This window comes from Hyperoodon ampullatus (assembly GCF_949752795.1).
Source record: "Hyperoodon ampullatus genome assembly, chromosome: 1".
NCBI lineage: Eukaryota > Metazoa > Chordata > Mammalia > Artiodactyla > Ziphiidae > Hyperoodon > Hyperoodon ampullatus.
In genome coordinates, this window is record NC_136914.1 from 229,300,733 (window position 1) to 229,442,454 (window position 141,722).

A 141,722-nucleotide genomic window follows, 5' to 3' on the forward strand; every position below is an offset into this window, starting at 1 on the left:
GCAATGCAGCAGGAGGAAGGCCGAGCCCGCGGGGCCAGGTGGCAGTAGGGTCAGAGGGCCGAGGGTTGTGGCGGGTCAGGCACTGCCCGAAGCAGTCCGCAGGGCAAGGTGGTCTGGCCCCGGGGTGCCCGTGACGCCCGTCCTCTGAGCAAGTCCCCCCCTGACTGGCTCCTAAGTGCAGCACGAGCCTGCTGGGCCGCAGCCTCGGGCTTATCTGCGAGCCGGCCTCGCCCGCTCGAGGCCCTGGCTTTCATGAGCCTCCACTGCGGACTGCACCCTGTGGGAGCTGCACCGCGAGGCCATCCCTGTGCCCGCGTGGGAGCTGTCGTGAGTGCGAGGACTTTGGGGAGGGTCCCCGCAGCAGCACGGCCTCCTCAGGGCCACCCTGCGCTGGGAGAGGCCCGTGTCGGGGAGGACCCCTCCAGCCAGCGGCCGAGCTCCTTGCCGGGAGCGCACCGCCATGCACGTGCCCGCGAGCTGCCTCACCCCAGGCTGCAGGCGGAGCCCGGCGGGGCGACGGACACACGGTGGTGGGCAGCAAGGGCAGGAGGACTGCGCGGGGGTGGAGGGGGGCTGGAGGTCAGGGCAGGGGCCGCACAGCAGGCGGACGGCCCCCATTGGGATCCGACCCCTTCCGGCCCTGCCTGGAACAAGCTCCCATCAGGACCAGGCCGGCTCTCCTCCAGCTGATCTGAGCTCTGCGTCTGGGCAAAATCATTTGTTTTTATCTTAGTTTCTCATTAAACCGGTTCCAGAGCCAGCAGATCAGGTGGTGATTCTGTAGCTTTGTAATACTGGCACTGCAGCTGGGCAGATGGAATCAGCCAGGATGCCTGAGTGGTCAGGATGCTTGGATGCTTGGAGCCTTGAGAGCTCTGATGCTTGGCCGTTGGCCCCAGGACAGCAGAGGCTGCAGATAAATCTTCTTTCCACCTTCTACTCAAACGCTAAGATTTAGGCCCTAAGGATGATGTCTATGCTCAGTTTTCAGGGAAATCCAGAATAATCTCTGTGAGCGGTGGAGCCGAGGAAAGGGCTCGGGGGGCAACAGGCAGCCCAGGGTGGGAGCCTTGTGGACGGCGGCCTGGGCCAGGATTCCGGCTCCTCAGTGGATGGCTGCACCTGTGGCCACAACTGGCTCTCTGTCCACACTTGTCCCCATCACCTGTCACCGCCCTGTCGTTCCTCAGGGGTCAGATGTGATGGGCTACATCACAACCAAAGGGTGCTGTCCGTGTCAGTGATGTCCACGCGGACAGTGCCATGACATGGTCCCCAGAGGCGGTGGCAGAGGCCAGACACTGTCCTTCTCCTCGGCTTTCCCTGCCTCCACGCCCCATCTCCCTCTGCCTGCCTAAGGCTCTGTCCTCACAGTCCCGGACCCTGTATCCAGTGTTCCCAGCCTCCACCCGGAGCCTCTCCTGAGAGCCTGGGCCCGTCCAGGCACAGCTGCCCCTCCTGCAGAGGCCAGAGTCTCCCCCGTGGGGACGGGCTCCGCAGGCCCAGCAGACCCCCGATCTCAGGGCACCGGGGCAGAGGAGGCCTCTACCTTATTATCCTGATGCCATCTCTCACCTCGTGTCACAAAGAATTAAAACCTATAATAAGAACATTTAAGAGCTGCCATCAGCTCCTTCCCAGCCATTAGCCAGCCGCGCGGGGGTATTAATCTCCTCATCTCCCTTTGGTCTCAATGAATTGTGATGAAATGTCAAACAATTAGATTATATTGGCCGAGAGAGCCGTGTGACTGATTGGCAAGGCAGGGCGCATCCCTTGAATCACCCTGACCAAGGGGGCGGGCTGCACGCTGCCGTACATCCCCCGGGACGCCCTCCGAGTCTGCGTGGGCACCCGGTCCATCCGAGGTCAGCGTTTGGTCCAGTGAGCAGGGCTGTCCCTAGGGAAACCTGCTGCTGGGCGTGGGGGCCTTGGGGACCAGAGCGATGCTGGGGGGAGGGGAGGAGCAGGCAGCACCCGCACAGGACAGACCCCTGGAGGCGGGGGTCACAGGCCCCTCCCAGAGTCTGCCCCACGGAAACGCTCTACACAGAAGGGCTGGCCCGTGGAGAAGCCCCGGGGTCTGCAGTCAGGCCCGAGCCGGGAGGGAGTTTGCAGGCGCCACTTCCCAGGAACCACGCTGCCTTCTTCTTTATAAGGGTGGAGACGTATTGAAAATTGATTTCTCTGCTGGAAATGGGATAATTAAACTGGTTGTTTCTATCTCCATCATCGTCATAATAAAATGAGAGGACAGTGGGTTATGCACGGCATGAAGTAATACTGTATGTCTTAATGCAAGGGAACATTAATTGAATACAAATGGCCTTTCTTGAAGTTGCTGGGTTATATTTCAGAGATATGGGATAATGATGCCAGTTAATCATTTTTACAAGATATAAAATTACTGGCTCCTCCAGGACGATCATTAAGGAAAACAATTGTTCACAGTAATTGAAAATAGAGTTTTAATTATTTAATATAGAAATTAAACTATTAGAGACCAGCGTTGAATGAGGGAACTTAATAGAAATTTATATACAAGCGCCTGTGAACATTTTAGCTTTATTAACCTACCAATTTCTTAATCCAGATCAACCTGGAAGGGCTGCTTTAGCTGTGATTGTGAATTAACCACTTGCAGAGGAGGGTGGGCCCAGGCTCCCCAGGCCCCAGGTGGATTGGGGAGCTGGCCGGAACCACAGGAACCACAGGTTCCTGGGAAGCGTGGCGAGGGGCAGCCGTGCCCTCAGGTGGGCACCGGAACACCCCACTGGGAATCCCAGGGTCCAGGAGCTCAGAGAGCCCGTGCCTGGAGGTGGGAGCCCGGGGCCATGGCAGACCAAGGCCAGGGTCTCCCACGCAGCGGAAGCGGTGGCCACGTCATGGAAGATGGACCTTGGCCTGTGCCCGGTGATGCTGTTCCTCGGGGGTCGATGAGGAAGGAGGTGCTGACCCGGCCGGGAGCTGGGTCCACCCACGAGGCAGGTCCTATGAGCGTGAGCCCCCCACGCCCCGGCTGGCCCAGCTCCAGAGCCCACCGTCCCCGGGCCCCCAGCCCAGTCTGCTGCTGCCCCCACTCACCCTCCGGTCCCCCCGCTTCCCCAGTGATGAGGGGGACCCCACGCTGCCTTGCGCCATCCGGAGAGGCCCCCTCCAAGCCCGAAGGACCCTCGTCCCGGTGCATCAGATCTGCCGTGTTTGCAGGCAGCCTGTTTGAGGGTAGGAATGCTTTAAACAAGGTTTCTGATTAAAATCTTGAAATGGGAAGTCCTTTACCATGTTGTGTGAAACCACCCAGGAGCTCACTGTGCAAAAACACAGAGAAAGTCCAGAAACCATCAAAACATGGGTTTCTGCCTTTGTGTGGCTCTGAGTGCTTTTCTCCCTTTAATCCCCCCCCCCCAAAATTTCCTACAATAAAACAGATTGTTAAAAGAATCTCCATATTTTAAAAATATGAAAATCACTATTTCCAAGACATAAATTCGGAAAACAAACTGAACTTTTAAGCAGGTGACTGACGAGCAGGAACCGACTGGTCCGATTCGCCGGCTGCCGTGGGTGAGGGACCGACACTGCCGCCCGGGACCTGGGGGGGCCTGGACGCAGGCAGAGTGGCTGCGAGGACGACGCTGGGCCCCTCTCCTCCCCATCCGGCCCGCCCTGGGTGCTGCACTTTCCGGGGGAGGGGGTGGGGCTCCTGGGCGACCAGCTCAAGGGCGTGGAGCCCATCCGGAGTCTGGGGAAGTCAGAGGCTGGGTGAGGGCAGTGGCGGGGTCTCCCGGGGTCTCCTGGGGCCCCCGGCCCCCCGTGCCCCGTGCCAGGGCTCCCCATCATCCACCTGCGTCCTTTCTGGAACGTTTAGAACTTGTAGATCTGGTCATCCTTTCTCAAAGGGCTGAAGGGCTGTCCACCATTCAAATTACATTCTGTCTGCTATTATTACCAATAAATTCCAAGTGATCTTTCTTCTCCTTATAGTTTTTAGGGTTACATAAATTTCACCTACGCAGTTCTGTCATGCTTGAATATATTACAGAATGCCACTTCTGTTATAGGAGCTAATTGATACTGTGATTTGTTATGTTGCTGGGACATAATTCAGAAAGTTACTGTAGAGGCTTTGATACGCGGAACGGCAGTCACTGTTGAACATTTCTCACAGGAGCAGATGCAGCATCAGGTAAAAAATGTGATGCTGCACAGATGAAATATTTCCAGAAGCTTTTATTCTTGTTGTTTGGGTGGGTGCCAACATCTTTCTAGAAGAAAGCTCATATTTCCAACGCTGCTTGATTTGAATTTATTCCCTCGTCATTAGTTAGTGCTTTAAAAAAAAAAAACTGGAACAAGTATGTGTATATATCTGAAAAAAGGAAAAAAATCAAACACAAAAGAGGGGAATCAGCACCTCTCAATCTAATCAAAGATGAGCTTTTAGAAAAATGTTTATGGTGAATTAATTATGGATTCACAGGAAGTTGCAGAAGGCAGCGAAGTGCATCCTACACAACACACACTCCCCCAGGGGGTTGCCCCAGATAGTGGCAAACCAGGAGCCCAGTTTGGTGCTGCAATCCGGGCTGTGGACCCGGTTCTGTTTCCACCACTTCAACAGGAATTCGTGTGTGTGTGTGTGTGTGTGTGTTCTGTGGGTCTGTCTCTGTGTGTCTGTGTGTGGGAGGGGCACTGCGGATGGTGGGGACGGGCTGTGGGGAGGCGCGGCCCCATCACACGATGGCCTGGTGCGGCAGCCCGTAGAGGACCAGGTTGAGGGTGACGGGGAGCCGCTCCGAGCCCTGTGGCTGTGGCCGGAAGAGCACCAGCCTGTCCTCCCAGGTCTGCAGGGCCTCATCTGTGGGGAGAGCAGACGGGGCTTGTGAAACACGGGGCTCACGGGGACAGGATGCCTGGGGCCCAACCAAGGCTCGCGGCGCGTGCGGGGAGCACAGCAGAGATGAGGGTGCTGCCGGCTCCGCCTCTGGTCGCAGCCCGGACGGGGACGCCGCCACTCGTCCCTCCGGACGGGGACGCCAGGCGCGGAGGCAGCAGCCACAGCCCTCGCCCACCCGCTCCACAAGCGTTTATTGTTTGGCAACTGCCTCCCGGGCACCGTGGACCATGTGAGCTTTGAATTTGAAGCCCCCTTCGCCTTGTATATTTGAAGATTTCATCATTTAAATCACCCTGGAATAAACCTTAGTTACGGTAGATTCTCCCATCAACGTATTGCTAAAGCTTAGACTACCTCGCACTGCATTTAAGGTTTTTACACCAGAATCCATGTGTAAGGCGGCTGCTACATGTGGACTTCAGGGTTCCATTTGCCTTGAAGGAGTGGGTGGGCTCCCCGCCTCCCAGAGAACACATCAGGGCTTTTGGAGTTTGTGGGACTCGAGCTGTTCTGAAGATGAAGATGTTCCAATGACCCATGTGTGTTTCCGTAAAGACATTCGATGCCAGATCTCACTGTAGGCAGCGGTCTGTAGGAGGCTGAAGGTCTTTGTCAGCGCAGGCTGACCCTCGGAGGCTGTGCAGAAATGGGAGAAGTGGGGGCCCCTGACCCTGTAGCCTGAGGGATGGACAAGGAGGCAGGGCCGTTCCTAGTTACCGTGGTTGACAGTTTCACCGGTTCCCCTCTTCTGAAGGAGGCGGGTCGTTCTCCCGATCGGCTTGCCAGCTGTCAACAGATCTAGAGAAGAAACACCCCTTCAGAGGGGCCGTTAACACCCCACAGGCTTCCGGGAGCCCCGCGGGGCTGCAGGACGGGCCGGCTGCCGGCACGACTCACTTTCCCACAGGATGCTGGCCCGCATCGCGTTGTCCCGCAGGACCGTCGGCCACTGGTTCGCCACGATGCTCCCGACCCCCACCAGGCTCAGGAGGACGGCCGTCTCGATGGGCCCCTCCAAGGACAGTTGGGGTGCACTGTGGGGGACCGAGCTCCTGTGGGCCGGCACCAAAGGGCCCGGTCCGAGCCCGCCTCCACCCACAGCCCGAAGAGCACCAAGTGTTGGGCCGTGTATTTGGACTGACAGCTCCTAGGGTTCTCGAAAGAACCAAGAATTCCTCCCCCGCCCCCGCCCCCGCCCCCCACACAATTAAATGCCATTTAACAAGAAAAGTCATTTCAGAGTCCTGCCAAATCCCTCTGGACGCTCCCAGCCATGGGGTGTGGAGCCAGGAGGGGAACCCCCGCCGGAGGGTGGGCCTCTGCTCTGCCTGCCTGCAGCCCACAGAGGCCCTGGGGTGTGTGTGACAGGCGACGCGGGGAGCCCTGGAGCCAAGGTGTCCTCCCGGTTGCCAGCCGTCTGTTTCCTGGCCCAAGCCCAGCTGCCTGAAGTTCCAGCCAGGCCTGTGGTCTGTGCTGGCACTGTCCATCCCCCAACCCCAGGACTTTGCCAGGCAGGGTCTGGGGGCCGGATCACGGCATCCCAGCTGCCCAGGGGGTGCAAGGACAATGCCCCAGGCGGACAGCCGTGGCTCATACGCGCCCCCCCAGGTTCCTCGTCAGCTGCCGGTGGCCAGGCTGCAGGCTTGAGCCCGAGCGCAGGGGACCCCGGGCACCTCTTGTTCTCCGAGGACTCCACGCGGCGCTGCATGCTCTCGTAGGACCGCGCCAGGTCCAGCAGGACCACCATCTGGCACTCTGTGGTCACAGGAGGGGTGGCTCAGAGGCGCGGCACCCAGGGTGAGGGCGCCGTGCAGGCAGGGGTGTCGCCCAGGGCGCGGAGGGTAGTGGGAACTCGGCCCGACCTGACCGAGGCTCCGACTCCTCTCGTCCCCTTCCTGGGTCGCGTGGGCTGCACGGGCAAGCGGGCCGTCATCTGCCTCGGCCGACCCACCCCCTTCACGCCCTCCTTGGGTGACTGGGCCGGGCGAGGGAGGGAAGCCCACCCCGGGGCCTGCCACAGCTCTCCCTGCCTCGCAGAGGGGTCTTGGCTCCCAGAGGCCACCCGTGAGGCACTCCGGCTTGCCAGGGGCTGGGCGTCGGTGGCCCTGGCCCCGTGTGCCCACTGAAACGGGGTCAGTGTCCAAAATGCAGCTCTTGGATGTGGGTGTGCGGAAAGCCCCACAGATGCAGAGGCCAAGCGTCAGGGGCCGTCCCCAGAGGGGGGCAGAGCCTCCAGCTGTGTGAGGACAGGCTTGGCTGGGAACGGCGGGGGCACCCAGCGATGCTGTCACCCCTACAGGCGCCTGGGAGCCTATGATTTCTTCAGTGTCCCTCACCGCTCGTCTGAGAAGGTCTGGAATTCAAGTTTCAGAGAAGCCTGTTTCTACCTTCTCCTGGGGTAAGAACGTGCGGACCCCACCCATATCGGCAGGGCCTGGGCAGGAGATGGGGTGACGGGCTGGGTTCAGGTATTCCGACCACGGACAGTGTCCACCTGTGCCACACAGCCCAAGGGTAGGGGCTTCTCTGAGGGGTCCCTGAAAAGGCCCCCGCTCAACCGTGCACAGTGACCAGCTACCCAGCAATCCCCTCAGGAGAAGGTCACCTGAGGGCAGGCCAGACGACACTCACGGGCACCCTGGGGGGGGGGGCTGGGTGACGCAGGGGCCAGTGGACAGTGGGAGGGAAAATGGGGCCAGAGTGCCTGCATCTCAAGTAGAAGAACTGGTGGGAAGGGGATGTGACCAGCACTTTCCAGAAACACCCGCCCAGCCTTCCTGCACTCTGCAGGCCCAGCCCTAGAGGGGTGACCCCTCCAACGCCTGACCCTGGCCAGGCCTCTCAGAGAAATGGAGGAGGGGGACTGAGGGCAGGAGGGGCCCTCAGTCCACACCGGCCCCCCACCCCAGGCCCTGCTGTGCCTTCCTAAAGCGCCCCACCAGCCCTCCATCAGAGGACAGGGGAGACACCTGATAAGACACAGGGGCGCCCTGCCCTGTCCCCGTGCGGATTCGACTTCTGCCGCGGGTCTGGCGGAGAGGCGGGCTTTTGGGGGGGGCGGTCTCACCTTCCAAGTTCATGGCGGCCAACCTTTCTACCAATATGTGGGACAGGAAGCTCTCCATCCCGTAGAAGAAAAAGCCTCCGCATCTGCCCAGGAGCTGCTCCCACTCGGCCTGGCTGCCAAGGGAAGGAGAGAGACCCGGGGTGGGGAGACGGCGGGGACAGCCCCGCGTCTGCTGGAGCCGCGGGCTAAGGACGCGATTCTGAGCAGACTGTCCCCGCTTCCGCTCCACACCCTCCCCACAGGGCGGACTCTGAAAAGCCGCAGAGGGTCTTCCACCCGGCCAAGGAGCCCAGGTCCCAGCCCCAGATGGCCCCGCCCCTCCTGGGCCCCGCCCCGACAAAGCCCCTCCCCTCCATCGCGCCCCGCCCCCTCCGCGAGGCCCCGCCTGGAGGTTGGGCCCGCACACCCGCGACGGAAGGGCCGGCCCTTGTGCTGGGGTGCACACACCGCGGGGGCCCAGGTCCGCATCCAGGATCTGGGGATCTAGGCGCCTCCGTGCACCAGAAGGAAGGGTGTGACAGGACAGAAGTGGGGGTCAGGGCAGGAGGGAGCCTCGGCGGGACGGGGCGGGGGGAAGGGGCCGCATGCCGAGCGCCCCTCGGGCTGGTGCACCGCAGCCACCGCAGGACGGCGTTCTGGGAACCCAGATGCCAACCTGGGAAACTGCTTCTTCCCCAGATGCCCCGCCCATCTCGCAGTGAACGTGTCTCGGAATCTTTCCAAAATTTCCCGGGTCACGGAGACAGGAGTCAGCATTTCTGCAGCCAGAATCGGATGGTGACAAAACTTAGGAGCACTGCTTGTGTGGGCACGGGTGGTCCCTGTGCCCTTGGTGGCCCTTGGCGTGGCAGGGAGGCCTGGGCTTTGGGCCCTCACAGACGGGGGCCCCGGGGGAGTGGAAATCTTAGCGCTCCTTCCCTCCTTTGTGGAGAGATGAAAACACCAGTTCAGCAAAAGAGGAGCTGAGGAACCCGTCCCGAAGCCGCAGAGGCAGCCCTCAGCCACACCCGCAGGCCCGGAGCGGGGCACCGGTGCCGCCTCGGGTCCATGTCACAAAGCTGTCGCCCTGACTGGCTGCAGACAGTGAGGGCGGGGTCTCGGAGCACACCAGTGTCCCCCTCCCGCCCACCGTCAGTGTAGCAGGAGGTGACGGAGGGCCGGGTGGCAGCAGAGGCCGAGGCACCCGGTCCACGATGCTCCGAGTGCTGTGGGCGGTGTATGGCTTGTGCGTGGGCGGGAGGGCTCACCTGGGCCTCGGGCCTCCTCGTAGGGGTCCACAACGACTGGGCCTTGGTTAAGGAGAAACAGGACCACACGCTCGCTGTCTGGGGCAGAAGCAGCAGCAAAGGATACACCTGAAGTTGTCCGCGTCGACCGCGATGCAGTGCGGGGGGATGATCCGGGACACGATACCCTGCAAAGACAGGCAGGGGTCCTTGGGGATGCGTCCCGGGGGCAGGGCCGGACCGCGGGCCCCCTCCGGCTCTCCGCCTCAGCGGGGCCTCGACCACCTACCTTTGCTCCCTTCTTTGCTGTGCTTCTCTGTCTGCGATCTTTACCTCTGCTCTCCTTTTTCACGTTCCCTTCTGCTGAGACAATAACGAGAAGTGGTGACGGCCTGGAACTGGACAGAGGCCGTGGTACACGACGTTCGAATGCATTAAATGCCGCTGAATTGTTCACTTGAAAATGGTTAATTTTATATTACGTGAATCTCACCTCAATGAAAAAAACAAGAAGTGGTGTGAACAGTTGATTTTCATTTTTGTAAAGTTGAAATGGCAGTAATCTCTCAAAGGTAGAGGCTCGCAGGGTTGGGAAAGGCCCGGGCCAGGAGACCTCAAGAACGGAACGGCTGCCAGAGGTTCCCGGGCCCATGCGGCTGCCCAATCACACACCACGCTGGGCACCTACCGGTGCCCCTGCTGAGCTGGCCCAGTCGCAGAGGGCTGGGCCCTGCTGGCCCCTCTCCTTCTTGCAGGAGGACTTACACCCTGCCCCCGCTGCACTCCCGTGCTGGTGAAGGTAACCGAAAATAATGCCAGTTTCCTTCATTCCCGTCCGGCCTCCTCGGAGATGTAAGTGCTGATGTGGGCCTCTCTGCCATCTCCCAGCTTTACGGGGGCACCACTGGGAAGCAGCTTGCCCTAGATTTGGATGGCTTTCTCCACCAGGATGAGGAGAACTCCTGGTGTGCTAAGAATTTCTATTATGGATGCATGCATTTTATCAAATGCTTTTCTTCCTGCATCATCTTGGATGCTTATAAGTTCATTTTCCCTTTAATCTGTTCCTCTGTGATATCTGTAAGTTTTTAAGGTCAAACTGGGTGATGAAATGTCACACGTTTCTTTCTTTCTTTGCTACTCTTGAGTAGTTTGGGTGTCAGGGTCCGGACTGGCCAGCAGAAGGATGTCTTTTTTTCCTTCTACTTGGGGAGACGTGTATAGACTGACATGAACGGTTTCTTGAAATTTTGGTAGAATTCAACAGAAAGATGGTAAAACCGATATTTTTTGCGGGGAAATGTAAATCTATTGACCTTCCTTTCTTCGCTATGAGGCCGTTGGGTTTTCTTTCCTTCTTGAGTCTCCAAGTTTCCTAGGACTTTGTCCACTTCGCTTAAATTTTTGAATATATTGTCAGAAAGTTGTTTGTAACATTCTCTTATCCTCTTAAATCTCTGATGCTCTTTAGAGTTGGTGTCTCTTTTATTTCTCATATTATTTGTGCCTTGTCTATTTTTTTCTGGATCATTCTCACCCAAATGTGTCTATTTTATGAGGTTATTTTTTCCCAAATAACTAATTTTTGTCTTTGCTTCCTATTTTGTTGGGGTCTGTTCATGATCCGTTAAGCATTTAAAGCTAAAGGATCCTTCTAGATTCTGCTGTAGTAACATCCAGCCAGTCTTTGACATTTCTATGATCGCTTCTTCTGAGTCCCATGAGTTTTTAGAAGTCAGTGTTTTAAAATTTCCAAATGTACGGGAATTTAAAAAATCCGTCTTTTGGGAATTGGTTTCTAACCTAATCACCCGTGGCCTCAGCCAGTTTCTGTGATTGTTTCACGTGTACCTGAAAAGAACGTGAGTCTCTAATTTTTAGACACAGGGCCCGTGTGTCCATTAAGCCAAGTCTGTTAAGCCCGTTGCCCCAGTTCTCTCTGTTTGTGCTCTATCTGCTTGTCTGAGCTTTCAGTCGTGGAGAAGTGCTGGAACCTCCCATCGCGGGGGCGTGCCCACCAGCCTCGCCCCAAGTGCTTGTTACTTGCTGCTTCCATATTTGAGGCTCTTTGATCCTCCTGACAAACTTCACCGTTATCACTGTGTGATGACCCTGCCCTACTGATGCCCATGGCTGTAAAGTCGGCTCCGGTGGACGGTGAGATGGAGGCCCTTTTGGTGGCTCGCCCGCGTGGCACCTCTCTTTCCATTCTTTTGCTTTCTGGCTTTTGTGCCTCCTTTCTGTTCAGGAGTCTCACGTGGCCAGCATCCTACTGACATGCTCTTGTTTACTGTGTCTTTAGTGGGCAGGTGTGGTGCACTCACTTGTTCGGTTCCTGATCTAATGGATGGGCCACAGCACCTTGCCTGTGGGTTCTCCTTCCTCCCTGCTCCGTGTGTGCGTCTCCATCACTGGCTCTTTGTAACCCAACTGAGGGGTTGGTTCACTTGTTTTTCTTATTCATTTTCCCTCTTTACTGGTTTGGAATTTATACACCAGTTATGCTCTTTCATGATTATCCTTAAAGGTTTGCCGTGAATATTTAACACTCGAAGGGCATTCATTCCTCCAGCCTGAAGGGTTCAAGGCTCTGAGAACACTTCACTCTGGGACCTGCAGAATCCTCCTTTTTATCCCCACTCCGTAATGCATTGAAAAGACTTCACTCACATTTATGCAGTATTTTTGTTACTTTAGGGTGGGAGTTTGTATTAGGGTCTAGTTGCTGCTGTAACAAATTACCACAAATGTTGGGGCTTAAAACAACACCAATTTATTACCTTACAGTTCTGGAGGCAGGAGTCGAAAGGGGTCCCACTGGATTAAAATCCAGGTGTGAGCGAGGCTGTTTCCTTTGGGAGGCTCCAGAGGAGAATCGGCTCCCTTGCCTTTTCCAGCCTCCAGAGGCACCACGAGCTCCTTCCGCTACCTCCGCACCCTCCTGCCTCCCTCTTTTCAGGACCCTGGCGATGACACTGGGCCACCCAGACAATCAGGACAGTCTCCCCATCTCGGGACCCTTCACTGAATCACATCTGCAAAGGCCCTTTTGTCACATCAGGGCACCTCCTCTTGGGCCTAGGGTCAGGGCTTGGGCGCCTTTGGGGCCGCTATTCTGCTAACCCCACCAGGCGGTGGTCTGCTCTTCCAGACCACGCTGGCAGCGCAGAGCGGTGGGGACAGGAAGGCCCTTTCAGTAAATGGGGCGCGCACAGCAGGGGGCTCGTGGGAAATAGAGACCTGCCCCTTATCTTGCACTGTGCACAAAACCGATTTTGGATGAAAGGTACGTAAAGACATGAAGGACAAAAAAAGAGAGACATATTTAGAAGACATCATAGAATATCTTCATGATCTTCAGGTAAGAAAATATTCTTTTTAAAAAGACCCCAAAAGCACCAGCTATTAAGAGAAGATGGGTACATTGGACTATGTTCAAATATTTTGTTCACCAAGAGGTACCACGTAAAGGGGTGAAAAGACCAGCTGCAGACTGGGAGGAGATCTGTAGTTCATGAAATGATCAGAAAATTTATACAAACCTAAAGAACAAAAGCCAGATAACCCAAGAGAAAAACTGGCCAAAGACTAGAACAGATTTTCACAAGTGAGGACATCAAATGGCCCATAAAATGTGGAAGGGGCTGGGCTGCCCAGCAGCAGAGGGGGCAGATGGGTGGGGCCTGAGCCCGAGGCCCCGCCGGCAGCTCCTGGTGAGCCCAGCACCGTGGCCTCTTGGGGGCGCAAGGCCTGTTCTCTCTCCCATCCTTTATATCTGGCCCGTTAGCGTCCTTTTATTTAAGCTGACTTCCTTAAAGAAGCATGTTTTGGACCTTGCGTTTCCACCCCCAAAGGTGATCTTTACCTTTCAACTGGGGTGTTTTGACCTTGTACGGAGACTGTGATTACTGACGTGGTTCGGTGGAAACACACCACCTTGCTGCTTGTTTTCTATTTGTCCTGTCTGTTCTTTGTTCCACGTCCCTTCTTTTTCCTGCCTTTTTCTGATTAATCGTATTTTTTTTTATGATTCCGTTTCGACTTCCTCATTGTGTACTAGCTGTACCTCTGTTTCTGTTTTCAGTGGCTGTGCTGGTCCAGTACCCCGAGCCTCCATTCTCCACCCCCCACCAGCCTTTGCTGCCCCACAAGTTACGTTTATATAACACTGTAGAACCCCACGACACGTTGCTATTATTTTTCACTCCAAGCTGTCAAAATCTTTTATTTATTTATTTTTTTTTTTGCGGTACGCGGGCCTCTCACTGTTGCGGCCTCTCCCGTTGCGGAGCACAGGCTCCGGACGCACAGGCTCAGCGGCCATGGCTCACGGGCCCAGCCGCTCCGTGGCATGTGGGATCTTCCTGGACCGGGGCACGAACCCGTGTCCCCTGTATTGGCAGGTGGACTCTCAACCACTGTGCCACCAGGGAAGCCCCCTTTTTTTTAAAAATTTATTTATTTATTTTTGGCTGTGTTGGGTCTTCGTTTCTGTGCGAGGGCTTTCTCCAGTTGCAGCGAGCGGGGGCCACTCTTCATCGCGGTGCGCGGGCCTCTCACTGTCGTGGCCTCTCGTTGCGGAGCACAGGCTCCAGACGCACAGACTCAGTCGTTGTGGCTCACGGGCCCAGCTGCTCTGCGGCATGTGGGATCCTCCCAGACCAGGGCTCGAACCCGTGTCCCCTGATCGGCAGGCAGACTCTCAGCCACTGTGCCACCAGGGAAGCCCCTGTCAAAATCTTTTAAAGAGATTTTAAATTAAGAAAAAAGCTTTAAATATTGACCCACCTAATTCCAGTTTCTGGTGTTTATTTCTTTGTGCAGCTGCAGGTTCCCATCCTTTTCTTTCCTTCCTGGAGAACACTCTGCAGCATTGCTTGTGGGGTAAGCAGGCCTGCTGGGGAAGAATTCTTTCAGCTCACCTATTTCTGAAAAAGTATTTCACCATTGTTTTTGAGAGTTATTTTCAAAAATATCTGCATTGATAGATATTTTCTTTAATAATTTAAAGACGTTCTTCACTGCTTGCATTGTGTCAGCCGAGAAGCATGCTAACTCTCTTGTATTTGTTTCTGGATACATAATGTGTCCTTTTTCTTTGGCTGCTTGTAAAATACTCTGACACTGGTTTTAATCACCCTGACTACAATGGTCCCTGGTATGGTTTTAGTTCTTGTTTGGGATTCATTGAACTTCTTGGGTCTGAAGGATTACCGTTTTCATCAAAATTGGGAACAATTGGCCATTAGTAACTCAAATGTTCCCCCTGCAAAGACTCCAGTTACAGGCAGGTTCGGCCGCTTCACTTTGCCCAGCAGCTCACTGGTGCTCTGTGTTTTTGTTGTTTTTGTCTTTTTTTTCAGTTTTTTCCTGCTGTTACTTCTTCAAGCTCACTAGTTTCTTCTCCTGTCATGTCGAGTTGCATTCATGCTGCCCAGGGCATGTCCCTCCTCAGCAGAAGTTCAGTTCTGGTCCGTTTTACATCTTCCGTGTCTTTGCTTACCACCTCCTGGAACACGTGGATTATAGGTACAGGAACTATCACCTGTGTCACCTCTGGGTCTGCTTTTGATTGGCTTTTCTCTTAACCATGGGTCTTTGCATGCCAGGTGATTTTTGACTGAACGTCAGACATTTTGAATTTTTCCTTGTTGGGTCCTGGATTTTTAAAAAAAACTCTATACATCTTGAGCTTTATTTTGAGATGCAGTTAAGTTACCTGGAAATAGTTTGATCCCTTGAGGCCTATTTTTAAGTTCTGTAGGTGGGACTAAAGCCAGTCTCCCTAGTGCAGACAGGCAATGCCCTCTGGTCCTATACCTGATACCTGTGAGTGATAAGATGTTCCATTCTGGCTGTAGTCTCCACACACACCTGCACTGACCGGCTCTCAGCAGAAGACCGAGGGGGACTCTCTGCAGGTCTCTCCTCCCAGGACCGCCTTGGGCCCCCAGTCCCTCATCTCCTCACCTCAGGGAGGCCGCCAGGCTCTGCCTGGTCCCCCCCCCGCCACTCACCATGTGCTACAGCCTGTAGACTCTCTCCAGACAGAAAGCTGGGGCTCACCTGCTTATTTCTCTCTCTTGGGGATTGCTGTCCCCCACTGCCTGTTCTCCAATATCTGGAAACCGCTGTTTCATATATTTTTCAAATTATTTATTTATTTTTTTGATGTGGACCATTTTTAAAGTCTTTATTGAATTTGTTACAATTCAATATTAGCTCCCTGACCAGGGATCAAACCCGTACTCCCTGCATTGGAAGGTGAAGCCTTAACCATTAGACCGCCAAGGAAGTCCCTGTTTCATGTATCTTTGTCTGAGTTTTTGTTGTTCCAGCTGGAAGGGCAAATTTGGTCCCTGTCATCTCATCTTGGGTGAAAACAAAAGTCCAATCTATCTACTTTTAATGTAATTTGATATTTATCGTAGTGCAACATACATGCAGAAAACTGTACACAGCACCAGTGTACATCCTGGAGAATTTTCACACCCCAGGCACATCCATGTCACAGAACATGATCATGCCTGAGTCCCCAGCCACCCCCAGGCCAAGCCAGGTCCCCCTTGTCCTCACCCTCATTGTCTCTCACCATCTGATTGATGGTTAACTGTGTAGTTGGTTGGTTACCACCAGTCCCCTCCTTTGAAACAGAAGTATGTGAGGCCAAGAACAAAGTTAAATTTCCTGTTCAGGGAACGTCTGGCACCTAACAGAGCACCGGCACATAGTAGGTGTTCTCTGAATGAACCAGGGCCTCGAAAAGTATGGCAACATCTGATAACTATTTTTTGACAAGAGTTACATTCTCTTATTGTGAAAGTCACTTAAATATTTGCATTTTAAGGTCAACTATCAGTGTAGCTCTTACCTGTCTCCTTTCTCTGCAGGCGGTTCCACAGCACCTGGAGAGAAAACTCTCGTGACACGGAGGAGATCATCCCTTCATTGAACACAGAGAGACCTTCTAATGGCAGCTCCAGAAGGGGCCTGTCAGCGATCAGGATGATGTTGTCTGCGACCTCGGGCTGCACTGTGGGCGGGAACGCCAGCGGCTACCAAGGCAGCGGCAGACACCGGAGTGCCAAGCTCTGCCCTTCACCACTGAGGCCATCTGGCTGCTGTGCAGCCCCCGCCCGGCGGCAGATGCGGAAAGGAGTCTGAACTGGGCACAGCTCGCAGACATGCCAGTGCCATCTTGGGGGTACATGCTGGTTTTGATGGTGGGCCGGGTCACAGCCAGGACCCGGACAGAGCCCAGGCCATGGGGACGTCGGGTCCTCTGTGGTTCTGAGGGCCGCCCAGGCTCCGCGGCCACTCCGGAAGCAGGTGCTGGAGCCACAGCTCCTCCTCAGCAGGGAGCCCCTTCAAGGGACGAACATCTGCACTAACCCCCCTCCCCAAGGACTGTCCGGACAGGGGCCACGGCCTCTGGGGACAGCTCCGTTAGAGGAAGGGGGTGGTGCTCCCTCGACACCATGGCTTCTCCAGCCGTCGGGAAACCGGTGCAAAGGCTGAGGCCACCAGACATGTCAGTGGAATTGATGTGTTTGCAAAGTCAAGTCAAGTTACTTAAAATCCAGCAGGTTTCCATCTGGGAGCTTTTAGGGCAGAAGCTCAGGTCACACAAGTGGTCACTGGGATCCTGACAGCTGCATACACTCAGCGCGGCGCTGAGACCTCGGGCACTGGGGTGACTCAGCCACGGGGCGGGTGGCGGGGAGCAAAACAAGAGCATTTCATCTCCCACGTAGGAAATCAGCAGACTGCTGACCCGGGAAGCCCATCTGCCCTCCTGCCATCTGACGTGCTCAGGAGGGTGACGGCGACGTCACCGTGGTTTTTGCCCGGGCATCTGGCAGGGCAGGGGCATCTGCGGTCGCATGGGCAGCGGCGGGGTGGTGCGAACCTTCCGGGAAGGCTGCCCCTGCTGGCCCCGCTGCAGCCACAGAGAGCGCAGCTCTGCCGGCCTCCATCCCACAGACGCGGACCTGGGGCCCCACTCACCCTGTGGCGGGGACACTTTCCTCTCCTTGTCTTTGCCCTTGTATTTTCCCAGATCTGAAACAACTGTGGGAATTGGTGCTCTGAAAGGCAAAGGCAGAGATTCAGGTTTTAAAAACTCCATGAAAATCACTGAGAACAGGGACAGCATCTCCTCAGGCTGTTCCCACAAGAGCAGTGAGGGCCACAAGACTCTCCGGCCCGCTGTTGGGGACTGGTCTCCTGAGATGGGGGCAGGGACAACACGCAGGACGTGAACACACAGGATTCAGGATGCTCTGACCTGCTGGCCAATCAGGGAAGGTCACGTGCCCGAGCCTTCTACCTTCTCTCCCACCAAACGCAGGCCCGAGGGGCCAGGCACTTCGCCGGGCTCTCCCCTCCCTCTCACACCCAGGCCAGCGGCTCAGAGGGCGGCAGGGGCCTGCACGGCGGGGACGCCCCCAGGAAAGGTTTCAAGCAGGGCCAGACTTCCTCCCGATGGCAGGCGGGCAGAGCCCGGGCTTCTCTTCTCAAAGAGCCTGTGCACGTCTCCCATTTAATCGAATGGTCTGATCCAGCACAGAGAGAGGCCCACTAAGCCCATGGCGCTGTGGCCTCAGAGGTGCGAGTTTCCACAAAGGAAACAGCTCTGACTTTCATACGCCCACAGCCAGTCGCTCAGCTGGCCCTGGGACTCAGGGAGTGCTTGCAGGCCGCGCCCCCCAGCCTGCCCACCCCAGCCCTGGGTGTCACAATGCCCCTGGCTCCCCGTACCTGTGCACACCTGTGGGGACAGAGAGACAACACGACCCTGCACCCCGAGGGCTCGGGCAATCCAGACGGCGCCCACTCTCCACGCCCTCAGTCCCTGAGCTCCTCAGGAATCAGCCCTCGATGGGTACCTGGCTTCCGGGGGGCAGCTGAGCAGCGGGAACAGCGGCCTCAGATACTCCTCCATGGGCTTCACGACCTCCGCGAGCCTCTGCAGAGAGTGTTCTTCCCTGCTCAGGGGCACGCCTTCTGACTCCTTCTCAACCCAAAAGACAGCCACAGTCAGAGGTGTCAAAGGGGAAGAGGGGCGAGACCCTGCAGGCGACCCCCCAGGACAGGCCCAGCTCAGCAGCCAGGGCGCCCCCCACCCCGACTCCTCTGCCAGCATCATGGAGGCGTCTGCAACAGACTCGGCCCAAGGATTGGCCCCGTGCCTGGTCGGGGAGCCTGACCCGGGGTCCAGCAGCACCCGGGGGTGGTCCTCGCCCAGGCCTCCCCACCCTGCCCTGCGGGGTGGGAGCAGCCCTGGCACCGGGCTCGGGGCCTCACCAAGCCTGGGCTCAGGGCCGTGTCCTCACTGTGCGCCTCGGCCTGGACGTGCTCCCGGGACTGCTGGGCACTGGCCAACAGGGAGGAGAAGGCGGCCGGGCTCACGGCCACCCGAGCCACCTTGCAGGAGCCTGCAGGGACAGACGCTGCCGCTGTCCCCACACGCGGCTTCGCAGAACGCCCCCCAGGGCTGAGGGGACCGCGGGTGGGAACGCATGCGCACGCTCGGCCCTGGTGCCCGGTGGGCGCACCCCTGCACGCACCCCGAGGGTGGTGCTCTGGCAGGACTCACCTCCGACCTGGAGCACTTTGCCTTTGGCTGCAGGGATGCACTTGGGTTTCTCGTAGGCAGCGCCGTACAGATGGGTCCTGTTGGCAGGACGTAGGGTGGGGTCAAAGCCCAGCTCCGGGGGTTCCAGAGGAGCCCCGACGAGGCCGACTCTGTGCCACATACCCACACTGCTGGGAACAGGAGCCTCCTCCCTGCGGTGCCCCAGCCAAGTCAGACACAGGGTTAAAACAGGCCCCTGGGGGGGTCTGTGTGCCGTGCTGCCAGAGGCTGGGACACCAGCTTCTCCCCAGACCAGTGGGTTCTGCGCCACTCGAGCAGTGAACTTCAGACCAGGGCCACGTGCTGGCGGGAGGTGGCACCGTGCCCTCTCCCCTCCCCGGGTCCTACGGACCAGCCTGGCCATCGTGGCAGAGGGACGGTCGCCCCCCCCCCCGCCCCCCTCAGCGGGCAGCCCCCGCCGGCCTGTCTGTCCCTCGGCTTCGCAGCCCCCACGCTGTGTCCACAGGGTCCTTAGCGGGCAGAAGCCTGGGTAGCAAGCCCGAGAACAGGAGCGAGAAGGCCTCACCTGTCCCGTGAGTGGTGCAGAAAGAGGATCCGAAAAGTGGGAGGGATTTCACTCAAGAAGTTAAAGTGCTGTTCGGTGACCCAGAGATTCTGCCAAGCCTGCGGGCGGCAGTCAGGAGTCAGCGCCGGGCGGCGGCTGCGGGGCCGGGCGCCGCCACAAGGAGGCAGCAGACGCACGCGGACTTCACCGCTGCCCTGGACACTGGCTCCGCTGGTACCGCCAGAGCCAGACCCGCCGCCGCACCCCGGCAAAGGCACCGAGCCCAAAGGCGCACGGAGAAGCCCCGGCACGTCCTGCAGCATAGCTGCCGCCCTCTCCCCTCCCCGCGGTCCCGGCGCCCCCCGCGCAGACACGGGCAGGGCACGCGCAGGACCCGCGCTTCCCGGCCCGCAGGCCGCGGGGGGCGGGGGTGGCCGGCGGTTCAGCCTGCCCTGACCCGGGTCCCCCTTCTCTGCGGGGAGGGGTCCGCAGCGCGGGCCACACAGCACCCCGCGGGCCGCCTCCCCAAAGAGGAACGGTTGCTCAGAAGCCCATTCCCCACTTTCGGATGAAATGAGCTTCAGCTTTGCCAAAGCCGACCAGCGTCCGCACTCAAGCCCACGGCGGTGCGGTTCTGGGACGCTTGCCCCGGCGGCGAGCAGACACAGGGAAGCCGTGGGAACGCGCTCGGGAGGCTGTGGGCTGCTCACAGGGGCCACGGCCTCGCTCCAGGGGAGGAGCCGGCAGGCTTCCGCAGCTCGGGCGGTCCGCTGTGTGAGGCCCGGGGCCCCTCCGGGCTGGCGCACGTGGCGGCTGACCCTGCTGCCCTTTGCTGCCTGCAGAGTGCCCCATCGGTGAGGGCACCACTTCTCATCCCTTCTGTGGCCACTGGGCACCTGGGTGGGCTCCCTTTTGGGGCCGCAAATGCTGCTGTGACGTCTGTTCTTTGGGGACCACTGGCCGCAGGGGAGTTGCTGGGGGACGTCGCTTCCACCCCCGCCAGGGCCCCGCCTCCTCGCCCGCCCTTGGGGCTTTGCGCCTGTTGCCTTTCAGCCCTTCTGGTGGATGTCTAGCAGTACCTGAATGGGGGTTTAATTTTTCCATCTTCCTGATGACCAGTGAACTTGCACGTCATTTAAAAAGTTTACTGGCCACTTGGGTATCTTTTGTGAAATTCCAGTCTTGTGATTGTTTTCTGTGGGACAGTCTTTCTCCGGCCGAGAGGGGACACCTCCTGTCTACACACAGGACAACAGCCCCTGGCCCCTCGCGTGTATCTCCTCTGGGGCTTTGCCTTTTGACTTCTGGGCTATGGTTTCGATGAGCACAAGTTCTCACTGTCAGTGCAGTACAACTGATCACTCCCCCTTTGATGGTTGGCACCTCTGTCTCCTGCGTGGTAAGTCTTCCCTACTCCGAAGGCATGCAGAGGTCCCCTTAAAGCTGCTGAAAGCTCTGCTGTGTTACCTTCGCAGGCAGAGCTGCCCTCCGTGCAGGGCTGCACCATCCGCTCTTCTGCCCTAAGTGTCGCGCTTGACATCTGTCAGGTGTGGGTGGTGGGTCTGTTTCTGGGCGTTTTCTTGTCCCATCGGTCATTTTCTCCATTTGTGTGCCAATGCCACGCTGTCTTACCTTCTGTCGTTTTAAATAGGTCTTGGTATCTTGTATAGTAAGCTGGCATTTCCTTACAAACATCTTACTATGGAGCCTTCCCCCACAAATACAGCTGCCTCTGTGCTTACTTAGTTCTTCTTGAATTTTCCTTTGGAAGGTTTGCAGTTTTCAGGGTAGAAGTCATGTGTATCTTTTGTTAGATTTTCCTTAGGTATTTGATTGTTTTTGATGTTACTGAAAACGGTATTATTCAGACATTGTCATTGCTTGTTTGTAGCTGGCATGTAGAGATACGACTCATGTTTACAGCCTTCAGCAGTGACCTGCCAAATCTGCGTGTTAAATCTGTTATCGAGAGACTATGGTTTTCAAGGCCCACAATCATGCTGATTGGGAATAATCAGGTTTACTTCTTCCTTTTCAGTGCTTCTGCCCTTTAGTCGTTTTTCGAGTCTAATTGTTCCATTGAATAGAAGCAGTGATAGCTTTCTTGTGTCATTTTGACTCAAGGAGAAAATTTTAGTATATAGTATGATTTATTTTTATTTATTTATTTTTTTTGCGGTACGCGGGCCTCTCACTCCTGTGGCCTCTCCCGTTGCGAAGCACAGGCTCCGGACGCACAGGATCAGCGGCCATGGCTCACGGGCCCAGCCGCTCCGCGGCATGTGGGATCCTCCCGGACCGGGGCACGAACCCATGTCCCCTGCATCGGCAGGCGGACTCTCAACCACTGCGCCACCAGGGAAGCCTTATAGTATGATGCTTGATATGGAGTTTTAAAGACATTCTTTATCAAATTAAGAAAATTATCTTCTATCTTGATTTTTTGAAATCACAGACTGGTGCTGAATTTTGACAAATTTTTTTTGCATCTATCAAGATGATCTTACGATTTTCTCCTTTTCCTCCTGTTAATACGGTGAATTATATTGAATGATTTAAAAGTATTAAACCACATGGAACACAGCCATTTGATCCTCATGTATTATCCCTTTTATAATCGCTGGATTTTACTTGCTAATACTTTGTGTCCACGTTGATGAGAGAGATTTTCCTTCCATGTAACGTCCTTGCTAGGTTTCTAGTAACGAGGCTCACTGGGCCTCTTTAAAGACAGTTAGGAAGTATTCCTTTTATTCCTATCCTCTGGAAGTGTTTTGAAGGATTATTTCTTCCTTCGATGTCTGGAAGAATTTATTGGCGAAGCCAGTTGGGTCTGGGATTTTCTTTGTGGGAATGTTTTTAATAAAAGCTTCCATTTCTTGAAGCGATATTATTCAGATTTTCCATTCTGTCCGCTTTGGTAGGTAATATATTTGGAGGAATTTGTCCATTTCATCGAAATTGTCAAATTTATTAGAGTAAGTTTATAAAAAAATAGTCTCTTATTAGCTTCTTGATGTCTGAAGGATCTCATGATGTCTTTTTATTACCGATACTGAAATTTTTGTTTTCTTTCTCTTTTTTCTTTATCGGGCCTTCCTAAGTGTTTATCAATTTTATTAGTCTTCTCTTTGGAACCAGCACTTGTCATGACTGATTTCCTCTGCCGTAAGTGTATTTTAATTTCATGGCTTCTGCTGTTCTCGTTCTTATTTGTTTTCCATTTTTCTTAGGTGTTTTTACTCTAGCTTCTTGAAATCACAGCTTAAATCACTGTTTTTAAGACTCTCTTTTGTATTCAAGGCTGTATTTTTCCTCCACGCCCTGTTTTAGACAAGTCTCCTAGGTTTTGATATACAGTATTTTTATTCTCTAAGTCAATTTAAAATATTTTCTAAATTCCATCGTGATTTCCTCTTTGACAAATGGATGATGATAGACATACTGGTTAATTTCAAGGCAGTTGTGTGTTTTACAGGTATCTCTTAGTTACTGATTTCTGTTTTAATTTCCTTGTGGTTAGAAAACAAACTGAATGACTTCAGTGCTTTGGAACTTGTTGAGGCCTCTTGTGGCCCAGGGCTGGTCATGCTGGTGCAGCGTTCCAGGCCGGGTCTGTCCAGACCTCCTGCACTCACAGACGCCCCACACGCTTCTGCAGGCCACTGCCTCTTCATCTGCTCATTGTGCCAGCAGCCAAGAGGGCGGCTGCAGCCCCCCCCCGCAGAGCCGGGGGTCTGTCTGCGGCTGCTCTGTCTCTGGCAGTTCTCTTTTGGGCCTTTGAAGCTGCATCACTTGTGCTCACGGATTCAGGACGGTGGTCCATGCTGACTGGCTCCTGGGCCATTTCCCTCCAGTAAGGCATCTTAGCAGAACGCTCACTGGTTCTCACCTGTTAGTGTTTTCACGGTTCACGTACTGCTTCTCACCTCCTCCAGGCTGGCCTGGCCCAGAGCAGCCTGCACCCCGTCTTGCCTCTACCCCACAGCGGGGAGAATTCCCGTCCCTGGGTCACAGCACTGGCTCTCGGCCTGGTGACTTTTTTGGTTGTCACACCTGGGGAGGTGCTGGAGGCCAGGCCGCCGCTAAACACCCATGGCGCACGGGACGGCCCCACCACAGAGAGTCATCCCGTCCTCAGAGGTCAAAAGGAGGAAAGCAGCCTAGATCAAGGGATATGAGGTCGGCCCATGCAAGTAACCGTGGAAGCCCCACAAAGGAGGAGGGTGGGCTTGACCGGAGCATCCGGGCCTGTTTTCTCTGTTGAGTTTCATCAAGTTTAATTTCTTTAAATCTCCAATTCATATTTGCTAGTCCAAATAAAAGCAGAGGTGCTATTAGCTACCATGCTCTGCAAATTTCTTTCAAAATTAAACTCTAAGACTTGACTGAGTATAAAACTTTTCTTCAAACACAGCGAGGGCTGAAAGCAGAGCCCGGGGGTACCGTCCCCTCTGCGGCCTGCTGCAGCCGCTGGGCATTTATACTCGTGAGCTCGCTGACTCTCGCTGTCACCGAGGAGGTGGGCTGCTGTCCCCCCACCGGGCCCATGAGGAAGCTGCAGCTGAGAGAGGTTGAGTGACCCTCCCAGAACCACACAGCAAGCCAGGATTTGGACTCGGTCCGAGTGTGTCTGCAGAGCCGCGGGGCCAGGGGCAGGGTCAAGGGCGTCCCTAGCTTGGTCACCTTGGATATGGCGGCCAGTCTCTGCTCCACGCTGGCAAACAGGTTGGTGGACGTCCTCTCATGGCACCTCAGCCTGTGCTGGAGCTGCAGCAGCGCGGCCAGCTGTGAGCTGCTGGTGTTGGCCGTGGCTGTGAGCAGGACATCTCGCATCCCCTCCGAGGCCGAGCAGCTCTGAAACAGACCACGGAGGCTGCCGAGGGGCCCGGGCGCCGTCCAGGGCGGGTGGGCCCCCAGGTGCTCCTCCTGGCGGCCGGCACAACCGCGGGGCAAGGCCAGGCCGGACCTTCACCGCTGTGCCCGCAGGCCTGCAGCTCAGGATGCAGGGAGGAGGGCTCGGCGCTCTTGCCCTACGTCTCAGGAACACGAGCTTGCAGGGCTTCCGCTGCTCGTGCATCCATGAGCCTCCGGGCAACCTCGGGGGGCCGGACCCCTTCTCCTGGTGCCCACGGTGCTTCCTCCAATGAGCGGCATGCTTAAGGCAGAGCCCAACTGCAGCCTGGCTGGCAGGGCCACCAACGGAGGGAGCACCGGGGTCTCGGGGACCCTCCTTCTCCCCAGTGGCTAAGAGGGACCTTGCGGAAGGCGCCCAGAGCAGAGCGCACCTGAGACAGCGCCAGGAACTGGCAGGTGGCCGCGGGGTCCAGGGTGCCGACGCACTCCACCATCTCCAGGCTGGCGGCTGCGGCGATGTCCAGGAGGTTGCTGCCCAGGGCTACCTGCAGGCACTGCAGCAGCACCTCGGACGCCTGGGCCAGGTACCGCTGGGCTAGTGCCATCCTCCTCTGCGGGGCGAGGCTCAGGCTCAGGTCGGCTCCGCAGGCAGGGCACGCCCGGGCCGGGGCTGGGGGCTGGGTCAGGGGTACCTTCAGATCCCAGCCTTTCCTGCTGTGCCCCTCGGGGGTGGCCCTGAAGGCCAGCAGGCCGCCGTAGGGCCCCTTGCGGTCCTCGTCCTCCTGGATGATCTCCAGACACTTGAGGCTGCTCAGCTCAGCGCCCCCCTATGGAACACACACCTCCAGTCGGCCTGCACGTCAGCATGGACGGCAGTGCCCGCCACGGCCAGGCGTCTCTGTAGGATCCCTGGGTGAGGGCGCTGTGGGCGCTGGGCCAGCATCTCGCTGATTTAGGTGACCAGCAGGACCCTGGCCCAAGAGCCTGGCGTTTGGCAGGTGCAGCCAGGGTGGGGCCTCGGCATGCTCAGGTCAATGGCCTGTGCTCACTCCCCTTGAGTCCTTCAAAATCACCTCCCCGGCATCAGGCCGGCCAGGACCCGGGGAGCCAGCTGCCAGTCCGCCCCAGGGGCCCGGGGGACAAAGGCACAAACAAGGCCCTCCTGTCTGCAAGACAAGCCACCCTGACGGGGTCCTCAGGATGCCAAGGGAAACTGCCTAGGGGGCAGCAGGCCCAGGAGGACTCGGGTTGACGGGGAGCCCTGGGTTTGAGGGGACATGACACGACGCGAGGGCTGGGGGCACGTTTCCCCAGCAGCCCCTCCAAGTTGGGGTGTGGTGAGGGCCGCTTCATAGACGGGACGCCCGCTCAGGAAGGAGCTGTGTATCTGGTCCACGTCTGCCTGACTCAGAGCCACCTGCTCTGGTGCTCAGTAAATACTGGTTGGACAAGGGGCCAAACGCCATCAATTCACTCAAATGTGAGTCACGTCCTGTGGCCTGGAGACCCAGGACGGACAGTCACGGGCTGACCCCAGGGCCTGCACACCCAGCTGGGTCAGGGAAGTGGAGGCACCAGCCCCAAATCACACAGGGGTGCGGCACCTGGCTGCTCGGGGCTGGGGGGTCTCCTAAAAGAGCAGGGTCTACGGGGATAAGCCTGGCTGCACCGCCAAGCAGGTGCCTTCCAATTGGAGGAGGTGGCATCTGCAGAGGTGGTTAGGACGGTGACCTGGAGCTTCCACGGCCAGTGGCTGTCACCAGAGCTCCTTCCAAGGGGCGCCAGGCCTTCTGAGCAGCCTTGTGGGGGGTGGGGAGTGCTGGAAAGAAGGGTGTGGGCTTCCGTGCACTGATGCAGCTGCTGGGGTCAGGGCTTCACCACACCGTATGGGTGGGGGAGGGGAGGGAGGGGAGGGGGAGGGGAGTGGGGAGTGGGTGGAGGGGAGTGAGGGGGAGGGGGGAGGGGAGGGGGAGGGGAGGGGAGTGAGGGGGAGGGGAGTGGGGGGAGGGGAGGGGAGTGGGGGGAGGGGAGGGAGCGAGGTGGGCGGGGGCCCCCCACTGTGCTATAGGATGCAGGCCCAGTGCTCAGGTGCAGGCCAGACGCCCAGGTGCAGAGCTGCCAGGGTGAGGGAGAGACACCAGGGACACCCACATTCGGGGTGGGGTGGGATGCCCCCCGTAGGATGGGTCCGTCCTGCCCTCGGACCAGGGCCAGCCGTGTGCCTGCCCTTCCTCTCCCACCCGTTCTGTGCAAAGAGCGGCCGCCCCTCCCCGGGCCCGTCCCCAGAGTCCCTGTCTCTGTCCCTCCCTGCGGGCCCCGGGCAGGGCTGCTTCCGTAGCCCACATCCCCTTCTTGACCGGGATCATTCGAGACCTGTTTGCTACCTCAGTTCTTACTGAGGTCAGGTGAGCTCTAAATACCTTGTTTCTGTTTTTTAAGCACAGGTGGTAGGTTTGTGAATCACCCAGAAGCAGCAGCACGTACCAAGAGGCCCTCCTCCCAGTAGAAGGCGGGGCGCAGGGGGTCTGCGTGCACGGCCAACAGGTGCAGGGCCTTCCCGGCCAGGCCCAGGAGCTGGGCGCGGAGCTCCACGCAGCCGGCGCACAGTGGCCGCAGGCTCCCCAGCTGGGCCAGCACGGTGTGCGCCAGGGTCCGCTTCAGGGTGAACCACCTCTTCAGGGACACAGAGTGCCTCAGTTACCCCGCCCCCGCCCCGGAAACGCAACAGGCCCCCCGCTGCAGCCCCTCCCCACCGGGACCCACCCTCTAACACCCCATGCATTGTGGCGAGGGTCTCCAAGGCTCAGGTGTTGGGAGGGTCTGCAGTCTGCTGATGGAACCTTAATTTGGGGCTGACTGACAAGGACGTGAAGTTGGTATGCAGTTCCATTTCAGGACTAATTTGATCCATTTTAGGACTAATTTGATCCATTTTAGGACTAATTTGATCCATTTAGAGTTACATCAAATTAATTTGATTCATACTTCATGAAGTCTAAGACAACGTCTAAAATGCCAGGACATGTTTCCCTAAAACAAATATTATGCAAATGTAACTTATTTTCTTAACAGACTGCAGTTGACCTTTATGGACTCCTTACTGTGACGACATAACCGTCAGAGCAAACTCGCGCCTTGGGAAGGGAAGCCGTCTGTGCACAGGGGGCCTCCCCCCAAGTACGACCCCACTTTCATTAGCCAGTTAGACGGGGCCTTTCTGAGGCCCACCGAGCTGCTGGGGGCTGCTGGGACCTGCCGGGAGCTGCCGGGGCAGGGAACCCACCCTGGTCAGAGACCTCAGGTGGGGAGGCCTGTGAAACCTGGCTTCCTGGACTCCCGCTGGCTGGTCTGCACTTCAGGCACATGGAGGTGGAGGCCCCACCGCAGCACGACAGCCCCCATGGGTGGGGGCCCCGGGGGACCGGTGAGTGTCCATGGATGGTTACCAGGCCGACACAAGTGTAGTCACTGGGGCTCTGCAGGTAGTCGGCCAGCAGCTTGTCCACGGAGCCCTGCTCCAGCTGCCGCTCCAGGGTCTCCTCCCACGTGAGCTGGAGCGTGTCCAGACACACCTCCACGAGGCTGAGCTTGAGGTGCGCCAGCCTCCTCATCAGAGGGGTGCTGACGTTCTGTAACTGAGACGTGCGCGCAGGCAGTCACGGCACGGGCGCTCCCGCCAAGGCTCAGCCTCCACCCAGTCAGCCCCGACAGTGCGCGTCCTGACGTGTGGATACCCACGAAGATGACGGCTGCACCCTCGCCCCCAAACCCCCCTGCGCCCTCCTCCTCAACCTCCTCCTTCTTAGGCAAACATGTGGCTACTTTCTGGGTCTACAAGTTAGCTTGCACTTTCTCGGATTTTACATAAATGGAATCGTATAGCATGTACTGTCTGCCTGGCATGCTTCACTCAGCGTGGTTACGTCAGGGTCCATCCACGTTGTTGCTTGTATGTTAATCCCTTCGTACAGCTGAGCAGTGTTCTGTCGTGTCGATGCGCCAGTGTGTTTACCCACTCACAGTCTGGTGCTGTTACAAATACCACTGCTGTGAGCATTCATGCACATGTGTGTGTGTGAACACGTGCTTTCACGTCTCGTGGGTAAACAGCTAGGAGCGGATGGCTGGGGCGTACGGTGGGACTGTGCTTAACTCTTCAGGAAACGGCCAAACCATTTTCCAAGGTGGCTGCACACGTTGTGTCCCCACAGGCAGCGCAGGAGAGTTCCAGTTCCTCAGGTTGTTGCTAATATTCAGTGTGGTTGGTCCTTCAAGTTGTAACCATGTTAACAGGCGTGTGGTGCTTTTTCACTGTGGTTATGATCGGCGCTTCCCTGACTAATAACGTTGGCCATCTTTTCACCTGATTATCTACCATCCACATATTTTCTTTGGAGAAATGTCTGTCCAAATGTTTGGTCTGTTTTTATTGGGTTGTTTATGTCTTACTAAGTTTTGAAAGTTCTTTCTGTACTCTGGAGACAAGACCTTTGTCAGATAAATGACTTGCAAACATTTTCTCCCAGTCATCGACTTGTCTTTTCATTCTCTTAATAGTGTCTTTTGAAGAGCAGAGTCCAATTTATAAATTTATTGTTTGATGGATCATGCTTTTGGTGTCATACATAAGAAATCTTTGCTAAACCTAAGGCCGCAAAGGTGTTTTCCTGTTTTCTTCTAGAAGTTTGATAGTTTTAGCTCTTACATTTAGGCCTATGATCCATTTTGAGTTAATTTTTACATATGGTGTGAGGTAAGAATTGAAGTTTATTTTTTGGATGCGGACGTCCAGTTGCTCCAGCACCACTGTTCTAACGATGGGACTTTGTTCACTGAACTCTCTGCACGTTTGCTGAAAGTCAGTTTTCTGTCTATGTGCATGTATCTATTTCTGGATTCTCTATTACGTTCCACTGATGTTTGTGTATTTTTAACACTAAAACCACACTGTCTCAATTCCTGTAGCTTTATAATAAGTCTTAAAATCAGGTAGTGTTAGTCCTCCGACTTTGTTCTTCATTTTCAAAGTTGTGTTGGCTATGTTAGGTCTTTTGAAATTCCATATAAATTTAAAAATCACTTTGTCAATTTCTAAAACAAAACAAAACAAAACAAACCCTGCAGCATCCTGATCAGGACTGCAGATAATTTAGGGGGGAACTGACATCTCAATAACGTCAAGTTTTCTAAGCCATGCACTTGATATATCTTTCCATTTATCTAGGTATTGTTTAATTTTTCTCAGCAATGTTTTGTAGTTCTCGGGGTAAGAGTTTTCACTTTTTTGTCAAATTTCATATTTATGCTGTCATAAATGGTGTTGTTTTAAAAATTTTAATATCTAATTGATCATTCCTAGTATATGGAAATATACAATTAATATTTGTATATTGTTCTTGTATCCTGCAACCTTACTAAGCTCATTCCTTAGCACTAATAGCTTTATTCTTTTGTAGATTACACATTTCTATACAGATGACCATGTTAGCTGTGAACAAAGACAGTTTTACTTCTTCCTTTCCACTCTGGATGCGTTTAATTTCTTTTTCTTGCTTTGTTGAATTGGCTACAACTCTAATAAAATTCTGCATCAAAGTGGTGGAGGACGCACTGCTGTCTTATTTCTCACCTAAGGGGAAAGCATTCAATCTTTCAACATGTGAGCTCTAGTTCTTTTCATAGATGCCCTTTATCAGATTGAGGAAGATCCCTTCTATTGGATCTTGGATGTTGGATCTTGCTAAATGCTTTTCCTGCATCTATTAAGATGATAATTTATTTTTAATTTTAAAAAATATATGGTGAGGGCTTCCCTGGTGGCGCAGTGGTTGACAGTCTGCCTGCCAATGCAGGGGACACGGGTTCAGGCCCTGGTCTGGGAAGATCCCACATGCCGCTGAGCAACTAGGCCCGTGAGCCACAATTACTGAGCCTGCGCATCTGGAGCCTGTGCTCCGCAACAAGAGAGGCCGCGACAGTGAGAGGCCTGCGCACTGCGATGAAGAGTGGCCCCCACTCGCTGCAACTAGAGAAAGCCCTCGCACAGAAACGAAGACCCAACACAGCAAAAATAAATAAATTAATTAAAAACAAAAAGAAAATTCTAACAAAAATATATGGTGAACCAAATTGATTGATTTTGAATGTTAAACAAGTCCTGGGATAACCTCAACTTGGTATATAATCCTTTTTATACATTGTTGGACTTAATTTTCTAAATTCTGTTTAAATTTTTTCCATCTATATTCATGAAGAATAATGGCCTGTAGGTTTGTTTGGTTTTTTTAATATCTTTACCTTGTTTTGGTATCAGGCTCATAGAAGAGTTGGGATGTATTCCCTCCTCTTCAATTTTCTCAAAGAGTTTGTGCAGAATTGGTATTAATTTTCCTTAAATGTTTGGTGGGATTCACCAGTACAGCCATATGAGTCTGACATTTTCTTGGTGGAAAATCTTTTAACTACAAATTCAATTTATTTAATAGATAGAGGGCTATTCAGTTATCTGTTTCTTTTTGAGTGAGCTTTGGTAGTTTGTGTCTTCCAAGAAATTTTTCCATCCATTTCATCTAAGTTGTCAAATATATTGGCATAGAGCTGTTCATGATATTCCCTTATTATCTTTTTAATATGTGTAGAGTCTATGGTGATGTCACAGCTCTTATTTCTGATAGTGTTTATTTATGTCCTCTCTCTCTCTCTCTCTTTTTTTTGATCAGTCTGGCTACAGGTTTATCACTTTACAGATCTTCTTAAAGAAACAGCTTTTGGCTTTATTGATTTTCTTTTTAATTTTTGTGTTTTCTATTTCATTGATTTGTACTCTGATCTTCAATTTCCTTTCTTCTACTTGTTTTGAGTTTGATTTGCTCTTTTTCTCCTTTCACATTGCAGAGGGTGGTGAGATCATTGATTTGGGATCTTTTTCTCTTCTCATACAGGTGTGTAGTGCCACAAAATTTCCCCGAAGTATTGCATTAGAGATATCTTAAACATTTTGATATGCGCCCCCTGCAGCACTACAGTTCAAACTAATTTCCCTTTTGATTTCTTCTCTGGCCCATAGTTATTCTGATGTATGCTACTTACTTTCCAAACATTCGGGCATTTCCTCCATAGCTCTCTAGGTTTTTTTAAATTGAGGTAAAAATCACAGAACACACTTACACCCTGAAGGGACAGTGAGCCCTGAATACGGTGGAACAGCTCTTCCTCTTCCGCAGCAGCTCTCTGGACCAGGTCGTATGCTTCCAAGTAACATGCAGTTTTCCGTTCTTCATCTTTCTCATTTTGGGCAGATAACCTTTATTGGACAGAAGAGTGGAATTTAGAACAAAAATGTCAAAGCATTACGTCATCAGTACTAACAAAATGTGTAGCATGTAATTTTCTTGTAATTATGATGTATATTTTATTAGTACTTTAAATTTTATAATTAGATGTTTTACCTGGAAAGATATTCTCAATATATCTCAGAAAAAAAAAAAAAAAAAAAGGAGATCTGGAGTAATGCAGTAAGCACAGTATGACACTATGTTTATAAATAATTAAACTGGTGCTTGATACATCAGGTGTATACCTAATACTAATACCACAATATTAGTTGTGCTGGTTTAAACAGCTAATTTTCCTGTCTGTGTTTTTTTGCATTTTTTAAAGTTCTACATATACTGCTTCTATGATAATACTGTGTTAGGTTAGGTTTCACAGGTGTCAGTTTGCTTTTCCCGCATAAAGGCTGTTTGTAATACCCTGCCCTTGGTTTGCTTGCTGTGTCTTGGACGCTTGCGTGGCCCTGACCGCAGGGGGGCCCTGGGCAGGGGACGGGGACGGGGAGGGTCACGTGGGAGGGTTGTCGGTCCGCTGGGGCGGGGGCAGCCCGGGCCTCCCGAGGCGACGGGCGTGTGGCCGCGTGTGCACACGCGTGTCTGCGCCCGTATGGGACGTGGGAAGATGCGTGCGCCCGGGGCCAGGGCTGGGCCGGGACGACGTGGGCGGACGCCCCCCAGAGGCTGCGGACCCCAGTACGTGTCTCTGGGGGAGGATCGTGGAACCCCGCGGCCAAGCCAAGCCGTGGGGAGGCCCTGCTGGCGGCCGGGCGGCGGCTGGCCCGGGAGGAAAGCTGGGTGCGTGGGGGAAGCAGGGGAGTGCAGCGGAAGGCCGGGATGGGGGCGTGGGCCCACCCACCTCTTCATCTTGGCGCGCTCCAGCTTGATGTCCACACACTTCTCCTTGTGGCCAATGTTGGTAAACTTTTCCTCAATTTCCAACAAGCGATCATCCATTTCCATCGGCAGAAACGAGTTCTGGAGGGGCTCACGGTCCACCGGCTCCTGGACGGCTTTGATCTGGAGGCTCACACACCTGCGGGGGTTGGGGGCGGGGCAGGGAGGCGCTTCCCTGAGACTCGTGGTCAAGGCCACCGCCCACCTCTAGCTTCCATCTGGGCGCAGGGAGAAACACCTTCCCCAGCGTTTCTTGACACCAGAAATCCTACAAGCCACGTTCTTTGGTCACAATGCCATAAAATTAGAAATAACAATTCCCCACCCCACTCCTCTCTTAAAACACTCAGGGGCAGAAAAGAAAACCCACTGGAAATGGAATCCGTTCACAGGTCACACCTGCAGGCTGCTGCAGGGGGCGTCAGAGGTGCCTCTGCTAGGGGGAGAGACAGCACAGGGGCCAAGGAACCCATCCCACAGGGGTTGACAGAGCAGCCATGACAGAACAAGCCCTCTCCCAGCACAGGAAGAACTCAGCAAAGACCAAGAGAGAACACAGAAAACCAGAATCAGGCAAAATCCACAATTCTTTGGTCAGTAAAGCAGAAGCTGCTCTGAGAAGGCGGATTCAGTTGGAATCTGCAAATCCAACTCAGGAGACAGACCTCGAGACTTTGCACAGTTACGAGAAAGGCACCCATGAACGTCTGTGCTGAAACCACGAGGAAACCACTTTCTAGGCGAAGATAAACGACCAGGAGGATGGCTCGAAGATAAGCTGCTGATCTGAAAGCTAACGATCTTACTTGGGGTCTCTCTCCCGTGGCCTCCCGCCTCCCAGGCAGCTGCAGAGACCCTGGTGCTGTCTCTGTGGACCTGACACGCGGCCCGGAAGACTGGAGAGCAGAGGAGGAGACAGACCAACAGACCCCAGGAGGACGTCTGACCGCCTGGCAACGCGGGGAGAGGAGAGGCCCGGCCTGCCCCAGCCTTAGAGGCTTCCCGGAGGTGGAGCCACTTCCGGGGGAGCTAAGAACCCACGGGACAAACAAGGCCACCCACCCCATCCCGAGAGAAATGCTTGCTGCCAGGAAGGGATGCGGGCGGAGGCTGTGGGCACAGGGCCCTGTCCTGTGAGTCTCTGAACTTCGTAGGCTTGAAATTTGGCTTAAAAATTAATAGATTGAAAAAAGTAAACCACTATTTTCATGTTCACATTTTTTCTTACAAAAAATTACCTGGCTTCTAGGTCTGTGGTCATGAATTCCAATACGGGCATTCGGTTCGGTCTCTCCTTCTTAAGAACGTTGAAGGTATCTATGAGCTCCTGGAACAGCTGGCAGACCTGAGGCAGGCCCAGCAGGGTCACGGTGGCCCCCGCTGCCCCGCCCCCTCCCCCCACCCCCCCGCAGGCTGCACCGCCGGGCGGGCACGCGGCCGGCCGCTCACCACTGCCTCTCTCCTCTCCTTCTCGGTGGACAGGAGCGTGTCCGCCAGGGTCAGGGTGGAATCGTACCAGAACTGCTCGCCGCCCCCCAGGTGCTGGGCCTTCTCGATCATCTTCCTGGCTTGCCCGTACTTCTTTTCCTTGTTTGCCAACCGTGCCAACAGGTGCAGGCATTTCGATTCTGCACAAGGATCGTCGAGCTCCTAAAAATGAGGTGCGTGTTGAGACAGGACGGGGAGTGGTGGGGGGAGAGTGAGCGAGACAGAGACAGAGACAGAGAGACGGCAGCCGTGGCACCAGGCCTCTGCACACACTGTCTGAGCTCTTGTCTGGCGACATGCCTGCAGTGTGAGGGCACAGGGGCTGGGCTTGATGCCTGTGTATGTGTTAAAACCTACTCCCCTGACTCTGGAAAGCACTGACAGCCCTGGAAAGCCTGCCCCTGGCAGCAGGAGGGTTGGGTGGCGGCCAGGTGGAGGTGAGGGCAGCATGTGGATGACTCTTTCGTGGGTCTGGGGGAGGCTGACAGGGAGGGTCACGGATGCACGGCCACAGGAGACGGGACTGCGGCGCCTGTGGCATGTGGGTGTCGGCTCACAGCCCGCCACCTCCTTCGGCCACCTGTCCACCCTCTGGTCCCCAGTCCTGGCCCCGGGAGCCCCTCCGTGCTGTGCTCCTCTGCATCCCCCCAGGGCCCACCCTGGCCGCTTCCCTTCAGCAGCCGCAGTCCCTTCCCAGGCCACGCTCCCTCCTGAGTCTGGTCTGCACACACCTGTCCCCCTGCCTAAGACATAGAGCTGAACCTCCCAAGGCTGTAAATTTTTTATACCTTTATTAGGGATGCTTCTCTCTCTGGAGTTCTTCTACAAAGAAAGTGCCAGCCTGTCTGGTTCTGTAGCTTTGCCCCACCCTCCCAGGGAACAATTCTGAACCTGCACCATCTATCTGCCTCTTAGAACAAAACCGAAGCCCTAGGCCTCTCCAGGGGCACCCGGCCACATGCACATCGAGAGGCCGGCTCAGAAACAGAAGGGGCCCCGCAGCCCAGGAGGAAAAAGAGGCTCTAACACACTCTGTTGAAGGAGCTCGAGAAACCAGAGGAGCAGACAGACTAAGGACGTGAAGGACAGACCTCCGGCAGAGCTGGATCTGCACGTGGGAGTTGGACGGGTGCTCTAGAACAGGCTTCAACACAGACAGGTCCCTGCCTCCCAGAGAGAAGTGTCTCAGCGGGGGCGCGGAGTTGGGGGGCTGCTTCTCGGGGGAAGAGGCCCCACAGGTGCAGTGGGCCGGGCAGGTGTGGCCTCACCTGGAAGGCCAGGTACGCCTCTGACAGGAGCAGCCGCGCAGGCTGGTACAGGTCCATCTCCAGCAGGACTTCAGCCTTGAGGGTCCACAACTGCGGGAAGGACATTCCATCCAGGCCCCTGCCGGTCTCTCCGTTTATCTTCAAAGTCTGTAAGACATGCAGGCCTGCGGGTGCTGCGTGGGTGCAGGGCCCGTGCTGTCGAGCGAGGTTCCCCACCGGCCCCGCACTCGCCAAGCCCAGCCCCCACTCTGGTGCCCGAGGCCAGGCTGTCCCCCGGGAAGTGTGTCTCTCCTCACCCACCAGGCCCACCAAGCAGTCCCGGGTGCAGGTGGCTCGCCTGGCCTGGCTTGCAGGAGGGGTCTGCGCACTCTGGGTCCCGGCCATCCCCCACCACGAAGGGAGTCCCAGGTGTGGCACTCCCATGGTAACAAATGCTTATGACCTCGGAGCATGGCGGTGGGGATGGTTATTTCCTTTACGGGCGAGCCCACCACCGGACGGGGTCGGGGGCAGGCCGGTGGGCGCTCAGACCTCCTGGCCACTCTGGCTGCGAGGGCCTCGCCCTTTCCCCCTTCTGGTTGGCGCGGTAGCTCTCCCCGGGGGGGCACCCGCTGCTCCCAGCCCGTCCTATCTGAACTGCAGCTCAGGCCCTGCAGTCCCATCTTCCATGGGAACTTCCAGGGCCCGCAGGGAGGGGACACATCCCATCAGTCCCTGGATTTCCCAGGAAACCCGGCACCAGGATTTGGAGGCAGCAGGCAGTTAAGACAAGTCTGAGCTTACTGGCTGGAGCGGGGCCTGTCACTGCCCCCGCTGGGCTAGGAACCAAGGTGCTTCTGCAGAGCGAGGCTACCTTATCCTTTGCTACGAGGGGCTTCATCTCTGCTCGCTGGGCTGGAGTGGGGGGCTCGCTCAGTGCTGGCAGACTTTCTTCTAATAGAGGTTCCTTATTTTTCTCCTTTTTCAAGGCAATTTCTTTTCTGCAGCTAATATAAGTAAAACAGGCATTATGCCAAAGAAGAAATACAACGGCCAGAGACACCTGAAAATGTTCAATTTCAGTAGTAATCAAAGAAATACAAATGAAAATAGCTACAAGAAGCTGCTATCCACTCACGTGTTTACAAAGATTTTTTTTTAATTCCCATATGGTTTAGCAGCATATATGACTCCCAAATTTCCACCCCTAGCCCATTCTCGCTTCCAGACTCCAGGCTCACGCATCCAGCTACTCATCTGACATCCCGACCTGGATGTTTAACACGAATCTCAAACTTACGTCCAGGCCAGAACTCCACCCCATCTGGAAAGGCAGCCCACAGAGGCCCCTGCCCAGCTCCTGCTTCTTGTGGGACCCTCCTTCCCCATGTGCCCTCAGGATGCCGCCTCCTTCACCCATCCCGCTCCACCTGGCCCCCTGCACACGCCTGGTGCTGTGTGTCCCTCCCTCATGCGGCCCCAGCCTGGGAGACGCCCACACACGGGAGGGCACGTGGGGAATGAACTGCTCCTGCTGCCCAGCCGTGGTGGGAGACGGGGCCTGGGGCCCGAGGAGACGCAGCCGAGAGCAGGGCCGGTGCCTGAGCAGCACCACGGCAGGGGGAGCTCCGCGGCCTCAGCTGACTTACCTCAACTGCTCCACCTCGCAGATGTAGGCGTGCCCGACCACCTCCTCGTGGAAAGTGGCTGCTTCCCTCAACTTCAGGTCAGAACAGACCAGGGCAAGTCTACGGGGGTGGCGAGAGGAGCATCAGCCCTGAGTCGGGCTGCCCTGGGCTCAGCCAACTTGACACAGGTTGGTAAACGGGAAAAGGAATGGATAATCTGAAGATATTTTCTATAATTTGTAAAGCTAAGCCAGATTACTAGGGAAAAATAACAGATGGCTCCATCAAATTTCAGGTAGAGCACATTTTTACACTCATTCATATATTTTACTCCATACACATTTATAGTCTCAGGGTCATCTTTCGAGGTCAAGACAAGGCGCAGTGGGTGGGGCTCTGACCCGTTACAACTTGAAGCAAACAAGCTCTGCTTTGATTCTTGTGTAAAACAGTTGTATTGTGAAATGATTTCAAGTTTCCAGAAAAGTTACACAAACACTACAAAGAATTACTACATCCTTCACCACCCAGGTTCTCTCTCTCCTTCTCTCTCAATTTTATATATGTAAAAATCTATTAAAATTTTATATAAAAATATAAAAATAGTATAGAGGAAAATTATTTCCTGAATAATAATATAAACTTTCATATATAGTTCAGGAAATAATTAAAAATTATTTACACATAAATTTTATTTAAAATTCATATATATAAAAGGTTTTCCTGAACTATTTGAGAGTAAGTTGAAGACACAATGCTCCTTTTTTCTACTTATTCTACTTCAGTGTGTATTTCCTTGGAATAATCATATTCTCTTAAGAACCAGGTACAAATTTTCAGACTAAAAATACTATTTTTATGTTTAGGTATTCTGATTTATTTGGCTTTACAAATCTTAGGGACTTTATTATTTATATAAATAGTCAACTACAGAATTAAAATTTTAAAATCTTATTTCGTTTTATATTGCTTTGGGAAATATTCACTTTAGCCACTTAAATGTCTCCCAGCTCCCCTGAAAATAAAGCAGGTGTACCAACCGGAGGTGGTAGAGGTCCTTGAGGCTCTTGCTGTCGACCACGGAGGCTGCAATGAGTACCCCCAACTGCAGGACCGGGATGGTGAGCTCGTGAAGGAACACCTTCTGCAGGGCCTCGACCAAGTGGTCCAGATAGTATAAACTGTACGTCTACATCAATACACAGCATACATGTAAGGTCAAAGACGGGGGAAGGGTAGGCCCCCAGCTCACAGGGTCTTCCCTCCGGGAACTCTGTCCCCACAGTGCCACGTGCACAGGGGTGCTGAACTAGTGTCTGTTGAGGGAAGGAATGACGTGCTCTCTGCCTCCTTTCCTTCAGTTAATGGCTTTCAGCTTGTCGTGTGCAATTTCCTGGAATCTTCACCCAAGTATAAAGATGCTCACAAGAAACATCCATCTGCTTTCATTCAAATTAATGTCTTTGTTTCATTTCTTTATATACACATACAACTGCTTTCAAATTTAATATAGACAGAGACGAACTAATACTTCTTATAATGTCACACTAGGTTTGATAAAACAATTATTCCTCAGTAGAAAATTAGAGAAGTTGGATGAGCTATTTTAAAAATCTGCTTAAAAGCACTGAAGAGTGAACAATGCAGGCAAAAATGGCTGGGCCGAGACATGGAAGAAGATGTGAATTGAGAGATGTGAAGCTGGCATATTGGGATACACGTGTCCTGGGATGTCTGCTGACAGAAGAGGCAGCTGAGAGCCTGAACAGCACCTGTGACTTTTCCTTTGAAGGTGGAGTTGAGGGCCCACTGAAGGCTAATGTCCTGACTGGGTCCCCAAAGCCCGCACCTGAGGCTTAAGGGCAATGAAGTAAAACAGCCCTGTCAGGGGTTACACCCCAGCCCAGTGGTATTCGGGTGGCCTGGAAAGCGTGTGGTTTTTTTGAGAGGCTAATAATTGATCATTCCTGGTGAGGCCGCTCAAGAAAGAGAGTGGGGGGAGACACAGAAATCTTTATAGATTCTACAGACACTAAAAGATGAAACTAGGACATTAAGAACCACATTATGCCAATTAATTTAAAATTTTATATTAACTGGAAACATCCTAGAAAAACACAACCCACCATTACAAAAGAAATATAAAATCTGAAGCGTTCTGTAACTGTTAAGTAAATTGGATCCATATTTTAAAATCTTCTCAAATGGATCTAGGCCCAGAAGTCTTCACCAGGGAATTCTTCCAAACATTTAAGGAAGAAATAACAGCTAATCTTACACAAATTCTTCCCAAGAAGAGTTAAAAAAGGGAACACTTTCTAATTGACTAAAAGGTCAGTGTGATGTTGTGATACAACAAGACACACCTCTGGTCTTTGTTCTTGGTTCCTGGCACTGAGCTCCTACAACCCTCGGGATTTTGTGGTTCACAAGCCCCTTTCACCCACACCTGAGTTTACACCCGCAAGGTGACTCCTGGCCATCCCTACAGAGCTTCAGGATGGGGGCTGGCGGCCGGAGGAACCAACCACGGGACGGGAGAGTGAAACCCTCAGCCCCGTCCCGATATCTGGGGAGGGGAGGGGCTGGAGGCTGAGTTAATTCCCAACGGCCCGCGAGCCGATCAGCCGTGCCCTGTCCCGGAACCTGCATGGAAACCCTGCGGGAAGGGGTCTGGAGAGCTTCTGGGCTGGTGAACGTGTCCACCTGCCAGGAGGGTGGCGCCCGGCACACCCCAGCTCCACGGGGACAGGCTCTCCTGTGCTCGGGACCCTGCCACACCTGCCCCATGGACCTCCTCATCGGGCTGTTCACCTGCATCCTTTACAGCATCCTCTGTAACAGACCAGCGATCTAGTTAAGTCAAGCGTTTTCCTGAGTCTGGGAGCCGTCATGGCAAACATCGAACCTGAGGAGGGCGTCGTGGGAACCCGATTCATGGCCACACTGCATGGAGTGCAGTGGCCTGGGGACCCGACACTTGTGACTGGCGCCTGGTGGGGGCGGCCTCGAGGGACGGAGCCCTGGCCCTGTGGGGCCTGCACTGACCCTGGCGCGTAGTGCCAGAACTGAGTTAAATGGGGTGGTCACCCAGCTGGTGTCCACGGGGAGCTGAGAACTGGTTGTTGTGTGGAAACCCACACACCTGCGGTCAGAAGCGCTGGGAGAGAAAACAGTTCAGAGCCAGGGCAGGTTTTTACCACTTCCTGACAGGCGTGCGGTATGAAAGGAAAATTAAACACCAATTTCCTCATGAACATAGAGGCAAACACCCCAAACAAAATACTAGCCAGCTGAATCTGATGATAAATGAAATGAATAATACATCTCAACCAAGGTGACATTATTCTGATAACCATTAGGGAAAAAAATCAACATAATTAAAATAAGGAAAGAGAAAACCATTATTTGATAGATGGAGAAAAATATTTGATAAAAATCTATAGCCATTTGTGATTAAAACTCTTAGCAAATAGAAACAAAGGAACTTCCTTAATCAATAAAGAATACCTATAAGCACCTACAGCAAACATCGATGACACTGAGTGAAATGCTGAAACCCCCTTGCTAAGACAAGGAGCAAGCTAAGAAGGTATCACCATCTCTGCTCAGCGCTGTGTTGGTGGCAGCCAGTGGAATAAGGAGATAAAAAGTGTAATGATCGGAAATGAGGAAAAACGTTTGCGGACAAAATGCAGACTCTGTGTATACACATAGAATCAAAAGAATCTACAGATTGATTACCAAACTTATCTAGAAGTTAACTAAACCGATGGCTGCAAGGTCAAGATGAAAACAATTATATTTCTAGATTTCGTCTGGAGTTTAAAAAAATGAAACAAAAGAGGTATATTTGCAACAGCAGCACAAACATCAAATACATAGAAATAAATCTAATGTGTGTAACCTCCACGCATAAAACTCAAATCCACTATCAAGAGAAGTTACAGAAGGACCTGCGTCAACAGAGAGCTAGAACACGCTCATCGACTGGAATGTTCAATGTGGCAAAGACGTCAGTTCTCCCCCGAACCAAAAACTGATCTCGAGATTCAATGCAATCACAGCCAAAACTCCACCAGGGTTTCCAATGGAAGCCAACAAGCTGACTCTAAAAGACACATGGAAACACATGGACGACGGAAAGGACATCCAAGACCTTACTGAATAACAAGGTCAGGAAATGTTCTCTCCCAAGCAGTCCAGGTGACGAACCTCAGTAGCTCAGACAGTGAGGTGTCAGTGCGGGTGTGGACGCCTGATTCATGACAAGCGTGGCAAAGAAGCCAGGCAAGCGATTTTTCAATAAGTGGTGTTAGAACATTCAGCTATCCAGATCAGAGAGCTCAAAACCGGATCCTTCACCTCACAGCACACACATGAACCAATTTCAAGTGGATCTAAATCTGACATGTAGAAGTATAAAGCTTTTGGGAAAATATCATAAGAGAACATTTTCATGATCTTTGGGAAGGAAAACATTTGTTTAAACAGGACACAACAAGGCACTAGTCATAAAGGGAAAGATTAATACTTTTTAGTAGACTAAAACTTGGAGTCTGTATTCACGAGAAGACCTCAAGACAGTCAAGTCACAGAGTGGAGGGTGACCTGCTGTCATAAACTGTCTAAGTGTTTTTTCCAAGACAGATAAGGAACTCCTTCAATTCAACAAGGAAAAGACAGAGGCTTAATAAAATGTGGGCGACCGATTGCACAGGCAGGCCACGAAAGAGGACATTCAAGTGGCCAAAAGGTGCTGAGAGGCGTCCGGCCTCACCGTAGTCAGGGAGTGTCCGGCTGAGCCCAGTTAGAGGCCCACGCCCCACCCCCCGACGGCCAGGTGAGAAGGCGGGCCTCACTGGCACGACCACTGCCGAAGGCAGTTTGTCAACATGCTGTAGTTGGAGCTACACCTGCTCCGTGACCCAGAAACCCCGCTGCCGGGTGTGCCCTCCAGATACGTGGGCACGTGGGCCCTGAGACATCTGTAACGGGCATGCCGGAAACAGCCCCGTGCCTTCCGTGGCTGAAGGACAGACAGGCCGTGGTCGAGTCACCAGACGGAATACTCGACACCGACGATGTGAACACAACCAGACACACGAAGCAGCGTGGAGGATTCCCGTGGACGCCGCGCTCCGGAGAGAAGCCAGCCATGGGCGGTTAGAGGCCGAGAGTCTCTATTTCCACAAGCACAGAAACCAGGCAGGTGCAGGGCTGAAAAACAGCCCCCGAAGTTGCCGGCGCTACGCCTGGAACCTGCGTGCAGGTGTGGTCAAGCTAAGGATGCCGAGCTGGGGAGGTTGCCCTGGATGATACAGGCGGCCCCACGTGTCATCGTATGGGCCCCTGTACGTGGGAGATGAGACGCAGACACAGTGGAGAAGCCACGTGACGACAGAGGTGGGGGGGGTGACGCGGCCACAAGCCCAGGAGCCCCCAGGAGCTGAAAGAGGCAGGAAGGACCCTCCCCTGGGGCCTCCAGAGGGAATGTGTCCCCGCCGACATCTTGACTTCGGCCCAGTGATACTGACTTTGAACCTGTGGCCTCCAGAACTGCGAGGAAAAACCTTTCTGCTGCTTTAAGCACCCGGTTTGCGGTGGCCTGTCACAGCAGCCGTGGGGCACTCCCAGGCACGGCTGAATCTCATGTTCAGGAGTGTGACCTGTGCGGGGAATGCGTGAGGAAAAGTCCCCCGGGTGCTGCAGGTGCCCGGGGAGGGGGAGGTGGCCGGGGCCGGGCCTGTGGGAGGGTCTGGGGGCTTATGCCCAGGAGGCCCTTCACAGTTCCCTGAGCAGAGCCCTGTTTCTGTGCATCCCTCTCTGGTCTCACTTCACACCGGAAAGCGTCAGCTGTGACAACAAGCCAGGAGGCAGGACATGGACACAGGCCTGGGACGGCATCTTCAGGTCCACTCACCGGCTTCTGGAGAGTTGACGGGTTGACAGCAAAGTTGCTCTGATCCTGTTTAAATACTGATATGGCTTCTTCGGGGCAAGCGTAGGAAGCCCACTCTTCTATGCTTGCTGGTACGTCTTCAAGGCGTTTGCCAGGAGTGGGGCTTTGAAGCTGCAAAGCAGGAAGCCAAGCTCTGTTTTAGGAGGCGGAGCTCGAAGCAGACACCCAGGTGGCCCCGCGGGAAAGGACGGGTCGGCAGTGCCTCTGGGGACGTGCGTGGCGCCCTCCCTGGGCTGCCAGCCCGACGGTGAGCCACGCTGGACCCACACGTGTCTCCACATCCTGGAGAGCACAGTGATGGGGGAGGGAGGCGGGGGCGTCCCCAGTGGGGACAGTGAGGCGGGACAGCCGGGACGGGCGCTGCCGTGAGCACAGCCCCAGACACAGGCAGTTCCTCCGGTGACAAGGTGACGTGCAGCACAGGCCCCCAGTGGATGGAGAGAAGGTGCTGTCCCGCCCCGCGTGGCCAGGGCCCAGATGCACCTGGGCAGAGGGAGGGACCCGCTCTGGGAACGCAGATGACAGACCACAAGGGAGAAGCCAGACCCTCCCCGTGTCACCACCTAACACCTGGGGCAGGGGGACCAGAACCACTGGCTCCACTTCCCGGGGGGGAAACCGGACAGAGCAGCCGGGACGGCCCTGCCCTCTGCTGCCCAGCATCTGGGATGAGGAGCCTTGAGGGCGGTTGGGGCAGAGCCTGGCCACCCGGGAGGGCACGGTCACCTGCTTCGAGTCCCTGTCCTTGTCTTTCTCTCTGCCCTTGTCCTTGTCCTTGTCTTTTTCTCTGTCTTTGCTTTTCTCCTTCTCCTTTTGAAGCAACAACGAATGTGAACTCACTGCTGCTGGAATTCTGCTTTCTGAAATTGATTTTCCTGCTGTTAATAAAGAAACCTGGGAAAAGAAAACCCGAATTTGCAGCACTGATAACAGAAGCAGGTCCCCCTCCTCCCACGCACTCATGGGAGGCAGTGGCCCAGCCATGAGCCGCCCGGCGCAGAGGTGGCAGCAGTGCCCCTTGGTGGGTGGACACGCGGCCGCCCTCCTCTGCCCTCGGGGGGCTTCCTCCAGGACTCTGGGCCTGCGGGGACGCACAGCTGACCCTTAAGAAGAGCTTGTCAGCCCCATAAGATGAATTAACGTCTCTAATGAAGAACATACTCAAGTGACTTTTAGCGGTTCTCAAAGAATTGCAGAGTTGCCGCGTGGTGGGTGGTGGGTGGTGGGTGGTGGGTGGTGGGTGGTAGTGGCCTGGGGCACCTTTAAGACCCAGGATGGCCTTCCCAGTCCTTCCTGCTGCCAATGGGCAATGGCCCTGTTGTCCACAGCATATGGCCGGGGTCAGGGTGCAAACCTGCGCCCAGAAGAAAGGCCTGTCCTGCCGACACTGTCCCACTGGGCGGGCACCGACGGCAGGAGGTCCTTGAGAGCAAGAGTCGACCAGGAGCTGCCCCGGGGGCCCCGTAAGGAGGTGGTGGGAAGGAGGGCAGCTCAGAGGCCGTGCGGAGGGGGCACAGAGAAGGTTCTGGAAGCCCAGTGGCAGCGCGGTGGAAAGACAGGGTTCTGCGGGTGGTTGGGCAAAGGCGCTGGGGTGAGTCTTGGAGAGGAGGGGCCCCTTCGTAGGGAGCAGCGAGGCCCTCCCTCCTCCCCTGAGTCCCCAAAGCAGGGAGGGTGCTGCTGGGAAGGAGGGGAGGGGGACGCTGTCCCGGGAGAGACACAGGACCTGTGTAAGTGCAGGTTCCCGGGGCCTCACCTGCCAGATGCGGCGGAGAAAGGTGTAGGCCATGAGGCAGTAGTCCTGGTGGCTGGCGGCGCTCGGGGTCACCACCAGGGCCAGCAGTGTGTAGGCGCGGGCCAGCGTCTCAAGCTGCCGTACATTCCGAAGCTTCTCCAGGGAGGGGGGCCCCGAGCCCTCGGCCCCCGGGCCCTCTGGGGCCGCCGGAGTGGACACCTGCTCTTCTGGAAGACAGGGTGCCGCTGGGTGTCCTCCCTGCCCGCCCCCTGCGCCCGCCTGGTCCCCAGGGGCCCCTGTCACCCGGCCTGGGGTTGAGACTCTTCCAGAGGGGGGCGCTGCCCTCACAGGGGCCAAGGCCACCCTCAGGGACGGACCTCCCAGGGCTCCCCCAGCGGAGACAACACGACCACCTGCAGGGACTCTGCGGCCACCGTTGGGGCTGTGAGGGGACACTGCCCCAGGGCGGGCTGGCGGCCTGGGCTCTGGGGTCTACTTGGAGCCTCCTCCCCACCGTGGTCCACCCTAGCTGCTCTGAGCTGGGCGTCTGGCGGCACCCAGACACGGCTGGACGTCGTGTGGACGTGTCCTCGAGCCTTCAGCACGTGCAGACAGGAGGCGGCCCCTCTCCTGGGCCCCTGAATTCTGCAGGCCCGGGAGGAGGCTGCCTCGGTGCCGGGCAAGTCGGCCCGCTGTTCCGAGGCCCCTCTGCTGCACGGGGCACCCATCCTACTGGAGCTTTGGCCCGCCTTTCGGTGACAGCTCTCAGGTCGGACCCAGAGAAGGACCAGAGGGGCTGCCGGGAGGCTGCCACCCCTCCCTCCGTCCATCCGGCAGGGCTCCCACCACCTCCCTATCACGCCTGGGCTGGGCCTTCCTGGTGGATGTGCTCTGCTGGAGGGGGAGGACCAGCACCCGGGGAGGCGGGGCCCTGACCTCGCCAAGTCCACAGGGCACTGGCCTGGGCGGGGGGCGTCGCAGGGACGGTGGAGCCCAGGAGCCCCTCGCGGCGGGCGGCCCCTCCCCCAGCCACTGCGCCGCTCACCTGTGGCCCCCACACCTGCCGGCTCCGGGGAGCCCCTGTCGGGCTGCATCCTCAGCAGGATGTCGATCGCCCACTCCAGGTGGAAGATGACGTCTTCGAGAGGAAACTGTTTGTGGTACAGCCACTCGCTGAATTCCATGATGCAGTCAACCTTCTGCCACTCACTCTCCGGCTTCTTTGGGATTAAACGGAAAAGGATGGTGAAGACACACACCTGCCACTCAGCAGCCCGAGAACCACACTGCAGGTGTTGTGCTCCTCCACCTCCTAGAAACAGGGGCTCCTTCTCACCCGTCTCTACCGTCACGAGGCCACCAGGCTCAGCAAGACCTCCCACGTGCAGCGGGCAGCAAGACCAGAGCCAGGCGAGTGTCCCCGGCCTCTGCTGCCTGCGGACGCCCCGCCGCCTGCCCGCCGGACCCCTCGCAGTTCCCACGTGTCCCTCCCGCCTCTGGGGCAACGCCGGCCTGAGGGGTTCTCTGCCGGCGCCCCACCATCTGCCCTGGGTCTCCTCCGGCACTTGGAGGTATGGACTGTTCTGTGGTTCACAGGGCTCGGAGGGCAGGGAAGATGCTGCACCGTGCAGTGTGCAGCCCGAGTCAGACCCAGTATCGCGCATCAATCATCACTGCACCAAGGGAGGAAGCTGCCACCCCCCGGCCCCCCCGAGAGCGGAGCCAGCCTGCCTTCCACCTGCCGGGCCCCAGGCCCCACGCCCCACACCTCACGCCTCACACGCCAGGAGGAGGAGGATGCGCGGCCGGAGGTGAGGGAAGGGGCAGGTGGCGGTGGGACACGCAAGGTCAGGGTGGACTCTCCCCAGGACACTGCTCGACGTCACCAGGGAGGGAGGGGCGTGGACGGGGCATCCCAGCCCTGAGTGGGGTCCTCCCCCCTCACTAGCAGGTGGGCAGAAGGGAAGGAGGAGCGGCCCTGAGCGCTGGGGGCCTGGAAGCCAGGTGACAGACGACCATGAGTGCCGAGGAGGGGTCAGACGGGGCCTCAGAGTGACTGTGACCATGTGGTCACGGGTGGCTTTGACAGGAGCTGTGCAAGAGAGATGACGGGGACGAGGGCGTCGTTTCAACAACGGTGCTGGGAAAAGCAGGCAGCCCCACGCTGAGGAAAGAGCAGGACCCCTACCTCGCACCAAACACGAGGCTGAACTCAAGAGGGATCAAAGACTTAAATGTAAGAGCTGAAACTATGACACTCTTGGAAGAAAACGTAGAAACCTTCGTGACCTTGGATTACACTTTGGTTTCTCAGCTACGTTGCCATAAGCATAAGCAGCAGAAGACATAGATAAGTTGGACTTCATCAAGATTATAAACTTTTGTGCTACAAATGACATCATCAAGAATACAAGAAAGTAGTTGAAAAGACAACCCACAGAATGAGAGAAAATATGTACAAATCATAGATCTGATAAGGGACTTGTATCCAAAATACATGAAGAATTCCTACAACTCAGCAATAAACAGACAAGAAACCAATTTTTTTTAAAAAAGGGCAAAGGATTTGAATAGACATTTCTCCAAAGAAGATGTACAAATGGCCAATTAGCACATGAAAACCATGCTACTAGTTACTACATTAGTTACTAGGGAAATGCAAGTCAAACCACGATTCAAATAGTTAAAGAGAGTCATCACATGACCTGGTAGTTCATTCCCAGGTATGTGCCCAAGAGAACAGCTGTAACGTGTCCGTGCAAACACTTGCACACGGATGTCCACAGCAGCCCAGTCACAAGAGCTCATAAGTGGAAGCAACACCGAGGCCCATCGGCGCAACATCCATCCACACGATGGAAGATCATTCAACCACCAGCAGTGAAGCCCTGACATGCGCTTCAACAGATGGAGCTTGGACATGACGTCCAGGGAGGGCAGCCGGACGCAGAAGACCCACCTCGTCTGGTTCCATCCGTGTAACGCTGGCTCACTGGGGCTGGCGGGGGTGGGGGGAGGGACACCGTGCCCACGGACCTGGGTTTTGGGGGGCTGGTGAAGTGTTCTAAAATTGATTGTGATGATGGCTGCATAGCCCTGTGAATTTACCATAAAGCACCTTGTACCCCTAAGAAGAAAGAAACGAAGGAAGGAAGGGGCGGAGAGCCTTTCCACGGAGTCTGTGCAGAGCGTTCCGGCAGCTCGGCTCGGCCGGCAGCCGCCCCGTCCGTGGCACCACCTGCTCCCCCGGCACAGCTGCCTGGCCCCAGGAACCCTGGCCTGGGCCCCAGGCACAAGATTCAGGGGCACCCACAGCCACTTGTAGTGGACCCAGGCCTCTGCTTGACCGCTGGGTGATGACCACACGGCCAACGATGGAGCCTGTGTTTGGACCCCTTCCCGGGAGACACCCCGACCCTGGAGCGCTCTGAAAACCTCGGTGGGATCCGCTCCATGAAGGGGAAACATTCTGCTCAACAGAAAAGCCTGTCAGGTGCCTGCCGCAGGGCACATCTTTGGGGCGGCTTCAGTCCCACCATCAAGGGGCCTTCTTTGCCCCGAGGCAAGTCCCACAAGCTCTGCATCAGATCAAGGTGCCCGCCCTCCCCCAAATCTCCAAGCGCGTCGAGAGGAACATGTGTCTTGGCTTCTCGGGGGCGGGGGCTGTCCCCAAGACCCCGAAACCCCAGAGGCTGCAGAGCCCCGCGGCCTACCCCCTGCCCTCCCCACACAGCCTCACAAGGACTGCGTCCCTCACGTGGGAGGACAGGATCCGTCTGCCGCCCCGGCTCGTGTCCCGCTGCCCCCCTCTTCCTTCCGGGCCTCCCGAGGGGCTGGGCTTCGCTCCGCACCGCCCCCCGCCTTCCCGCCCCCGGGGGCTTCATCCGCAGACACACGGTCAGTCAGAGCCAGACCTGCAGGGCCTGGATGGCATGGTGGTAGCACGTCAGCTCCCCGGAGACACTCTTGGAGTTGAGGGCCAGGCGCTTCCACATGTGTGCCAGATACTCCTCACTCTGGTCTTTGAATTTCTGAATTTCCATCATGAAGTTCTGGCCGAGTCTAGCCTTCACAATGACCATATGTTTGAAAATCAAGCTGAAGAAAAGTAAAAGAGAAAAATTAATGCTTGAATGGTAAAAATCGTAACTATATGGAATGCACACAAACTAAAGTATTTGTGCATGTTCCTACTTACAAAGAGAAAACAAAATGAAACCTGAGTATCTTGGGGGTCTTGTGTTGTGCTGTGTTTTGTTTTTTCATTTCTCATTTGTGTGTGTTGGGCTTAAATCCCCTCCCTTCCTGTGTTGACTTCTTGGTGGGGAAATAAAGTCCCCAGGGGAAAGGGGAGAGTGGGGGGCTGAGGAGGGAGCCACCCTGCTGGGGGACTGCAGGGGGAGGCAGCCGGGGGGGAGGCGTGGGGAGCGGGGCGCCCTGGGGGGCCTCAGGCACTCACAGGCGGTGTGCCGTCCGCGGCAGCACCCGCAGGGCCTCCTCCAGCACCTTGAGGCAGCCCTCCCAGTCATGCTGGTCAGCGTGGCTGTGGAACAGCAGGCCGTAGAGCGCGGCCCTAAGCGTCAGGTCATCCTCGGCCCCTGCGGTGGGAGACGGGGCTCAGGAGGGGCACCGGTCGGGGGTCTGGGAACGGGGGTGCTAGCAGCCGGGGGTCCACAGGACCGGGAGGCCCCCAGGGAGCACTCGGGACACGGCCGCCTGCCTGGGACACCCCGGGCCTCCTGCCGCAGAGCTGGACAGCAGGTGGGACCGCGTGGAGGTCCGGCCACAGGACCTCGTCATCTGCGTCCGTTAGACACACGCAGAGCTGCCCTTCCAGGGCCGGGCCTCGAGCAGCGGGAGTGACCCCTGATCGTGGGAAACACATCAGTCCTTTTGGGACTGAAGGCTCAGGGGCTCCTCCTGGGCGACACCTGCGCCGCTGTCCTCCCTCCCCCACCTGCCTCACCTGCACCAGGTGCCCCCTGCTGCCCCTCACCCCCCCACCCCGCCAGGCTTTCTCGGGCCCCGCAGTCCTCAAAGCCCTTTCTCTTTTGGAAACTCCCATTACTCTTCCGTAATTTTAAAAATAAAAAATGGGAGCGTCAGGAAAGAAGCAGCCTCTCTCCACCACCCTCACCCAGGCCGCTCGAGGGGCCACCTCAGCCCCACCGTCCACCAAAGCAGAGCCCCTGCCCCTGGTACCAGACACTCAGGTTGCCCTGTTTTACCTCATTGACCGTGTAGCTCTCTTTCCCGTTTTTGAATCGTTATAGCAAAGGGGTGAACACGCCCATGGATCCTGCCGGCAGGTTGTCCGGCTGCTGGCTAGGAGGACAGCGCCAACTCACACCACTCGGGGCCTGAGGGCTCACCGTGGCCCCCCCACTGCCAGCGCTGGGACGGAATACAGGTGCCCAGGAGCAGGTGGATTTAGGCACGTGAGCAGATAAACTGGTCAACGTCTGACACTTGGGAACCACGTGGGTTCCGTAGCGTGCTTTCCTCCTCTCATCTCAGCCGGGCCAACTCGGAACCACACGCCGCGGTGGTGAGGGCTCTTACAGTCAGGGCTCTGCACCCCCTGGCTGGCAGCAGGGGCACATGCCCCTGGACGTGGCAACCCCGCTTGCCAGAAATTCCAGACAGTGCCTCGGACGAGGAGGGAGAGACTGCCCGTGCGAGTTCAGCTGCTGAGCCGTCGGGGTCATTTGTTACTGCAGTGCGGCATCTTGTAACCTGACTAATGCGACTGCTCATGCATTATAGAAATGGATCGTTTAGCTGATGAATTTGATGCCAGTACTTTTCCAGTGTTTACTTTTTAATTTTCTGCATTTCTCATTATTTAAATTTTCATGTATTTTGAAAGTGTGCCTCTTTGATCACTCTAAACTTTAGGCAGTAATCTTTCCTCAAAACATTGCTTTGCTCAATTCTACTTTCTCATTTCTTCCTATGATTTGAATTGTTAAAGCTGCTAACCCATTTAGCTATCTGAGTATGTTTCAGCATGTGGAGTAAAGCGTGCACGGGCTCCACGCGCTCCGGGCGGTGCCGGGACCCCAAGCAGCCGGCTCCTCGCCGGGCCTCGCAGTCTTGCGGGTCTGGGCTGCTGTCTGCACCTCCCTCTGCGGCTCCAGCAAACAATCTTACCTGCGGGGGTCTAGAGGTCAACTCAGTATTTAATTACACATGGTCACATCTGTGTTCACTATTTTAAATCGAGTTACTCTCTCTCGTAGACCCTGAGGCACCTGAGGGAGGGGCCACGGCTCTAATCCACACACTCATGCTATGCAGTATACACCGTGGCCCTTACACTAACAGGGGTGATTCTTTTTTAGCAAATAATCTTTTTTTTTTTTTTTTTTTTTGCAGTACACAGGCCTCTCACTGTTGTGGCCTCTCCCGTTGCGGAGCACAGGCTCCGGACGCGCAGGCTCAGCGGCCATGGCTCACAGGCCCAGCCACTCCGCGGCATGTGGGATCCTCCCAGACTGGGGCACGAACCCGCGTCCCCTGAATCGGCAGGCGGACTCTCAACCACTGCGCCACCAGGGAAGCCCCATTTTTTATTTTAGAAATAAATTATACAATATGTTTTATTTTATTAAGGTCACTACTTTTTTTCGCAGAAGTATATCTCCACATTTTTATGGAAATGGAAAAGTGTGATTTACCTGTCAGAAAAACCCAGAGGCTAGATTTCAAGGCTGCCTGGGAGGGCGCAGGGTGGCCCTGAACTGGGGGGCCATCTAGGCTTGGGGGGTTTCCTCGTGCTTACAGTGGGGGTCCCTGATTGCTCACGAGGAGCCCTCACCCTCACCGTGCCTGCCTGAGTTCAGTGCTGAGCAGGCATTTCCCGTGGTCACTGCCACGACTTCACCTGTTCTACACAAGGCTCGGGATCTAACAACACCAGGCCCTGCCCCGGCCTCATGTCTGCGGCTCCGTCTGTCCTGCATCTACAAACCTGAGAGAAAACACCCTTCCGTCGTCCCTCCACTTTGGAAGTCGGCTGTGGGCCACTGGTGCAGAAGCAGCGTCTTCCCTTTTTCCTAAAGCAAAAACAAATCAACAATACAGACGTTTGAAAGTTGCAGTTTCTTCTTTCACCAGTTTGTTTTTCATTTGGTTCAGCATTGAATTACGGAAACTGCAGCTAAATTTCTGAAATACTAACTCACAAAAAGTGGAATCACATTTCCCCTGTAAGAGAAGGCACTCCAGTTCAAGGTTTACTACCTTAAAACACATACACACATGCACAGACTAGCCCTGCAACACAGTCTACGGCTTTTAATGACACAAAGCAGACAAGTCAGTTTTATAGCTTTGAGTCAATAGGATCAAAAGCACATGAGGAGAACTTATGGGACGTGGCAAAAGCCCAGAGGGAAGTTTATAGCTGCAAATGCTGACACTGAAAAAGAAGAAAGATCTCAAACCAACAACCTAAGTTTACACCTTAAGGAACTTGAAAAAGAACAAATTAAATCCAAAGTCAGCAGAAGGAAGGGAATGTTAAGGATTAGAGCATAGAAAAATAATAGGAAAAAAATCAGTGAAACCAAAAATCGATTCTTTGCAAAGATCAACAAAATAGACAAAACTTTAGCTGGACTGGCAAAGAAAAGATGAGAGAAGACCAAATAACTAAAATCAGAAATGAAAGTGGAAACAGTACTATCAACCCTACAATGATAAAAAGAACTATAATAGAATACTATTAGCAATTGTCTTCCAACAAATTAGATAACCTACAAGAAATGGAAAAATCCCTTGAAACACTCAAATTGCCTAAGCTGACTCAAGAAGAAATAAAAAATGTCAACAAACTTCTAACAGTAAAGACTGAAACAGCAATCAGAAACCTTCCAGTTAAGAAAATTCCTGGACCAGATGGCTTCCCAGGTGAATTCTACCAAACATTAAAAAAAAGAATAACACTTATCCTTCTCAACTCTTCAAAAAATTGAAGAGGAAGGAACATTTCCTAACTCATTCTATGAGGCTAGCATTACTTTGATAGGGGGTCCAAGAAAAGAAAACTATAGATGAATACCCTTTATGACTATAGATGCAAAAATTCTCAACAAAGTAAGTTGCTGAATTGCAAATCAAATCCAACAACACAGTAAAAATATTATTCACCGTGACCAAGGGAGATTTATCCCAGGGACACAAGGGTGGTCCAACAGAAGGAGGCCAATCAGTGTAACCCATCACCTTAATAGGATAAAGGAGAAAACCACACGATCAGCTCAGCTGATGGAGAAAAGGCATTTGACAGAATCCAGAAACGTTTCATCACAAAATCTCTCAGAAAACTAGGAGTGGTGGGAAAATTCCTCAACACAATAAAGTTATGAAAAACTCACAGCTAGCGTGATACTCAGAGGTGACAGACTGCCGCTTTCTCTCTCAGATCAAGGGAGGTCCCTGGGCCACGACCTACCGCACTCCTGGGCGACGGCGGAGGGGGAAGGGGGCCTCACTCCCTGAGGCCCACCAGATGCCTGTCCACTGTCAGGCGAAACCTCCCTGGGCCCTGCGTGGGTCTGTGCCCCCACCCTCCCTCCTCTCCCCTTTCCTACTGGAGCTTTCTGGGTCTGAGTTAGGGTTCCCTCGGGGATGGGGGAGGGCAGAGCTGAGCCCTGAGCACAGCCAGGAGCCGCCCGCCTGCCCCGCTGGGATCTCACGGGTGTCACCGTCCCCTGCCCCCCATGCCGCCATCATGTTCATTGCTTGAGTGGTCCCATGGGACCCGTCTTTTCTCGGGAACCTCGCCCACCTTTCTGGAGGAAGGACGCGAGGGGCGGCCCAGAGCGCACCTGCTTTCTGGCCTCCGTCTCGTTGATGATGCTGATGACCCTCTGAGTGGCACTCTTGCACTTCTTCCTGTTGACCGCAGAGGACAGCAGCGGGAGCCAGGTGTTCCAGAAGTGTCGGGCGGCCTGCATCACCAGGGCGCTGCTCCCCGCGATGCCCCCAAACCTGGAAGGGAAGGTCTGGCCTGGACAGGTGTAGGTGCCGAGGGGAGGGGTGGGGCCCCAAGACGGCTCTGCGGGACCAGGACGGGCTCTGCTCAGGACGAGCCTCGGCTCCCCGTTCCTCGGGCCCGTCCTGGCTCAGACACTCAGGGCTGCCGGGAACCCCCGGGGGTGAGGTGGGTGTCACCGCACGGGGCAGGCGATGACCCTGGTCACAGGGCCACTGGGGGAGGGGCTGGCCTCGGGAACAGTCCCCAGCGAGCACCATGCGCCACAGTCGCCATCATCCCCACCGAAAACACGCACCCCAGACGCGCCACACGCACAATGACTCTGGCCACCGGGGGCCGCAGCCCACCTCGCACTCTCTACGAAGGCCTTGGCGGCCGTCAGGCGCAGCTGCTTCCGGCCCTTGAGGTTATCCATGGTGCTCCTGCCCTGGATGCAGGCTGCGGTGCTCAGCATCTCCGCCACCAACTCAGCCTCCACCCTGGAGACAGACAAGCGCCACGGCTACCAGGAGGCTCCTGGGGGGGGAGATGCTGCCGAGAGGGGAGAGCCCTGGGGACACCCCACCCCGCCCCCTGGAGACACCCCACCCCGCCCCCTGGAGAGAGCCCTGGGGAGTCCAGAGTAACATCATGAAGGTCCCCAAACCAGAGCTAACTGGCTGAGTCCAGTCAACCCACAGAACCATGAGACAGAATCATAAGCTGATGTTTGAATGACTAATACGTAGGGTGTCTTGTGCGGCAGCAGCAGCAACAGAACAAGGCGCCCACCCCAAGCGAGGCCGGGCCCTGCCAGAGCAATGGGGCCCCGTTCCCCGTGCCCCAGAGCACGTCTTGTTCAGGGGGACTAGGCTCTGCGCTGAGAGCTCAGAACGTACAATTTAGACTCAGCAACGTCAAGGGTGCCATAAGCTCTCTTCTCTCAGCCAAGCCGTGGCTTGTGCACATAACAACCGCACGCACGTCCCTGCAAATCGGCTCGGGGGCACCAGGCTTACTCAGGAGAAAAGCACTGGTTTCTGGATAGACCACCCCGCCATGGCCTGGGAGGCCCCAAAGCCAGGTACCTGCCTGCAGGAGCCAGCTGCTCCGCCACCCTGCCCGTCAGGAGTCTAGGGGAGAAAGAGGCTGTCCCTCAGCCTGCAAGGATCTGCAGGGCATGGTCAAGCTCATGCTCTGGGGGTGAATCGGAGGCTGGCCCCGTCCCCCAGGATGGGCATGCCAACCCAGCGGGAGGTGGAGGAGAGCCTGGCCCCGCCTGGGCCCTGGCGTTGCTGTCCTGGAGACCTGGATCTTTAGGACGTAGTCCTTGGGGAGAGTCTGTCAATGACAACTGGGTGACCTGCTGACGGTGACCATCTATATGCTTACGGCTTACTTTGTTCTATCAGCCACTGAGAGAGGAATGTCAAAATCTACAGCTATAATTGTGGCTGTATCTAACTTTTTGCTTCTTGAATTTTGAAGTTCTGCTGCTAAGTGTATACACATTTAAAATTTTTATGAGTTCTTGCTGATTGAACCCTTTTATCATTGTGAAATGTCTCTCTATCTCTGATCCCACATCCTGGGAGCTTTACTACAGCCCCACAGCGTTCTTGCAACTGGTGCTGCAGAGGCCATCTTTCCCCCTCCTTTTACTCTTCACCTGTGTCTTTGTATTTGAAGAGTGTCTCTTGAAAATGGCTTCGAGTTGGGTCTTGCTTTTTGGGCTCAGTGGGATAAACTCTGCACTTTAAGTGGAGGGTTGGTCCATTTACATTTAGTAGATCTGTTGCTGTGGTTGGGTGAAATCTTCTATCTTGCTATTCGCTTTCCTTCTGTCCTATATGTTCGTTCTTTCTTCCCTCCCTCTTTTGGCTTAACTGAATATTTTTAGTATTCAGTTTTATCTTCTCCATTGGATGTCTAGGTATAATTCTTTTATTGTTTCTGTAGTGCTTGCTCTAGAGACTGCAGCATACATTCCTAACTAATCACAGTCTACGGTGAATTAATATTATATCACTTCACAGGTGGTGTAAGAACCCTCGATATACCCCTGTCTCTCCCATTCCCATCCTTTGTGTTACCACTGTCATACATTTTACTTCCACATTTGTTAATAATCCCACGATACAATGTATTTTTGTTTGAAACGGGCGTGTGTCTTTTAAAGAATTTAAGAACCGAAGGGGGAAAAACCTTTTATGTTCAGCCACACAATCACCACTTGGGGCGTTCTCCTCTACTTCCTGAACTGAGTTTCCATCTGGTACCATCTTCTTTCAGGCTGAAGAACTTCCTTTAGCATTTCTTGTTCTGTGGGTCTTCTGGGAATGGATTCTCTTAGTTTTAATTAATCTAAAATGGCTTGATTTTGCCTTCATTTTTCAAAGGCAATTGTTGGTGTATATAGAATTCTAGATCAACAGGGTTTTTTCTTTTTTACCACTTAAGAGGGTTTACATTGTTCCTGTTGAGAACTCACCTCTCATCCCTCTTTCCCTGTGTGTAATGCATCCTTTTCCCCTTCCACCTTCCTTCCAGGGTTTTCTTGTCACCTCGGTCTCCAGCGATTTGACTACAATAAAAATAGGTGTGGTTTCCCTCGTGTATATCCTGCTTGGAGTTCATTGAAAATCTTGGATCTCTGGGTTGATATTTTTAATTCAATTTGAAACAATTTCAGCTATTACATTTTCGAATATATGTATTCCCACCTCGCCCTCTGGCCTCAGTCCTTCTGAGACCACACCTGCCCTTGTGCTGGCCCATGGGCACTAGCCCACTGATCCCCAAGGCACTGCTCCTCTGTTTTTCAGGCCTTTCTCCCTGTGCTTCAGTTTCCACAGTGTGCTGACCTGCGCTCAGGGTTACTGATCACTTCCCCAGTGTTCAAATGTCAAGCTCTCCCAGTGATATTTCCATGTCAGAGATCGTACTTGTCATTTCTAGAATTTCTACTTAGTTCTTTAATTAGAGTTTCCATTTCTTTGTTGAAATTCACCACCTGCAATTTGCCCATTAAAATCCTTTCTTTCCTTTCTTGTATTTACAATAACTGTTTTAAATCCATCGTCTGCTAATTCCAACATCTGTGTCATGTCTGAGTCGGCTGACTGCTTTTTCTCCTGGTATGGACCACAGTTTCTTGTTTTTCCACATGCCTGGTGACGTTTGCTGTTATGCTGGGCCCTGGGCAGGGGGCAGGGGTGGAGGGCTGTCTTGCTGAGAGTGTGGATTATGTTGCCTTCCTTTAAAGGAAGGTGGGGTTTCATTCTGGCAGGCAGTGAATTCACCTGTGGCTCACCCTTAGCCTACTGATATTTGGACTAGGAGTCTTAGGGCAAGTCTCGCGTGGCCCTTAGAGCCCAGCCCCTAAGGCGTGGTCTTCCCGAATGCCCGGCGGTTCAGCGAGGGCTCCCTGACTCTCCTGGGTCAGCACAGGGCCTCTGGCCTCTCTGTCGCCTGCTTCCTGCCAGGCCTGTGGGATCTGGCCTTCTCTGTCCGGGAACCTCCTCGCTCGTCTTGCATCCTGTGGAGTCAGAGGCCCCAGCAGCCCCGGGGTTTGGTCTCTGTCTCCCGCGAGCATTTCTTCTGTCTGGGCTCCAGCTCCTGGAGCTGCAGTTTGGGCAGTGCCCTGCGCCCCCAGGCAGAGCGCGAGGGGGCATGTGGGGCTCACTTCTGATGGCCTCTTCTTGCAAGAAGCGTGGCCTTGGGCCATCTGTTGGCCAATGTCTGGAAGCAGTTGTTTCATGTATTTCGTCAAGTTTTACAGTTTTTAAAATAGCACAAGAGTATGAGATCCATTGTGTGTCATGGCCAGAACTGGTAGAAAAAGTGACTTTTAAGTTCACATAAAAACCCAACAGTGTTGGTGATTATGTTAAATGAAAGTGCTAAACAAAGTAGGAAGGTAACCTCTGTTGGTCTGTTTCAGGGATCTACATGAAATTCCTTATTAATATATATTCCTTTACATTAATAGTATAAATGTGAAACTGATTCTCGTAATTACACACTCAGAGGTGAGAATACTAATTGATTAGTAACTGCACTATTTTTCACCAAGATCTGAAAACTATTTTCACTATTACTGTGAAATGCTATCATAAAAATTACTGTGGCCAACTCCACCCTGAGTTTCTTTACATAACTTGCAAAATAGAAAAAATAGCATAAAAATTTGAAATACGTATAATTTTTTTGAAAAAAGGTGAATCATCTGCAGTACACACCACGTGCTGAAGTTGACCGTGGATTCTGCTGACTGGAGACAGGGTCCAAGGCTCTGAGGGGCCAGCAAGACCACTGTGCAGTCGGCATCCCCTAAAGAACCAAGGGCCGCTCACCTCTGCCTGTCCAGCCTCCTGGCGCCCAGCTCCAGGCCTAGACACAGCTGGCCCTCAGTGTGGTGAGAAACGGGTCAGGTCCACAGTCCAACCCCGGTAGGGGGTGACCCCACTGACAGCAGTGACACCAATCACCACTAGAGGACAGCAACAGTCTGCTAATGAGTTCTCAAAGGTCTTAAGGTGAAAACCAAACTTTTACATAGTCTTGTATGACCTCCCCTTTCCCTATTACCATATGTAAACATTTATGTTTTTAGCCTATTTTATTATAAGAATTGCTATTTTAAAATAAAAGATAATTTAAGAATCACTGAGGAAAGAACGGCGAAGCTGGGGCACACACCCGTCACTGCAGCAGGCACCCTGCCACCCCGTCCCCTGACGAGCTCTGCTGTGCCCGCAACTAGTGAAATCAGCCTTAACTCCGTTATAGGAAGACGATGCAGCAGCCCTCACACACCGACTCTTTCTTTATGAATGTAGTCTTTTTCTTTCTTTTAAAATTAACCTTTTAATTTTTATCAAAATGGTACCTACCACATGGTTAAGAACTACTCCCCAACCCAGCTCCCAGTCCTATTCCCAAGAGGGAATGACTCCTAGGTCTTCAGCTCTGTCTTCTAGCAGGTATATGCTTTCCTCCAAAAAACTGGCTTCTATCTTGATTTCCCAATTTATAAATTTTAAACATTACCTATAGAAGTCCCTTTTCCCAACTTATGAATATAGCTGGTCCCAGCATTACTTTTAATTCCCTTATTTATTATCTTTGTACCTCAGAATATCTTGTGGTCCCTCAAAGTGACACCCGACTATTCAGCTTCTCAGATGAGGGTTTCACGCCACCTGTCCTCTTCCCCCTTCCCACTGCTACAGTATGTTATCTGTGCTTTTACTTTACTTTTGTACTGTCAAAATTGGTAACACTGATATTTTATTAGGTAACCACAAATAAGTCATCTTTGTCAAAATGCTAATCCTAACACTGGAATATCAATAAACACCATGATAATGTCTGTGTTTTTCACTGAAGAGGCAAGCTATTACCTTTGTTATCTCCTGGCATTTCCAACTGGCTTTTCTCCCTCCCTCCTTTACCACAATACCTGTAAACTCTCCACAACACTGGGTCCTCCTTTGGCCCTGCCTGCACCCCCAGGGCCCTCCCCTACATCCTTGCCGAGGAGGCTCTCTCGGCAAGCAGCGCAGCTCAGCACCTTTTCTGGATTGCATCTCCATTTCCAGCATCCAATATCTTTCTCTTTTCTGGGTTACTCCCTTGTTTTTCTGGAGTGTATCCTCAATTAACTTTCTAAAAACAGGTGTGTGACAAATACATTTTCTAGGTCCTCATCTGTTTAAAAGTAGCTTTCTTTACTGGGATACTTGAAAGTTTGGGTGAGTTAGAATTACATGTTGAAAACTACTTACACTTAGAACGTTCCACTTTCTTTTAGCTTCTAGTGATGGTTTCTGAGAAGACTGCTGCGTTTCTATTTCCTTCTTCTTTTTCTTTTCTTCTAAATGCTATAGGATAGTCTCCGTATCTACCGTGACCTGATGATCCCTTGACGTACCTGGATGTATCTCTTCATTCTTCTCGCCAGTCATTTAGTGGGAGGGTCAATCATGAGATGGTGTCCTCTACTCAGGGAAGCTCCTGCGTTTCACTCCTTTCTCTTTTTTTGTTTTTTGTTTGTTTTTGTTCAGTTTTTTTTTTTTTTTTTTTTTTTTTTTCGGTACGCGGGCCTCTCACTGTTGGGGCCTCTCACTGTTGTGTCCTCTGCCGTTGCGGAGCACAGGCTCCGGATGCGCAGGCTCAGCAGCCACGGCTCACGGGCACAGCCGCTCCGCGGCATGTGGGATCTTCCCGGACCGGGGCACGAACCCGTGTCCCCTGCATCGGCAGGCGGACTCTCAACCACTGCGCCACCAGGGAAGCCCCACTCCTTTCTTAAGAATGCGTTCTTCCCTCTTTCTGGAATTCCGATAGTTGAGTTTAGGACCTCCTGTTGTTTCTTCTGACTTTTCTGTCACACTTCCTGTCTTTCTTCATATATTTTCTGCACGATTTCCTCACACTTTAGCTTCTAGCCCTTCACTGACTTTATTTTCAACTTCAGAAATTACCTTTTTAATTTTGAAGAGATCTTTAGTCCTTTTCCTTTTGATCCTCATTCCTTTTCCACAACACTACATTTTAACTTTTAAATGCTGCATCTTCTCAAATACCTTGGAGGTTATTATTATTTTTAATATTTCTTCTCATCATCATGTAATCTGCTCTGTGGAATGAATTACAGAAACCTCAGCTACAGCTAGAGTCAGGCCAGGCCTGTCAGGAAGGTCCCACGTCCGCCATGCACCGCAATTACCCCAAACAGCAAGGGGCCTCGCCTACATCTCAGACAGGAAGGGGCCTCTACTCACTGTCCAGCAGGAGGAAGGAACCTTCCCTCCACCCCCGACAGCCCAGCCGATCAGAGACCGGCACAGACAGCCAACAGGAAGCCTCGGTACTTTGGACCCCCAACTCCCCCAGTGGACTCTGGCTATCACAGCCCCTCCTGACTCCCCCTTTTTCCTAGAAAAGCAAGATCCCCCTCCTTGTTTTCCAGATTTCCTATGGTCCACCAAAGTTTGCATTTCCCTAATTGCAATTCCTCTGCTATTCCTGAATGAACCTGCCTTCCCTGGTGAGATAACTGGACATTATGTTATAAAAGCTGACAGTTTCATCCAGAGTAATTTTCCCTATTTCTTCTCGTTGGTCTTCTCTTCGGAGCTGAGGGCCTTCTCAAAAGTCTGAGGACCCTCGGTTCACACTGGAGAGTGTGTATGAGATGCTGGGGGAGCTCGGAATGGCTTGTCTGCTGACAGGCCCAGCTTTACAGTTGGTGGTGGAGACCAGTGTCTGGTGGGGACCTCTGTGCTAAGGACCAGAGGCTTCCGGGAAGAACCCCGAGTCCCTGCCTAGTATCAGATGTCCTGCCGGGGGGCCGGGTGTTCCGTGCGCTACCGCTGCGCCTTCTCCGTCTCCATAGGCCGGGCACCTGAGCCGGCGGCCCCCTGGCCGTCACGGAGCCCTCGGCCCCCACCTGCTGCACAGTGAGGCCAGGGCAGGACGTCCGAAAGCCTTTCAGAAGCAAAGTCCTTCTCAGGATGGATTGTTGAGCAAAAGCCACCTCTGTTTTGGAGGAAAGGCAGTCACGAGGGAAAGCCCCTTGGGGGGGTGGGCGCAGTGAGACATGCTGGGCTGGCCTGGGGGCTCCATCCAGCCTCTGCTTCAGCTGCCTTGGTTTTCACAGGGAAACTTCCAGACACGCAACCAGCTGCCTGGGCTCCAGTCCCAGCTCCGCCTCCACCTGCTGGGTGGCCTCGGCGAGGGCCTCAGCCTCTGCCTGCCTTGGTTTCCTTGCTCCCAGTGAGGGCACCGCAGCCCCTGCCCAGGAGCCGCTGCAGGGACAGATGAGGTGCGGGTGGGGCCTCCACGGGAGCTCTGAGCAGCCTGTGGCCTTGGCTGCGTGCGAGGTGGGTGACCACAGCTCGGGTCGTGGTCACTTGTCAGCCCCCAAACACCCACGGGGGTGTCCCACGCAGGCCCCAGAGCGGCTGCTGGGATGTGGCAGCCGCGCTCCTGTACCTGGCCCTGGGATCCTGACCGAGAGAGGCTCAGGCCTCCACTCCCATCACCCAGAGGCAGGAGGCCTCCTTGGATCCGGCCTCGAGCGGTCAGCTTGGCTGTGCGGCCATGATGGGTGTCTTCCTGGCCTGGAGGCCGGGATCCCGTCTTTCAGGAAATAGACTCAGAAGTAAGGCAAAGAGAAGAGCCTCAAGGGAAACAGTCTTTACAGCAGAAATACTCACAACAGAAACAACTTTAAAACAGCCTCTTGTTCAGGAAAAGGGAAGGATCAGGAGCCCTGATTACTGACGAGCTGAATGGGGCCCGGGGCACAGGAGCAAGCGGCCTGGAGCATCTGCGGCCATCCCGGGGGCCCTGGAGAGCCTGCGCCAGCAGCACTCGGGTGGACAGGAGCCAGTGGCAGGAGGGTATTTTCCTTTCACTGAAATCACCCTTCAGTTACTTCCGAATTTACGTGGTCTCCTAAGTTGCCTGCTCAAAACTACTCTCAACAAAGCTGCCTGCCCGTGGGAGCGGCCGCCGGTCAAGCCTTGCAGCCCTTTCGGCCTCTGAGCCCCAGTCACGCCCGCAGCTGGAGGGGCTTGTGGGGCCTTGGGATCCTGCTGAACACGGCTCTCTGGGGGCCGCAGCTGAGGCGTCAACCCGGCCAACGCGGGGCTGGTGGGGCAGCTCCAGGGCCGAGCAGGTGAGGCTATGGGCCCCACCTGGTGGGCTCTGAGGAGGCACCACGCCCCAGGGACAAGGGTCGGGCGCTGGGGTGACTCACGGACTGAAGGCCTGCAGGTGCTTGATGCCTGTCTGGATGGCCTTCTGCGAGCAGGCCACGGTGGCCTCGTGGTCCCGGGCCACGTAGGTGAAGTGGGTCAGCCGCGTCAAGGTCTGCAGCTCCACAAGGGGGTCCGACCAGCTGCACTCCGAGGCCATCTTCACCAGCTGCCAGGGGCGGGGGAGAGGGACGTCTGTGAGTGGGGGGCGTCTCTGCTGCCAGCTCACGGCTGACATCACATGGACGGGTCCAGTGGTCACCCGGCCTAGGCTGAGTCACCTGCGAGGTTGAGGCTCCGGCTGCCAACTGCGGCCAAGCCTGGGTGGGGCTGGCGGGTTGGGGACAAATGTCCCAGTGTCCACACTGCGTTCCTGCCACACGGGCAGCCCTGCCCTCTGACGAGCCAGGAGACCAGGCTCAAGGGCCCTGAGGGGACCGCTCGGCTCTGCTGAGAACGTGGCAGGATCGCTGGCCACCTGGGGCTCCTTGTCTCAACAGCGGGATTCGAATAAGCACCTCGAGGTGGGGAGCCTTGTCGGGGCACGGCCCCTGGAGTGCCTACCAGGCGCCCAGTGACACCTACGTGGGCCAAGGGGGAGGAAGGTGACTTCTGTGGGGAGGTGACAATGGGGGGGAGGTGACACCTGTAGGGTGAGAGAGCGACAGCTACCTGAGCCAAGGGGGGCACAGTGAAGTCCATGAGGCCCAGCCCGTTGCAGGAGTACATCTCCAGAGCCACGAGGGCTCTGGTCACCGAGTTGACGTCCTCGTTGGTGCCCTGGTGGGAAGGACGTGCAGAGGGGGCCCGTCAGCCCCGGGGCTGGAGGATCTGGACGACCCGGGAAGTGACCCTGAGAAACAGCAGGTCTGCGGCAACGATCGGAGCTGTTTGTGTAAATGTTTGTCTCCGAGCTAACTCTTCGTGTAATAGAGGAGCAGGCGCTGCAGCCCCTACGGTGGCCCGGCGGCTGGCTGACCCGGCCAGAGGTGGAGGGCAGGTGGCCAGGCACAGCGGGTGGCCCTCTGCCTGGAGGCCCGTCCCTTGGTCCTGCTCCAACCCGGTGCTCACTCCTGGCAGGCTCAGATGCCCCTCCCTGAGGGTCCCCGCCTTCCAGCCTCACTTCCCACCTGAGCCACGTGTCCTGGGCTCCAGCTGGGCCCAGGGAACCTCCCACTGGTGTCCATCCACGGCCCACGTCCGCAGGAGCAGAAGCCGTGGGGCTGGCCCTGCCCCCTCCCCTCTGGGTCCCTGGTTGCTCCCCTGGCCCCTCACCGCGACGGCCTTGCGTTCACAGCTCAGGTGGCCCGTGGGGCCCTGCCAGGGAGGTGCCCCCCCTCTGGCCTAGATGCACCTCCAGATAGAGCCATGGCGAGGGGTCACCGAGGGTGGACAGCAGCCCAGAGGCCCAGCGGCTCTTGGCGGACAGTTAGAACCGTGGCCAGTCGGCTGGAGGAACGAGGGGATGTTCCAGCGGCCAGGCAGGCAGAGGAGGCCTCATGCCCCATCTCTCGGGGGTCGGCCTTGGCAAGGACGGACCCTCCTGAAGGGAGGCACTCGTTCCGCAGCCCCACCGCCCTGTCCCCCAGGCTGCTCGCCCTTGGGTGGGGAAGACTTCAGCGGGGGCGCCCCCCGGCCGGCACCTGCTCGTCCGTGCCCAGGCGCGGCCCGATCTGCTGCTGCAGCAGCTGCTTGGCCTTCACCCACGTGGCGATGAGCTGCTGCCGGGCGCTGACGGGCACCGCCTCCTCAGGCACCGTCCCGCTGGTCAGGTTCAGGGCGAACTCGCAGACCTGAAACGGAGGTGTCCTTGTTCATGACACCTGAATCCAAACAGGGAACCTGAGCCAAGACCCAAAGCTGCAAAAACAAGCAGACCTGGCTCTTGGTCCAGAAGGGAAGGTGGTCCAAACACGCACTAGTCCTGGGGCTGAGGCACAGCCTCAGGAGGAAGGAGGCACTGCTCTCGGCCACACTTGGGGCAGCCGCAGGCTCTGCACGTCCCTCAAACTCACTACAGAACTCACTTTCTCTCACGTTTACTAGGAATGGGTGATGGGTCATCAGATGCTTGTCAACACCCATCAACATCCCTCCTCCTTGACTGGGACGACCACCACACAGTCCACGTCACCGGGAGATGCAATCAGGGGACAAACAACCCCACTCGGTCACCATGGAACCGTCCGTATCCCTGGTCTGTGCATCTTTTATTTGGTGTTGCGGCTTTCCTGTTCTGAACTGGCATTGGTCCTATTTTTCTGGCCTTATGTTCATATTTTTCTGAGCTCTGGGACTTGCAGGGATGTCCCCACCACTGACATCCAGGTGTCCTCATCTTGTTTCCTTGCTTTTAGAGAAAGCGTGTCCCCCACCCCATGCCCCATTTCCGGGTGGTTGAGAATGCCTGCAGCTTTCCTTCCTCAACTGCTCTCCCACTGACGCCTGCACTGACCGGGGTCTGCCAACCCCCGGCTCCGAGCCCACCCGCAGGCGCAGCACCTCCACTGCGGTCCTGACTTCAGAGGCGGCCTCGGGGTCCAGCGGTGTATGAAGTGGGTTTGAGCGTGCGTGTCTTCTAGACTTCTCTGGCGTCGGGGCTGGGATCCAGGTGATGATCAGGCCTCGCGCCAGGGTGCTGCAGAGCATCGCCAGCAGCACCAAGTCTCTGGAAGAGAAGCATGTCTGGGCCAGCCATTCCAGGGAGGAAGCCATGGTGACAGGACTGCCTGCGGTGGAAGCTCGTCCTCCACCAGGCGGCCTTCATGCCTGGGAGACACCTGTGCCATGTGGGCTGGACTCCTCAGGGAGTCCTGCGGGGCCTGGACAGAAAGGCCCACCTGGCCACCGTGCCCGCTGCCGGGTGTCCAGCAGGCCCTCCACTGGTCGACGGATGGAGTGGGCTTGGACCAGAACCTCCCTGCTTCTTCCTGAAACGTCTCAGCACCAAAACATTTAAAACCGTCAAACGCAGTCTGACCTGTGTCTACGACAGAGACACGGACACCCGCCTAGAAAGAGAGCTGCTCCTGCAACCCCTACGGTCCTGGGGACCCTGCCAGAGCCTCGCGCCCAGAGGAGAGGTGAGGGCACTGGCAGGCCCGTCCTCCATGGCTGCTCCGTCCTGTTCGCAGTGTAAAACTCCCCATGTGCACATGTAGCTGTGTCCTGACTCACTCAAGCCTTTCTGCTTCAGGATCTGATGAAAATTTTTAAATTTGAGTGTTTAGGCTAAAAGCCCAACCAAGAAAAAACACAAAGAGGGCTTCAAAAAGTCATCCTCATTAGGTAAAGGTCTGACCTGACTTGATGCTTTCACATTTCTAACTTCAGGTAGTGAAAACATCGGTCTCTCATGAGTTCACACCACCTGGATATGAAAACTCTCGGACACTGATTTTCCACCCGCCCCAAATCAGACCAAGGTCGCTTTCCACCCCTGTTCCTACGAGACTTGGGCCTCGCCAACCTCCCTCAGAACCGTGCTGTTTGCAACAAGAGTGTGACAGGCTGGAATCTGCATGGCAGTGATGCTGCTGGGAATCCGTGTGCGGGCCCGAGGGCGCCTGAGCACCTCGTCGATCCCCACACGTTGCCCTGCGGCTTAGAGAGGGTGAGTACCTTGCTCGGGGTGCACGGCCAGTACACAGAGGCCCTGTCGCTGCTGGGCACTAGTGAGGGTGGCCCCGCACGTCCCACCCCACAGCTCCCGGCCTGACCTCAGGGTCTCTGGCAGGGGCAGGATGGGGCCCTCCTGGGAAGCCAGGATGCACACAGAGACCGCCAGCCTCACCCACCCGCTGTGGCCCACGGCCTTGACGATGCCCAGGAGGTGGTACAAGGCGTCCACGAGCTCCCCCTGCCGGCCGGCCGTGACGAGGTGCTGGTTGTGGTTCAGGACGTAGACCACGGCGTTCTGCGCGATCCACGCCTCCTGTATCTTCCGCCCAATGTCCGCCGAGCGCAGCCAGCTGTTCATGGCACACTGCGACAGGCCCTCTATCCAGGTCCTACAGAAGGCGTGCGTCAGGCTCTCCCCGGGATCAAGACCCTTCCCAGACCGGCACTAAGACACCAGTGTGAAGCCGTCCCTAGAGCCCAGGGGTCAGAAAGTTGCCCTGCTGGGGGCCGCCCCCCGCTCCCGCCGAAGGACCCGGCCTGCCCATCTCCTCCTGCCTCCACCCCATCCGCCTGGCTCTCCCATCTCCCTGCTGGACGCCCCTCCCTCTGCCCCTCCCTGGCCGAGGACGGACCCCTGGCCGAGGCTTGCAGGCTGCCAGTCCACCTCTGCACCTGGTGTGCCTAGTCTCCCCGGCCCATCGCACACAGGCTGCCCTCCTCCGTCCACATGGACGCGTGGGACCTGCTGGCCTCAGACCAGCGCCTGGCAAGCCCTTTCTCTAAAGGGCCAGACAGTTAGTAACCTGGGCTTTGACAGCTACGTGGAGTCTCTGTTGTGTGTTTCTCGCTATTTAATTTCACAAACTTAAAAAACATCAAAAGCACTATTTGCTCGTGGGCTGTATAAAAACGGTGGTCAGGTGTGGCCTGGGCCCTCCTCCAGGCGTGGGGAGTCCGGCCCCAGACGGGAGCGGCAGCGGACCCTGGGGAAGGCCCCGGGCTGCGCTCTCACAGGCGACTTAAAACACCAAGACACACCCCACCTGCGCAAAATCAGGGCCCTCCTTCCTGTGCCTCTCGTGGGCAGAGGGAGTCAGGCGGCGTCCCCAACTCCCTCCACAGCAGGTGGGTGTGAGGGCCCGTCCACGGGGGGCCACAGGCAGGAAAGTGGTCCTTCTGCACAGTCAGCGGGGAGCAGCCAACAGCCTCGGCTCCTGCGACAGCGCCACGCGGACATTCACTCACCACCGTGTTCACCTCTCAAATATTTAATTTTAGATGAAACAACGGCTAAAAACTGTGGTTGTTTCCACAGCACCTCAATTTCAGGATTGAACTGCACTTGGCATCTGACGTGGGCAAGTCTCTGGGGGGTTCCCTGTGGACCCTCTTTCCGTTCACATACTTCCCGGGACAGCTTCCCATGGCCACAGCCCCGACTACCGCTTCCCTCCCCGGACACCAACTCCCTCACAACTCGTTTCCACCAGTAACGAGGAAGACTAACCACAGCGAACAACGACCTGAGCTAGTGAGCCGCGCTGGACAGCCGGCCACTTCCCTCGCATGTCTGGGCGCGGCCCCCGTCCCAGCCTGTGCCCCCGGGCCACACGTGAGCGGTGCCAGGTGCATAGGATGCGCCCCCGCGGCTCCCCTACCGGTACGTGATCCACTCGGCATTGTCCTCTGGGGACTCGGGTATGTAGCCCGCCGGGTGCTGACTCAGGTCCTCGGGGGGCGTGGGACGGTCATTTAGCCACACGCCCTCTGATCGCAGCAGGTGGACGGTGGCCTGCAGGGGAAGTGAGTGGAGTGGAGGAGAGGTCCCGGGAGCACAGACCCAGCGCGATGCCCCCAGGGCCTTCCCGGCCCCTGGGGCCTCCCTGCCTGCAGCGACACTTCCCCCACCCCACGCCGTTGCTTCACCCATACACGCTGCATCTCAGAGAGAGACGGGCTCCTTTCGAGAGCACAGCCTGAGCCCCCAGGGACACAAATGTCCCCTTGTCACACCACAGGCGCACACAGCATCCCAGTCCCCGTCCCTCCACGGCTGTGCACTGAAGCCCTGCAGGCTGACAGGACCAAGGACGGGGGGCAGGTGGCCTTGCCTGCCTCCCGGGGGTGATGCCGGCTCCATCCCTGGCTCCGCGGTCACCTGCCCCCAGCTCTCAGCATGGCCTGGCCCTCAGGAGGTGCTCAGCAAACCCTCACTGAAAGAGCCAGGGAGTTCTGGCCGGGTTACCCCATCGACCCCCAAAATAAACAACCTCAAGTGGCCCCAAGAATCCTGAAGTTACAAAGTATCACCAAAGTCACCACCACGTGCAGGTGCAGGGATCCCAGGGCCAGCTTAGACCCAGCTGGCCTGACCTGGCTGACGCTGGGGTCTCTGCATGCTCACTGCAGGGGGCGGTAGCGACCCCAGGTCAGGGCTGAGGGGGCTGGTCGCCAGCAGCCTTCAGTGGCCTCTGAGGGGCTGAGATCAGAACACACGCTCCTCCCTTACAATGGGTTCAAAGTGCTTTTGAAGCTATTCCCATGCAGAGGGCACTCCCAAATCCAGTAACCATCAGCCTGCAGTACCTATGTCACCGTGGATTCACAATTCAAACATTACTTCTAAGGAAAATGAACATCTACACCCCTCACGATACATTCTGATTTATAGTTTTCTCCCAGAAAATCTCCCAAGAACCCAGGAAAACTTCCCTAAAGAACAGGCTCCTCCGGGAGCAGGGCTGGAGTACAAGGTCACGTCCGCGCAAACGCAGGTGACACGGGGGCCGAGGGGCCGTGGGCAGGGACGCACCTCGGCGTTGATGAACCCCACCTCCGCGAACTTGCGCAGCAGGCTGGGGGACGCCTGCGTCTGCAGGGTGGCGTCCGACTGGCCCGAGGAGTCCTGCCCCGCGCCGTCCCCGCCCCTCTTCTTCTTCCCTGGAAACAGCAGAGCGGCAGGGTGCTCAGAACCCGAACAGCCTTCCAGGGAACGCGGCGCAGCGCCGGGTGCGGCGGCGGGGCCTCTGCGAGGTGGCACTGTGCCCAGGAGGGGCTGGCAGAAACCTCCCAAGCGCAGGGGCCCCACGGGGCGGCGAGGTGTCCCCAAAGCCACGGCCACGGCCAATCTCCCGCCGATTCCCTGACAGCCGTGCTTTTGGTTCTGTCTGCGCTGTTCTGCCCCTCGAGAAGCCCTGGCCCCGCCCCCAACACCCACGCCCCGGGCCTCCTGGGACTGCCCGCAGGTCCCCCCATCCTCACCGTCCGCAAGACCAACCTCTTCCAGGGACCTGCAAGCCAGACTCGTGTGGACCCAGCCAGCGCTGACGGGGGGAGCCGGCCCAGGGCCCCCCTCTGCCCGCAGGCCCCCCGCCTGCAGCCCTGGGTCCCCTCGCTGAGCCCCCGCGGGCCCCGCAGCGACCCCAGGTGGGCTGGGGAGACCCCGCCGGTGCGGGCGCCCAGGCGCGACCCGGGGCCTACCTCGCTCGAGCCTCGCCTGCCGCTCCACCTTGCCGACGTCATACACGAGGCAGAAGCGGCTGGCCGCCCGGCACACATCCCACACGCCCTGCTTCCGGGCCACCTTGGCCAGCTCGGCCCAGATCTGTACCCTGCACAGGTGCGCGATGAGCCCTCTGCTCGGGAGAACGGGCGCAGGGCTCCTGCCAAGAGCCCAACGGACGCCCCAGCCCGGACGCGAGGCGGCGGGCAGACCCGCGGGGGTGCCGCCCGGGGCCAGGCGAGGGGGCGGGCAGCGGTCCGGTGCCCCCGCCGCGACGACCCACAAGCCCCGCACGCCCCCCGGCCACCGCCCGCTCACCTCTCCTTGTCGTTCCAGCCCTGCAGGCGCCGCACGTGCCCCGCGGCCTCGTCCACACTGAGGGAGTGGTGCCGCGCCTTCGCGTACAGGTAGGTGAAGCGGCCCCGCTCTTTCCCGGTGGAAACTGAGGGTGGACAGTGGGACGGGGCAGTGACACGGTGGGTCTCGGGTCAGGGCACGTGCCCGCAACCCCAGCGCGCAGGACTCTGGACGGGTGTGGTGGCGCCTCCCGGGTGTCTTTTGACCTTTTCATGAAGATTAGGTCCCGCTAGCTGTGCTTTTGTGGGGGAGGGGCGCCGGGCACCAGGGGCAGCTGGTGCGCAGAACGACCCCCCTCTGCACCCGCCGGGCCGGCCCCAAGAGCCTCCACCCGCGCCCAGCACAGTGGTGGCCTCCGTGCCCACGGCCCCTCACCTTCAGGAGCCGACTGGCCGAGACCCTGCGGAAGGCCCCCGCCGGGCCGGGTGCTCCTGCCCGGCCCCTCGCCGAGTGAAACGCACCAAGAGAGCCCGAGCGTGTCCGGGGCGACTGCCCACTGGGCCCGTGCCCCTCACACCCAGCAGGACAAGAAGGAAGCACGGGGTGGCACTGCCACGCCCCGGACAGGGTGAAAACAGAACCTGGTGACGTGCGGCGGCCACAGAGACAGCACAAGGTCCGTGGCCCACCGAGGCCAAGGGTCACATCCCAGAGCCGTCCCCCAGTCCCCATCCCAGATCCACAACACTGGCCACCGCGGGCTCCCTCCGCGGCTCCTGTCTGCGGACGGCTGGGGCTGCCCGGCTGAAGGCAGCCGGGGGAGCCAACATTAAGGGGGCCCTGGGCGACCTCGGGTGGGACTCCGAGAGGAAGGGCGCCGGGGTGCTCCAGGGCCGGGCGCTAATCTGCCATCTGCAAGGGTTTGATATACTTGGGGGTGATGCAGAGAAGCCCAGGACCCCCATGCTCGGGGGGGACAATGGCATGGGGGGAGTGCCCCCTAAAGTATACGAGGAAGCCCTGACCCCCAGAACTCCAGGATGTGGCCTTATCTGGAGATGGGTCTTACCAGGAAACATCAAGTTAAAACGAGGCCATTAGGGTGGGCCCTAATCCATTATGACGGGGGTCCTTAAAAGGGGAAATTGGACACAGAGAGAAACGGGTGCAGAGGCAAGCCAGCCGCGCAGGCCCGGGAGACGGGCCCAGGCAGCCCTGCCCCCCAGCCCCTCGGTCTCAGGCTTCGGGCCCTGGGCTGTGTGATGGTGAACCCTGCCGTGTGCACCTCCCCCCGCGCCACGGGAGGTGCTCTGTCATGCAGAGTGGGGACAGGAGGCTGTGCACCTTTGGCCTCGTTCTCGCTGTCGAGCACGACCTGGAAGGTGTCAGGGGCCAGGGCCAGGCCCGCGCTCACCAGCAGCGCCCGCTTCTTGCGCACACTGTCCTCGGGCATCGCTTTCTTTGCCTGCGAAGGGGAGACGGCGTGATGAGTGCCCGCGTCGTCCAGAGCAACACCGCTGCCCGTCTCTCCTGAGCGCTCCTGGCCTGATGGGGCCCCGCCCAGGACGCCTGCCCTCCCTAGGCGCAGAGGCCACAGGGCCCAGGTCCGGGGGGACGGGGGCGCACCTGCTCAATGGCCAAGGTGGCCTTGTCCTCGGTGCGCTCGGGGACCTGGTACAGCATGGTGCAGAGGTGCAGGCGGTTGAAGGCCATCTTGAGCTTGTCCTGGTAGAGGCCCAGGGTGTCCAGGAGCATGGCCTTCTTCAGGTGCTCCAGGGCAGGCTCCAGCCGGTCCTCATCCTCCTCAATGTAGGCCATCTCCATGTGCACTTGGCAACGGAACAGGACCATGAGGCTGGGGGGACAGACAGCATTACAAGAGCCTGGCGGTATGTCGCGGGACCCCCCTGGCGCCTGGCTTTCCAGCCCTGACTTCCGCCCTGCCTTACCCCAAGGACACACGGAGGACCAAGAGGAGGTCCCTGCAGACCACAGGAGACCTCAGAGCCCGCTGGTGCGCCAGGGCCGAGGAGCAGCAGCTGGGCCCAGCCAGGCTCCATGCTACAGAGACCGGCTGTGACACGAAAGCCAGGTGGCGGGCTCAGCAAACACGGGGCGCCCAACGCTGCATCTCGTCCGGCAGCCCGGGAGGCTCTTGGCATGGCCAATCAAGTGCGTTTAGTACAACCGAAGCCCAGGCTTTGCCTCAGGGGATGGGCCCTCTCAGCTCTGCTCTGAGTTCTCTCCGACTCATCGGCCGAAGCACACACACACCCCTGCTCAGAATGCCTCCCGTGGACCCGTGGGCCCTGCCCGGCGTTTGCTCCTGCTGCTGCCTCTGCTGGAGCCTCCTGGGCTGGGCGGGGCTGGAGACAGCCATGTCTAAGATGGTAATACAGTCTCCTCAAAGCCTTTCATCCACAGCACGCAGAGCCCCATGCCACAGCCTCCACCCTGGACGCAAGCATCAGAAAAGCCAACAAATTTGGTCGAATTAAAGTTCTAGGAGACCCACGAGCTGACCCTCAGCCACGACAAGGCATGAGCATCACACGCTAGGCCTGTGACCTCAGGGAAGAGGACGCAGTGCCCACAGTGCCTGGAGGCTGGCGCTCCGCTGCTCGGGGGGCGGGAGTGGCGGGCAGGAGAGGGCACCTGGTTGATGCCAAGGGTGAGGTCTGCGTTCCCTTCAGGGAACCAGGTTCCACGGACTCTGCCTGGAAGTCTGGACAGCAGCCAGTCATGGGCCACTTCCTTCTGTCTTGAGGCAGGGGAAGAGGAGGCCCACAAAATGGGAGCTGGACCAGCACCGAACTGTGTGCTCTGGGCAGCCTGACCTCGAATCCATAATGCGAGACTCATCCAGGGCTGAACCACGCGAGGAGCCAGCTGAGGCAAGCCGACACCACAGAGAGGGGTCTACACAGAGGCACAGCCCTGGTCAGGAACAACCTGGCAGGCGGAGAGGTCTACACAGCAGAACAGCCAGCATCAGGAACAACCTGGCAGGCGGAGAGGTCTACACAGCGGAACAGCCAGCATTAGGAACAACCTGCCAGGCAGAGAGGTCTACACAGCAGAACAGTCAGCATCAGGAACAACCTGGTAAACCATTGGCTCAAGGAAGCCACAGAGGTGATGGTGAGTAAGCACAGCAGATTCGAATGAGAGACTCCGTCCCTGCCGAAACAGGATGAATGGGACCAGATGAAAAGGACTTAGAAATGAGTAATTTTCAGTTCCTTCTGCTTCCAACTGTGATCAAGCCTCTGCCATGAGTAGCCACTGTAAAGCTGGACCAAACACAGCACTGGGTCTGGGCAGCACGAGCCTGGGGTCCCTGGAGGCGGGAACTCAGGAAGGAGCCCGTGCCCTGCCTGGAGACAGTGTCCTGTGGCATCGCGGGCAGAGCACTGGGCCCAGAACCAGGGCACCTGCCGTCCACAGGGAGGGGCTCTGCTCTGGGCTGGGAAGGAAGAGGAGCCGGGTACCAGAGCAGCTGCTGCAGGCCTGCCCACCAGAGAGGAGAGAGCCGGGTATCCCTCACTCACACCCCGGATGTCAGCCGAGCCCACGGAGATCGCGGGTGCAACTGGGCTAGAGGCTGAGCCCCACTGAGACAGGCTGGAAGACACTGTAACCTTCCAGAGATACGGCCAACAAAACACGAAGCCAGCTCTCAGCCAGTAACTGAAGTACCCAAGAGAACAAAAAGCAACACTCTCTTAAAAAAAGATCACAGAATCCACAGACTCCACAGTGCACCAACCACAACATTCGGTACACAATAAAAAACTACTGGACATGCAAGGAAGCAGGAACAGGTAGCCCACAGTCAGAACGTAAGATGGGCCAGATGCTGGGTTTTTATCAGAAACTACGAAGGCCAGAGGAAAATAAAACAACCTCTTCAAAGGGTTTAAAGAAAAAAAAAATCTGTAAACTCAGAATCCAGCAAATGGTGAAAATAATCTTCAAAGATGAAGGTGAGGTGAAGTCATTTTCAGATCAACAAAAGCCAAAAGAATTCGCCACCAGCAGTCATGCATTACAAGAAAAAAATAAAGGAAGTTCCTCAGGCTGAAATAACAGCAGAAAGAAACTTGGATCTGAGGGTAAGAAAGAAGAAAGAGCCTGTGGGATTGACAAAGAAGTGGGCAAATAGAAGAGACTATTGATTTTCTCTGTAATTATCTTTAAAAAACCACTGGCTGCTAAAAGCAAAACAATGACACTGTAAGATGAGGTTCATAACACATTTAGAAGTAAAAGACATGACAACAACCACACAAAGTGGGGTAGCTGAAGGGAAATGCGTGAGGTTTTCCCTTTGCCAGGTGGGAAGCACCGCCTCACACAGACTTGGCTAAGGAGGAGGTGCACTGTTAGCCCTACAGCAATCCCCCCACCCCAAGGGTACAGTGGACAAAAAAGCTGATAGAGGAAATAAATGCAATGGTAAAGAATTCAATTAACCTCAAAGAAGGCAGGGAAAGAGCAGCAGCAGAACAGAAGTGACAACTGGAAACAAATGATGAGATTGTAGACAAGTTCAAAGCTACACTAAATGCAAAGAGACTAAACACTCCAGTTAAAAGGCAGAGATTATCATACTAGACAGAAAGAAGTGAGACCAAAGTACATGCTGTTAAAAGCTGTGTTCTATGCTTTAAATTGAAAGATCCACAGAGCATGGGAATTGAAAGGATGGAAAAAGAAATGCTTCAGATGGGCCCAGATGGTTTCACTGGATCCTATCAAACATTTAAGGAAGAAAACACCAATATTGCACAAACTCCTTCAGAAAGCAAAGGAGAAAGAGTCCTTCCCACCTTCCCAATTCAGTTAATAAATTCAGCATGACCTTGATGTCAAAACCTGACAGACATTACAAAAGAAGAAAATCACAGGCCAACGTCCTCATGAACCTACACATAAAAATCTTTAACAACACGCTGACATATGTCACGACCATGCAGAGAAAACAAGGTTGGTTCACCACTCAAAATTCAATCAGCATAATTCACCACATTAAAGAACAAAAGAGAAAAGTCACAGACCTTTTAATAGATGCAGAAGAAACTTTCGACAGTACTCAACACACACCCATGATTAAAAAACAACACAGCGAAGGGACATTAACAATGTGTGTATTCTATTGTGTGCAATTATATCTCAATAAAGTTAATCAGAAAAAGAACTGTCAGAGAAAAAGAGAGCAACTAGAAGACATTATTTTTAAAAATCAGGCAAATATGAAAATAAACTAAAAGGATATTTTGGAAGAAATAGTCATTAAAATTTAAAAACATAGGCTAAAAAAAAGGAAGGAAAATTAGAGAATTTGTAAAACAAAAGAGTACTAATGGCCTGGAGGAAATCTGTCAGAATTCAGCGTGTCACACATGGGGGACGGGGCCATGAGTGTGGAAGGTTTGCTGGGGGGGCGGGGGGCAGGGTCGGAAGCTGGGCTAGGAGCCTGTCATACATCCCCATGGGATTCCAGAAGGAGAAACTATTTTTAAAATGGGTAAAAATCCCTGATTTGAAGAGAGATGCAGCTCTTCACAGCCAAGACCCCCAGGTGCCGGCAGGAAATGAACCGTACCGGAGACCCTGGGGACCCTCCTTGCCCACCCTCAGGCTGACAACCAGGCCCCTGGCTCCCCTGCCGAGACCCCTGCTCCGAGGGCTCACGTAGGCGATGAAACCCAACCCTAATTAATCACAGGAGCAGACGGGGCAGGGCAGCTCTCCCCACCGCCCCTCCCTGCGGCTGCACCCCCCTCCTGGGTGACCCTCCACACCTCTTCTCTGCCCACACACCAAGTCCCCGTCTCCAGCCCCCTAGTCTGCCGGGGACCATCTGCAGCATCCCCTTGGGCTGCGACCCCCAGCCTGGGGGCCTCACTGACTCACCGCCCACCCCACCTTCCCTCCTGCGCCTGTGCCCACAGGCCCTGTGCCCTGCCATCCCCCTGCCACGCAGCCCAGGACCCTCCTGACAAAGCCCTATCTCCTCGACCCCTCTCGACCTCAGATGGGCGCCGCCCAGGTGCCCCCCAGCCTCCCCCTGCAAGGCCCTGCCCCCCGCACTCCAGACGCACCTCCCCCACGGCCCGCCGGCCTCTCGAGCTGGCACTTCTGCGGGGAGCCGTGGAGTCCCACTGCCCTTCCTGCCCACTTTTTGGGGAAATGAGTTGGACTTCGTCCTCACCCCAGGGGTCTCCCGCCCGCTGCCTCCCCCCGGGGGGATAGCCCAGGACCGCCACCTGTCCACCTTCTCCAGGACCTCCGCGATGCTGGTCAGCGACTTCCGCAGGTGGTGTCGCAGGTCGTGCTGCAGCAGCGGGAGGCACGTGTTCCACTGCGTGGCGCACACCACGTGCATGACCTGCGGGTCGCCCAGGCGTACAGCTCGCTGGAGCACCACGTCCAGTCTCTGTACTATATTCAGCTGGGTCTGCACAAGGGACAGTGGTCATGTGTGAGGCTGGGGGCAAACGCGCACCACAGGGCGAGCCAGGCCAGCCCCGGCCGACCCTGAGCCCAGGCGGCCGCAGGTGGGGCCCGGGCCCACTGTCTGAGTCTGTCAGTGACTTTTTTCTAGAAGGGCCTGGCTCGGTCGAGATCCTGCCTTAGAACGGGCTCTGCGCCCTCTGGTGTGTCTCTCCTCTGTGAGCCCGTCTGAGCGAGGCTGCTGATCTCCTGGCCCTGAATATTTATGGGGCCCACGCCCAGTTACGTCCACTACCCAGTGAACAGCTCCTCCAGTCCGTGCCCCACACGCCCTGCCCAGCAGACAGGCGCTGGCTGGCCTCAGCCCACGCAAGGGGCCTCACCAGCTCCACGCCTCCCTCAGCGCCCACCAGGGCTGCCTGGGCGCCTAAGCTCAGCCATGTCCATGGGCCCTGGCTTCTGGCACCTGGGGGCCTCCCCTCGTGCTGCTCCCAGGCCACAGGGACCAGCGCAGGCTTGGGGTTCAGACCCTGTGCCTCCTGCCTGTCAAGATGCGTCCATCAAAGCCTCATTGAACCGGTGCCCCTGAAGGGCCCCTGGCCGAGGTTCGAGGCCAACAAAGGCAGAGGGACACAGCCCTGCAGTCCCTGTGCCACCACCTGCCAGCACCAGCACGTGGTCAACAGGTAGCCCATGACCTCCCTCGAGAAGGTCAACGCCGGCAGGGGCAGCCACCTGGGCAAGTCCAAAGGGAACACGCACATCCCCCAGGCGGCCTCGGACTCGCGGAGACCCGGCCCAGCTGCTCGTCCTCTGGCAGAGCTCACAGCGCCAACGCTGCCTCTGCTGCTCCCCCCGGGCCAGGAGGGGACGTGGGGCAGGACAGTCCGGCTACAGGGCTCCAGAGAGGGTCCCAGGAGCTGAGCCAGGGAGCAGACACCCGGGCCCCAAAGAAATGCCAGCTGCCATCATTCTGTTTCAGTGTATTTTGGTTCCCTTTTTTCAACTGCAGGATTCTTTTTTTTTTTTTTTTTTTTTTTTGCGGTACGCTGGCCTCTCACTGTTGTGGCCTCTCCCGTTGAGGAGCACAGGCTCCAGACACGCAGGCTCAGTGGCCATGGCTCACGGGCCCAGCCGCTCCGCGGCATGTGGGATCTTCCCGGACCAGGGCACGAACCCGAGTCCCCTGCATCGGCAGGCGGACTCTCAACCACTGCGCCACCGGGGAAGCCCTCAACTGCAGGATTCTTATTAAAGAACATAAAGGATCGCTGGATTCCTTTTCTGGCAGTGGCTGCTGGACCAGCTCTGACTGCATTACATAGGACGCTGAGCTCACGTGGTCTGTCACTTTGCCGCCGTGTTCACCAGGCTGCCGTGCGCCAACTCCTCATAGAGACAGCTGCCTCCTCACTAAATACCAGTGGAATATTCTAGACAAGTCAGGGGTTTCCAAAGGGGGCAGCGAGGGAGGGACGCTTGTGGCGGTCCTCTGGACCTGCCCCCCACCCTCCCTGGGGTCCCCCCCTCCCCCATCCCGTGGTGACCTCACCACTTCACTGGAGCCCCTCTGTTTCCCAAGCCCAGCGAGGCCGACAGCCCCACACTAGAGCCGGGGCAACGTCGGCCTTCCTGGACCTGAGTCAGGATGGCAAAGTGCTCTCATGGGGACTCAGCGTTCACCAATGGCAAGTGTTATCAGTGTGCTGGGGTGGGCCACTCCACACAGGCCGCAGGAGGGCTTGGCCAGAGGACGGTCTCACCCCAGTCCCTGACCCAGAGAATGGCCTGCATGAACCCTGACGTCCGCCAGGCCAAGGTGGCCCTGGGAGCCGTGGGGGACCCAGCTCCATGCCGCGGAGGAGGACGGCAGCCGGCCTCGGCAGCTGAGGGCCACCCAGGCCCCTGGAGCTCCTGCCAGAGAGGCCACAGTCACGGGTGGGAAACCAGGGCACAGGGGGCTGGCCCGTGCCTGTCAGGTCTCCCCCCCAAACCTGGCACCAGTCAAGTCACAGGCTCCAGGGAACCTGCACAACAGTTCAGCCTCTGCTACGGCTCCTAGTTGAGAACTTACCTCCACAGCCTCTCGGGTGTAGATTTTAATTTTATTTGCAAGTCTTACAGCTTCCAATTCACACTCCAGGCATTCGATTTCAATTAGCTTCCTGGGATCCTGCGGGGCACAGGAGTTTCTGTGTGAGATGGAGAGTTTTAACGAAAGCGATCATGCACATTCATTAACTTCAAAGACCATTTAAAAATAGAATTCGTGTACTAGGTAGAAATTCAACAAATAAAAATCAGATAATACAAATATATATAAGAAAAACTTAAAATGTTTCCAAAAGATGCAAAGATTTGAATAAGAAAGCTAGAAAAAAATTGTTTTTCACCTTTGATAGTTAATTTCACTGGACACAGAACTTTTAAATAACTACACCAACTTCAGACAAATGCCCTGTTATGAAATTTGGCTGACGATTTCTTTCACTGAATCCCCGCCGGGTTTGGACGGGGCGTCCTGCTGGAGGTGGCAGGGCAGCAGGGGCCTGGGATTTGCTGGGTGGGCGGCTGGGGCACACTCAACTGTTACAAACTGCTCAACCGTTTTCCCAAGGGGTTGCCGTTTCCCATCCCACTCCTGGCCATCTGGGACGGTCAGTCTCCAGTCTAGCCATCTACTAGGTGTGTGCTTGTGAGATAACAGCTCACAAAGTTTCCTCTTATTTTTTCTCTTAACGTTTTTCCCAGAAGTTTTATCATTTTAACTCTCACGTTTTGGTTTATGATGCACTTTGAGTTTATTTCTGTCCACGGTACGAAGTGCAGGCCGATGCTCACTTTCTCGCATGTGGTTGTTTCCTTGTCCGGTACCATTTGTGGACGAGATGCTCTGTCACCCACTGGAAGCCTCTGCACCTCATCCAAGCTGGAGGCCCTGAGTTTGCGGGTCTCTTTCTGGACCCTGTCCTGTCCCTCAGTCTCTGTGAGTCTCCATGTCAAGGCCACCCTGTCTTAACCATGGTGCCTTTATATCAGGTCGTGTTCGTCTTCTGACATTGTTCTGCTTTTTCAAAGCTGCTTTTAGCTATTCTAGATCTTTTGCATTTCCACATAAATTTTATACTCAGTTTGTCAATTTCTGAAACACTCCTGCTGGGACTTTGATTGAATCACATTGAATGTACAGTTCAATCTGGAGAAAATTGACATCTTAACAATATTGAGTCTTTTGATCCATGTTATTATCCTTGCTTTAAATAGCCAATTATCTTTTCAAGAGATTTACATATTTTTCAGTCTCTGTGTGACTCATGTGACTCCCCTTGCTGGTCCTCTTCACTATTTGTGTGGATCCAGATTTCCGCCTGGCATCATTTTCCTTCTGCTTGAAAAAGTCCTTTAAAATTTCTTGTAGTGTAAGTCAGACTCTTTCAGATTTTGTATATTTTAATAAATACTTATTTTGCCTCTGATTTTCAAAGATATTTTCTCTGAGTGTAGATTTTTTAGGTTGATAGTTTTTTTTAATTTTATTTTAATATTTTAAGGATGATCTTATGTCTTTTGGCTTGTCTTATTTCCTACAAAAAGTCTGCTGTCATTCTTCTCTGTTCCTCAGTACATAATTTCCTGCTCTTTACAGACGATTAAATTTAAAATTTTGAGCCATTATTTCTTAAAATATTTGTTTTTCTGTTCCCTCCTTTCTCTATTCTTCAGGGACTCCGATTACATATACATTAGTCTGCTTCAAGTCGTCCCAAGCTCACTGATGTTCCCTATATCCTCCTTAGTGTTTCTCCTTTCTGTTTCATTTTGGATAGTTTGCATTACTATACCTTCGAAATTTTGCTAATCTTTTTTTCTGAAATGTCTACTCTGCTTTATTTTTATGTAAAAATTTTAATTTAGGTATAATTGACAAATAAAATTGTATATATTTAAAGAGTAAATGTGTAAAGTGTAAAAGCATATACATTGTGGAATGATTCCCATAATCAAATGAATTAATACATCCATCACCTCACATAGTTATTGTTTTGTTTTCTTTTTGGTGAGAATGCTTAAGATCTTTCTTACCAAATTTCAAGTATACTCTACAAAATTATGAACTATAGTCACCAAACTGTACATTAGATCCTCAAAACGTATTCATCTTAAAGCTAAAAGTTTGTCCCCTTTGATCAGCACCTCCCCACTTCCTGCACCCCCAGGCCCTGGCAACCACCATGCTATTCTGTTTCTCTGTCTGGCTTCTTTCACTGAGCGTAATGCTCTCCATATTCATCCACACTGTCACAAATGGCAGGATGTCCTTTCTCATCACTGAATAACACTGCATTACACACACACACACACACACACACACACACACACACAATTTTCTTTATCCATTCATCCATCAACAGACACTTAGGTTGTTTCCACATCTTGCTTTTGAGAATAATGCTGCAGTGAACATGGGGGTGTAGGTATCTCTTTGAGATCGTGATTTCATTTCCTTTGGACATACACACAAAAGTGGGATTGCTAGATCATATAGTAGTTCTATTTTTAATCTTTTAAAGAACTTCCCTACTGTTTTCCATAATAGCTGTATCAATTTACATTCCCAACAACAGAACACAAGGGTTCCCTTTTCTCCACATCCTCACCAACACTTGTTATCTCATCTTTTTGATAACAGCCATTCTAACAGGTGTGGGGTGATACTCACTGAGGTTTTGATTTTATCTCCCTGATGATGTTGAGCACCTTTTCATGTACGATTTGAGTATCTTCTTCGGAAAAATGTCTATTCAGGTCCTTAGCCCATTGTCTCCCATGGGATGATGATGATTTCCTACTGATGTATGAGTTCCCTATATATTTTAGATATTAAACCCTTATCAGATATATGGTTTGCAAATATTATTCTCCTATGCCATAGCTTGCCTTTTCATTGTGTTGTTTCCTTTGCTGTGCAGACAGTTTTTAGTTTGATGTAGTCCTACTTGTTTACTTTTGCTTTTGTTGTCATATTCAAAACATCATTGCCCAGACCAATGTCAATAAGTTTTTGCCCTATGTATTCATATAGGAGTTTTACGATTTCAGGTCTTAAAGTCTGTAATCCATTTAATTTTTGTGAGTGGTGTAAGGTAGGGGTCCAATTTCATTCATCTGCATGTGGCCATTCAGTTTTCCCAGCACCGTTTATTTAAGAGGCTGTCCTTTCCCCATGGTGTTTTCTTGTTGCCCTTGTCAAAGATTAGTTGACATTATGTGTGTGGCCTTATTTCTGGGCTCTCAATTCTGTTCCATTGGTCTGTGTGTCTATTTTCATACCAGTACCATATGTTTTGATTACTATAGCTTTGTGGTATAGTTGGAAATAAGGAAGTGTGATGCCTCCAGTTTTGTTCTTCTTTCTCAAGAGTGCTTTGGCTCTTCCGTGGTTCCATACAATTTTTTTTCTATTTCTTGAGAAATGCCATTGGAATTGTGATAAGGATTACATTGAATCTGTAGGTGATTTTGGGTAGTATAGACGTTTTAACAATTTTCATTCTTGCAATCCAAGAACATGGAATATCTTTCCATTCTTTGTGTCTTCTTCAATTACTTTCATCAATGTCTTCTAGTTTTCAGTGCACAAGTCTTTCAATTCTTTGGTTAAATGTATTCTTTTTTTTTTTTTTTTTGTTCTACTTCTTTTACTCAGCATTATTATTATTATTATTTTATTGAAGTATAGTTGATTTACAGTATTGTGTTAGTTTCAGGTGTACCGCAAAGTTATTCAGTTATACAGGTACATACACACACATACACACACACCTAGATTCTTTTTCATTATAGGTTATTACAAGATATTGAATATATCAATAGTTCCCTGTGCTATACAGTAGGACCTTATTGTTTATCTATTTTGCATATAGTAGTGGGTATCTGTTAATCCCAAACTCCCAATTTATCCCTCCCCGACCCTTTCCCCTTTGGTAACCGTAAGTTTGTTTTCTATGTCTGTGAGTCTGTTTCCATTTTGTAAATAAGTTCATTTGTATTATTTTTTTAGGTTCCACATATAAGTGATATCATGTATTTGTCTTTGTGTGACTTATTTCACTTAGTATGATAATCTCTAGGTCCTGGTTAAATGTATTCTTAAGTCTTTTACTGTTTTTGATGCTATTATAAATGGAATTGTTTTCATAATTTCTCTCTCAGATAGTTCATTTTTAGTGAACAGAAACATAACCAATTTTTGGATGATGATTTTGAATCCTGCAACTTAACTGAATTTGCTCATTAGTTCTAATGGTTTTCAGTGGGGTCTTTAGAGTTTTCTCTGTATAAACAGGTTATGCCAAATGCAAACAGAGACACATTTACTTCTTCCTTTCTGATTTGGATGACTTTTATTTCTTTTTCTTGTCTGACTGTTGTGGCTAGAACTTCCAGTACTATGTTGCACAGAAGTGGCAAGAGTGGGCACCCTTGTTTTATTCTTGATATTAGAAGAAAAGCTTTTAGTCTTTCACCATTGAATATAATGTTAGCTGGGGGCTTGTCATATGTGGTCTTTGTTATGTGGAGGTACATTCCTTCCATACCTAATTTGTTGAGAGTTTTTATCATGACAAGATGTTGAATTTTGTCAAATGCTTTTCCTGCATCTATTAAGATGATCGTATATATACCCTTCATTCTGTTAATGTGATGTATCGCATTTATTGATTTGCCTACATTAAACCATCCTTTCAACCTCAGGATAAATCTCACTGATCATGGTGTTTGATCTTTACAATGTTCTGCTGAATTCAGTTTGCTAGTATTTTGTTGAGGATTTTTGCATCTGTGTTTATCTGGGATATTGGCCTGTAATTTTCTTTTCTTATAGTGTCTTTGTCTGCTTTGGTATCAGGGTAATGCTCACCCTGTAAACTGAATTGGGGAGTGTTCCTTTCTCTTCAATTTTTTGGAAGAATTTTTGAAGGATTAGCATTAATTCTTCTTCAAATGTTTGGTAGAATTCACCAGTGAAGTCATCTTGTCCTTGTTTGGAGATTTTTGATTACTGATACTTACTCACTGGTCTATTCAGATTTTCTATTTCTCCATGATTCAGTCTTGGTAGGTTGCATGCTTCTGGGAATTTATCCATTTCTTATAGGTTACCCATCTTCCTGGCATATAATTGTTCACAGTAGTCTCTATGATCCTTTGTATTTCTGTGTTATCAGTTGTAATGTCTCCTCTTTCATTTCTGATTCTGAGTCTTCTCTTTTTTTCCTAGTCTAGTTGTTTGTCAATTTTGTTTATTTTTTCAAAAAACCAGCTGTCAGTTTCAATGATCTTTTCTATTTGTTTTCTGGTCTCTATTTCATTTGTTTTTTGCTCTGATCTTTGTTATTTCCTTCCTTCTGCTAACTTTGGGCTTTGTTCTGCTTTTTGGGTTTTTTTTTTAGTTCCTTGAGGTATAAATATAGGTCATTTATTTGAAATCTTTCTTTTTTCTTATTGTAGGTGTTTTCGGCTATGAACTTCCCTCTTAGGACTGCTTTTGCTATATTCTATAAGCTTTGGTATGTTGTGTTTCCATTGTCCTATGTTTCAAAATCTTTTTTTCCCTTTGGATTTCTTCTTTGTTCAGGAGTATGTTGTTTAATTTCCACACTTTTGTGAATTTCTAGCTTTTCTCCTGTTGCTGATTTCTAGTTTCACACCATTGTGGTCAGAAAATCATCTTAAATTGGTTGAGACTTGTTTTATGATCTAACACAGGGGTCCCCAACCCTTGGTCCGTGGACCGGTACCAGTCCACAGCCTGTTAGGAACCAGGCCACACAGCTGGAGGTGAGCGGCAGGTGAGCGAGCAAAGTGTCACCTGCCACTCCCCAGCGCTCGCATTACTGCCTGAATAACCCCCACCCACCATCCGTGGAAGAACTGTCTTCCTTGAAACTGGTCCCTGGTGCCCAAAAGGTTGGGTACTGCTGATCTTATGTATGATCTGTCCTGGAGAATGTTCCATGTGTGCTTGAGACGAACGTGTATTTTCCTCCATTGAATGGAATGTTCTACAGATGTCTGTTAAGCTCATTTTGTCTAAAGTGTAGTGCAAGCCCAATACATACTTATTGATCTTCTGTCTGGATGATCTATCCATGTTGAAAGTGGGGTTTTAAAGATTCCTACTATCGTTGCATTGCTATCTATTTCTGCTTTCAGATTTGTTAGTATTTGCTTAATATACTTAGGTGCTCCAAAGTTGGATGCGTATACATGTACAATTGTTATATTCTCTTGACAAATTGATCCTTTTATCATTAATGATACTATTGATGCAAAACTGCAAAAATCACATCATCTCAACTGTATGAATTGCACTTAAAAAAGACTGAAAGGAAATTTACCAACATAACAATTTAGGCCCTCCTGGTGAGGGGCTTTTGAATTCCTTTCCCGTTTTTTTTTTTTTTTTTTGCCTTTCATGCCCAGATCACAGTGAGTAGGGGTGGTGCACCCAGTCCCTGACCACCTACTTTGCTGTCCATCTTCTTCAAGTCTGAGAGGCAGTCAGAGGTGATCTCCCCACATTTCAAGATCAGAGAAAGATGAGCTAATTCAAAAAGCAAAAGAATTCTGGAAACAGAAACAAAACAGCATTGGGTCAATAGGAGACAACAAGAAACACCCACCTGTGGGTAGAATAAGCCTTCAGCTGTCACTTAGGGGAGGCAGGAATAAAATGGAAGAGAAGAGAAATCCTATGGTGAGGGTCCCTAAGCCCAGCCCCCTCTGGCCCTGACACGGGATTTGGAGGGACTTCCACTGCCTCAGGGCAGGTGCAGGTGCAGCCTGATGAGGGGCTGTGAGCCCTGGGCACCACCATTTGAGCCCTTGGTGGGGGGGCAGGGGTGACAAGAGACAGACACACATTTCCTTGGGGCCGGCTCTTCCTACCCTGTGACCAGAGCATTCACAGTCACCAATTGCCAATCGTGGTCTTTGTGGAAATCAGCAGGTTGATGCTAAAATGTGCACGGAAATGCAAAGGACCTAGGCTATCCTAAGCAACTCTGAAAAAGAACAAAGTCGGAGGACTAAACTGCCTGATTTTAAGACTTAATATAAAACTGCAGGAATCAAGGCAATGGTTCTGGTGGGAGATGGGCCAGGCTTCTCAGCCTGACACCATCACGTCTTAATGAGGCAGTTCTCTGCTGGGTGGGGACCCGTCCTGCACACGGTGGAGTGTTTAACAGCACCCCTGGTCACCAGCAACAGTGGCCACCAGCAGCGTCCCCAGACATGCCAGCCTCCCTTGGGGATAAGCCAACACCTCGCTGCTCTTTCTGAGGCAGGCATCACAACCTGACTGTGGCCGGACCACATGGACTGCACTTGGTCAGCTCCTCTCAGGCCCGCAGTCTCACCCCCGCCCCCTTCTAGTGACTGTGACCCAGCTTCCGCCCACTCACAAGGAATGTGTCCAAGCCAGAGGAGCCCCGGCAATGCTAACCCTTGCCTTCACCTGATATGAAAACTGAAGAGTGCCCTGTGCTGACAGTGGTCACGGGACCCCCAGGGGAGGTAAACCCTCGGTCCCACTTGGTAGTCAGGTGCCATTTTTAGCTCTGGCCCCTTTAAGTCCTCCTTTAAGTCCCCTGTGCCCCTTTTGGTGGCTCGGAGCACAGCTGCGGATGCCTCTGGATTGTCGTCCGCAGACCGTTCCTGCCTGTGTGTCAGTCCCCACGATGAACTTCCTAACTGCACTTTACGGAGCTGCCTGCTTTGTTTTTCAGTCTCAAAGACGCTTCTCAGCCAGAATATTATCCAACATCTCTCCACCTCCCAACACCCACCCCGGAAGCAAGCAGCCTGTCTGCTGTAACAGGCACCCTCCCTTCTCCCTTCACTGGGGTGGGTGCGGGTCCCTGCCCTCCGCCCCGACCCGTGCAGCCGGGACCACCAAGGGCCCTGGTGGGGCCTCCAGACCCACAGCCCCTCTGACCTCCCTGAGCTCTGGCCACCTGGGCCTGTTGTGCAGGGAAGAAGGGAGAACCCACAAAGGGAGCCATCACTGGTTTTCAGTGCTTTTTGGGTCTTAACCTCACAGAACTTTTATTTCTACCCAGAATTCCAGATACAGAAGCTCAGGTGGGGAGGGGTCAGCGGGCCCCTCACAGACGGCTGGAGCCTCGGGGCTGAGGAAGGACCTGACCCCACAGACAGCATCTCCAAGCGGCTGAGCCTGTGACCCCGGCCAGCAGGGGCCACGCCCCTCCCAGGCCTGGGGAGCAGCTGGGCTGAGCACCCGGGAAGCCGTATCACAAGCCACCAGCCAGCCTCTTAGCCACCACGCAGTAAACTGGCAACCGCGAAGCCACAGACCCACGGGCGGGGCGGAGAGGGGGCGTGTGGCGGGCGTGGGCACAGAAGCCCAGGGCGGGCGCGGGGGGCCAGGGGCAGGGGCGCAGCTGGCTCCGTGCGGGCCACATGCCGGGGCTCCTGGGGGAGCCCGGTCAGCGCCCACCGACCGGGCTGCTGGGCCAGGAGGGTGTGGACTCCCTGACGGGTCTAAATGGAGCCTGGTCCAGGATGGTGGGGGATGAACGTCAGCTCAAATTATTCTTATCTTAAATAAAACACAGCTGGGGACTTGCCTGGTGGCGCAGTGGTTAGGAATCTGCCTGCCAATGCAGGGGACACAGGTTCAAGCCCTGGTCCGGGAAGATCCCACATGCCACGGAGCAACTAAGCCCGTGCGCCACAGCTACTGAAGCCTGCACGCCTAGAGCCCAGGCTCCACGACAAGAGGAGCCACCGCAATGAGAAGCCCATGCGCAGCAACGAAGACCCAATGCAGCCAAAAATAAATAAATAAATAAAATAAAAATAAAACACATCTGTTCATCAAAAATTGTTTTAAAAGACCTAAAAAGTAAACATACTGACACAATTGATAATTACACCGGAATTGGAGGGCTCAAATTTTGAAACAGAAAAAGCTTTTGCAAGTCCTTAGTAAAATGATTTACAACCTACTTTTTAAAAACTGGGCAAAAGAAATCATTGGAAAATTAACGAGAGAAAAAAAATGTCCGTAAATATATGAAAAAAAGTTCCACTTCGCCAGCAGGGAGCGGACCTGCAGTGGAGTCAGTGCAGTCCCAGGCGGCGGGGCAGGTGTCCTGGTGTCCTGCGGTCCCCTCTGTCCCCAGGGTCCCCCCTCTGGAACTCCCGGGGCCCCTCAGGGAGGCTGTGCCCAGGGACGGGACGAGCAGGACCTGCTCTGAGTTACAACAACTCAGAGAACCTGGTGAAAGAGCTGAACTGGGGGTACATTCCAGACCTTTCTTTCAGCCTCTGGCTCAACTACCAGTTCCCAGGAATCCGATCCAGGACTGAACTCTGAGCAGTGCTCCCAGGACTCAGGGAGCAGAGAACTGACAACTGAAATGCTCAGGGAGAGGCATGTTCTCCTGTGGCTGAACTGTTAGGCGTCTATTCAGAAGGCATAAGATGTGTAATAACTAGAAAAGCACTTGTGATTAGAAGTCAAATTGGACTTTAAAAAAGTATGATGTGAAGTTTCATAACCCAAGTGCTGCCAAACAGTACAAACCTCAGGACAAAAAAAGACTAGACAGAAATACACTAAAACCTCCACCACAATGGTTGATACTTGCTTGGGTAATTATGGTTACGTTTTTTTTTTTCCACATTTTCCTATAGTTATGAAATGCTGTACATAGATGTGAAACTGGAAAAACAGAAACACTTACTTTTCCTCTCTGATTGAAGGAAAGTGCTGGTGATTGTAATATCTTAAACATTTATAGGTATCCTCCAGAATTTTGTTGATATCTTCAGATAAATCATTTTTATCCAGTTTTCTAGAATATAGATCGATTTAATCAAATATTAAATAACCAAAAGAATCCTGTCAGATTTCTTTAAATTATCCTTAAAAAATCTGAAGTCCATGAACTTGTGTCCTCACTGAACAGAAGGCCTAAGGTAACACCTTCTCCTTCTCCTGATGACCTCTCACGCCCCTCCGCCCTCACTGCCAGCCCAGGCTCTATCTTCCTCCATCACTAAGGATGGACCCCGAGGACACCGTGCACAGGCCCTGCACCCAGAACGAGTCCCACACCAAGAGCCCACCGAAAGGGGGGCTTGGCCCTTCTCATCTGCCCAGATCCAGCCCAGACCAGCACCCGCCTCCCTCTGGACAGCTGTCCTCCCCACTCACACCGGGATCTCCTCACCACACACACCAGGTTCTCCACCATCCTATTTCCCTCTCGCCACCACAGCAGGTCTCTACCTGGGTACGATCTCTCCCATGCACTCTCACCCAGTCCCATGAGGGTTTCACCCACAACTACCCTCTTTTTGTTCAAGCTCGTGGTCAGGTCTCAAGCTGCCTTTGGGGGCCAATGAAGCATCTGACACGGCTGCCGTCCCTCTCTTCTAACACCACCCTCCTCACTGCTGACGAGCTGCGCTCACTCTGGCATCCTCTCCAGAGCCTCTCAGTAAAGGGAGGCAAGGCCGAGCCCGCCAGCCAGCCTCACCGTCCCTGCACATGTGCCCCCCACCCCGGCACAGAGACTAGTCGGCGCCTATCCCCCTTCCCAAAGCACTTACGCTTTCAGCATATTAATCTGGAAAGTGACAGACAGGCTAATAGAACTTCTCTTTTCTTCCTTTAACTGAAGCTCATCCATTAATTCATGTCGGACCTGTTATAAGATGAAAACAGAATACTAACAGAGACTTAAGCAAATAATTAGGGAAAGACCAGATATTTTGTTTAGCTATTATTTTACAAATATTCCTCCTTTAAAAGTAAAATTTTGTAATTAACAATTATTTTCTCATTTATTATGCTTTATGTTTAGTTTCTCGTATATAATTTAAGTTGATTCCTATATATAAAATTAATAGGTGATGAATGCTCTTTACACACTGTTGCCGTAATTACTTAAATTACTAATTTTCTGCTAACTTTTTAAAAAATTCAGTGCTGTTAAAAAGGAAATATTCAGTCACAACAAAGGAAAAGATTTTGTTTTGTTCTGTTCATGCTCGTACATATGTATGTATGTTTTTGTATCTCTCAGTGGATGGTCTTGGCTGTTTTTTATACATAGTTTCCTGAACAATGGCTTAAGAAAATGACTTCTTTCTACAGTTTGGAATATTCCAACTTACCATAAGAGCAAATATTTGTCGATATTTCTGTGGCGCATTAGCCTTGATGAATGGTGCTACAGTGGCACAAAACTTCGCGGCCTCCTCGTTTTTTCCAGCTTGTAGATAACACTCCAGAAGCTCCCTGGATAATACAAAAATAGTCCATGTTAAACCTGGATGAAGTCATTTTCTGCTGCAAACATCTAATAACCCGGTTATTATATTTTTATGTTTTACAAATTTCAGAAAGATGCAGGGATTGGCCAGCTCCTTACCCCACGCCCAGTATGGGGCTCACTGGGCTGGGGCCGGGGCTGGAAAGCTTGGCCACTGCCTGCAAAGGGAAAGCGGGCTGTTTGGCTGTGATTACCGAGGACTCAAGCAACGGTGTTTTACAGAATGAGCATAGGTTTACTTATTTTCCGTTAAAGCCTCCCCAAATAGCTGTAAAGCAGGTGACGAATGCCTGCACACTCTGGATTCCAACTTCAGGGCCGACCCTCTGGGCCCCCCAGTGGCATCCACAAAATCACTGGCCACAAACACTGCCACCCAAATACAGGAAAGTGTCACCGAGCGCCTTTCAGCCCGCCTGGCCGGCTGGGGACCCCTTGCTCACATCCACGCAGGGCTGTCTGTCCCTGGGGTTATGCGCTCAGGGCAAGCTTCCCTAAGTGGGGCCACCTGGATGCGTGAGCATTCTGGCCAAGCTGTATGTTGCTAGGATGTCTACTAGACTCACAACTTATTTATTTTCAAAACCACGAGCCAGGACTATGACGCAGGCTCCCACTTCCTGGGTTCTGAGTAGAAGCACTTGTCCTGTGGTAACACCTGTCTGATCAGGACACCGTGATGCCATCTGCAGAGTTTAGAAACATGTGCAGACAAGACACACAAAACCTGATTCTAACTTCGGGCTAGAGAGCACTGCCAGGGCTGCGATGTGAAATGTGGCCACCAGGAGAGGGGGGAGGGGAAGGCCAGCGTCTGCCAGGTGCCTGGGGACTCACAGCGTCAGCTCTGCCGGCCAGTCCTTGTCCTCCTCCTCAGTCTGAGTCAACACGCTCACGATTTGGGAGAGGCTGGGGATCAGGTGGTGATGATACCCAGGCTTGAGAAATGGCCTCACCATTTGCCAGTAGAGGACCGACGCGTTATACACCAGGAAGTAATACCTGGGGCACAAGAAGAGGGTGGGTGAGGCTCACCCAGAGCCAGTCCATCCTGAGCCCCTTCCAGTCCGTCCTGAGCCCCTTCCCAGGGCCTCTGTCTCTGGCAGGTGCAGCAGCCCTGCCCGAGCCGCCCTGGCCTGGCTGCCAGATGCACATGTGGGGTGGATGCAGCATCCTCCCAGAGGCAGCCACGTGCCCTGCTCAGCCGAGTAGTTGGCTCCAGTTCAGACCCCGCCACAGGCTCCTGGGTCCAGACCAGAGATCCCACCACTCTTTCGGCCATTCTGAAAAGTGATCAGCTCCCAATAGAAGTACCCAATGAGGAAGGCCTCCTTCGGCTTTCAAGGGATAGACAAGAATGGGCAAGTGCAGGGGGCATCACGGAAGGCTGCCTGGAGGACTCAGCCAGGAGAGCAGCACAGGGAAAGAGGCTTGGGTGGGGTCCCTGTGCGAGCGGATGAAGTGCACGGTGGGTGCCCTGAGAAGCTGGGCTTTGCCCTGAGGGCTGCAGGAGCCCCCAGAAGGACCCGAGTGAAGGAACCCAGGCGCCTCTCTGGAGGGGCCGCCTCTGCCTTGCAGGACCCAGGTACCTGGCGGTGCTGGTCGTCTGATGGACGGGTGCTGCCAATGACCACTGTGCCCCAGAGGAGGGAGGGCCAGGCCCAGCAGGAAGACAAGGCGGCCTGCTCCTTCATGGGGTCTACTCAGACCCCTCATCCACCAGCCCCTGAGGTTCCTGGTCCCCCCAGGCAGTCTGCACGTCCCCCCAAGACCCCTGGAGTGCAGCATTGACCAGGCCCCTCCCCAAGGGTGCCCACAGCTTGGGCTCCAGGGCTCCGGGGCATGGTCCCCCTGAAACACCCACTGTCCTTAGAACCTCTGCCTCAAGGCCGGGCCTTGCCATCCAGATGTCCCCTCTGAGGAAGGGTCTGTGGGGCTGGGCCCTGTATCCCCAGCCCCTACGACAGGGGCTGGCCAGAGGAGGCCATCCACAGCAGACACTGGGAGAAGGAATGAATGAACCTAGGGTTTATACTTAAATGTGCTTTAAACGTTGTGTCCTCTTTAAATAGGCTGTATCCATACCAGTTTGTATGCAAACTTAACAATTTCAATAATATTTAAGCAGTAATTAAGTAGAAAACTGTGCTGCAGTTTCAGGGGAATCACCCCTCCAGACACGAAGCCGTGGGCCAGGCAATCTGCCAGGGGGAGCACAGGTCGGTGGGGGCAGGGCAGGGAGGGAGCCCAGATGCCAACCCCCCAGAAAGGACCAGAAAGAGAGGTGCCTGGGGACTGGTCAAAGGCGAGCTTCCCACAGAGAAAGCAGGCAAAAGGCATCTGCAGGCCATAGAGACCTTTGCACAGGGAAGAGGATTCAGCTAAAGGGTCGAGTGTGCATGCGGCCCAGCTCCAACGCTAGAGACGTGAGCCCACAGCCACAGATGCAGTAAAACACGAACAAAACAAGACAAAAACCCCGGCGTCCAAACAGACAGAACCACCTGGTAAGTTCTGGTTCTAAAGCTTGTACACACTCAGTTAGAAACGGCCGATCTGTCATGCTCACCTTGGTTCTCCTTTCGCAAAGTTGATTGCCTTCATATACTGAGTCACGCAATTTTCAAATTCTTCCTAAACAGCATAAAGAATGCACAATTCGATCAAATTTGCTACTGGAACATCAATCACTGGTCACCGTCACTCCCCTGACCATTAAGCCTCTGAAGACGGCCGGCCCCCAGGGTGTGAACGGGGGCAGTGGACGCCTGAGCTTCTGCTCTCAGGAGCTCCGCCCCTTCCCTGGAAGCCTGGAAGTCCACCCCCCACCCCACCCTGTGCCCCACCTGTGCTGCAGGCATGACCAGGCACAGGGACACAAAGGGCAGAGGTCAAAGACACAAGCCAGACCCCTCAGGGAAAAGTACAGATGGGAAATGCGGCACCTCACTTCACTGAAGCAGAATCTGGTCACCCTCCCAACAAAGCCGGTTTAAGGTGAGTCTGGAGGTGGGGGAATTTTAACTGCGGCAGTACAAGCCGTGGAACTTTGAGGAGAATGAAAGCAACCTCTCACGGGAAAAATACAGTAGGACAATTATATATTCATTTCAGGACGGCAAACTAGCTAAGGCTGCGCTTCACCTCGCCAAGACACTCAAGGTTACACACCAAGGCTTCATGATCCAAAAGGACAATAAAGAAAATCGGGAGGAACCAGCACGCAGGGCTGGCGGGGACGCTGGGACAGGGCCCGGAATCGCCTCTCACCATGTTTTCGGTGGACTTGGGAGCACACAGCTGGGCCCTGCACAGGTGCGCTCGGCCCAGAAACTGGGTGACCGGCCCCTTCACCTTGAAGTACATCCGGATGCAGTCCTCGCTCACCTCGGGCTGCCCCATCTGCGCAAGAACACAGACCCCCCCCAAGAGGTTCACAGAGGGGGCGGCCCAGTGGACCACCCACCAGGGGCCGCCGCTTCCCGCTTCTAGTACAAACCAAGAAATCGGGGTCCCCTGAAGGCACCTCCCTAGGACCACTGGGATTAATCACCTTCAGGGCCTGTTCTGCACACAAAACAAACAGGTCGGGGCTGAAGCTTTCTGTGGGGTCAAACTCTGACTTCCCCAGGTTGGCGGACTTGATCAACTGATAAGCCCTCTTCAGGGACGCAGCATCTATCAGGACAGGAGTTGAGGCAGATTTGGTCATCACGCAGCCATTGCACCACCAAGCAGCAGTGGGGACGGTCAGGAGGCCCGGCACAGGGCTGGGGTCGGGCAGGCAACCCCGTGCTGGCCCCCGCGCTGGCCCGGTCCTCTCCGGGGGAAGGAGCCCAGAAGCGAGATGCCCCGAGCTCAGCCCTCCGGGCCCCTCAGCAGCTCTGCGGCTCCGGCTTCAGGAGCAGCGTGAGGGCAATAAGCCTTGAGGAACGGTTAGGAAGGACGAAAGGCTTCCTTTTTAAAAGGCGCCTTAGTTTGCCCAAGTCAGACAAATCCTCGAAGTGCTGGATTCAAGGGGTCACTGGATCAACAGGGTGGGGACAGCCTCCCCAGGAGTGAGGGTCTCGGCGGGTCCCGAGTTCTCCCCGGGGGACGGTGGGGGCGGTGACCGGCGGGTCCTGGGGTCCCCCCAGGGGCGGGTTCCGGTCCCCCCCCACCCACCCTGCTGGCTCTCGGCGCGGGCCAGCTCCTGTCTTATGACCGGATCCATGGCGCCGGCGTCCGAGGTGCCGGTTGCCCAACGTCCGAGGGCTTTCTCTCCGCGGCCCAGGGGTTGCCTAGCGACAGAGAAGGGCGCGGGACCTACGGGTCGGCGGCGGGGCCAGACTTGTCCGGAGGCGAACCGCTCCGGCGCCCACCCGGTGAGCGCGCCTCCAGCCCCTCGGAGAGGACGTGAGGGCGAGGTGCCCGCCTGACCGGGGTCGCGTCCTCGCAGGCGGGTCCGCAGGCTCTGCCCCGCCTCCCGCCCCTGCTCACCCCCGTAGTGGGGCTGCCCAGCGCAGCTGCCCCGGGTTCCGATCAGGGTCCCTGCCGGTCCAGGATGCCCAGGGTTCGGGCCCTGACCCTCTGCTGAAACCCCCTCGCAGTCTCCCACAAAGCGGTCCTGCGTTCCTTAGCTCATTCATTCATGTATCCTGCAAGTAGTTAATTGCCCCCTGCCACTGGCCGGGGCTGAGCCGGGCCTGAAAAGGCAGCCGGGTGGACGGCCGCCCCCGTGGGGAGAGGACATCACACCCGCACAGAGTTACTGTGCGCCCGGGGCGCCGCCAGGGGAAGCTCGGGAGCCAGGCCACTTGTAGAGGGGTGTGGTCCCGAGGGGGCTGTTGGGGAGAGTGCCCCAAGCTCAGGGCCGTTGAGCTGAGGTCTGAAAGAGGGGCCAGGTGCTGGACAGAGAAGGAAGGGGAGAGGATGTCCAAGGAGTAGCGTTTGCCAAGGCCTGGGGAGGGGCGTGGCGCGTGGGGCACTGCAGTGCGGATGGGGGGTGGGGGCAGGAGAGCGCGGTTCTCCTTCCTACTGCTTTAAGCGGTGTGCGTGGGTCTGAGCATGTTCCGTGGGCGCCAGGCGAAGACTGGGTGATGGACGTGGTGCCAGGGACGGCCAGGGGACCCTTGACTTCGGGACTACACACCTGGAGGTGGATGGGGGCACGGGCCAGCCTGGGGAGCTCTGGGAAAGGGCGGGTGGAGTGGGGCTCAGGAGGACATCGGGCCTTCTGTCTGGGACGTGTGGATCGGGTGCTCAGAGCCGACATTTGTGGGAGGTGTCTGAGCTGGGAGGAGAGGACCGGGGCTGGAGGCTCAGGCCTGTGAGCAGGTGTGCAGAGGTGATGGCGTGTGGGTGAGATTGCAGAGGGGGAGCGGGACGGGGCGGGAAGTGCTGGAGGCAGCCCTTGAGACCCCTGGGCCGTGGGCAGGAAGAGGTGCAGGGGAGACTGGAGAGGTGGACAGGAGGCCTGTGCGGGGCTGGCTCCACAAGCCAAGGGAAGGGGGAGAGAGGGATCAGCCAGGTCAAATGTGGCCCAGACAGTGGTGAGGTGAGCACTGGGAAGTCACTGTCGGGCTTAACAGCACCCAGGGGAGGAGGTCGGTGACTCAGGAATAGCTACATCTCTAATTGGGGGGGCAGGGCGGGGGCGGGTGTTGGAGGAGGTGGAAGAGTGAGCGAGGGAGAGGAGGCAGAGGGAAAGACTTGGGTCCATAATTCTTGAAGAAGTCTGGCTCTTAGTGGGGAGGAAAGAGACGGGGGGAGATGAGGTAGGGCCTCTGGTGTCTGGGGAGGTGCCTTATTAAAGGTAAAAGACAATGAAGCACTTTTCAAGTTGATGGGCTTTTATTCGTAAACAAAGTGATCATGGATGTAAAAAATCCTGTGGCATCTACAAAACTACTACAACTACTACTAAGTGAACTTGACGAGGAGCAGTGTATCCGTGGGTGTCAACTGTATCTGTGTATCTGACAACCAACAGAGAAGGGCAGAAACGTACCGTTTAAAATAGCATCAAAACCAACTACCTTGGGATACATTTAACAAAAGGTGTGTAAGTACTGTTCCACTGAAAACTACAACATCTTGCTGTGGGAAACTCCAGGAGACCCCTGTGAATGGAGAGGATTGCCGAGCTCGTGAACTGGAGCTTATCTGTGACATGTCCTTCTCCCCAGGCTGATCTTTCTACTCAACGAAATCTCAGTCAGAATCCCAGAAGTGCTTTTCTGGAAATGGACAGCTGATTCTAAAATTTATATGGAAACACAAAGGCCTAGAATGGCCAAGATAGCCTTGAGGAAGAAGAACAAAGTTGGGGGACTCAAACTCCTGGATTTCAAGACCTACTCTAAAGCCGCGGTGTTTCAGACAGTGTGGTGTTGGTGAAAGACAGATGAATAGACTAATAGAACAGAATAAATAGTTCTGAACCAGACCCACGTGGATTCGGTCCATTGCTTTTGCCAGATGTGCCACTTCAAGGGGGAACAGGAAAGTCTTCACAACAAGTGATGCCAGAACAAGTGGGCAGTGAATTGCCTGGAACCTGCATCACACCATGGACAGAACTAATTTGAAATGGACCATAGGTAGACTTTAAAAGTAAAATTTAAGTGCGTACAGCTTCTTGAGTAAAAGAAAATACTTCACCACCCTGGAGCAGACAACAGTTTCTTAGGTAGGGAATAAAAAATGGCATCAAAGGAAAAGAAAGAAAGTTGTCCTCATCCAAAGGGAAGCCTCTGCTCTTCGAAAGGCACTGTTAAGAAGATGAAAAGGCAAACTACGGGTTGGTTGAAAATAATCACAGTGAACATCTAACAAAGGACATGTATCCAGGTTATAGAAAGAAAGCAGTTCAATAATAAAAAGACAACACAAATTTTAAAAGACGGACATAAACTTGAATAGAGTCTCAAAAATACAAGATATTTGAATATCCAATAAGCACGTGAAAAGGTGCTCAACATCGTTGGTAATCAGGGAAATACAAATGACAAGTTTTCAAAAAGAGATGTCACCATAGACCCACTAGAACGGTTACAATGGAAACAGCCGGCAAAGGTGGATGTTGGGATTCTTCTGCACTGCTTGTGGGGATATGAAATGTGCTATCACTGGAAAATGATGTTTTTAATAAAGTTGAACATTCCCCTACTCTCTGACCCAGAAATCCTTCTCCTAGACGTTTACCCAGAGGAATGACCACATGTATGCACAGAGATGTGCACGAGAAATTTACACAGCAGCTTTATTCTTAACGGCCCCAAGGTGGAGACAACCCCAAATGCTCAACGGTCACGGTGGACCACGACTCAGCAACAAAAGAGTGAACCAGCCACGCGACCCCAAGGTGGATGAATCCGGGCGATGGGGAGCAAAAGCACCAGGTGTGAAAACCACCTGCACAATCCCGTTTCCACGAAATTCTAGGACAGGCAAAGGGACACTAAGGCGACAGAAATCGGGTGGGGCCCTGACTGGGGAGGGGTGGCATACAAGGTCCACATCTTGACTGGACAGTTGGGCACGTGGTCGTATGCATTTTTCAAAATGCAGCGAAGCGACATTTAAAGCAGGAGCATCTTCTTTTACTGCGATGACAGCCAAGCCGGAATGAACCATGAGCTGGGCCCACTCAGAGCCAGGCTCCCCGGGCCGGGCGGGTGGACCAGGACCAGGGGTCAGCCGGTGGGCACTTTGCCTGGGAAGCTGAGGGAGGCCAGGTGGTCTGGGGAGGACTGGGCGTGGAGGAGGGTGAGAGAGTAGGTGACAAGAGGCTCCTGTGGGCCTTGCGTTGTGGGGCCATGAACCCCGAGTGGCACCCCCATCCCCAAGAGGCTCCCGCAGGGCACAGCTGCTCAAGTCCAGGGTGAGAGAAGGTCCCCTGGGGCCCCTGTAGGTGGGAGGCTGAAGAAGCAGGGGAGGTGGGTGCGGGCATCGGGCGGAGGTGACCGGGAGGGAAAGCTGGCGGGCAGGGGGGGTGGGTCTTGGTGCCCTGGGCGGGGCGGGGCTCTGGTGACGTGGCTGGAAACGCCCAGAAGGCCAGCCTGAAAAGAGGAAAGTGTCGTGGATGATTTCACAGTCGGCAGCTGAGGGGCAGTAGAGCAGCTCTCCCTCACCTGGCCTCCCAGGCTTCGGGGAGATCTTGTCGTACTCTGTCTTCTCCCTTCTTCCTCAGGAATAGATCCCAGCTTTGAGCAGGCACAGGACGTCCCCAGGTCCCGCCTTCCTTATGACCAGTATGCCCAAGTGACCCAGCTCTGGTCACTGCAAGGCAGCCTTAGGGGAGTGTGCTCAAAGGGAGAGCAACCCCTTCTTTGGTCCTTTCTTTTGTCTGCTGATGGGACAGTGGCTATGAAGACTGGAGCTTGAGCATCCATTTTGTGCCATGAAGAGGAAACCTCCGTGCTGGGGTGAAGGAGCCCGGGTCCCCTTCTGTGGGCAGCTGTTCAGTCCTGGGTGGCCTCATGTGAGAAAGAAGTAGACTTCTCTCTTGTTGAATCCACGGCTGCTTTGTTTCCTGAGACACCCCCAACCAACATCCTCATCAGGGCTTTAGCTGTGCCCGTCGGTGAAGGTTAGGACGCAAATGCAGACCACAGGGCGGTAGGAGGGAGGGGAGACGTCTGACACATTTTCTGACAAGTGTCTAAGTTTTCTTAGATAAAGCTTAGAGCCCAGAGCATGATGAAATATGGAAACACGTGTCCACACAGGACAAAAGAAGTTCTCCCTGGATATCACTTTGAACCCAAACACCCTTCTTCCTCAGCGTCCGGAGTCGTGCACCACCTTGGAGGGAGAAGGCTCCAGTCCCTGTCAAATTAGCCAGCAATTAGTCCTCACAGATGGCTCTCAAACGTGTCTTTGTTTATTCATAAAGACATCAGCACCATACGCACAGCAGTTATAAAATATTTATTCCCACCAAGGAAGTGTCTCAGACATTGTGTAGTAAGAGACTTTCAGAGTCCTAGAGCATTAAATATTAAAACTCATGTTTCCAGTTTTACAGCAGCCTTAAATATTAAGAGTGGAAAACAAAAGTTGTTTTTTGCCTGATGGTATTTCATTTAGCAAAGACAATTCAGGTCAGGCCCACTCTTTGCTTTTTCTCCCCGAGAATCAAGTTGGAACTTGTGGGGCACCACGCGTTTCCCCCTGAAATCCTCCTCCGCTCCCTCCAAAAGCTGAGCGCGCAGAGGAGCTTGGACAGAAAGCCGGGCGTCTGCCCAGGTGGGGCCCAGTGACCGCCCAGGAGGCAGCTCCGCAGAGCCCTCCGCGAGGCTGCTTCCCGCCTGTGTCCCGCAGCCCCGTGGGCTTCCCTCTGGGCTGTGAGGGAAGGTCCTGCTCCTGCGAGCGCTGCACTTACAATATGTGCCTCAACATCAGTGCGTAAGGCTGTCCTGCGGTTTCTTCTCAAACAAATAATTGGGAAGCTTGTCCTTTTTTCCTTTTCTTCCTGAGCTCTTGAACTGGTTTTCATAACATTGTAATTATGTGTTTCTTAAAGGTTCACTAGAGCTTGTGAAACTGGACATTTTCTTTTCTTGTTTTGAGGAGGTGTGTGTGTGTGATGTGCATATATGTGCTTTTGTGTATGTGTGTGTATTTGTGTGGATACGTATGTGTGCATATATGCTCGTGTGTGTGTCTGGTGTATGTGTACATGTGTGTGGATGTGTGTGCTGCACGCATGTGTACTGTTGGATGTGTGTGTGCCGCATTCATGTGTACTGTTGGATGTGTGTGTGCCGCATGCGTGTGTAGTGTTGGGTGTGTGTGCTGCACACGTGTGTACATGTGTGTGGATGTGTGCTGCACACGTGTGTACATGTGTGCTGCATTCATGTGTGCATGTGTGGCTGTGTGTCACACGTGTGTGTACGTGTGTGGATGTGTGTGTGCTGCACACGTGTACACTGTTGCAGCTCTTTCACAACACTCTCATCCGTGGTAACTGGCTCCTCCTGACTCAACTTGGTAATTTATATTTTCCTAGAAAAGCATTCATTTCATCCAAATTGTAATATGCATGGGGTTGAACAAAGTAGTCATTCATGGTTGTTTTCCATTTTCTCTGTATCTGGGGCTGTTTTTTCTTCTTATTTCCTTATTTTCTGTATCTTTTTTTTCTTGATTAGGTTAGCTAACTTATTTTTAAAATTTTATTGTTTTCCTTTTTTTTTTTTTTTTGCGGTATGCGGGCCTCTCACTGCTGTGGCCTCTCCCGCTGCGGAGCACAGGCTCCGGACGCGCAGGCCCAGCGGCCACGGCCCACGGGCCCAGCCGCTCCGCGGCATATGGGATCCTCCCAGACCGGGGCACGAACCCGTATCCCCTGCATCGGCAGGCGGACTCCCAACCACTGCGCCACCAGGGAGGCCCTGTTTTCCTTTTTTTTAAGAACCAGCTTTTGGATTCATTTTTTGATCCTATCATTTTTTATTTTTTAAATCATTAATTTCTTCCTTAGTTCTTATCTCATCCTTCTGTCTGCTTAACTTAGCTGTATTTTTAGTTCTTATTGAATTGGATGCTTGATTTATTATTTTCACCTTTTCTTAGTAATTAATATAAGTAAAAAAGAGTGACTTTTCATCTGAGCACTCTATTAGCTGTATCCCATGATTTCTGATATATAATGCAGAAGCCTGATTCTCAAATTGTTGAAAGGTGTTTTTTATACAAATAGCTGGGGGTGTGGCAGAGAACCTGCCAGCCCATTGATGAGGAAACTGGCAGATGCCCGTGAGGTCCGAGATTGCAGGACATAGAGTCCCGCCAGGGGACCAGGGACAGTGAATCAGTTTCCTGCCTCAGATCCACACCCGGTGCACGTCTCACGGGACGATGAGTGTATAGCCTTGGGGTCACTTCTGTACCCACACGCCGTCCCCTTTCCACAGGGTGACCTCTGACTTCCCAGGTTGGCCGGCCAGCCCTGGGGTCACGACAGGAGCCCCCAGAGCTCTGCCCGCTGCACGGGGCAGACGAGGGCGTGGCCTGATGCTGAAACTCAGAGCCCTTAGCTGCCTTACTTCCAAATTCTGGATGCATTTTCTTGAGCAGTAGGGATTACCCTAGGATTGCTTTCTAGATATTCTGTAATGAGAGTTCTTTCTTCTCTGGCTCAGGAGTTTCTTATGCAAGTTGAAAGTGTTTGGTTTCCTGCCACTTTAACTTCTCGTGGTGTCGCACTGTGAGGAGAGAGAACTGGCCCGGCTGCACCTGTCCTGCTCTGCACCTCTGGGCCCAGATATGCAACCAGTTCTCAGGATGGTCCCGCAGGCACTGGAAACATCATGACACGTCAGTTAGAACCTGGCACCGATTCCACTGTCCAGGTCCCTGCATCCTCACCTTTGAAAACACGGCATCACTGGTGTGCTTCTGCCTGCGTCTCCGTGCTCACCTGCAGGCTTCCTTGCTTTCAGGGCCTCTGGTCCTGTGTCACGTGGCACATTGGTGTTGGCGGCCATTCCACCTGCACTGTGGGTTATCACCTCTGTCATATTGTTCATTTCTTTTGCCCGGAGTCCAACCTTGTCTGATGTGAAGGTCACAGCCCTCCTTCGCTTTTCTCTCCCTCACAGTTTTGTGTATCTTTGTGATGCAATTTTTTGACCTGCCGTGAAATGCACAGGTCCCAAGTGCCATGCTTGGAGGGGTTTTGACAAATGCATACACGCCGTAACCACACTCCCACCAGGACATGGGTCACCCGGTCACCCACGGAGGACCCAGGTCCCTCCCCCAGAGACAACACTGCTCCGATTTCCATCTCCACGGTTTGCCTGTTTAGAACTTCCTGTAAATGAAATTTTACGAGTGTTCCCTTCTGCGTCCGGCGTTTTCTCACTCGGCATAGCCTTCCTGAGGCTCATCCACGTTTTTGCGTGTGTCGGCGGCAGCTCCTTTACATGGCCACGCGGTGCTCTGCGACACGAGCACACGTGATTGTGCATCTGTTCCCGTGTTGTGGGACTTTGCGGGTGTTGGTCTGGGTGTTATGAACAAGGTTACCATGAGCTCCACGTGCAAGTGTTCCTTGGACGTTCGTTTTCATCTCTTTTGGGCAAAGGCTGAGCAGTGGGAGGCCGAGGTCCAGGGAGGGTGTACGCTTGCTTCACGAAAACTGCAAACTGTTTTTCAAAAGGCTGCACCACTTTACCACCAACAAGGCAGGAGAACCCGGTTGACCCAGCTATTTGGCAACACTTTGTGAAATCTGTCTGTTATTTTAGCCATTCTCGCGGGTGTGAAATGGCATTTCATTGTGGCTTGAATTTGCATTTCCTTAATGACTAATGATGTCGAGCACTTTCACGTGCTTCCGGACCTTCCTATGTCTGACTTTGTGAAGTGTCTGTCCAAGTCTGTCCGGGTCACTTTGGCTTCCTCGGGAGCCGTCCAGTGCATCCAGAGTTTCAGATCATTAGCACAGAATTGTGCTAACCGTCTGTGGAGCCTTAATTTTCTAAGCCTGCGGTTAGTCTCCGCTTCCCAGAACTAATTTTGTACCTTGACTTTTCTTTTGATTATTTTCTTGATTCAATTATCAGTTGGTTTAGCGACTTTGTTATTATTTTGCTTTTTTTAAAAAAGAGCTCCGACAAGATAGGAACCAGCAGGCTATGCAGGCTCCTCACAGACCCCAAGCCACCGGGACATCTGTCAGAGAGAAGGGGCTGGTGCCAGGCCTGGGGGACAAGCCCAGGCTCAGGGAGAGGGAGCGACCAGGCACTCCACACATTTCTCTGGCCGACTGTGCTCGCACCACTGTGGTGGCTATGTGGCCACTCGTGCCCCCGAGGGTGGCCGCTCCCATCCGGGTGGCCGGTGAGGAGGGACTGGCTGCCTGGCCTCCCCCCGTCGCAGGCCAGCGGAGCAGAGGCAGCCTCGGCCTGGTAGCCATGGGGCACAGGCGCCTCCTTTCTCTGTCCCCCAGGTGTGGACTTCGCCGGAGACCCCCGGGTGGGCACAACAGAGGCTGGTTGCCCAGGGCGTGCTGGAGTGGGGTCCAGGTCACTGGGGTTTGGCAGGCTGGGGAGTAGGAGGCTTCCTAGTGGGAAGGGGGCTCAGGCTGCCCCCCGGGAGGCTGGGTCCTGGAGGTTAGTTAGGGGAGCCTGTGGCCTTCCCGGTGGGTCCCGAGTTGGAAGGGAGAAGAGTGACAGCCGTTGACCGCGTCCTGGTGGGTTTGGCCCGGCCGCCGCAGGGAGTGGGTCAGAGTTGCCTGTCGGGTGTGATCTGGCCCTTCAGAGTTTCTGAGGCTCCCGCTGAGATTTCCTCCTCAATCCTGTGGAGCCCGGGAGCTCCCTTCCCACGCTCAGCCAGGCCCATCCTTGGGCCCGATTCCCGGCCTCCCTGGCTCAGTGCCCTGACACGGGCAGGATCTCCAGGAGGTCACACGTCCTTTGCTTCTGGCTGAGCCTGGTCCTTCATGGTGTCCTTCCTCTGATGGACTTTGGGGCAAGTGGTGATCGAACCCTGTCCCCCGGAGCTTGGCCCTGACCACTGACAGGAAAGGCACAGCCGTGGTGAGGTGAGGGGCTGAGCAGACAGCTCTGGTCAGCCCTGGGCAGGAAGGTCCTGGGCCCGGGCAGGCAGCACGACCAGGTCGGAGGAAGGGCAACAGCGGGCATCCTGAGTCCGCACCCATCTGCACTGGAAACAGGGAGCACCAGGCATCTGCCTGCCTCCTCGGGGTCTCCATCTGGGTTAATCTTGTGTTTCTGATGTGCAGCTGGGGCCCTAGCCCAGCTCCGTGCTTTCTGTGCTGGAGTCTGGGGTCATTTTGTTCTGTTTTGGGGACTGTAGTCTTTCACACTAAGGACACACTTCTCTCCTTGAACATCAGGAACCCAGTGACCACCTGGGCCAGGGGCTCCTCCTCAGCTGCAGGGGTGCCCGGCCACTGCCCACGGAGAGGCCCACACCCTTTCCGGCTGAGGTGCTGGGGCGGTCTTCTCCAGGCCAGGACCTGGACATCCCAGGAGTCCAGGTGTTGAGGGAGCCTGATCCCCGCCTGGGCTTTGCGTCTGCCTGACTGCGTTGAGACACAGCACGTCCCAGAGAAGCAGGAGTGGGCGTCCTGCCAATCAGGCCCATCCGTCCGCCCGGGACCATGGCCGACCAGGGCCGGGGTGGGAGGGCGACCTCTCAGGACTGCGGACGCCCTCCGGGGTTCATGCAGAGTTCGCAGGTCGGAGGTCAGCCTGCTGTTTACAGAGTTGCCGGCCCCCCCGAGAGGGCCCTCACTTGTCTTTGTGTCACCGAGTCTGCCGCCCCCAGTTCTTGGTACAGATTGGAAGCTCAAGGCCCACTCCCTCGTGCCCTGACCCCGCTCGGGGACCCAGAGGGGTGGCAAAAGCCCAACTCCTTTGCCACGTGGACACCAGACCTTTTCAGTTTATGTGATTTTTCTGGAATTGTGCCTCCTGTTTGAATGGTTCCCAGCCCCCAGGTCCTGCCCAGGAACCAGCGGGGGGCAGGGCTGGGGGCAGGGTCCGAGGCAGGGGGTAGCCTGGGTCCAGGATGGAGACAACAAGTCCCTCCCTTGGGACATCTCTCCATGTCTGTCTCCCCTCCAGTGGCACAGCCCCCTGGGATGCAAGTCTGAGGAAATGAATTGGGAGCAGCCTCCTGTCCTGCTGACCCCAGTCCTGTGTCCGCCATTGAGGGCAGAAGTCTGGGTGGAGGGGCTGGCGTCTCCTCGTCAGAGGGAGGTGGACGGGGTCCAGGCTCTGCAAATCTGGGGAGCTGGAGCCTCTCCTGGACATCAGCCTTGTCCCTAAGACTTCAGGGTCAGGGTTCGTCATCATGGGAGGAGATGGATGAGCAGAGAAGAACCAGCCCTCAGTTCCCACGAGGTCGCCCAGTGGTCCCTGAAATCAGGGCCCAGGTCTAGAAGTCAGCCTCTCAGCCCCAGGTCAGCACAGCTGTGGACCTTCTGTATACAGTTTGACAAACGAGTCACATGAAGGTTACCAGGCGGCCCCGGCTCCCAGGTGAGGGGTACACTTGGCCCCCAGACACCTAGGACCAGCCTTGGGGCGTCACCTTGAAGAAGACGGGCTCAAAACCCAGGCGGTCACCAGGGCCTCTGCAAAACTAGGAGTTGTGCATGCGGCCGCAGGCTGGAGGCCCCGTACTGCGGGCGCCGTGTGGCCTGGGGGACCCTGGCGAAACAGGGACGTCCCACCTCCTGTCCTGCCCCCTGGCTGGCCAGGTGCCTGCAGTCTTGGACCAGGGGCCCTGGCTTCACCTTCTCCCAAGAACAAACCGCGAGGCCGGGCAGAGCATGGAGCCTGCCTGCCTCCTGGTTCCAGCGCCTGCGTCTGGCCTGCCTACCCCTTCCAGAGCCCAGCCCTCCGTCCCCCTGTCCCCCAGAGCCCCCCACCCCGTGCGCTCTGTCCTCAGGGGGTCTGCTCTCACTACCCCCTCAGTGTCGCCTGCGCAGACTTAACCAGGGGCGGGGTGGGGGGGCGCTTGTGTCTCCAATCCTCCATCTTTATCCAGAATTGGGGTTGGCAGACTTAGGAAAAATCAAACATACACAAAAGGACACCCTGTTACATTGGAATTTCAGATAAAAAATTAGTTTTTCGTATAAATATGTCCCATAAAATACTGCGCCTACCAAATATTGCATGGCTCCTATATATACTAAAAAAATAGTATTTGTTGTTTACCTAAAATTTGAAACTAATGAGACATCTTGTATTTTATCTGGCAACCCCATCCAGAAGCTTCGATCTGAGAACTTTATATTCAGCCAAACTACCTCCTAACATACCTGCAAAAACTCAGGAAACGTGGTCCCCAAGAGCCTTTCCTGAAGACCCGGGGAGAAAACAAACCTCAGTCACCGGAGACAAGGGGGTTCGCGTCCAGAGCAAGGGGCCTGGGCTCCTCCTAGTGCACCTCTGGGCATTATGGCTGCAGGTTAGAGGTCAGTATCAAGGATGTAATAGAGAAATCACTCCAGTAACAATAGTTGTGAAGGGAGGGAAGGGAAAAGGAGGTAGAAAACAGTCTTTAAAAAATTATTTAAAATTGATACATCAAATAGTAAAAATAGAAGAATATTTAAATGTGTAGAATAGACCCTGGACAAATTAAGGAAAGTGTTACTCAATGAAATTTGGTTGGTGGACAGGAAGGCCCGGAGTTACAAAGTGGAATACATCCCATAACACCGTGGTTACACAGAAACCACAGGGAAAAGCTTCCCCGGGAAGCCACAGTCCTCCACAGTGTCAGAAGGAGCCCACAGAAACCAAAGCAGAGCAGTCACAGATGATTTGCTAAAAGAAAAATACAAAAAAACAATAAAGACAGAAAGTTTCATATAAAAATTTGAAAATATAAATGAAATAAAACAGAAACAAATATAAATATGTAATAAGACCAATTTAATATCAGGAAAAGAGCCCAAACACTTCTGTTGAATGAAAAAGACTCAAATTGGAGCACAAAACAAACCTAGCTATTTGCTGTTAAAAGAAACACACAAACAATTAAGTGACTCAGAAATGCTGAACATAAAGGAGGAGGCAAAGGCCTAAGAGAAAATGCAGGAGACAGAGAGACAGAGAAGGAGAAGAAAAAGGAAGGAGAAAACAGAGACAGCATCCTGGGATCAGACAAGGTCAACATCCAATCTGAAAAGCATCAATCAAAACAAAGTAGAAAAATATTAATAACGGAGACTTTAATTCTGCCTCAGTTAAAGACAGATCAGGTAGACAAATGTAAGATTTTATATATTAGTAACAGTCCTCCAATTCAGATATCTATATATATTTCCTGCTGAAAATAGAGAATAAACTTTTTTTTCAAGTGCCCAGGGAATGTTCAATTATTGATCATGAATTAGGTTACCAAAAATCCCTCAATACAGTCCCCAAAGTAGAAATAGCAGAGACAACAGTCTGATCATAAGACAAAGCACATCTAGAATTCGGCCATTCTAACTGGATAAATATGTCTATGTCTTAAAGAACTCTCAGATTCAGGAAGAAATCAAAACAAATTTATTAAATAGAGTATCTCAAAATAACTGGAGGGAGGTCATGCACATCCCTGCCAAAGACAGTGCCTGGAGGAAAAATAAATACTTGTGATTATAAACCAAACTTAATATTAGCCATCCAACCCAAAGTTTAGAAAAGAATGATGTTAACCTAAGAAAAGCACAAGGAAGGAATTAAAAAGATAACAGAAAATAATTAGAAAACAGAAGAACCAAAGCACTGATAAATGAATCCAACATCTGGTACCCCCGCCCCATCACCACGCTGAGGTTTGCTAACTTGATGGTTGAACTTTGGGGACCGAAGAACAGCTTGGAGCATGGAGAAGGGCTGTGTCACCGTGGGGCCGGGACTTGGGGTGACTTTAGCTGGTGCGGGTTTCTCTGGGTGCTTTCCTTTGGGGCTCTGCCCAAAAGCGCATCTGAGTCCATCCCCGTTCCCTTGGCAGGAAGTGATAAAAGACAACCAGTCAGCTGAGAGGGGACACAAAGCACATGCCTCAGACTCAGGGCAGACGCCAAACAATGCACTGCAGGATGGTGGGTCCCAAAGCAGGTGCACTGGGCGCTTTTCTTGTTTCCAGGCCACCCCGCACCTGCTCCGCAGCCGGGGGGACCTCCTGCCGCTCCCAGACCGCCGGGCGCCCCCCAGCCTACTCCTGGCGGCATTTAGGAGCCTCCTTGCCCCCTCCCATTCCCGTGATCACAGACACCGGCGAGCTTGAGTCCCTTTGGAGGAATCTAGAGAATGAGGCTCTGCGTGCGTGTGAGAGTGTGTGCACTTGTGCAGCCACAGATGCTCCTGGCGGAGGCGCCGGCAGCCCCGCCTGCCTCTCCCGTGTTGTCCCTGTCAGAGCCCGGGTGGCGCAGGGCCACCCGCTTCTCAATGATCCTGCCCCGCGTGCAGTCGTGATGCACAGCCCAGAGAACTACAGAGCGTCCGCGTTCCAATATCCAAGGGCGGAAAGGAAGAAGGCTAAGCCTCCGTCTAGCTCAGAGCCCGGGGACGTGGTCCAGGCTCGTCTGGTCGACCAATCCAACCCTATAACCAGGCGCCGGTGCCGAGCCTTCCTGCCCAGCTCTGCAGGAATGTGCCCTTTTAGCCCAAAATGCTTGTGGGACTAGTTACGGAAGCAACGGGCAAGTCTCTGCTGAGGCTCAATTTTTCATGGCCTCACTTGCCAGTGGGCGACGTGGCAGCTTCTCCTTTAAAATCCTCCTAAGAATGCTTGGGAGGCAGGCCCGAGTCCGGGTGGAGAGGCAGGGGTTCTGCAGTGACCGCTCCATACTGTGGCCCCTGGGGCCGGGAAACGGGACAGAAGTCCCATCCCCCAAGCCTCCCCAGGGCCCACAGTGCCGCTCTTGGGCCTCCCGGCGGGACCCTCACTCACAGCTGCGCTGATCCCACTGGGCACCTGCCCCCCACCTCCCGTGGGTGCTGCCCCGAGCCCACGATGCGGGCTCCCGGGGCTGGCGGTGGGTACAGCTGCCGTGTCCTGGATCCTCTCGTGAGCTGGGTTCAGAGTCATTTAATTCACATTCACGTGCTTGGGACAGTCTGGCCGCCCTCGGAGAGGGCGCTCTTCTGCTGGTTTACAAAAATCAAGACCCGCCGGAAGCCGCTCGCGTCCTGGCTCCAAGCTACCCTGTTACCTGACCATGGGTCCGGGGCCTCCCCCACCCAGGGCGGCCGTGGGTCCCGGGCCCATCCTTGGACCTCTGCACACGCCCTGGGAGTGACGCCCTGGTCCGCGGCCCCTCCCTGCAGCACTGAGCCTGCTTCTGGTTTTACCCACCAGGGCTCTCAGCGTCCTTAATCAATAGAAATTGATCAGAGGCCAGACAAGAAATTCCGGCAAGGCTGTACTGGTGGCCCCTGCTGTGGGGAGAGAGAACAAACCACAGGCTCGTTTGCTTGCTCGCTCCCTGAAGGGGGGCAAGCTTGTTTCTTATACGGGCTGAGGGTAGGGGCAGGTCCAGGGGTCGGCCGGAGGGGCTGCTTAAGTGGTTTGCCCACCCCTTAGGCGGTGGTGTGTGCAGGGGGCATGCACAGTTCCCTGCTTTTGCTCCAGGCTCTCCGAAAGTGGCAGTTGGGTTTTTTGGTTTCTTTGTATCTTTTGTCTAGAATTTGCCTCAACTGGCATGCATGCAGTTATTTTTAGTCCCACACGGTTACTTTGTATTTTGTTGCTCCAGGAGAGGTACGTCCAGATGCAAGCACTGCAGCACTGCTGCAAAGGGTCCCAGGTCCCAGCCTGTCTCAAGAGGACCTGCTCCCCAGCCCCCCGGCCTCCCCTCCCTCCACCTGCTGCCTCGGCCTCTCCTCCCCACTCAGCCTCTGAGTGACAGGCCAGGCCCAGAGTCCCAGGTGACCAGGCCCCGGCATGAGCGCACCATCACTGCCGGCTGACATCTCTCCTTGATCTCGGGGGTCCCTTGCCCCCTTCAGCCAGCCTCTTCCAGCCCAGCCCCCCCACTTCCACACCCACAGAGCTGCCCTTCCAGCCACAGAGTAGCAGCCCGTGTTTCCCGCAGCCAGGAACCCCTGGCCAGGTGTCGAGCAGGATTTAACAAGCCTGAACACTTGCACACCTGTGACCCAGCAGTCCCACTCCTGAGCATGCACACACGTGCCGATCAAAAACACGTCGGCACGTTTCTCGCAGCACCGCTCACAGCCCGCGGAACTGGGGCCACGGGACATGGCACCGGCACCTTCTTGGTGCCCGTGACACTTGGCCCGGGCTCACGTGTGGATCGTGGTGGCGAGCATGGAGACAGAGGAGACGCTGGCAAATGGCCTTGGGCTGGGACACACCCCCCCTCCCCGGTTAGGACAGGACCCTTTAGAGGCACCTGCGTGGATGAACCGAGAGAAGCGTGGAAAGCACAGAGTCAGGGATGTGGAGGGAGCGTCTGCTGGGCCATGTGCACCCCGAGCGCCCAACCTCCATCCTGTCTGCCGCCAGGGCCCTGCCCGGAGACAACAGCCAGCGGCACAAGCTAAATAACACTGGGCCAGGAGGTCCGGGCTGGGGGGCTGGGAGAGAAGACGCCACCAAACGTAGCGCCGTTTTCTCATTTGCAGCCTCAGGCACTGTGCGGCTTTCTTTTCCCTGATCAACTCTCGTCCTCAGACTGATGGGACGAGGAAGCAGAGTTGCCCGGACGGCAGCACAGGAGGGAATGGCCAGAACCAGACGCGAACTGCGATCTGGGAAGCTCTGAACATCTGTTGACCTGTCACCACGGTCTGCTCACCCGCAGGTCCCCATGTGCTGAGACTCTAAGGCTCTGCAGAGTGTGGCTTGCCTGCCAGAGCTGGGGACACACCCTGTTCAGACAGGGAACTGGCCAAGTAGGATCACCAGCAGCAGATCTCAGATGAGATTGCGCCCTCACGGGTGTGCTGCGCGCCCTCACCAGAGGAGACCATGACGTCTGGGCTCGGTCCTGAGTGAGGGCTCGTCACAGGCCGCATCTCTTGTCCCCCTGCCCAGGGCCAGTGTGGATGCTCTGGTCCCCGGTCAGCGAGCGCCCGGGGAGCACAGCTGGTCCTCGGGCGGCCCTGGGCCCCGGCCTGGCTGTGGGACTTGGGCGGGTAGCTTGACCTCTCTGAGCGTCATCTTCTCAAGCCCACATCGAGACAGCCTGACTGGACAAACCCAGGGAGGTGACCGGGCAGAGGGGTGGCGGCAGTGACCATTATGATCACCTGGGGCCAGACACCCGTGGTGAAAGAAGGCTGCTTTTACTTGGTCAGCGATGCGGCAATGCCAGACCAAGAGCGGGCGAGGTCGCTCGGGTCCCTGTGACGGTTTATTCACAGACCGGCTGTCACGGGGACTCCCCCAGCCCTCGCTGACACCACTCACATCTCGGTGAGGGTGGCGGGCCCAGGCCAGGCCCAGCAGCGCCAAGCCCCGGACGAGCACGGCTTTCCCGACCACGCGGCGCCCACCTGGCCCCGAACCTGGGCTGCTGGCGGTTTGGCTGTTCTCTGCCCGAGATGCAGGCCTGTCCTTGGAGCGTAGACGGCCGCCTGCCCTCTACGTGTCCTCACACGTCGTCCCGCTGTGTGTCTGTGTCCTAATCTCCTCTTCTTAGAAGGACCCCAGTTCTTCGGGATCCAGGCCCAGCCTAACGACCTCGTTTAGCCTAATCACCTCCCTCAAGACCTCCAGCTCCAAATAGAGTCCCTTCTGAGGGGCGGGGGGTTGGGATTTCCACATTTGAGCTTTGAGGGACTCCATTCAGCCCAAACCGTAGACAGCACCTTCTAACTTCCTGCCCCACGTTCCAAACCTGCCCGCACGTGGGCGACGGCAGGGATCCCCCGACTCCCCCTCCCCCCGACCGAGTGCAGCGCAGACCACGGATCTGGGCGGACCTGGGGGACCGCCCAGACGGCAGGATTGAGGAGGCGAAAATTACTACAGTTCAGGGCTACTCGGGTGCGTCGATAAGATAATGTGAATCCAAGTCTCAGCAGCATTGAGTCCCTGGGGCCCAGCCTTCAAAAACAGAATCTGAAAAGTTATCATGACAAATCAAATATAACTTTAAATCAGTCTTTGCCCACTGCAGCTTTCCTCTTTGGAAGCTGTTTACAAACCTCGGGGAGCCAGGCCCTGGCACTGAGCGGCTGGTCCTCCCTGTGGGGCTAAAACAAGAAGATGAAGCTACGTTTCCACGAAAGTCTCCTAGAATGTTATTTCCCCTTTGCTTCTTACTATTGTCTCAAATCTGACATCGGCATTTAAGACCTTGTCACTTCAGTGAAAAGATGAAACTTGGAGACGGATAAGGGCAGCGTGGAGGGAACTGTGTGTCACTGACCAGACCCGGCGTCAGACACATCAGTGGAGCATCGAGTTCACTTCACTGCGAGGCCCTTGTGCTCTGACGTGTGAAATGAGGCGAATGGTCACCAGGTCTTGCTGCCATTTCTTAGGATCAGGTTGTTCTCCCTGCCTTCGCCTGGCCAGGCCCTGGGGCCACTTTCAACACCATGGCTGTGGTTTTCTTTTACTCTGTGCTGACCATTCAGTCATTTTTTTTTTTTTTTTTTTTTTTTGCAGTACACGGGCCCCTCACAGTTGTGGCCTCTCCCGTTGCGGAGCACAGGCTCCGGATGCACAGGCCCAGTGGCCATGGCTCACGGGCCCAGCCACTCCGTGGCATGTGGGATCTTCCCGGACTGGGGCACGAACCCGTGTCCCCTGCATCGGCAGGCGGACTCTCAACCACTGCGCCACCAGGGAAGCCCCATTCAGTCATTTTTGATGGGATTCTGAAAGACTGTTAAGAGGGAACAGGTTTGGGGACTGAGTCTTTTCTTCACCGGGCCGTGCCCGTAATTCCCTGTCACGAGCAATTCCAGTGGGCATCGTGGGACCGCCACTTCCCGTTGGACGGTGTGGCCTGTGTCGGGCCATCTTCGATTTCCGGAAATAATAGCCCATTGCTGGTCTCTGACCAAGGGCATGTGGACTTGGTCGGCAGAGGGGCTGGGAGGGCAAAAGGGGACACCAGAACCTCAGAAAACCAACCAGAAGGGGCCTGAGCTGGTGGCCGCTGAGGGACAGGTCCAGGATGCCCTGTGAGCCGCGGGAACACGCACTGTGGACTCTGGGGCGGGTGGACAGTGTCGGGAGGCTGCTGTCGGTCAGCCCCCCCGCCCCCACTTAGGCCTGCAGGGCCCCGAGAGCAGGTGGAGGGGAAGGAGGACCACCCCCCAAAGGACCACCTGGACCACCTATGGCCAGTGGGTGAGTGTGTCCCCGGCCTGACCTGCCCTATGGCCCCAGGAGGACACCAGGCCTGACCACTTCCTTCACCCACATGTCCGTTTGTCCACTGGTGACTGGGGGGTGAGTGTGGAGGTGATCTGATCCCGGTCTTGCTTCCCGTTGCCTGCCCTGCTGGTGCTGCCAGGCCCTGAGGGTCGCCAGGAGACCCCGGGGAGGGTAGCTGGGGCTTTCAGGCACCAGCTCAGCCTCCTGAAGAAGTCACTCCAGTGCCGCTCCAGACCCCTGCTCAGGGCATCTGCCCACAGACCTCAGGGCCTGCAGACTCCTCCTGGGGGCCCTCGAGGTTGGATCACATGTGCTGGAGGTGCACTCAGGGCTGGACTTGGGCAGAAGGAAGTGTCTGTGTAACAGCATGTGATTAAAGCGAGAGCCACACAAACAGCGGGTCCAGGAGGGGCGCTTGGGTACATCCAGCTGTCGGAAGCCCGTCCCAGCAAAGGCCCAGACTTGGGCCTTGTCCTGCCCCTCTGCCCTCGGTCCACACTTTATAAATGACCACACGCCTAGGAAGCATCGCCCGGCTGCCCACTGGGCCCCATGACAGCTCGGGATCCGCCACCCGGGGCAGAAGGGCTGCCCTGCTGGTGTCACCTCGGCCTTCAGCTCTTTCTTGATTTGGAGGCAGCTCTGAGCCCGGCTCCGAGGCCGCAGGCGCCCAGGTCAGACGGCCACACTCCGATTTCCCTGGGGACCCTGCCCCTGCAGTGCCGCCTGGCGTGGACTCGACACTTGGCCGGGTGGGGAGGAGACGGTGACCTTGTCTGCGAGGGTTTAGACAAGGTAGGGTCTCCTGTCCCCTCCTGGCACCACCTCCTGACCCGCCATCTGGGCTACGCCTCTGGAGATGTAGCTTCTGCTGGGGTGTGGTCATTTGAGCCCACGTGGGCCCCTTCCCTTCTGCTGTTCTGCAGAACAGGCCCCTAGTCCTGTTCTGAGCCATGTCCAGACAAGCACCTGTGCTGAGTCCCACCTGCCGTCCTGGCCAGGCCCGGGTATTTGGGGCTAGTGGTTGACCATTGGCCCTGCTCTTGGGGTCAGGCCTTGGTCCCACTGCAGCCGAGCTGAGGGCCCTCGGAGCCTGTGCTGAAGCCTGTGTTCCCAGAGACGGTCGAGGCTGGACTGAGACCGGCGTGGTGTGCACTTCCTGGGGTGGGGGTGGGAACTCTCCTCCGCCCCTGTTGGTCCCACCCCTGCTTCTGCACCTCCCTGGCCCCCCAGCCCTCCTGGGGACCCCACTCCACCCGCAGCTGGAGCCTGGCTGTGGCAGCCTGAGGTCTGTGGGTCTGTTGGAGGCCCATGTGGAGAGGGCAGGGGCTGCGGCCCTGAACTGTGTCAGTTGGCAGCCTCCGCCCCCCGAGTGCAGCAGGCAGGAAGGCACTGGCCTTGCGTCCAAATGTCCGGCCTCAGCTCCTGGCTCCGAGTGGAGCTGCTTTGATGTAATCCCTCTAAGCCTCGGTGTCACCGATGGGCCGTGACTGGGAGTGGGTGACCATGCAGGTGGACAGCCGAGCAGAGCCTCGGGGCGCAGGGCAGCCATGCAGGTGCTGGGCTTTGGCTAGGTACCCTCTGCCCGCTTCACGAGCATCTCCTGCAGCTCTAGGTGCCAGAAGCCCAGCGTGAACTGGCTGAAGGTGAGAAGTCGGGGGAGGATTCCCGGTGTCCACGGCAGGGACTCTTCCTGCCCCTCAGGCCGTGACCCTGGTGTGGGGAGAACCCTGCGTCCAGGACGGTGTGGGAGCCTGGCCTTTTCCTGTGATGAAGACGCCTCGGTAAAGGCTACTGTGTCGATCATAGCAAACCCAACCCGTCAGCTTCTGAAAAGAATTCCAACCTGGAAAGCTGTACATATGTAATTTACCAAAGCCTATTACTGAGCTTTATTGGACCTTTTTTCTTAGATTTTTGAAGACGGATTTTACCCTTAGTGGCAGAAACCATGGAGCAGGAGAAGAGTCAACCCTGTCCCTTCTGTGAAAAGTGCAGGCCATTTAGTTCAAAATAGCCCAGAACACTCCCTTCAGTGACCTAGAATCTCAGGCTGTGTTTCCTTTGTCCAGAGGCAGCTTGTGAAGGATTCCTGGCACCTGGCAGCCACGGGGCGCGGCTCCCTCAGAGGGGGTCCCCAGGCGAGGCCCTGACGGTGGTGGGAGGGGACGGGAGAAGGTGTCTTTCTTCGTCACCTGGGAGCCTCTTTGTTGCTGGGGGCAGGAGCGAGGGGGCTGGTGTCCTCACTGAAGGAAGGGATTTCTTCCCAGCTCAGAATCGGCCTCTGATATGCCAGGCTGAGTCCAGTGTTCCTCTGTTTTCTGTGCAGGAAATCATGTCCTATTTACCAGAATGGCTTCCCGAGGGCATCTAGGGGGCCCCTGGACTGCTGTGGCCGCCACTTGTGGGCTTGAGCTGCTTCTCAACTCTCCTCCGGGGTCATGTTAGGGCCCATCTTCTGATCAGGAACAGCTCAGCTTCTGAAGCGCAGGGTGGAGCCCCGACGTCTGGCTTGCTGACACCCTGGAGACACCTCTTATTTCTGTGTTATTAACACAGCCAACACTCACACTGATGCCAAGAAGCCTTCTGAAGGTTGCCCATGACCATGGGAAGAAACAAAATCGAGATCCGTTGCGGGGAGTTTAGACCCGAGAGGTGAGCCGCGTGGCTCTGATGGCGGGGAGGACCCACTGCTACGTGGCCAGTGTGGCCACAGTCAGCCTTCCTCACCTGGAAGGTCAGCATCCCTGGGGGTGGCCGGTTGGCCCAAGGCACGGAGGCCACAGCTGGCTGAGCTCTGAGGACAGCCGTGGACTCAGCCCAGGGAGCTGCCTGGGCAGCAGTTAGCTAATTCACTCCATATCAGGGGCCCCATATCCGTGAGCTGTATGAGGTGTCTGGTCCTGGTGGGGGCAGCCCCAGCTAAGCCGTTGATGACAAAGGGCGGTTCCTCTGCCTGCCCTGAGCAGGGTGCTGGCTCTGCTCCTGGGGCATCCTGGGCTGGATGAGAATGACCCTCTGGCTTGGCCTCGTGGGCATCCCTGGTGCCCTGCAGACACTGCTGGGACCCTCGAGGAGGCTCACCCACTTGGCGGCGGGGAGGGAGCCGTACCCGGAATCCCCCAGCAAAGCCCCCTCGTGCTGCTCGGAGACCAGCAGCTTGGCCCCTCCTGTTAATGAGGCATTTGCTGTGCCCCTGACGGCTCCATCTCCCCAGCTTCTAAGTGCTGGGTGGGAACAAACCCCCATGTGCACAGAGACGGGCGGGCCAAGCAGAGAACAACACGGTGGAGTGAAGGGAGACCGCGGATGGACGGAGCGGCTCACGTGAGCTGGTCTCTGATGAGTGACATCATCATCTGGCCCAGAAACTTTGGGCTGGACACTGAGACTTAAAGGGCTGGGTCCTGGGCTGGGGGTGGACCCTCGTCATTGCTGCCACCCTGGCTGCCCCTCAGCGCCCCAGGAGCCTCACGAAGGATTCCTCACCCTGTAGATGAGCTGCACCAGAGACAGAACCGGCGGGCCGGTAGTGGGTCCAGGGCGGCTGGAGCGCCATCCAGTCTCCGGAGCACAAGGCTGCCCGGTGGAGGCTGGCAGTGCCCAGTGGAGGCTGGCACTGCCCGAGGCCCAGCCTCCGCTCAGGGAGCCTCTCCTCTCTGATGGTGAACAGCGGAAGCGCCTCCTGGAAAGAGACTTGTGTTTCTGGTGCTGAAACCTCAGTGGAAATAAAAGGAAGAAATATAATTTTTACTGTCAAAACTTGTCTTCCTTTTGCAAGTTTGAGGAGAAGCACAGATGCGTGAAACTGCATTTTCGTGGCCCCAAGCAGCCCCACCAGGTTTCAACCCACCCGGAGCCCCCTGCCCCCTTCAGAGTGGCTGGTGCTCACAGGACATGCCGTGGTCCCTTGTCCCTGGGCATCTGTTTGGGACGTGGTGGCTCCTTGGACCGTGGGCAGGAGGACGCTGTGGCCTGGGGCCACTGTGGAGGGTGAGAGCCGGTGTAGGCGCTGTTGAATTCCGTGGTGTAAGCTCGGGCTGTGCATCGTGATCAATAAACTCTTCAGAAACTTCAGGAGAAGGGCTGACTTTGGGGTCTTGGAGTTTGGGCAGCAGACATGCTGTTTCCCTGCAGGATGTGGGCTCTCGGGCAGGCCTGAAGCCCCTGAGGTGCCCAGAGGCTCGTCCCCTGATGGGCGAGGACAGAGGGGCCTCAGGCAGGGGCGGGCAGGATGCTCAGGAGCCTCTGAGCCTCGGGCCTCGGCTGACCAGGGCGGCTCTGCTGTGAGATTGTGCATCCTGGGCTCCTGGTGAGATTTAGTTCAGGAAAATCAAGGCTTTTCTGCTAAAAAGAAAAAAGAGAGAGAGAGAGAATGTGGAAACCACTTGTTCAAAGTACACTTTGCGGTTTGGGCTTGAGGAAGATCAGGGTGGAACGAGCCTCCCATCTGTGCCCTTGTGCTGATCTCCCTTTAAACACAAAGGCAGGCGTGTTGGAGTAGATTTGGAGAGGCCACATGATGACAAAGCCTGAGCTAAAAGGATGCCTTTCCATTCTCCCTTCACCAAATAAACCATCACGTTCCATCGAATTCTTAACCTCAGCATTTTCCAGGTCACAGAAGTATCCTTTGGGTTGTATGATCTAGGAAGCTACCACCTTCTGATGATGGTGGTGGTGCTGATGGCAGGGGTGATGGTGAGTGTGGTGGTCATGAAAGTGGTGATGATGGTGATGGGAGGATGGTGATGGAGATGGTGATGGAGAAGGTGATGGAGATGGTGATGGTGGTGGTGATGATGGTGATGATGATGGTGATGGTGGTGATGGTGATGGTGATGGAGATAATGATGGTGATGGTGATGGTGATGATTGTTATGGTGGTGATGGTGATTATGGTGATGGTGGTAATGGCAGTGTGCTAGTGGAGACAATGGCCTCTGACACTTACCGACAACCCCTCTGTGCCCTGTTCTGCTACCAGACTTGGCGGCATTCCACTCCTTCATCTGGTTGGCAACATTCGGGGTGTCTCTTTAAAGGCTGACTGGAGGTGGGTCTGCAGTTTTGCTCCAGAGACATTTTAACCCACAGTTAGTTAGCTTCTGGGCTCCTGTGTGACCCTGGTGTGTTACAGAGACTGAGCCTTGTGACAATGACGTGTGGCCTTGGCAAGTGTCAGCCTCGATGGGGCTGTTTCTGTGGACCTCGGCACTCCAGGTTCAGAGCTCTCCCCTTGCCACTGTCGAGGTGGGGGGCTGGCCGGCTGGGAAGAGGAGTGGACAGCAGGACTGAGGCCTGTCACCCTGGCCAAAGACCTTGAGCCTCTGTGTTCCCCACCTCCATGTTTCCACATTGGGCTAATTCTTGGGGAGTAGAGTGTGAGAGCTCATTCCTAGATGATGCTTCCCTGGTGGTTGGATCCATGTCCACTCCTAGCTAGAGGGGCCAGAGGGGCAGCATGGAGCCCACGCACCTGGGCACATAGGGACCAGCCACTAGCTTGAGACAGGGCAGCCCTGCTGTGGGAGGCACAACCAAGAGGGGAGGTGACAGCGGTGTCCACGGGGTGGGGAGGTGATGGCGGTGTCCCTGGGGTGGGGAGGGTGATCGCTGGGATCCTGGACTTTAGATGCAGCCTCGGGTGGAGTTGAGGAGGGTGAGCCCTCAGGAAGTTGCCACCAGAGGGAGATGATGCTCTGATGGCAGCTGTGGGCCCTCCTGCTGGTTCTCCACCAGGCTCCTGACTGCACAGCCGGGATTCTAGGGCTGAGCATCACTGAGGGCGTTCCTTGGGCTGATCGCCTCCTGGATCCCATGGGCTCGGAGCAAGGCCCCGAGGGCTCCCAGCCTGTCCAGGGGGTCCTTTGCAGCTTCTGTGGTGAGGACATGGGCAGGATTGTTCAGAGAAGCTAGTCTGTGGACAAGCCTGTGAGAGTCTGATGGTGGCGGCTCCTGGGCTCCTTCCTTGTCGGCTGGGCAGTGATGGGGGATGACATTGCAGAGCAGAGACTCTCATCCCCAAGAGGGGACACCACAGATCACCCCAGAACAGTCCTGGGTGGAGACAGTGGAGGGCACGCAGTCGGGGGATTGGAGGCGGGTGCGGCCGGCCCTTGCATGCTCTGCTCTGCAGCCCCAGAGGCACCTCTGGATCCTGGCCTCACCCGCGCCCACGGGTCCCTCACCCTCTGCTCTGGGGCCAGGCCTGCCCCTCCCCTGACTCTGGAGAAGGCACAGCCCCTGCCGTGGGGAGGCATGGTCCAGCTACCTGACACCACAGGAACCTTGGACCAGGTGCTGGTGTTTGGGGTGTGGAGGGCTGGGCCACCCAGGGTCTCTGACCTCCCCCTCCCCGCCCTCCTCCTCAGATGTGCGAGTGGGGTAGCCTTTACAACCCACCCCTCTGATGCTCCAAAGATCATGAGTGGAGTGTGAAAGGGTCGACGCCAGGGGATGCGTCTGAGGATGGGAACCCAATGCCAGCTTCATACCCCAAAAGAGCCGGCCCAGGGCCAGCGCTGCTGAGTCTGGTGCGTTTTCAGCTCTGGGAGGAGCCGACACTCAGAAAACAGGCTTTTCCTGAATTCACAGGAGTCTCCGCAGTTCTGTGCAGAATCAGCTCTGTCTCTGGACAAAGCACTGGGGAGGGGTTCCAGCGTGTGGGCCCCCCAGCCCTGAGGGCCACTAGAAGGAACAAGATGGGAAACGGTGGGGAGCTCGGAGGTGGGGCTGGGTGGGGAGCTCGGAGGTGGGGCTGGGCGGGGGCAGGGGGAGGCTGCGCACAGACAGACAGACTGCGTGGGGCGTCTGGGAGACGGGAGGGAGAGGCGCAGGCAGCCTGGGCGGGAGGCAGGGGGAGCATCCCCGGGCAGGGGGTCAGGCAGTCAGGACCGCTATGGTCCCCAACCTGTCGTGGCCTGTGTGGGAGCTTCTGGAACCTCCCCTCCATCCCCTCCGCTGAGGCCCTCGCACCTGCAGTGGAAGAGGTTTGGACTGTGTCCCAGCCGCTTTCTGGGCAAACGTTCCTTGAGCCGGGATTCTAGAGTTGAGTGGGGGTGGGAGAGACCTGGGGCAGTTGAAGAAATTTTGTTTATTCTCCACGCTCACCTGGAATGTCCAGGTGGACGAGCTATGCAGGTGACAGGTGGGTGGGACCTCGATGTGTGTCCGCAGTTCCTTCCTGCTGCCTGGCCACCAGGCAGGGCACCCCCCGCCCCTGCAGAGCCCATGGCAGGCTGCCCGGTGCTAGAGCACACACAGGGGTCAAGGTCATGGGTTACTGAGGGGGGTGACCCACGTGCCGGTTTGCAGGGACAAGTGCCCTGGGAGCCGCAGGGCAGTCCCTGGCCCCGAGCTTGGCTGTAGGAAAGGCCCAGGATGTGGGGCTGCTGAGGCTGCCATTCTGGGCCCTTTTGCGAAACCGTGTCTCCCGACCACAGCTTCTGATAATGCTATGCTATGATCGATAGTTTAAGGCCTTCACTGTAAAAATTAAGAGGATTGATTTAAACCATGACCGTGGACTAACGAGGTACGTCCTATCTTGATCCTCAGGAGAGCGTACTGTCGCTGACCTATTTTATGACAGCTGGTCGCCAGGAGATGGGAGGGAGAAGCAGGGTCTTCACCCCGTTTTCTGTTCTTGGGACGGTAGGGCCTGGTGGTGGGGCTGGGCTGAGCCGGGCCTGGTTGGCGCTGAGCTGTGAACTCCTGACTCGGGAGCTGCCAGGTGCCCCATGGTGGTCTGCAGCCTGGAGTGAGGCACCGAGAGTGGGACCCAGGCTGCCCTCCCGTGAGCAGGAGCCGCAAGCCACCTCCGGGCTCTTCGGAACGGGTGAGTGTGGTGATGGTCAATCTGGGGGTTCTGACCGCTGCCCCGGCCCTCGGTGGCCAGCGTTTTCCCCGAGCTCTGTCCCCTCTGCCTTCCCTTCCCTGGGACATGCAGGCAGCGCAGTCCTATGGTCAGAGCGTGGGCAGCAGCCACTTTCACGCCGGGCGGCCTGGGAGGACTGTCCTAACCCCACCTGATACGCCCAGGTGAGACACCCACAAACCCAGCTGAGCCGGCCAACGGCCCTCACTTTAAGTCTGCTGCTCCCATTTCTCTTCTGCTTGTTCCTGTCGAAGGTCCCCTCGGATCCCACGATCCACGTGCCGATCACGCTTCTTCCCGTTCCAACAAAAACACACCCTGAAACCAGTGACACGGTGTTTCATCTTTCCTTCCCAGCTACGACTCCCATCCCCAGAGGGCCCCCCTCTGCGTCACATGGTTGCACGCTCCCTTGGGGCTGTGGAGACAGCCCTGCAGCCTCGCGGGGTGAACGTGTCTCCCCACGACTGCGGCACTGGGGTGGAGCCCCAGCTGCGAGCCTGCGCACTGGGTCGCTGTGGGTGCCCACCCTGCCATCGGCGTGCACCTAAAATTGTAATTACAAACACACAATGCTTGTATCTTTAGTTATGGGAAGAAAAACGGCAACTTTTAATCTTAGAGAGGTAATAGTGTCTCTGAAAGGAGCCCCAGGGAGGTTAACTACCCACCCTCCACCTTCAACTACCCACCTACCACCACTCAACTACCCGCCTGCCATCTCTTAACTACCCGCCTGCCATCTCTTAACTACCCACCCTCCACCCCCAACTCCCCGCCCACCCCCTCTCTGAGCTCACAGGCCCCGCCTCCTCCCGAGTCCTCGCTCACGAAGCTCCTGCATCCTCAGCAGGGGCGTCATGTTGCCCAGTTCACAGAACCAAAGGCCTGAATGACGCGAGGAAACCCCTCCTCAGGGACTCCAGTGCCTACTGTGCTGCTCTAAACCCAGAGAACGTGGCCAGTGTGGCTGCAGCCACTGAGCTCAGAGAGCCCACAGCAGCGTTGGGTCCCAGGACTCTCCCTGGGGTATTCAGCCCCCAGCAAGCGCCCGTGCCCTGAGTCACAGGGAAGGGCTCTGCCTGGGGTCCGTGGGGCCTGTGGGGTCCGTGGGGCCAGTGGGGCCCATGGCCCTCCACTCCGTCCCCCTCTGTGCTCCCTCCCAGGTTGCCCTGAAGCCCAGCGGGCTTTCGCTGCTCAGCACCTCCTCTGGAGGACCACGAAGGGGTCCACGGCTGGCTCTGGGTGAGGGGCTGCTTGTCCACGTCAGGGTGGAGCCTCTGGGGTTTCACCGGTGGGCGTCGGGGTGGGGTGCGTGATCCATCAGGGAAGGTGGGAGCAGGACCCGTGGGGCAGAGGCGCTGGGCTGGCGGGGTCGGCTTGCTTCCTCCCGCCCTGGGCATCATGCTGTTCCCATTCATCACGTCTAGGATTCTTTTTGTTTGTTTGTTTGTTTGCGGTACGCGGGCCTCTCACTGTTGTGGCCTCTCCCGTTGCGGAGCACAGGCTCCGGACGCGCAGGCTCAGCGGCCACGGCTCACGGGCCTAGCTGCTCCGTGGCATGTGGGATCTTCCTGGACCGGGGCACGAACCCGTGTCCCCTGCATCGGCAGGCGGACTCTCAACCACTGCGCCACCAAGGAAGCCCACGTCTAGTATTGTTTACTGTCAGAATTCAGGTGCTACACCTGTTTTTAGTCCTCAACATAACCTCTGCACTAAACTATCTGGGCTCCCAAAGTAGGGGCGGAGGATTTTTGGATACTCAACAGCTGAAAGGTTTGAAAGTGTCCAGTTTTCCTGCTTCAGCTTCAGTGTGACACGTTAATTACAAGGTCACATTTGGCCGAATAGATGACTGGCGTTTCCTTTGTGCAAATGAGACATAAGAAAACTCTGTCTGTGATGTTTGTGGTGATGCAGAAGGACCCAGGCAGAGCCTTTTATGGGAAGAACGGGCCTCGTGCTCCACCGGCCTCTCGCAGCCTCTGCCTCGCCTCGACAGACGGCCGTGAAGCAAGTCTGCCCCCAGAGCCCTGGCAGGGAGGAATCCGGCTGGGGCGTCCACGTGCTCATGCACGACTGCTTTCCTGGCCCCTTTTGGAGGCCTGCTTCGGGGGCCCTTGGATGAGGCCTCCCTCCTGAGGAGAAGGCTCTAAAGACACTTTCCTCCCCTCTGACTCGATTTCCTCTCCCAGGTCTCCCCCCTCCCCTTGCCGGCAGGTTCCAGGGCAATTCGGGGCATTTAGTGCATGTTCACTGTGGTGCAGCCATCACACTATCCGCCTCCAGGACCCTCTGATCCCCGAGAGCCAGTGCCCGCCAGTGGCCGCTCCGCGTGGCCCTCCCCCAGCCCCTGACAGCACAAATCTGCTTTCTGTCTCTTTGGAGTTACCTTTTCTGGACACTTCGTATACGCGGAATCATATAACACGTGGCCTTTGGTCTGGCCTCTTCCACCGAGCGCAGTGTTTTCAACGTTCATCCCTGTTGTAGCAAGTGTCAGGGCTTAACTCCTTCTCGCGGCCGAGTCACATTCCAGGGGTGGATGGACCACGTTTCATCTATTCACTCTCATCTGTTGATGGACATCTGGGCTCTTCCTGCCTTTGGGCTACTGTGAATTGTGCTGCAGTGAACATTTGTACACAGTTTTTGTTTGAATTCCTGTATTCAGTTCTTTGGGTGTATACTCAGGAGTGGAATTGCTGGGTCTTATGGTAGTTCTAGGTTTAACTTTTTGAGGAAATCTCATCTCTCTCTCGTAGAGGACAGTGACTGCATGCACTCAGGTGTCTATACAAAGCACACAGTTTATAAATATGCTACTGACATAAGTTCAGTCATGTGTTACCTTATATTTAAAATAAGCATTAGCAGAGCTCAGCGTCAAACAGCCTCTGTTATCTGTTTATCAACTGTCATTCTGATGTGAAAATTCACACCATCTGAAACTCTCTTAGCTGTGCTGAATTATGAGGCAGATCAGGGAAGCTGATTCTGTTTCATTTAAATACAACTTGGGCTTCAGCGGTTTTGTATTTATAAAATAAATGACTTGTATGGTTTTTTAAATTAAAAATCTTAACAAACGTTATCACTTAGATGAACACAATTAGGTGAGATCCTCAAAACAATAAAAAGGCCTCTTTCAGAGCACTTTGGGTATAAAAATAAACCAGCGCCTCTTGGGGGAAGATTGTCATCTTTGCAGCAGAAATTCCCCAGGGCCTGGTGGAATGGAAGCCGTGTGGAACCGAGGCAGTAGGTCCATCCACGGTTGCTTCTAGCTGGACTTGGCTCTCGGGGGAGGATCTTAATTAATAACAGTTTTGAAGAATGGGATTATACACTGTGTTTCTTCCTTAGCTGGTCGGGCTTTTTCTGTGTTTATCTCAGAACAAAGGATTGTTCGGGGGAATAAAGGATTCAGACCCCACGAAAACACGTTCCCTGATTGTAGCCGTGGACACTTGCCCCATGGGCAGTAGTTCCATTTGTCTGGTGTCTTGGGTTCCTACGCAAATTGTCTCTCCTTTAGATGCCACCCCAGGTCCCTGTGTGTCCCACCTCTGTTAACCAGGGGCGCCTCATTTGTCTGAGGGAAGCTGGGGAGATCAAGAGTTTCAGAGGACTGTCTTGGCTCTGGATGGGCAGAGGGAGTGTCCCCAGGAGTTGCCACAATGGAGACCCCCGTCCTGGGAACCGCGTGGAGCCCACATGGAGCCCAAGGACACATGGCCGAGGCAGAAGAGTGACAGTCCCAGCAGCAGGTCACCTTTGACCCAGGAGACCAGAAAGGAGCGTGCGGGTCCATCCAGGCTGTGCCGGGCCCGGGGTTGGGCCCCACCTGGTATCTGCCGGTTCTTCCCACGACTGCTGCAGGCCTTCAGCTCCCACGTGGGTCTCTGCAGGGCGAGCTGGCGGCCTTTGGGGACTGGGCCCCAAACGTGAGCTTGTGTCAGGAGAGGGGGTCTTTGGGCCAGGGTAGAAAGCCAGGGCGCTGGTCAACCGTTAGAGGAACCCTGCGTCCAGACAGCGTGGCCCGTCACCAGGCGTCTGGGGCGAGGACAGGTCAGGGCGGGGTGGGGCTGACTCCTCCTTACTTGGGCCTCCACTCAGTGGTGACAGCACTGAAGGAGGTGGTGGCTGCGTGTTTGACCTGAGACAGGGCTCTCTGAGCCCGTGAGCCTGGCCGTGCTGGTGGGTGCGTTAGGGTTAGGGTTAGGTTAGGGTTGGGTTAGGCATTCACTTTCTGTAGAACGAGCTATTTTTCTGAATGTGTGTACAGAAAAGTTGTCAAAATTCCTGATTTTCCCAGGGATGGAAAGAAACGCCCCAGGCCTGGGAGACGCTGGGCTCCAGCCTGCGCCCGAGAAGCTCGGCACCCCTCGCCTGACTGAGGCCAGCTCTGCTGGGAAGCGTCTAGCTCCATGACTCACGCGGCCTCTCCCATTGCCCCAGCCTGGTCTGTCCTGTCTCTGTGGGAAATCAGCCCAGGGTAAAGTCTTTGCTGTCAAAAGAATAAAGCAAATGCAGATGATGATGACAGCTTACTACAGAACACGTTGTCCAGAAGCATTGGCCTGGCCTCCTGGCTGAGCTCTGCCCGAAGACGTTATCTGTGCTTCAACATTGATAAAACCAGAACAAGCGAACACCGTGCTACTAGCTGTCATCATGGGGGCTAGAAATCCAGGATCGTGTTGTTTGTTGTTGCCAAAATGTTGGATGGATGCCATCCTGGCCCACTGCACTCATCGGATTCTCTTCACCCCTGGCCCTGCCTGGTGCCCACCTGGGCTGGGCAGCAGGTAAGCAGTCAGTGGGCGGTGGACGGGAGAAGCCCATCCGGGCTGGCTTCCGTCCGCGGGAGGAGTGACTGCAGCTGACCCGAGCCCGGGCGGTGCCGGAGCCGCTGCCCCCACCTCTGAGCCCAGGGGCCTGGTCCTGCCCTTCCATCTGTGCGGGAGCGCCCAGGAGCCCTGCCCTCCCACGTGGAGCAGCCACTTCTCTGGGACCCGCTCTGCAGGCCAGGTTTCCTGCCTCTGGCAAGCCAGCACCAGGCCTCGTCTTCTCTGATTCCCTCCACGCCCACCGTCTGCTTTTCTCAGGAAGCCCCTCACCCCCGTTGAGGACCCTGCCTTCCGTCAGAGCAGTGCCTCCCGGGAGTCAGCTGCCGGCCTCTGCACACCAACGCTTTGATGCTGATGTGTGGCCCCGCCTGTGACCAAAACTTGCCGAGCTCGCTCTGACCTGCCGTTTCTGCCCCTTTGTGTTTTCATTCTCTGATTTTAAACACGATCCCCCGCCCCCTCCATTTTTCTTTGAAAACCCTGGCCCTTGTCCTTCCTACTCTGCTCATTGCTGGCTGAGCTGTGGTGTCCCCTGGACGCTGTTGCCGACTGGACCCCGGCAGCCAGGAGGCGCCCTCCCATGCCCAGGGCCCTCCGCCGGCCTCTCCATCCCTAGCTTCCCGGCGGGTGAGGGCCGGTGGTGTGGGGTGTGCCTCCCTGCCAGTGTGGACACCGAGTGGACTTGGCCTTGGGTGTGGCCCCACGCAGGGCTGACCGGGGACGATGGGCAGGGAGGTGATGGACGCTGCTATTGTCAGAGGTCGCTCCTGGGGACCCTCTGTGCAAAGACCTGCTGGGTCGTCTGTATCTGGGTTTGCATGAGTCGGCTCTGTAATCGTGAAAGACGTGTTTTCACTGGTTTTTAAAAAATGTATGAAAGGGAGCCTTAAGACACCCTATTCTGATGTGGCGGAGGACATGGTCTTTTCCTACCACGCTGATTTCCAGAACAAACGCAGCAGCTTCTCCAGCAGATGGTGGGGGACGCTTGCAGTTCACAGATGGCATGGGGCCTGGCCCGCGGCTCCTGAGCTGCTTACCATGGGCACTGCTCACCTGATCCTGTCGTTCTGACGGGTTGTGCAAAACTTTATTTTCAGTTAATCGAGTTATATTCTAAATACAGTCCATGGAAGAGCTCTCTATTTAAAAGGAGCTTGCTGAGCCTCGATGCAGGAGATGATGCAGGAGCTGATGCAGGTGATGCCAGCTCACTTTATTTTCCTTAAAACCAGGAACAGGCTTCCACAAGTGACTGACACAGACTCCGTCACTCCAGGTCTGAAGGAGCCCCTCCCACAGGCCAGCTTCCTTTTGCACGTGGAACTGGTCCAGAGAAACTGTGTAAAGTAAACACTCTCCGAACCCGGTCTCGTTGCCCCATTCTCAGTGCCCCTGCAGACATGGACTTTTCCAGAAAGCACTTTGGCCCCAGGACATAGTGAAGTCATCTGTCTCAGGCCAGGCACCAGGAGTGGAGTGGACAGGCGGGCACACAGGTGAATAACTGTGCACACTCTGTACATGCACAGTGCATGCACACTCACACACCTGGGCACACCTACGTGCACACACTTACACACAGGTGTGCACACACCTATGCACTCACGCACCCCCACACGTACAGGTGTGCACACCTGTGCATGCGAGACACACACACCACACTCACCTGCACGCCCAGCCACACACGAACGTGTGCCCTCACCCCACCCCCCCTCAGCCCCACCAACTCCTCATCTCTTCTCCGTTTCTGCAGGTTTTCCATTTCCAGAATGTTACAGAAAAGGAATCACGCTGTGCGTAACCCTGGGGACTGGCTTTTTTCACTGAGTGTGGCTGCCTGGAGGCTCACCGAGTTGTCCCCTCGTTTCTAGGGCTGAGTAGTTGTCCGTGGTCTGGGCGCGTCTCAGCTGCCTTATTGTTGAAGGACATCTGGCCTGTTCCTACACTTTGGCTGTTATAAATAAAACTGTCATAAACATTCGTGCACAGGTTTTTTGTGCGAAAAAAATGTTCGTTTCTCTGGGATAAACGCCCAGGAGTGCAATTGCTGGGTCATATAGTAATTTCATGTTTAGTTGTTTTTTTTTAAAAGCTGCCAAATTGTTTTCCAGAGGGCTCTACCATTTTACCTTCTCAGCAGCTGTATCTGAGGCATCCATTTTCTCTGCCTCCTGCCAGAATTTGGGATTTTTTATTTTAGCCATTCTGAAAAACATGTAGTGATACCTCACTGTGGTTTTAATTTGCATTTTCCTAATGGCTAATCATGCTGAGCATCTTTTCATGTGCTAATTTGCCATCTGTAGATCCTCTTGGTGGAAAGCCCTTTGTGACTTTAGCTCATTTTATAACTGGGTTATTTGTTCTTTCTTTTTTTTAAAAAAAAAACTGTTGAGTTTTGAGAGTTCTTTATATGTTCTAGATACTAGACCCTTGTCAGATATGTGGTTTGTAGTTTTTTCTCCCAGGCCATAGCTTATCTTTCCCTCCTCTTAATGGGGTCTTTCATAGAGCAAATGTTTTTGATTTTGATGAAGTCCAACCCATCAATGTATCCATTTATGAACTGAGCCTTTGATGTCAAGTCTGAGAACTCTGCTTAGCCTTAGATATTAGAGATATCAAGCATTTTCTCCTATGCTTTTTCTAAAAGCTTTACTGCTTTATCTTTCACGTTGAAGTACATGGCCTGTTTTGAGTCAATTTTCGTGTAAGGTGTGAGGTTTCAGCCAAGGTCCTTTTTTGCCTGGGTGCCCACTTACTCTGGTGCCTTTGTTGAAAAGGCTGCATTTCCTCCGCAGGATTGTTTCTGTGTCTTTGTAACAAGTCAGTTGAGCACATTCGTGTGGGTCTGCGTCTGGCTTCTCTGTCCTGTCCCACTGATCTGTGTGTCCGTCCCTCCATAGACACTATCCAGTCTTCCGAATAAGTCTTGAAATTGGATAGACAGATACCTCCACTTTTTCTTTTCTTTCTTTTTTTTTTTTTTTTTTTTTGCTTTTCCATATACATTTTAGAACAACCTTGCCTATATGTATGAAAAAAATTAACTAGAATTTTAATGAGTTGTTGTAAGCCTGTATATCAGTTGTAGAGAGTTGATATCTTTCATTGATTCTTTCATTATCATTTTGTAGTTCTTACATAAAAGTTCTGTACATGTTTGGTAGATTTATTACAAGTAAATCTTTCTTCCTCTCACCCTTCTTTTTCTTCCTTTCTTCCTTCCTTTTGTGATTTGAATGTCATTATCTTTAATTTTGATTTCCATGTGTTTATTGATAGTATATAGAAATATAATTGATTTTTCTTGATCTTGTATTCTGAGAACTTGCTATTAGTTCTAGGAGTTTTTTGTTTGTTTTTGTTTTCTGTGAGGTTTTTGTTTTGTTTTCTGGGGTTTTTTTGATAGTCATTGGGATTTTCTACATAGACAGTCATGTCATCTGCAAACACGGACAGTTTTATTTCATCCTTTCTGGTCTGTATGGCTTTTAATTCCTCTTCTTGCCTTAGTATGTTGACTAGAACTCCCAATACAATGTTGAATAAGAGTTATGGGAGTGAACATCCTTGTCTTGTGCCTTGTTTTAGGGGGAAAACATTTAGACTTTCACCATTAAGTATAAAGTTAGTGCAGGTTCTTTTTAGATGTTCTTTAAGAAGTTGAGAGTTTTTCTCTATTCCTATATTTCTGAGAATTTTCATCATGAATGTATATTGACTTTTTCAAATGCTTTTTCTGCATCAGTCAATACGAACACATGATTTTTCTTCTTTCACCTGTTCAGATGGTAGGTTACACTGATAGATTTTCAAAAACTGAACACCGCCTTTCATCCCTGAAATAAACTGCACTTTCATGCTATATAATTCTTGTTATGTGTTGCTGAATTCTATTTACTGATTTTTTATAAGGATTTTTGTGCCAATATTTATGAGGGATGATGGTCTGTGGTTCTCTCTTTTTGTACGGTTTTGGTATCAGAGTAATTACTAGCTTTATAGAATGAATTACGAAGTCTTCCCTCGTCTTATTTTCTGGAAGAGTTTGTATAGAATTGGTGTTAATTCAACTTTAAATGCTTGATGGAATTCTCTAGGGAAACCATCTGGGTCTGGAGATTAATTTTGGGAGAATCTTTTAATTATAAATTCAACTTTCTTCATAGTTATAGGGCTATTCAAATTATTTATTCATACTGAGTGTGTTGTGGTAGTTTATGTTTTCTAAAATATTGGTCCATTTCATCTAAGTTCTCAAATTTATGTGTTTAATTTTGTTTGTAGTAGCGCTCCCTTTATTACCCTTTTGATGTCTGCAGGCTCTGAATTGATATCCCCTGTTTCATTCCCAATATAAGTTATGTGAATTTTCTCTCTTTTTAATCATTCTTTATAGAGATATGTCAATTTTATTTATATTTTCCAAGAATCATCTCTTTCATTGATTTACTCCATTTTACTATTTTCAATTTCATTGATTTCTGCTCTTTAGTATTTCCTTCCTCTGTTTGCTTTAGATTTATTTTGCTCTTCCTTTTCTAGGTTCTTGACATGGGATCTTAGATTATTGATTAGACTTTTCCTCTTTTCTAATATGTACATTTTAGTGCTATAAATTTACCTCTCAGCCCTGCCCTAGCTGCATTCTACAATATTTGATGTGTTGTATTTTTATTTTAATTCAGTTTTGTGTATTTTTAAAATTTCCCTTGACACTTCCTCTTCGACTCATGGGTCACTTAGAAGTGTGTTGTTTATTTTCCAAGCATGTATAGTTTTACCTGTTATCTTTTTTGTTATTGATTTCATTGTGGTTGGAGAACACCCCCTGTATGGATTCAGTTCTTTTAAATTCATTGAGGTTTGCTATATGGCCTGGGACATGGTTTATGTTTGTATATGTTCCGTGGCCACTTGAAAGAATTCTGCTGTTGTTGGGTGGAGGTTCTTTAAACGTCAATTAAATCCTGTTGGTTAATGGTATTGTTGAGCTCTTCTATATCTTTGCTGATGTTCTATCTTTCAGTACAGAGAGATAGATGGGATGTTTAACTCCCCAACTGCAATTGTGGATTTGACTATTTCTCCTTTAAATTCTATCAGTATTGGTTCAAGCATTTTGAAGCTCTGCTGTTTGGTACATACACATTTAAGACTGCTATGTATTCTTGGTGAATGGACCCTTTTATCATTCTATAATATCCCTCCCTGTCCCTCTGTCTGTAATTTCTTTGCCCTGAAGTCTATACTATCAATACTAATATAGCCACTTCTACTTCTTTTGATTAATGTATGCATGATATAGTTTTCTTCATTCTTTTACCTTCAACCTGCCTGTATATTTGAAGTGAGCTTTTGGTAGACAACAAATGGTTGGATCATGTTTTTTAAACTACTCTGCCAATCTCTATCTTTTATTTGGTGTATTTAGACTATTTATATTTTTTAAATTAAGATATAATTCACATACCATAAATTCATCTTTTTATATGTACAATTCAGTGGTTTTTAGTAAATTCACAAAGTTATATAATATCACCACTATCTAATTCCAGACATTTTCATAACCCCAAAAGGAAACCCCATGAGCAGTAACTCCTCATCCCTCCTATTCCCCAGCCCCAGACAACCACTCATCTACTTTGTGTCTCTATGGATTTGTCTATACTGAGCATCTCATGTAAATGGAGCAATACAAATGTGGCCTTTTGCAACTGGCACTTTTCACTTAGCCTAAGGTTCTCAGGGTTTACTCATGTTTTAGCATGAATCAGCAATTCATTCCTCTTAATGGCTGAATAACATTCCATCATTAGAGATGGCATATTTTGTTTATCCATCATCAGTTGAAGGATTCGCGCACACTTTCTTTAATTTAAAAACTTTGACCTGAAAAGAAAGGGCTTCAGTCACACAGAGGCTGCTTTAGACGAACACAGATCATCAGAAAGTGAAGGTGTTCTGTGTGCTTGCCAACGTTTTCTTTAGAAACCGTGAACAGAAGCCATTTCTAAAAGCCCACATGGAGGTAAATAAAGAATGCTGTTTATGTACAGTGAAAACGAGCCTGAGACCAGAGCCTCCCTGAAAGGATGAAAGCACCAGGTGACCCCAGCATCCTGCGGTTTGGGGCGCCTGTGTCTGGAGTCCTGTCTTCCCCGAGCATCCTCCTCCCCCAGACCTCACCAAACCCAGCAGGGGTGCAAGGTCACACCGGAGGGGAGGGTAACCTTGGGGGCCCCTCTCTGTGGGAAGAGACTCAGCCCAAGGGGCCTCAACGAGTGGGGATGAGGGGACTGGGCGGTGCCTCGAGAGGTGGGGAGTGTTCCGAGGAGAGACGGGGGGAGGGGGCATCCTCCTTAAGAGCAGAGCGCTTGTGAGGATCAGCTCACCGTCTGGGGAGACCCTGGGGCCACTGGAACGGTGCTGGGGTGAGGCTGCCGACAGCACTGCTTCCAGGTGGGTCTCTGACTGGGTTCTCAGCTCAGGGGCCTGACCACGCCCCACTCCGCCCACGCCCACAGGCCCTACTCGCTGAACTTCCCTCTAGTCGGGAGACAAACGAATGAAGCGCATGCGTCCAGAAGTGAGCAAGAGAAAACCAGGCAGTGTCCTTGAGCCGTGAGTGTCCCTGGGATGTGCTGGGAGGTGGGCAAGGCCTGACTCTGGTGGGCCAGGGCATCTCTGTGGCCAGAACGACAGTCAGAGACCAACTGAGGCGCGGAGCCAGTCCCGGGTCCCAACCACACAAGCATGTTTCCAGAGAAAACACTTAACAGTCCTTGGGTTTGAATCAATACCCAGCTTATTCAAGTTACAAATTTAAATGTCTTTCCTTAAGCCTCTAGGCTGAACTCACAGATCTTGTTATATTATTTATGGATTTATTAATATTGGTATAAAATAATAAATGTCAGTCATTTTACTTGCCATTTGATTAATTCATAATAAACACGATAGTTTCCCCTAAACATTTAACATCATTTACATATTCAGACAAATCTCCTCCAGCATCTGAAACTGCCATCACAGATTTGATTGGCCACTTCTTTCAGACCCTCCGACCCTCCAGGGCAGCACCCCAACCTGGCGAAAACTCCCTGCACGGCGGGAAAGCTCGCGCGGCAGCCCTGAGGACGGGCAGGGGTCAGCAAGCAAAGATTCCTCGGGGCGTGTGGACACAGAGCGCCTTTTGGAAAGCACACTTGGGGGGAGCAGCTCTAAAGTCACCGCCGGCCACACTGTAGACTCACGTCCTCAGGGCAGCTGGGGGTCACCCAGCTGAGAGCTGGGACCGCCAGCCTCCGCAGCTGCCCTGGGTGCAGTGTCTCCCCCAGGGGGCCAGGGTGGGGCTCCAGCCGCTCCCTGCCCCACAGGCGGCTCTTGGAGCCCCTCGTCTTCCCAGAGGTGACGTGCGGGCAGGTGTAGGGCCGGAGCACGTGGCTGGAAGGGCCCCCAGCCTGCTTCTACAGCAGCCGGAGCACGGCTCACCGTGACCCCGGGGAGGGGCCCTGGGGCGGTGGGCTCTGTGCAGGGTCCATGCTGCCTAGCTCTCAGGCGCCCTGCCCGACGCAGGCTGTCCCCAGGCCCAGGGACCCCCAAGGCAGGCATGGGGACCAGCAGCCCTCTGGTGCCCAGACTCTGCTCAGCCTCTACCCCCAGGGAGAGCTTTGCTCTTTGGGCCTAGAAGTAAAACACCGTCGACAAAGCAGAGGGAAACAGGACTAAATACCAAACCCTCCTCACAGACTCGGGAACCGGAGGGTGAGGCCCCGAGAGCTGTGGGTGCGAAGCCCCCAAGGCCAGGGCGCAGTGGGTGAGGGCAGCAGCCCTGTCACAGGGTCCCCGAGAAATGTGACCCGGCCCCCCAGTTCCGGGGGTTCCCGGGGTGCAGGGGCGCCCTGACTCGCCTCCGTGTGAGGCCCTGGACTGAGTGAGTCCCCTGCCCTCGGCGCCCCCATGGCTCAAGTCGTCCCCCTCCCCCGGCCACTTAGTTAAAACTCCTGCTCTGGGGCCTGGTGGGTAATTGAGAACCAAACTTCTTGTTTCACAAGCTCCTTGCAGTAAAAGCCAGTGTTTCCGGGAGCTCATGCCGTGAAACCCTGCAGGATTCCCGCTTGTCCTGTGAAGCCCGGGCAACCGGAGGGAGACAGCCTGTCCCCTTTGGGCCCCTGGACAGTGTCTTCGCCCTCCCTGTCCAGCCGGCCGCCCGCCCACACTCCGAGCCCAGAAGGGCCGGGCTGCAGGTCTGGGCCTGGGGGAGGTGATGCCCATGAACTCTGCTGAGGAGGCCCGAGACCACCTGGAGGAGGGGCTAGGCAGGGCCGCCTGGCCAGGGTCCCAGCACCTGGGGCCTCCTGCTCCCCCAGGGGTGCGCTGGCCCAGCTCTGTGGTTGCACACAGACCCCTGCACCCGGGGTCAGGGAACAGGCCGTGCGAAGATGGGCTCCCCCAGCAGCAGGCCATCTTCCACTCTGGCCTCAGGCAGAGAAATAAAGCTTCTTGAATGTTTCCGTATTAAGCCTGAGCAGGTGCAGGGAGACGGAACCGTCCCTGCCCTCCATTTGCGAAGACTTCTGTGCTGAGATGGGTAAGTGGAGGCTGCACGGACTCACGAAGACCTCGTTTGGGAGGGAAGGGTCCGCAGACCGAGGGGTGAGGGCCCTAGGAAGGGTCTTCCGGCAGCTGCCCTGGGGACAGGGCTGTCCACCCTGCCGGACTCCTTCCCGCGGCGGGGAGCAGAGGGGAGGGTGTGGACGGGCCCCTCCCACGGGCGCCTCTGCAACCCCCAGCATGCAGTGCCTCTCACAGGGGACCGGGGCTCATGCCGGGCCCCGAAGGTCAGCGGCTCTGTCACCGTCCCCACACATGCCGGAGGAGGGCAGAGATGCACGGTGACGGCCCCCAGGACCTGCTCACCTGAGAGACCATCTGCCCAGAGGAAGCCACAGCCCAGCCCACACGCTTCAGGGACCTGACTGCGCTCCACAAGACCCAGCTTCACCCAGGGTCAATATTTTTGGGCGATGGGAGGTGGGAAGAGCTGCCTCTCAGCCTGGCTCTGGGGAGCGGAGGGTGGCCGGGGTGCCGTCTGTACGGGGCTGCCCCAGACAGCCAGGCTAAGTGGGGGGTCAGTGGGCGCAGGGCCGGGAGGGACCTCACTGACTCTCTGCAAAGCTCAGCTGAAGTGCCCTGGGGCGAGGTGGATGGAGGGGCCTGGTGGGTCCAGTGGGACTCCACCCTCCCGTGCGCCCTCCAGACCCAGGGGCCCTCGAACACACTCTGACAGATCAGCTCAGTGGTTTGTGACCACTTAGAGGGGTGGGATACGGAGGGTGGGAGGGAGGGAGACGCAAGATGGAAGGGATATGGGAACATATGTATATGTATAGCTGATTCACTTTGTTATAAAGCAGAAACTAACACACCATTATAAAGTAATTATACTCCAATAAAGATGTTAAAAAAAAAAAAAAAAAAAAAAAGAAGGGGAAAGCTGCGATCGCTGAAGCCACTGCTGTTGGGGGTGGCACAGAAACCACCGGGCCACCCGCCCTCCTTCCTCCTCTGGAAGGACGGACAGAGGACGCGGGGTTGGTCTCTCTGCAAGCAGCCCGGCCCCTCTTCCTGGGGGCATTTCTGGGACACCTGGACCTTTTCCATACGTGCCGGCAGCGAGTGTGCCTTTCCCGGGGCTGGGGCCTCAGGGCAGCCTGCAGAGCTGAGAGGGTGAGGCCTGCTCAGAGGGCCCCCCAGAGACTGACCTCTCCACCAGCTCTGAGGGCCTCTGGCAACCATGAAGGGGGCATCTTTCGTCCCGCACCTGCAGGACCCTCACTGCCTGTCAAATGCAAGTACCAGGACGTGTGCGCATACATGTGCGCACCTGTATGTGTGTGTGCACGTCTATATGTGCACATGTGTACGTGTGTGCATGAGTGTGTACGTGTAGGGGCACCGACCATGTGTGCACACGTGTGAGTGTACGTGTGTGCATCTTATGTATAAGCGTGTATGCACACACGTGTAGTTTCCTCCTGCACCCGGGCACTGGGTTTTGGGCCAAGGGCACGTGGTCTCATGGGCCCATTTCCCCCAGAAAGCAGAGCCAAGATGGACGCCTGGGTTGCTCCCTGTGCACCTCGGTCTCAGGACAGCGGGGTGGAGGCGGGCGCGGTGGCTGCCCGTCCCGGGGCCCCGATGAAGCCCCCTAAGTGCAAGAGGAGAGCATTCATCTGCTGGTGCTGACTTCCATCGGGTAACTCCCCACTGCTCTGGGGTCCACAGCTCATGGCCACCAGGGAGGCCCTGGTGAGCAGCAAGAGGCCCGCATGGGGTCAGGAGAGGTCCATCGTTCTGGGGGGCAGGAAGAGCAGGGAGGGCTGATCAGGTGACCAGCAGAAGTTCTGACACAGGGGACCCCTCGCCTTGGCTCCCTTTGCAAAGAGGCCTCCGCCTCTGGGAGGACCGGGTGCCGGCCCACCGCTGAGGGTGCTGCCAGCTGATGGTAGCCAGTGGTGGCGGCTCTGGACGCACCCGGCTGCGGACCCTGATCAGCGCTACCTTGTTCCTGTGCCCGGAACTGGAGGGAGGGAGGGCGGCTCCGGTGCCAACACCCCCTGCTCCCTGCCCAGCAGTGTGGGTCCGTGAGAAGCCAAAGAGGCCACCCTCAGAGTGCACTCTGTCCCCCCATCCTGGCCATCCGGTCCCAGGGGAAGACTTCTCAAGCCCAGAAGGAAGCTGTGATGCCCCTTTGTCACTTTGGGCTCCCTCCAGAGGGGGTCAGGGACACTGACCATCACCTCCTCGTAGGCCTCAGGGTCCCTCCTCCTTCCACCGTGGCCGCTCACCTCAGCCTCTTCCCTGCCAGTTCTTGAACTTTTAAGTTTCCCAAATCAAGCAATGCCCAGGTTGGCTGTCCTGCCCTGGGGACCCCAAACTCTTGGGCCACACCCTTGCAGGATGGACTGCACTCCAGCCTTACTGACCCTCCCGCAGGCACGGCCTCTGTGCTGTGATGGGTACCGCTGGCCTCTGCTGACCTGGAGCAGGCCTGGCAGGGCCCAGCCGCCCTGGACTCGCTGGCTCTCCTGGAAATGGGGGCTTCTGCACTCACCTGGTGGCCCCGGACGATGTGCACGCCTGACCCCCCCCCCCCAGGTGCTGCGGCCTGCGGTCAGTCTCTGGGGAGGGACCACTGGACGCCCACGAGGTCGCCCCTCTGTGCCTCCGTGATGGAAGGGAAGTGTGTGCCGCCATGGCCCTTCTCCCCGATTCCCTTGCAGCTGAATCAAGACGGGAGCATGGCTCGCTGGGTCCCGTGGAGGCCCCTCCCTGCTTGGGGAGCAGAGAAGCAGAAGGGCCCAGAGGATGCTTGTAGGCTGGTGCTTCTGGTTCATAGCCGAGGTGTGGACACAGAGTTGGAGGACTTGTTCCCTGATTTCACAACTCACTATAAAGCTGCAGTAATAACGGCTGTTCACAAAAGAGGCGACACGTGTGTCAACAGAACAGAATAGAACAGAGAGGCCAGAAATAGACCCGCGTGAATATAGTCACTGATTCTGACAAAGAAGAACAGTCAAGTCAGTAAAGGAAGGACAAACTTTCCAACAGCCGGTGCTGGGACCACCGGACATGCAAAGAATAAACTCAGAACTCACTCAGAAATCCAAAACTGTAAAACTCCTAGAAGACAACATGAAGGAAAATCTATATGACCTGGGGTTTGGTGATGAGGTTTTAGATACAACAGCAAAAGCATGATCCAAAAATTCCTGCGTCTGTGAAAGACACTGTTAAGAGAATGAAAATACAAGCCACTGAATGGGAGGAAATATTTCAAAGCCACATTTGATCAAGGATTCAGATCCAGAATATACATACAACTTTTAAAACTCAAAAATAAGAAAACAAATGGCACAATTTACAATTGGGATAAAGATCTGAACAGACCTCTCCAAACAAGATACATGGATGGCAGATAAGCATATGAAAAGATGCTCCACATCATGTGATATTAGAGAAACACAAATTAAAACAAGATACCTCTGCACACCTATCAGAGTGGCTCAAATCGAAACCTGCCAGCACCAATGTATTGAGAGAGTAACCGCAAGTGGGGGTCCAAGCTGCTTGCTGCTCAAAAGCCAATAAAGAGGCCATTTGGTAGAAAGGAGAGTCTGCTTTATTTTCGATGCCAGCAACCAGGGGGAAGGGCGGACCCCTGTCCAAAGGCTGACTCCCCCCACTGACAATCAGTGTGGAAGAGCTTTTATAGGCGGAGGGAGGGGGCTCCATGCAGAAACAGCACAGTCAGCTCTGACAGTCATCTTGAAATTGGTCATTGGCGGTCTGACCAGCGTCATCTTGATTGTTTTAAGTACAGTTAATCTTCAGTTCCTGGGTCAGTTTGTTCCCATTTCCTTGAGGCCAGTTCCCAGAACTGTGGCAGCTTATGTCATGGCTACAGCCTGGTCATCATGGAGTTAACTTCTTCCACCCGGCGGTGGTTTCAGTATCGACAAGACAGCTCACAGGATATGGCTCAGAATATGATCTATAGCCCTTGAGGAGGAACTAAAGGTCCTTGACTTTGCTTAATGACTAAACTATTATTACTTTGTGCTGTTTGAGTGCTTTCCTTTGCTTCTGCATTTTCTCACCTCTCTGATTAAACTTATTCTTTGGCTAAAATTTTTCCACAGGCAAAAGGCAGGTGGAGGATGGTGGGGGGGAAGGACCCTAGGGTCCTGTTCATTTCGAGTCAGGGCAACAGGAATCAGTATTCCTGGTGGGAACGCAAGTGATGCAGCTGCTGTGGGAGACAGTCTGGAAGCTTCTTTATAAATCTAAACGCAATGTTACTATATCATCTAGCACTTACTCTCCTAGGTATTTACCCAACTGATTTAAACGCTTTTGTCCACACAAAAACCTGCACATGAGTAAAAAGGTGTAACCAAGCAAGACCTGGGGGGCCTTCCCGGGGCAGAACCCCCTCCCCCCATGTCCTCCACCTGCCTCTTGTCTGTAGAAAACTCTAGTCTCCCAGGCTTCCCCGAGTTCCAAAGAATAAATTTAATCAGAGAAGTGGGAAAATGCAGAAACAAAGGAAAGCAATCAAGCAAGACAAAATAATAATAGTTCAGCCATTAGAGAAAGTCAAGGAACTTTAGTTGATAATGTTGACTTCCAAATACCTCACCACCAACAAATCAGAAGAGCGTTCACAAGCTGATCACACCCCACAACCTCTTGCCTCACCCTATCTTTAAAAACCTTTCCCTGAGAGCCTTCAAGGAGTTCAGTCTTAAGCACTAGCTACCTGGACACCTTGCTTGGCACCTGCAATAAACACTGCACTTTCCTTCCCCACAACCCGGGGTCAGTAGATTGGCTTTACTGCACAAGGGCGAGTGGACCCAAGTTTGGTTCTGTAATAATTTTGGCACCCCTGGTGGGACAGAAGACTGGAGCGGGCCTCTTGCCCGTGGCACATCGGCCCCTGGCCAGGGGCAGCTCTGGATCCTGTCTAGCAGCTGCCTAAGCACCTCTGCCTCAGGGACAGCCCAAGTGCTTGCCACTGAGCAGGCATCGCTGGTCCACGGCGCTTTCAGTTCTGTGGTGAAGGAAACAAGGCTCTGGTCCTGGTCGGTCTGGTCTGGTTTGTGAGCCTCTCTGGTAAGTGACGACACCAAGGTATTCCTATTTCACTGGCTTCACCTACGGTGAAGTGTTGGTTGGGATTTTCCCTTTTGGACTAAGGTTTGGTCATTTGGATTTGTCTCTGGTGGGGCATTTGCATCACTCATAAAATGGGAGCAAATATTTGCAAATGATGTTTCTGGTAATGGATTTAATACTCACAATATAGAGAGAACACTTAAAATTCAACCACAGCAAAAAGAAACCAAACAACTTGATTTGAAAATGGCAAAGGATTGAATAGACATTTCTCCAAAGACAATATACAAATGGCCAATAAACATGAAAAGATGCTCCATATCACGGGTCATCAGGGAAAAGATCAAAACCACAATGAGATACCACTTCACACCCATTAGAAAGGTTGCCATCAAAAAATAGAAAATAACAAACATTGGTGAGGATGTAGGGAAATTGGAACCCTTGTGCACTGTAGTGGGAATGTAAACTGTGAAGCTGCTATGGCAAACAATATGGAGGTTCCTCAAAAAATTAAAAATAGAACTAACATATGATACAGTGATTCCACTCCTGGGTATACACCCCAAATAACTGAAAGCAAGTACTTGAATGGATATTTGTACACCCATGTTCATAGCATAGCTAAAATGTAGAAGCAAATGGATAAACAAAATGGGATCCATCCATACAAAGGAATATTATTTAATCATAAAAAGGAAGGAAATTCTGACACAGGCTACAACATGGATGAAACTTGAGGACATTATGCAAAGTGAAATAAGTCAGTCACAAAAAATACACTGTACTATTCCAGTTATGGGAGGCACTTAGAACTGTCAAAATCATAGAGATAGAAAGTAAAATGGGGGTTGCCAGGGGCTGGGGAGGGAATGGGGGCTTGGTGTTTAATGGGGACAGAGATCAAGTTTTACAAGATGATGAAAAGGTGGAGTTTGTGATGTTGCACAACATTCCAAATGTATTTACTATCACTGAACTGTGCACTGAAAAATAATTAAGATGGGCTTCCCTGGTGGCGCAGTGGTTGAGAGTCTGCCTGGCGATGCAGGGGACGCGCGTTCGTGCCCCGGTCCGGGAAGATCCCACATGCCGCAAAGCTGCTGGGCCCGTGAGCCATGGCCGCTGAGCCTGCGCGTCCGGAGCCTGTGCTCCGCAATGGGAGAGGCCACAGCAGTGAGAGGCCCACGTACTGCAAAAAATAAAAATAAAAATAATAATAATAATAATTAAGATGGTAAATTTTATGTTATGTGTACTTTACCACAATAAAAAAATGTCAAGGTCATCAAAAACAAGGGACGTCTGAGAAACTCACAGCCCAGAGGAGCCTAAGGAGGCATGACAGCTAAATGTCATATGGTCCTGGATGGGATCCTGAGACAGAAGAAGGACAATTGGTAAAAACTAAGGAAATCTGAGTAAATTATAAACTTTAGTTACTAATAATGTATGCACATTGGTTCATTAATCGTGTCAACCGCACCACACTAACGTAAGATGTCAATAGAAGAAACTGGGTATGGGATATGTAGGAATTCTCTGTACTATCTTCCCAATTTTTCTTCCAGTCTAAAACTATTCTAAAATTAAAAGTTTACTTAAAAATAAAGAAACGCATGGTGGTTGCTTAACCAGTTAGCTTCTGCAGGCGAGGGAGCTAGGCAGGGAAGAGAAAACCTGAATCATCAACTCAAAACATGGGCAGTTGGAGTCCTGCATTGCAACCAGCTGGATGGGTCCAATGTCCAGGCAAACATCCCCAGTCATGGGCCACTTTCCTGAGCCTTGCCGGCCTGGGGAGAATTTGCCCTGTATTGTATATTCCTGCATCCATGGTAGATGAGATAGAATTGGACAAAACCCTTTGCATTCAATTTTGTGTGTGTGTGTGTGTGTGTGTGTGTGTGCGCGCGCACGTGCGCACCAAGGGAAGCAGCCTACTGGTGTTCCCTTTGGGAGTAAACCTGTTGTTGGCAGTGACTGAAGCCGTGATCATAGCAACGAGGTGGGAAATGACAGACGGATCATTTTACTTGGCCCCGTGGCCCCCAAGCTCCCGAGGTGCTGTGTCCCCAGTAAGCACAGATTCCCCCACTGCTTGCTGGTTTCCTAAAAGCCCCACTTGCCCCAGACAACTGTGTCACGGATCTGAGCTTGTCCAGATAAACCGTAGTGGCAGCTGCAAACCGCCAGCTCAGTGCGAGTCGGGTACCAGTGTGACGCGGCCCCGCCAGGAACGGGGGCTGGTTGTTCGTCAGCGTCGCCAGTGGCTGTTGCTTTGCCACCTGCTCTGGCCGCACCTGCCGCCCAGAGAAACAAAGTCGGGCGCCAATTTGTCTACGTTCGTTATTCCTTAGTGGGGCTGGGTGCAGCGATGACCAGACAGCAACCTCTCAAATATCAGGCCGCGTGTGGCCAAGAGCTCCCTGGGGAGCCTGCCTTTTTGTCTTTGCTGCAGACAGGCAGAATCACAGTGGGGCAATTTTAACATAAAGTGAAATGATTGCTACTCATCTGAAGTCAAGTGGGGTGCGTCTTCAAAGAAGAACGTAAAACAAATCATTACAAGTGAGAAGCTGCCTAAGAAAATGTGTGGTATATTCTGGAAGATGGCCTCTTTCTGCTTCTCACCTCCCCCCAAACACAGGGAGGGTTTAGTGCGTGTTGGCCGCTCAGCTGCTGCCTGTGAGAGGTGGCCCTGCGAGCCTCTTGACCACTTTCTAGGCTTTTCCCTTAAAAGCAGTCTGTACAGATTTGGCCTTCGAGGCCTGGTGGGCACTGTTTCCCGCAGGTCAGCTCTCTGCAGGCAGGTTAAGGTTATGCTATTTATCCCAACGTTTCCGAAGCACTGGGAACACGTATGTGTCACTCCGTGGCAGGGGGGTGGACCCCGGGTTTGGGAAACAGGATTCTGATCTTTTGGAAGTGGGAGCTGTGCTCTGAGCACACGGATTCGTGTCCAGGACAAGATGGAGTCTCGCC

At 54.2% G+C, this 141,722-nt stretch overlaps 1 protein-coding gene across 1 annotated transcript; it reads right to left on the reverse strand.

Moving 5' to 3' along the window:
* Positions 1 to 4,733: 4,733 nt before the first annotated feature.
* CFAP46 (cilia and flagella associated protein 46) lies at positions 4,734 to 93,687 on the reverse strand (the record flags this gene model as incomplete). Its single annotated transcript, XM_079699827.1, has 58 exons — positions 4,734 to 4,858; positions 5,615 to 5,695; positions 5,795 to 5,931; positions 6,571 to 6,652; positions 7,965 to 8,077; positions 8,620 to 8,722; positions 9,212 to 9,247; positions 9,318 to 9,378; positions 9,480 to 9,550; positions 16,062 to 16,223; positions 17,198 to 17,277; positions 18,079 to 18,203; positions 18,497 to 18,627; positions 18,789 to 18,865; positions 19,354 to 19,451; positions 24,019 to 24,189; positions 24,621 to 24,800; positions 24,882 to 25,016; positions 26,674 to 26,862; positions 27,636 to 27,824; positions 31,357 to 31,492; positions 32,377 to 32,553; positions 33,653 to 33,759; positions 33,864 to 34,064; positions 35,171 to 35,317; positions 36,024 to 36,156; positions 36,799 to 36,897; positions 37,818 to 37,966; positions 42,701 to 42,850; positions 44,493 to 44,698; positions 45,517 to 45,691; positions 48,386 to 48,569; positions 48,931 to 49,069; positions 51,445 to 51,529; positions 53,306 to 53,468; positions 53,823 to 53,954; positions 62,225 to 62,391; positions 62,895 to 63,002; positions 63,866 to 64,015; positions 64,725 to 64,890; positions 66,020 to 66,232; positions 67,502 to 67,635; positions 68,656 to 68,783; positions 69,324 to 69,454; positions 69,664 to 69,787; positions 70,987 to 71,107; positions 71,269 to 71,497; positions 75,915 to 76,105; positions 78,176 to 78,274; positions 84,633 to 84,732; positions 87,879 to 87,989; positions 88,750 to 88,844; positions 89,317 to 89,440; positions 90,312 to 90,476; positions 92,044 to 92,108; positions 92,745 to 92,876; positions 93,028 to 93,152; positions 93,639 to 93,687. The coding sequence occupies 58 exons, from the start codon at positions 93,685 to 93,687 to the stop codon at positions 4,734 to 4,736; spliced, it is 7,656 nt and encodes a 2,551-aa protein (XP_079555953.1).
* Positions 93,688 to 141,722: the final 48,035 nt, after the last annotated feature.